Source organism: Phyllostomus discolor, chromosome 2 (genome assembly GCF_004126475.2).
Source record: "Phyllostomus discolor isolate MPI-MPIP mPhyDis1 chromosome 2, mPhyDis1.pri.v3, whole genome shotgun sequence".
Taxonomy (NCBI): Eukaryota; Metazoa; Chordata; class Mammalia; order Chiroptera; family Phyllostomidae; genus Phyllostomus; species Phyllostomus discolor.
In genome coordinates, this window is record NC_040904.2 from 169,149,522 (window position 1) to 169,293,700 (window position 144,179).

Below are 144,179 nucleotides of genomic sequence, written 5' to 3' on the forward strand. Positions count from 1 at the left end.
TGTATTTACCCAGAGCTGTTTGCTCACGCACTGCCATCTCTACCTCGCCGATGGGATTTTGGTCCTCCCTTTCTTTTCCATTTCTCCCTTCACACCTCTCCTCCTGGCTTCACTGGGATGCCTCTCGTGGAATAGCCTGGTGGTGGAGACTGCCAGATTTGAAGTCATGGTGTGCATCTGAATCCTGTCTGAGGTGATATATGCAAGTCCCCCAGTTTCTGACACATGGGGATAACAGTATCTACTTCATAGAGCTGTTATGCGGAGTATACGAGTTACTTTCTGTAAAGTGCTTTGAGAATAGCGTCCAGCACAGAGCGAGCGCCTGATCACTGTTTCCATTGTTACTACTGAAGGAGCTTCCTAGATGCTTTCTCTGCTTTCAGTCTCTCAGCCCCCACCTGAGAACAGTTATAGCTACCTCTGTGTCCTCTGAGTGCTCCCAATGTTCCAACTCTGGTCTAAGTTCTTCCCATGGTTTACTTTTATTCCTCATAACAATCTGTACACCAGAAATTACCCTCCATTTCACAGATGGGAAAACCGAGGCTTAGAAAAGTTCCAGTGCACCCTTTACAACTCCTTTTAAAAATTCCAAATCCTTTTTAGTCACATTATTTCTTAGCTCAAATGTCCACAAGGTATTCTGTTAACTGCCCCATCCATATTGTTTCAGCTTTCCAACTATGGGTATTGAGTTACCCAGTATGGCTACTCCTGTCTTTTCAGCTCGAGTCCTGAGGTTACTTTCTTCATTACCATTTTCACCATAAGACAAAGATTTAAATCTCCATCTTCTTCTAGAAGTACAGTGAAGTACAGTGAAGTACTTCTGGAAGTACATCACCCACATCTTGAACATCCCTGAATTTAACTATACTCACCTTTAAAAAAAAATTGATGCAGGAAGGCATGGATAAAATGATTGATACATGTTGGTAGAATTTTGAAATACAACACCTTATTTTAAGATTTTTCCAGCCCCAGACAAAGAAAGAGGCATGTGGCTGTGATGGTTTAGTGCAGCGAGTCTCAGACTTCAGCGTGCATAGCAGTCACACAGGGATCTGCTTAAAAAGCAGGCTCTGATTCTGTAGGTCTGAGGCAGGGCTTCAGATTCTGCATTTCTAACAAGCTCCCACGTGATGCTGTGATGCCGACGCTGCTTGTCTGTGAGCAGCAAGGGTTGAGTAGGTGTTTTCAAGGGAGAAATTAAAAATTAATGGAGGACCATAAATATATCAATTACTACTCAGAGACACAAAAATGATCTACAGAGGACACATTTATTGATTAACAGGAAGACCCAACATTTTAAGGAATTTCAGGAATAACTTTGACTGGATGTACCTTTCCTCTTTTGTATCAGCTTCAGACACTAACTCTGCACTCCCCTTCACCACATAAGGTAAATTGTGTGCATGTCCTCCCAGCACATTCTGGTCGCTCCTGTGTGCCATGCCCACCAGCATCTTAGAAGAACGTTTAGAGTTCTTTACAAATCAGCAACTTTTACAGATACCTGTGGAAAGTATTTAGGAAGCTGTAATGGGTTGAAAGGAGAGGAAAAGAGCAATATCAGGGGTCAGGATTAGAGAGTTTGAAGGAGGAGCCTGGTGATTCAAAGCAACATCTCTAAACAAAATGTGGGACACATGGTATGACAATGCAATAGCCGAAGTGCACACAGATCAATACTGGAAATTTTTAAGTGCAGAACATATTGTCAATACACATATAGGGAGGGATAAAGGGAAGCAGAAACATGTACGCCGGGGAAGAGATAACAAGGCAGATTGGGGTGGGGGGATGGAGGTGGCTATAGGGAGAACACAGGAGCAGCTTCTCCCAAGTGTCAAAGCGTCTGCCACAGTGCAGAGGGAAGAGGAGAGTGGGTGGCGAAGGACAGAGCGAGGGTGAACAGAATAATCTGAAAACAAAATAAACAGCCCCCAACAGCTAGAAGACCACTTATTAGGCACTTAATGGAGGAAGTTCCAGCTTTCCAGCTTGGAATGCTGTTTCTCCGATGCTTCCAAGATCTATCTGGTCGTTCCTTTAGCTGACACTTTCATCGACAGTGGCACACACACTCAAGGCATGTCTAGTCTTTTCAAGGACCTTGTCAATGCCCTCATTTAAACTTCTTCTCCTTCCTCTTTTCTTTTCTTTTTTAAAAAATTTTGTTTTAATTGTTGTTGCAGTACAATTTTCTATCTTTTACTCCCATCCCAACCCACGCACCCAACCCTCCTCTCCTCCCTCCCATTTTCACCCGTCCCTAGTTTTTATCCATGTGTCCTTTATACTTGTTCCTGTAAGCCCTTCCCCTTTTCCCCTGAAATTCCCCTGAAATTCCCTCTCTTCTCCCCTCTGAACTCTGTCAGTCTGTTCTTTATTTCAGTGTCCTTCCTCTTTTTAATGTGGCTCTTTTCTTTTCTCCAACTAAAAGTGTGTAAGTTTCTTGTTGGAAAAAGTCAGAGCCCTGGCTGGATAGCTTAGTTGGTTAGAGCATCAACTGTATACTGCAAGATTACAGGTTCAATCCCTAGTCAGGGCACATACAAGAATCAACCAATGAACGCATAAGTGGAACAACAAATCAATGTCTGTCTGTCTCTCTCTCATCAATAAAAGACTATTTAAAAAAAAAGAAAGTAAAAGAGAGTGACTAGATACCTGGTGACAACACTCCCTAAACTAAAAATAGGGACCCCTGATTTGACACATAATCTGGGAAGGGATTAGAACAGCTGATGTGGGTTGTGTCCAGCACACCTTGCACATACACCTCCCCACCACCACAGGAGCACCAGCCTGCTGTGGGCTCTCACCATGCCCCCAACAGATTTTAAGAAGGAGGTGGAAGGGATGCAAGCAGCAAAGCAGGCATTGCCCTTACACCCTGTAAAAAAAGACCCTCAGGGAGTTTTTGTGTCTGGAGTTCAAGGCAAAAACCTTAATTAGAGTTCATACTTCAGGAGGACTCATTGCTAAAAATCACTTAAATCAGGGACCAGATGCAAGAGAGACCCTGGGGGCAGAGTTGGGTGGGAATAGCAGAAGGAAGAAAAGCAAGCTGATAAGGGAGGTGAGGAGGGCACCAATGTTACCCTTTGTCCTGGGCAGGCTGTGCCACAGGCTGCTCATTCTTCCTGTCTTATCTTGCCCTTAGATTTTGTTACAGAAGTCAGCTCCCTTTCCCAGGGAAATTCAGCAAGGGCAGTATGCATTGCTGGTCTCCTTAGATAAGAGTCTATGTCACCTTGAACTCTTTGGAGGCTGGTGTGTGTGTGTGTGTGTGTGTGTGTACATACCAGTGTGTTCACATATATCTGAGGGCTCGTGTGTTTTGCTATGTCAGCTGATCCAGAGGAGTGTGTCTTTTCTTTAAGATTTTATTTATCTATTTTTAGAGAGAGGAGAAGGGAAGGAGAGTGGGAGAGAAACATCAATTGGTTGCCTCTCACACACACCCAGACAGGGGACTGAACCTACAACCCTGGCATGTGCCCTGTCTGGGAATTGAACCAGTGAACTTTTGCTTTGTGGGATGATGCTCCAACCAACTGAGCCACACCTGTCAGGGTGAGGAGCACGTGCCTTTAACAATCCAAGTGGTGATAATGATGATGGTGGTGATAGCTAATAGGCTCATGGCTCTTCCTATATGGTAGTGTTCTAGAGGCTTTATGTACACGAACTCAATTAATGTTCACAACACTATCAGTAGGAACTGTTATTATCTTTACTTTGCAGAGGGCAATTGAGGGACAATGTGTTTAAGTAACTTGCCCAAAGTCACACAGCCTGGGTTTGAACTCAGATTGTCTGGTTCCAGAGACCCTTTTCTTAACAAACAGACTAGACTGCCTCCCATATTGCATATAAAACGGAGTTAAATAAGTCTTCAAGTGAAGAACACAAATTCTTAACAAGAACTCATAAATGGTAAGAACTAAGTGCCCGGCTCTGTGAAGCTGGTATCTCATGTGGTTCACACAACAGTCCAATGAGATAGGTACTATTATCATCTCTGTTTTGCAACTGAATATACTCAAGATTAAGGAGGCTAAGTCACTTGCCCACACATGCATCTTGCATGTGAAGAAAACTAGAATTGGGTGTATTTATTAGCAAAGCCCATACTTGTTATAATCAGGACTCGCTATTAAAAGAAAAAATGAAGAGCATCTAACTTACCATTTTCAGTTCTTCATTAAAGTCAACAAATAATTCTGGAATGCCCCTCTTGCCTCATCTTTTTACTCCCCTTATATTACATTCTTATATTTTGCCTGCATTAGGAAAATGGGTTGCCAGTTCTCACCAGCACATCCTCCTTTCATCTCCAAAAATCCACCTTAGGGTGTACCCTATGTTTTTAATGCCTTTCAGATGCCAGCTGAACACACATTTAGATAGATAACTTGGTCAAGCTACCCAAGGAGTTAACTGGATAATTATTTCAGTTACTTTGACATTTGTATAGGAACAAAATGGCAAAACCAACACTCTAATAATTAATGGGATTGATAAACTCAGTCAGTCTTCATGAATAATGCTCATTTCTTTTTAATCAGCACAAATAGGAAAGTGCCTGGTAAGTACTCAATAAATGTTCATTACATCACTGAATGATAAAAGTGAGTTATGCTGCCTTGGCAGGGTGTCTCAGTGGGCTGGAGTGTCATCCCACGCATGTTGTGGGTTTGGTTCCCACTCAGGGCACATACCTGGGTTGTCGTTTGATCCCCATTTGGGGCATGTGTGGGAGGCAACCGATTGATGTATCAATGCTTCTCTCTCACAACAACATTTCTCTCTCTCTCCCTCTTCTTTCCTCTTCCTCTCAAATCAGTAAACATATCGTCAAGTGAGATTTTTTAATTAGTTATGCTAAAATGGAGAGGAAATTTCTAATTGTTTTTGTGTCATTCTGTCCCTCATACATACAGCATGTAAGAGAAACAGAGAGCAGACAGATCTGAGCTTGAATTCCCGTTTAGCTACTGCCTGTGAATTCTTGATTAAGTTACATCTCCTCTCTGCCCTTCAAATCCTCCCTCTGAAAATTTAGAATAATAGTATCTGTCTCAAAGGTTGCTGTGATGGTGAAACAGGCGACATGCAAACACATGACCCAGAGACGGGCACAAACAGGCATGGAGTCATTTTCCTCCCATCCTCTCCCTGCAGCCTTCCTCAGCAATCACACCTCTGTGTGTTCCTCATTCTCCCCTCTACCTCTACCTGCTTTGTCCTCTTACTCCCCAACCTCACTTCATAACAGTGAGAAAATTATCTATTTTTCTTTTAAAAATTGTTTATTGCTTTTAGAGAGAGTGGCAAGTGGGGTGGGGGATAGAAAGAGAGGTAAACATCAATTTGTTGTTCCAGCTATTTGTGCATTCATTGGTTGATTCTCATATGTGCCCTAACAGGGGATTGAACTCGCAACCTTGGTGCATTATGACAATGCTCCAACCAGCTAAGCTATCTGGCCAGGACTAGCTATTTTTCCTTATATGGACAGGTTACTATTAACAAACAACTGCTCTCTGTTCAAGAATGTATGGTGTACATTGGTCCCTTGCTATTTCCCCTGGCTTTTAAACAAATTTTTGTCACTTCACTAAAGAAAACAAGGGTAAGCAAAGAACATGAAATTCAAATTCTTCCATCAAGTTTTTTCATGTCTAAGAGTCAGAGAGTTCAGAGTAACGAGAACCCTAGGCTACTTTCCGTTATATTTATTTTTAAAAATTATTTATTTATTTTCAGAGAGGAGAAGGGAGAGGGGAAGAGATGGAGACAAACATCAATGTGTGGTTGCCTCTCATGCACCCCCTAATGGGGACCTGGCCTGTAACCCAGGCATGTGCCCTGACTGGGAATTGAACCAGTAACCTCTTGGTTCACAGGCCAGTGCTCAGTCCTCTGAGCCACACAAGCTCGGGCTTTTATATTTCTTATCTGTTTGTGACATGAACTACAATAGGTTGTGTGTAAAAATAATTCTCTCAAGAACTTCCTACTTTAACGTTGGCATTGATTGAGTATACATTGACACATGATGTGGAAATGATAAGGACTACTTAAAGTTTATACAAAGTAGGACACTGTCCATGTCCCCCTTTAGGACTGCTGCTAGAACTTCTGCTGGCAGATGCCCTTGTTTCTCTGCCCTCTTATGAAAGTATCTTAGCTACAGGAAGTTGATTCACTCAAGGTCATACTCTCTTCCCATAGCAGCTGTCTAACGACTAATCAATATGCGGGTAAAATATCTGGTCCCTTGCCCTAACTCAAGGCAGTGCTAAAGGGTTTCACAGACTCAGAGTGCCCTGTGGAGTTAGCTGAGGCCTTCTCTGAGGCTATGGCATAGCCCAACTTGTCTCTGTTCACTAATCTTGTGTCCTTTCCTAACCTTCCTCAAGTGTGGATCCCAAGAGCATCCCCTTGATAAGTGTTCTGCGCACTAATCTCAGTCTCAGACTGGTTTACCAGGGGACCCAATCTGTGACAGATACCTAATTGGTTGATTTTTTTCAATGATTTTGGCAACATAGACCCAGATTCTCTTTTACTCCATGTAGCAAACATTAGTTGTGTCTTTTATTTTTACCTATAGAATGAGAATATCAGCTCTGGCTGGCGTAGCTCAGTGGATTGAGCTCGGGCTGCGAACCAGTGTCACAGGTTCGATTCCCAGTCAGGGTACATGCCTGGGTTGCAGGCCATGACCCCCAGCAACCGCACATTGATGTTTCTCTCTCTCTCTCTTTCTCCCTCCCTTCCCTCTCTAAAAATAAAAAATAAATAAAATCTTTAAAAAAAAGGAATAAGAATGTCAACAAATTTTTGTGAATGGTTAAAACTTAAGTACATGAGAAGTTCTTATTTTTTGCTTTCTTAATATAGAAATGCCATTTACCTAAAAATGACTGCCTTAGCTGCGAATGGTTGGCATAATATTTTTTTATTTTTTATAAAGAATTTTATGTGCAAAGTTAATTTTCTATAAGTTAATTTAGGAAAAATTGCTCTCTTCAGACTGAATGGTATATTTATCTATGTATCAGATCTTCACTCACATGTAGGCAAAATTTTATACTTTAAAAATTATGGAAGGAGAGTTTACAAATTTTTTGTCAAGGGAATTCTTAGATATTTGGTGTTTTGTTATATTTTATGCATGTGTGTGGTTTTTAAAAATATTTTATTTATTTGTTTGTTTGTTTGTTTTTAGAGAGGAGAAGGGAGGGAGGGAGAGAAACATCACTGTGTGGTTGCCTCTGGAGCGCTACCTGCTGGGGACCTGGCTGGGAACTCAGACGTGTGCCTTGACTGGGCATCAAACCAGCAACCCTTTGGTCATCAGATGGATATCATTACCCAATCTGGCAACAAGCTAGGGAGATACATGCATAGTTGAGCTGAATGATGATGGATAAATGTCAGGTAAATTAGGCATTAAACTTCCAGGACTCATCGCTGGCCCTGGTTTCTTAGTTTGGCTGGGGTATTAAGACTGTATTGCCATCCAATTATGGCACCTAACGAGGCCTACTCCCCACTCCCCTAAGAAGGAAAATATAAATGACCTTACAAAGCTAACCCAGGACCAAATCATAGACAAGACATTTTTTAAGAAGCCTACTCTGGGATTTTAATTTAAATTCAGTTTTGAGTCAGTGGGGATTGATGATCTCCTACCAAAACCAATTCTGAATCTGGTGAGGTGGAGTCTGCATCAGGAGGCAGGAAGAGGTGACAGTAGGTCCTGTCACAGTGCTACAGAGCAGCTGGGGTTAGGACACACAGTGCCATGTATCTGCAGAAGGATGACCAAATACTTTTTGTTGTGGCTGCTTAATGAACTACTAGTGTCAAAATATTGTCATCTGTGGATGAGATCCAAGGAACATTGAAGGTGGTCAAAAAAATTTAAGCAGGCAAGGAACAGTGATTACATCAATCAAAGGAAAACCCAATAATTTTAAAGACCATCTGTTGTTTCAGGGTAGATCCTATAAACAGGAATAGAGGGCTGATTTCAGAATACACAACTTGCTTTCTAACAAGATAAGATCCGTTCATACATTGTTCTACTGCTTCTGTGTACAAGTTTTTTCTACTTATTCAGAACACAGCTTCAATCCTATTATTGAAACTCATACAGAAGAAGTCTGCTAGAATAAGACTAGATTATTTGGAAGACCTACAGAGGAAAGCTCATTTTTTCCATAAGTGCACAGCCAGTGGTATTGCTTCCAGTTATTCTACTGGGCAACTCAGATGGGGACCAGTGCAACCCAGGTGAGTACAAGGTGAAGCTGCGTTGACAGCAGATGTGGCTTAAGTTCAGGCTGAATCCTCTTTGGGGTGTGATTGGCCTTTCTTCAGAAATACCCCTCCTTCCCTCCAATTTTCCGCACAGCAACAGTTCTTCATTTCAGCCTCCACATTGGCGTTTGACTTCCAGGTACATGTTGTCCACTAAAATCCAGAATGGGGGTAGGGAGTGAGGGGCGGTGAAGGTCTTTGCAAGTTCTAGGCCCAGGAGTGTCTAATTGTAAATGGTTATAGCATCATGGTTAGGACTAAGCATGGACATTTTGAACTGAGATCTGAACTGGAATCACTTCCCTCACTTCCCTTTTTACTACTTAGTCTTTAAGTGAATATGGCCAATATAACCACTTTGAACATGTTTTCTTATTTATACAAAGAGGATAATAGCTAGTTAAGTGGTTGAAAGCATTAAATGAAATAATATTTATATCTAAAGTTCTTAGTACAGTAGCTGGCAAAGAGTAGAAGTTCAATTCATCACTACTGAGTCCAATTTAAAAAAAAAAAAACGCTAGGTAACTGCAGTCTTTTGGTGTGTTGACACTAGCAAGTTAAAACTGTGATCAAACGATGAGCTCTCCAAACAAACATCGGTGAATGTATATTCTGCTCAATAAGGTAAACATTTCAACAGGCGTATGAGGCTGTGCTCACAGTTTACATACTTTGCCTGTTCAGACTTCTTACCTTTTTTCATAGGAATTACGGTGCTAGCCAGACGAGAGGCACAGGCTCAAAGTTAGTATTTTTATACTAAATGAGCTGTCTCTAGGAAGGAGGACGCCAGGGAAGAACCAAGTTTTTGATAACCTGTATAATATTCCTATGATGTGGGAACAATTGTGAGAAATTGAAAATAAGGTAACTCTCAACCCCTGAGGTGTAGTGGAAACTTCCCAGAAGATACAGACGTTCAAAACCGCAAAGGGAACCAATAAGAATTAAACAAATTCGCGCCAGATTGCAACCCCCGAGTATTCAGCCAATGGAGAAATGGGGAGGGACCAATTGGGTTGGGGATACTACTACGTGCTTTGCGCCTGCGGTGTGTGCCTGCTAACTGTCGCACACCGGTTCCCGCAAGGTTGTAAATAAACGACTCGCTTTCGCTGAGCTCCAAGCCTGTCAGTCCTTTGTTTGCAGACGGGGTAAGCGCATTTCTCACGGCATCAACCCGCTTTTTAACAAAGTGGGGAAACAGAACTAGGACAAAAGTGGGTGAAGGAAGCAATAACTGTCGGAAGCAGAATTTGATCGCAGGTCTGAGGCCGCCCATCATTTTACCCACTTCTATTGGCCCTGACCAGTTTCTCAGGTTTATTCAAGAGCATTCTTCCTAAATAGGGTTCTCAGGAAGCCATTGTTGAACTACAGAAGAGCATTTACTGCCGTTCGACGGGAATAAGGATTTTAGTCAGGAGAATTGTGAAATTTGGTTGTCCTCTCGTTTTTCCAGTGGTTGTTAAAAAAAAAAAGCCATTGCCACTCCATTACAGTGACTACTCAGTCTGCCCGCTTGAAACACTCCAGGTAGATTAATTTGAGTTATGATTCATCTTCCCTTTCCTGTTTTGATGGAACATGAAGACTGAACCATTCCTGTCAATGAAAAGCTCGAGTTCCCACCCTGCAAATTCGCGCGGTAATGACAGTCTAATTGGCTGACGCGCAGGTGGGATTTCCTGTCGCCATTTTAAAGAAGCAAATCCCCTGCAAGAAGTGCCCAGTCAATTAAAAAGGGCTGAAACAAAGAAAACGCAAAAGAGAGAAACAGTCGTCCGGCCCTTAGCATCCGGCTCCCGTGTCCGCAACCGCCCGCGGGTTCGGAGCGCCCGGGCTCCGCCGACCCCGGAGCGCCCAGCCTGCGGGAAGGAGTCACGTGGGGCGTCCAGGCCACCGACCCGCGGGCCTCTTCGCGCCCAGCCTGGTGCGCGCTCCAGGCTCAGCAAGTTCTTCGCGCCCATTTACACCCAGGCCCCAAAACAAAGATCCACAGCACAGGTCTCGGGGGAGGGTGGAGGAGCACTGCGGCTGCAGGTTCCGGAAGACGGGAGGCCCCTCCCACTGCGGACTAGAAACAAAGGCTGTTCCGAAGGTGTCGTGGAGCCCGGATGCCCGCGTCACTTCGGTCCCCTTCCCGCCAATCTTGGCGGCCTCGGTGCTGTCGCCGGGGACGACACACCGCTGCGTCGCTGACCGCAGGTCCAGGCCCTGTGAGCGCCTTCAGGAGCTGCGCCAGGGCCCGCCACTCCCGCGGCCATCCTCGCTCGGCTCCCTTCCCACAATGCAACACCCCCGCGGCCTGGCCGGACACCGGCGTGCCCCAAAATGCGCCTCCCGGTGAGGGAACAGCCCCCCTTTCTTCCGCCTGCTCCCCCCTAGTCGCACCACTTCCATCCCCAAGGCTCCAGCCGCCGCAGCAGCCGGGTTCTGGGCTCGCTGCCGGACCCCAGAAGGGCGTGGGGCAGGTGTCCAGGCTCCGCGCAGCCTCCGCTCCCGCCGCCACAGTCCGTGTGCCGAGCACACGCACACCCCGCAACCCCTCCCTCACCCCTTCCCCGATGTTCAGTCTCCGCCAGCCGCGGTTGCTGCATCCTCCGCTTGCGGCGAGAGGGAGGCAGCAGGTGCGGCCGCCAGCAGAAACCGTGTGACGGCGCTGCTCCGTGACACGCAGCTCTGGCTGAAGAGCGGACGCGCGGTGGAGGAGGTGACTGCGCTCGGGACGTGGAGGCATGGCTTGACTTTTCCCGTTAAACTATCACGAGCCATGGATGCGCACGGGCGACGCGCCCCCCCAGTAGGAGAAAGACCAGGATTCGAGAGCCTCAACGCTCTAGCGTGTCGCAGTAAGTGCGAAGTTGGCGGGGCAGAGTGTGGGTGGGGGGAGAGGAGGGTGACTCTGATGCAATCCGCCCCGAAAGGAGGAGGAGAGACAGTGGAGCGCGGGCTGGGGCGGCCACGCCACTCTGCCTGAAGGTCGCCCGTAACCTACGCCCTTCGCCTTACTGGGAAATCTGCCACGCCAAACCAAGCTCCCCTCCACCCCCACCCCCACCCCCACCCCCAGCCCCAGCAGACTGAAGACACGTTTTACCGACTGAGGCAGCCAGACCCTGGCACAAAGGACATCTCACGGCCAGTGGGAAAATCTGGAAGGGCGGACACCTTGACGGCTCTCTCCTTTTGACACTTTTTCCTTTATAGCCCGAGGTAGGGTGCTTTTCCTGACTCGGGGGAGCTGAGGGAGCGGCGGCGGGAGGAAGGGATGCTGGAGATGTGCGTGGAGGCGGCGGGAACGCAGAAGTCATCGGGGCAGGCCTGAAAGGAAGGAGTGCCCGGCTGTGCCCCACGCGTTCGGATTCTCCTTTCGGAAAAGGAAAAGTCCGGGTCCCCTGTTGTTCCGAATGCACGCGGTAGCGTCCGGAGGCGCAGAGGCCCCTCGTTTCACCTTCGCGTCGGCTGTGGCTTACTTTTTGGTTCTGTTTTCATAGTGGGAGCGTGTGGCACCCGCTCCGGTTAAATATACAAGGGTCGGGGACCGCGTGGGTCTGCAGGCAGAGCTCTGCCAGCGTGAGGTCGGGACTGCGTACCCGAGGAGAGTTTGCATCCTGGGCTTTTGGGGTAGTTTCCTGTGTCCGTAGGGCCCAGAGGAGAGCGTGTGATGCCCCCGGGGCGTGAGTGCGGTCGGCTGGGTCTCAATGACTGGCCGCGTAGCTCGAGTAAACCCGGGCACGTTTGCTACCCTGGTCTCCGTAAGCGAGAGGAGTAAGCGGATGCCGGATGCGGGGGGAGATTTCTAAAGGATGCTAGCTGTGACTCACTGTCCTTTCCCGCTCTAAAGAGGTTGTTTCCAAAATCAAGAAAGGGAGACTGAGGGAAGTGCTGTTCTGGGAGCTGGGATCACCGGAGCTGGGGAACAAAAGCCACCTTTTGCGCGGGGGTCCGGGCTGGAACTGCCCTGGCCTCCACTCCACCTCTTCCCCACATCCTGGCACCTCGCTCGCGTCCCCCCAAAATGTTGCCACAAAAGGCCTTTAAACTGGCCGCGGTGGGAGGTCGGGAACACTCCAGCGCCCTAGTGTGCGTCTCCCAGAGCTCCCCACCCCATTCCCTTCCCCGAGTGTCGGGCCCCTCAGCACCCACTGGGACCCCCACACGACACAGCGCTGCCTAGACGCTGTTTCCTTGCGGAATCTTTCGCCCCTGTTTAGGCAGAACTGTGGTCAGAGAAGGTGGAAGTGCATATGGCGGCAAAAAATTTCGCGGTAACAGCGTCACGGCGTTTCGGGTGCCTTTCACAGGCTGTCTAGGGTTGGGGAGGGTGGTGCTAAAATTGAAAGTCCTTTGTGTCTCGCTCTGCGGCGCAGACCCCGTTTGTATCTCATTATTACCCCGGTGAAAACCTAACTGCTGCTGGGATCACGTACTTTGTCAGACGAATCCATGGTGATGTATGTAGTAAAAAAGACTCCAGAACTGGGAAATGGTACTTATGGATTTGACATCTCTGAGGTGGGTTTAAAATGTTTTAGTATAAAGGGGAGGAGAAGACTAAATCTACGGTTTGCAGACTGCAGGGCTCCGCAAGGCTGTAATTTGTCACTCTGATGGAAGAAACTGTGCAGCAACTCGTGCTTTTCCTGACGTCAGAAAGACAACGGAAAGAAAACCTGATCTAGGTGGCTGGCTGCCCTCATTGTTAAACATCTCCCGCAAGCTTGGGACCCCTGAAACCCGTGGGAAATAGTGAAGTCGGGGCACTGATCTCTTGTGGGTCCCCCAGATTTGGGGTCAGCCCCAACTTGGAATGGCTTTACTCTTCAGTCCAGTTCTCAGGGTGTCACCTTAAGCATCTGGATTCCTGCCTGGTTTGGTTGGAGGTCTTAACCTTCATGAGGTCTATTCAGTTTTTACATTTGTTTAACATATTCAGTAAATATTTCCTACTTGGGGACTTATTTTGTTGCAGGCAGCAACTAACCAGATGCATTTCCTGCTTCTGTGCTCATGGGAGACAGGCAATAAAGGCATGTATAATAAAAGATTTTCAGATATTAAGTAGTGCAATGAAGAAATAAAACAGGGTCGTGTGGTGGGGGAGGGTGCTTGAGGCACTCTAGGAGTGTCTGTGTGAGAGGGTGACATTTGTCCTGAGATTAGGAGGCCAGGCATCAGGCTATTGCAAGTCTTGTCTTTTCCTCACTTTGGATGGTACATACCTGAAAGCAAAACCTATCTTACTCTTTATTGTCCCCCTAATGTCCAGCAGATTAGCTGCTTAATGAAATGCCCATTCGACTGAGAACTTGGCTAAGCTCACTCACTTCTTTATGTTGCTGACCATCTTTTCTCCATCTCATTATTTGTTCCTTCTCCTAAGTTGAAACATAACTAGTTTTCTACTCTGCTTTTTCGTCTCCCTTACTCATTCCACACTTCTGAGCAGTTACCAGGCCCTTGAAAATGCCCCTCAAAGCTGTCTTTTCGTCCCCAGTCCCACTGTCCAAATGCAGGTCCCTGTCACCTGACCTAGATATGGCAATTCAAGTAGGTGTGGAATGCAAGAATCATTAAAACAGACACGGAGGCACACTGAAGGAACCAGCACTCAGGAAACCAGCGCTCAGGAGAGGACGGTGCAAGTGCAACTCATTGTTAAGAGTGAAGCAGCTAATTAATGAGGTGTAACAGCTTTCTAGCTAGTCTCCTCCATACCAAGCTCCCTTCAATCTTGACCCGTCCTTGAGATCTATATTTCTGAAAATCAGTTTGCATTTTTTAATGAACTTGATTCTAAAAACCTTCAGTGGGTTCCCCAGCATGAATTCCTTAACCAGGCCTTGGCTGGTGTGGCTCAGTTGGAGTGTTTTCTGTGACCTAAGGGTTGTGGGTTCAATTCCCCATCAGGGTACAATACCTAGGTTGCTGGTTTGGTCCCAGGTCCGGTCGCATGAGAGACAATTGTTTGATGGATTGATGCTTCTCTTCCTCGTGGATGATTCTCTGTCTCTAAAAGCACTGGAAAAATGCCCTCTGGTGAGGATAAAAAAAAGTCCTTAACCAGGCACTCAGAACCCTCCACAGTGTGACTCCTCACCTTTCTCCATCTTTGTCCCAGTTCACCCTTTTCCCTCCCTATCACTTTTCTGACTTAGTATGTGTTGATTCCAGACTGGAATACCTACTGAAATTCTACATATTTGTGAAGGACTAGCCCAAATGCCAATTTTTTACCTCTTTGAAAAGTGTTTATCTCTTAGCATTTTCATAAAATTGTTTACCTTTTACTGATTGCACTATTGTCACACCAGGTGATGGAAGGTGGCTTTCAGTCAAATGTAACTACAGTCAGCCCTTAGAATCTGAGGGTTCTGCATCCCTGGATTCAACCAACCACAGATTAGAAAATATATTTTTAAGAATGTTATGTTGTGGCTGACCTGTACTATGTAGTTAGGCCTACCATGGTTGCATCTGTGCTGAACATGGACAGGCTTTTTTCCTTGTCATTATTTTCTAAACAATACAGTATATAACACCTATTTACATACCACTTACATTGTTTTAGGTATTATAAGTAATCTAAGGATGATTTAAAGTATATGGGAAGATATGCTTAGGTGTATACAAATACTAAACCATTATATTGGATCGGCCGAAAAGTTCATTACGTTTTTTCCATAAAATAAAAGACATTCTTCATTTTCACCAATAATTTTTATTGATTTGATTATTTTGAGTATGTTAGCTATCTCCCATTATTGGCTTCTAGTGAGTAGATGCCGGGGTGCTGCTAAACATCTTCCGATGCATAAGACAGCCCTACAGCAAAGAATTATTTGGCTACAATGTCAATAGTACCAAGAAACTTCACAAACCACTTCTGACACATTCAATCAGTCACAGCACCTTCTCCATGCACTGCACAAATTTTTTTTTACGTTTCAGTTGCATTTTTACCTTTCTTGAAATAGTAGCATAATACGCCAAAAAATGTGTATTTTTTCCCATCTTCAATACTAAAATAGCTGCACAAAGGTTCACCAATTTTTATGTTTTTTAAAAAATGCATGCTGATATGACAGCTGTCACAATACAATCTAACAAATTTATTTTGAATGAAGTTAAAGAAAACTAAACACATCGTAGGGAAAAAACGCAAAGGACTCTTTGGCCAACTCAATATATAAGGGGCGTGAGCTTCCATGGATTTTAGTATCCATATGGGCCCTGGAACCATTCTTCCTAGGATACCAAGGGATGACTGTAATAGCTCTTGACTTATCAGCCTAGGGAGGTTGAGTAAGTTGTGTAGCATTTCTAAACCTCAGGGGTTTTCGTTTGTTCTTCATTTGTTTAATGGGAATAATGATGATGGTGGTGGCGGCAGTAGTGGTACCCATCTTATTGAGTTGTCCTGAAGATTTAATTAAAATAATGGATGTGGAGTGCTTGGCATGGTGTTAGTATTCTATATATATTGCAATAAACGGAACTTCAGATTTCTCATGTACCATAGGGAGTGGGGGAAGTTGATCACTAAAGTTCCCCTTATCTCTGATATTCTATGACTATGTAATCATTTAAAAATACTTTTCTGAAAATAATATCTTGATGGAAACTACCTGAATCTTTTCAGTCTCTGGGAGAATATGCATCTGTGAAAGGTGGTGTGGTGTGGGGGTGGGGGAAGTATGTGTGTGGAAGTAAGCACACTCAACATGGTAGACTTCAAAAAACACACCTTTTAACAGGGACCCTAAACTGAGTCATTGTTATACTTGTTTCTGAAATTTGATCACATTGTATTAATTGGTTTTCTAGTTACCACCTGTGTGTTAAGTTGCTCACTGACAGAGGAACTTAGTGATTAGGAAAGAGCTATGGTCTGGAGAAACTTCACAGGCCTGGGGTTGCAATCAAGGAACTCTGCCTCCAGTGGAAAAATCACAATGTGTCTTTGCCAATAACTAGCTGGGTACACTCGGGCAACCCACTTAACATTTTTATGCCTCATTTTCTCATCCGTCTAATGCAGCCATTTTCAACCTTTTTCATCTCATGGCACACATAAACTAATTACTAAAATTCTATGGCACACCAGAATATATATTTTATATTTTGCCAACCTGACCTAAAAAGGTAGGTATTATTTTGATGCATTCACATTGAACAGCTGTTGTGTTGGCTGTTATCATTTATTAATTTGACAGTCTAAGGAAAAAGAGGTCAGTGCCCCTCACTAAATACTCAGGTATTACATGTTTTAAAAATTCTTGGTCACATGGGTTGAAAGCCGCTGGTCTAATGCTAAAAATAGTGTCTGAGCTGCCTAACTTACAGAGTTGTAAAGATATAATGAGAACAGAACTCAGAAAATCCTTGAACAAGCGGAAGAAACTATGAACGATGATAATCATGTGAGGATAAACACACTGCTAACCTTTAGAAGATGGGTTTAGGTTATAGACTCTCAACTCTGGCTTCACATTGGTCTTACCTGGGGTCTTTTAGAAGCTGTGAATGCCTAGACTCCATTTCCAGAGATTCATATTTAGTTTGCCAGGGATGGAAATTAAAAACATAAATAAATAAAATAAACAAAACAAACCCCCATAACACCAGGGATAATTCTAATATGCAGTGGTTTAGAATTAAAAGCAGACAAAATCAAATTAAATGAAGACCTCCATATGTTATTGGATAAAGTCTTACAAATGTGAAATCATGATGACTTTTCCCTTGACTCAACTAAACTAACCAGTTGTTGACATCACGGAGCCACAGCCTCAGGTTACAATTTATAACCTGAATTTCCCCAGGCATAGCAACGGGTCCAGTGATCCAGCCAGGGCCACATGAAGATTTAATGTGGGGATCTCAGTTTCCATCTCTTAGGAATGATGAAGATTGGAAAAGAAAGAAACAATGGAAAGCCTAAGGAAAGGGATAGGCTTTGCCCATGGTACAGGGGAAGAGGCTCTGAGAGGCTCTGAGAGGGAGAGACACAGGACAGAGTACAGGGACAATCTTGAGTTTGCTGCATTGAACTGGTTTTGTTTAGGCTGCAAACTGGTAGCTGTAGAAACAAAGCCTGTGAGTGTATTTTGTGTGACCTGTGGTTTCTTTAAAAATTGTTTGGAATTAGTTGTCAACATTTAAATGTCAGGATTTCATTTAAAAATCTGTATTTCGGGCATTTCTTGAAAAAAAAATCAAAAGATCTGGCTTTTTTTCTATTGAAATAGACGGGACACATGTTCTCCAGGCCCTGATGCCCAGTCTGCTTTGCTCATGTATCTTTCCTATTTGGGCTCTGGCTGCATTTGTTTTTAACCCTCAGTCTAAATCTGTAGATCTTAATGCAGATTAGAATCCCCTGGAAATCATTTATAATATCCACGCTTGGATCCCAACCTAGGTCAATTAAATTAGAAACTGCTGTGTGTTGGGAAGGGAGGTTATTATTCTATTTTTAAAAAATCTTTTAATATTATTTTTATTTTTTATTGAATTTATTGGGGCAACATTGGTTAATAAAATAGGTTTCAGGTGTACAGTTCTATAATGCATCATCTGTGTATTTATTGTGTGTTACCACCCCAAGTCAAGTCTTCTTTCATCACCATTGATCCCCTTTTACCCTCTTCTACCTCCCTACCCCACCTTTTCCTACTGGTAATTAACATACTGTGGTCTGTGTCTATGAGTTTTGTTTTGTTTTTGCTTAAAAAAAACTTTTTTTTATACCCAGCCTCCCAAATCCCCTTCCTTCTAACAGCTGTTGATCTGTGCTCGATCTATGAGTCTGTTTCTATTTTCTTTGTTTATTTTATTATATTCCACATTTAAGTGAAATTATGTTATTTGGCTTTCTCTGACTGGCTAACTTCCCTTGGCATAGTACTGTCCAGGTTCACTCATACTGTTGTAAAAGGTAAGATTTCCTCCCTTTTTTTATGGCCAGGTAGTATTCCATTATGTAAAGGTATCAAAGCTTTTTTATCTACTCATCTACTGATGGGCACTTGGACTGCTTTCAAATCTTGGCTATTGAAAATGACTTTACAGTGAACATAAGGGTTCATATATTCTTGTGAAGTAGTGTTTTGGTTTTCTCTGGATACATATACTGAATTGGAATTACTGGGTCATTAGGCAGTTAGTTCCCATTTTAATTTTTTGAGGAAATCTCATACTGTTTTCCACAGTGGCTGAACCAACTGGCATTCCCACCAACAGTGCACAAGTGTTTTGTTCACTCCACATTCCAGCCAGCACTTGTTGTTTGTTGATTTATTGATGATAGCCATTCTGACAGGTATGAGATTATATCTCATTGTGGTTCTAATTTGCATTTCTCTGATGATTAGTGACCTTGAGCATCTTTCATATGACTATCAACCATCTGTATGTCCTCTTTGGAGAAGTGTCTACATAGGTGCTTTGACCATTTTCAATTTTTGTTTTTGGAGTTGAGTCATGTAAGTTCTTTATAAATTTTAGATATTAACCCCTTATCAGATGTATCATTAGTGAGTAGGTTCTGTCATTTAGCACATTGTCTTTTTCATTTTGTTGATGGTTTCCTTTACTATGCAAAACCTTTTTGGTTTGATGTAGTTCTATTTATTTTTTCTTTTGTTTCCCTTGTCCGAGAAGACATATCTGAAAATATGCTGCCATGAGAAATGGCTAGGATTGTACTGCCTGTGTTTCCTTCTAGGACTTTTTATGGTTTCAAGTCTTACATTTAAGTCTTTAATCTATTTTGAATTTATTCTTATGTATGGTGTAAAAGGTAGTCTAATTTCATTTTTTGTACTTATCTGTCCAATTTTCCCAATGCCATTTATTGAATAAACTATCTTTAGCCCATTGTATGTGCTTGCTTCCTCTGTCAAATATTAATTGACTATAAAGGTATAGGTTTATTTCTGGGCTCTCTATTATGTTCCATTGGTCTGTGTGTCTGTTTTTATGCCATTACCTTGCTGTTTTGATTACTAGGACCTTGTTGATATGAGGTAGTGTGATTCCTCCAAATTTGTTCTTCTTTCTCAAGATTGCTGTTGCTAGTCAGGATCATTTGTGGTTCCATATACATTTTTTGGAATATTTGTTCTAGTCCTGTGAAATATTTGTATCTTGATAGGAATTGCATTGAATCTATAGATTGCTTTGGGTAGTATGGACATTTTAATTATGTTAATTTATCCTATACATGAACATAGTATATGCTTCCATGTATTTGTATAGTCTTCAATTTCTTTTTTCAGTGTCTTATAATTTTCCAAGTACAGGTCTTTTACATCTTTGGTTAAATTTTTTCTTAGGTATTTTATTCTTTTTGAAGCAATTGTGAAGGGGTTTGGTAGTTCATTACTGGTGTATAAAAATGCAACTGATTTCTAGATATTTGTTTTGTATCCTGCTACTTTACTGAATTCATTTGTCAGTTTTAGTAGTTTTGGGTTGAATTTTTAGGATTCTCTCTATACGGTATCATGTCATCTGCAGATAATGAGAGTTTTACTTCTTCCTTTCCAATTTGGATGCCTCTTATTTATCTTATCTGATTGCAGTGGCTAGGAATTCCAGTAATACATTGAATAAGAGTGTTGAAAGTGGACATCCCTGTCTCATCCCTGATCTTAAGGGCAACACTTGTAGTTTTTGCCCATCAAGTATGATGTTGGCTATGGGTTTGTCATATATGGCCCTTTTTATGTTGAGGTATGTTCCCTTTATTCCCACTTTGCTGAAAGTTTTTATCATGAATGGGTGCTGAATTTTATCAAGTGCTTTTGCTGTATTTATTGATGATCATGTGATTTTTATCCTTCATTTTGTTTATGTGGAATATCACATATTTTATTTTTTAAATCATCACCTGAGGATATATTTATTGGTTTTAGAGCAGGGATGAGACGGGGGGAGGGAGAGAGCCAGACAGACATTGATATGAGGGAAAAACATCAGTTGGTTTCCTCCTATATGTGCCCTGGCTGGGGATCGAACACACAACCTTTTTGGTGCGTAGGATGACCTTCCAACCAACTGAGCCACCCGACCAGGACTGTATCATGGTTATTGATTTGTACCAATCTTGCATCCCCAGAATAAAGCCCACTTGATCACAGTGTATGATCTTTTTAATGTATTGTTGGATCCAGTTTGCTAATATTTTGTTGAGGATTTTAGCATCTATGTTCATCAGGGATATTCGCCTATAATTTTCCTTCTTCATAGTGTCCTTATCTGGTTTTGAAATTAGGATAATACTAGCCTTGTAAAATGACCTCAGGAGTCTTCCTGTTACAGAACAGACCTGGGGGTGTGAACGATACACTATTACCGAAAGGCCCCCCTTTTTTCTCTGGGAGTACCCCCCACCCCCCACTTACTAGGGTTGTCTTGCCTGCCGTCAGAGGAAAGACGTCTCTCAATGCCAGAGACTGGTGAAAAGGAAAAGAATTATTTATTTATAAGTTATACAGACTTAGAGTAATGACTTAATATCTTCATTAAAATACTAAAGTTCTTTAGAATACCCATAAACGCACATAGTCCTTCTTTTTTCCCTTTGCCCAGTCCAGGCTACTGTAACTCAGTAAAAGAAGTGGAAGTCCGTGATTCAGACTCCCAGCACCATCAGCTGTGTCACCGCCACAGTCTCCAGTTAATCCAAAGCCATGTTGCACCTTCTCATGGCCCACCAGCAAGAGTCCTTTTACCCCTTTTCTTCCAGGCCAAGTCTCTCCTTCTTAGGCCACGTGGCAAAAGGGAGCAACCCAAAGCCGCGTGATCACAACCTCTGCCCAAACCACATAGTAATTCCTGCCACAGCTGCGTGGTCCCAACTCCTCTGCTCAAGCAGCATGGTCCTGCGCACTGGTATGGTTGCCTTGCCTGGGTTTAAATCCCCCCACCATCTTCCTCTGCACCCCCATTTCTGACTCCTTCTACAATCAGTTACACCTGTCAGCATTCCCGTATTCGTCCAGCTTTTCTGGGCTGCCATAGTAAGTCTGGGCAGGCGTGGCCCCATGGTGTGGAGCCAGTCACCTCCAAGCTCTAACACAAGCATTGTAACCAGGGAGAGTTGCTTCCCAGTTATATCCTGGGTTGAAATCACTCCCATCCCCCTGGCTCAAGGCATGGCCAGAGCTATTTAACATATTTATGCAACCAGTTAAAGGCTATAGATATGTTAAATGACTATGCCAGAGGTTGGAGGCGTCCCTTGGCTGTACCCTGTTACATTCCTTCCTCTTAAATTTTTTGGACTGGTTTGAAAAGTAGGTATTAGTTCTTTTCTGAATGTTTGATAAAATTTATCTGTGAAGCCATTTAGTCCTAGACCTTTGTTGGGAGTTTTTTGATTACTGCTTCAATTTCATTAGTTATAATATGTCTGTTCAGATTCTCTAATTCTTCCTGACTCAGTTTTGGAAAAGTGTATGTTTCTAGGACTGTATGCATTTCGTACATATTGTCCAGTTTGTTGGCACATAGTTGTTCATAATATTTTCTTACAACCCCTTGTATTTCTGCAGTTAGTTGTTACTTTTTCTATTTTATTTCTGATTGTGTTTGTTTGGGTCCTCTCTCTCTCTCTCTCTCTCTCTCTTTTTTTTTTTTTTCCTATTGGGTCTGGTTAAAGGCTTGTCAGATTTCTTTATCTTTTCAAAGAACCAGCACTTGATTTCATTGATCTTTTATATTTTTTTTAGACTTTCATTTATTTGTGTTCTGATTTCCATTATTTCCTTTTCTCATTTTGGACTTTGTTGTTCTTCCTCTAGATCCTTTAAGTGTAAAGTTAGATTGTTTATTTGAGATTTTTCTTATTTCTTGAGGTGGGCCTATAATGCTATGAATTTCCCTCTTAGGACTGCTTTTGCTGTGTCTCATAAACTTGGAGTTCTTCTGTTCTCATTTTCATTTGTTTCAATGTATCTTTTGATTTCTTCCTTGATCTCATTGTTAACCCATTTATTGTTTAGTAACACGTTATTTATCCTCCATGTCTTTATGTGTTTTTTAGGTTTTTTTCTTGTGATTGATTTCTAGTTATATAGCATTGTGGTCAGAGAAGATGCTTGATATGATTTCAGTCTTTTTAAATGTATTGATACTTGTTTTGTGTCCTAATATGTTGTCTAACATAGAAAATGTCCCATGTATACTTGAAAAGAGTTATATTCTGCTGCTTTGGGGTTAAATGTTCTGAAGATACCAGTTAAATCCTTTTTGATGTAGTGTGTCATTTAAGGTTGTGGTCTCTGTTGATTTTCTATCAGGAAGAGTTATTTGTTGATGTCAGTGATGTATTAAAATCCCCTACTTTGACTGTATTACTACTGGTCTCCCATTACATTCATCAATATTTGCTTTGTGTATTTAGGTGCTCCTGTTTTGAGTGCATAAGTGTTTATAAGAATTATACCCTCCTGTTGGATTAATCCCTTCAGCACTAAGTAATGCCCTTCTCTGTCTCTTGTTATGGCCTTTGTTTTCAAGTCTATTTCATATGATACAAGTATTGCTCTCCCATTTTTAAAATTTCCATTAGCATGAAATATCTTTTCCCATCTTGTTACTTTTAGTTGTTGTGTATCCTTTGTTCTGAGGTGGTGGGTCTCTTGTAGACAGCATATATATGGGTTTTGTTTTCTTATCCATTCTGCTACCCTATATCTTTTGATTGAAGCATTTAAGCCACTTACATTTAAAGTGATATTGATAGGAACATATTTATTACCATTTTATTTTTTATAACTATATTCCTCTGTGTTTTCTTCCTTTTTCTTCTTCTTAAAGAAGACCCTTTAACATTTCTTGTGATTCTGGTTTGGTAGTAATGAACTCTTTTAGCTTTTTCTTATCTAGAAAGCTCTTTATTTCTCCTTTACTTTTAAATAATAGCCTTGGTGGGTAAAGTAGTCTTGGTTGTGGGTCCCTGCTTTTCATCACTTTGAATATTTTGTGCAGTCCCTTTTGGCCTGAAATGTTTTTGTTGAACAATCAGCTCTTTTGTAAGTGAATAACTGTCTTCCCTTGCTGCTTTAGGCATCTCTCTTTGTCCTTAACCTTGCCATTTTATGATGTGTCTTGGTGTGTGACTCTTTGGGTTTATCCTGTTTGGGACTCTCTGCACTTCCTGGACTTGTGTGTTTTTTCTTTCACCAGATTAGGGAAGTTTTTAGTTATTTGAATAGGCTTTCAGTCCCTTGCTCTCTCTCTCTTGTACACCTGTGATGCAGATGTTGTTAACACTTCATGTTGTCCCGAAGGTTCCTTACCTATCCTTACTAGCCTTCCAAATTGCTGACTTGATTCTCTGCTTTATCCAATCTAGTGTTTATACCTTTTAGTGTATTTTTCATTTCAGATATTGTATTCTTCATTTCTGGCTCATTCTTTTTTATGGTTTCTATGTCCTTTTTAATGCTTGCTATCTCTTTGTTGAAGTTCTCTAAATTCCTTGAGCATCCTTATAACCATTTTTTAAAAACTTTATATCTGGTAAATTGCTCGCCTCCATTTCAGTTAGCTAGTTTTCTGGAGATTTCTCCTGTTCTTTCATTTAGGGCATGTTTCTTTGTCTCCCCATTTTGCTTCTTTGTGTTTGTTTTTGTGTATTAGGTAGATCTGCTATGACTCCCAGTGGTGGTAGGGTGGGCTTGTATAGTACGTAAGTGTCTTTTGGGACTCAGTGGTGCAGCCTCCTTAATCACTGGATGTGGGTGCTCCAGGAATGTCTCCCTGTGTGGGTTATGTGAGTCCCCCTGTTGTAATTGAGCCTTCGTTGCTATTGGCCCTTTCATGTGTGAGGTCAACTCTCAGGCTGGCTGACTGTGAGAATCAACCTTGACCACAGCGTATGAGCTGCTCTGTAGGTGCTGACTACATGAAACAGAATTCACCTCAACAGGGTCCTGCGCCTGCCAAGATCTCTCTTTAGATATGCTGCTTTTGAACCTAATCGGATCATTCTATGATGTTGTCTGGGCCACCGGGTATGTTGGTTCTGGGGCCTCCTGGGAGGGACTCTGCTACAGATCAACGTCAGACGCTGCCTGTTATGAGCTCTGGTCAACCTGTTTGGAGCTACAAAGCAATCCATAATTTTTGGCTGCTTCTGCTGGGCCTGGGTGTGTGCAGGAGGATGAAGCTGTGCACCAAGGCCAGCTTTGACCAGCATCAGGCCCATGGGGCTGGTCAGCAAAATCCCAAGGCAGCCTACCTGCTGGCTGGCTGACTGATAGGTTCAGTCACTGAGAGAGCCTCTGGCAGTACCTAAGTTGCATGTGGTAGGTTCTCAGTGATTCACCAGGTCAGAGTAAGTGGTATTCACCAGAATGACACAGGTCCAAACTCAGTGCCAGTGCTGGGTCTGAATCTACTCAGCAAAAGTCCCAGGGTACATCAAGCTTAGCTGCCACCCACCAGGTGCCCACAGACCTTTGTGGTGGGGCGGGTTTTCAGGGAGTCATCAGGGTGAGGCCAGCAGAATTTATCAGGCCCAAACAGACCAAGATTTGGCCACGTGAAGGGAGCACTGTATACTGCTGGATGTGTGAGGGGAAAATGGCCCCATCCTAGAGCCGCACAACTCACAACTCAGTCTCCACTGTTATTTTTTAAAAGCTCCTGAGGTGGTTCCTATTTCTAGTCGGGACCGAGGACCACTCATGTAAGTCAGCTATTCAAAAGATTTGTCCACAAGCCCATAGTTTTATTTCTGATTATGATCCATTAAGAAATAGTCTGTAGAAGCATAAATTCAGAGGGTTTTAGAACTGGGGGAGATCTTTGAGAGCGTATCAGTTAATCTGCCCTTCCTGTAATATGGTGAGAAGTCAGAGGCCCAGAGAGAAGGAAGAAGCTTGTTCAAAGACTATAACTTCATCTACTCTTAGATTATAACCTGTTTTCTCTTTTTAAATAAAGGCATATTTTTAAATGTGTGTTTTTTTCTTTTTAAAGAAGTGATCCTCTTTATATGTACCACTTTGTGTGCTTTAAAATTCATCTTCTGTTTTTGTTTCATTTTGTGTTTTAGAATATTTTGTTGGGAGTTAGCTGTCATAGCCAGGACTCAAACACAAACCAACTGCCATTAATTGTATTTAGTTCAATAGCAATCCTTGATGAGAGACTATTTTCTAAGTTGTTTAAATTTCTAAGTTTTTAATAATTATTTAAATGTGTGGATTTTTAGTTGAGAAAGATTTTTTTAATTGAGTGGTATTTACACTGCTCAAGTATATTGAGTATTCTAATTAAATTCAGCTTCAATTTAAAAAATACACATTCCATCCTCCTATATCTAAAGTTACAGGTTGAATTCATTAACTTCTGAAGTTTATCCATATTATCTGTCTTAGAGAAATCACAATACTTTCAAAACACCTAAATATGGGTAGGTTAATTCCCAGACGTCATAGCCTGGGCATATTGATAACAGACATTCAAAAGATCACATGGGTGGGCCCTTGATGAAGAGGCACATGGAGCTGCGGGAGCAGGTGTCCGGATGCAGTTAACAAAAAAATGCAAAGGGACAGTGTCCCAGGAAGCGAGCAGCTCACCTCTCTGGCCCAAACAGAGATGGTTAGTACTTATCATCGGGTGAGCTTCCTGCAACACAGGGCTTCTCACCTTTGGCACTACTGGTATTTGGGGCTGGATAACTCTTTGTTGTGGACAGCTGTCTGTGCATTATATGTTTAGCAGCATCCCTGACCTCTTTCCACTAGAAGTTGGCGGCACCCCCTCATATATGAGGACCAAAAAATGCTTCCAGACATTAACAAATGTCATGCAAAGGATAGGAGGGCAAGATTGTCCTCGGTTGAGAACCACTGCTTTAATGTAATGTAATCAGAGGTATATACTCAGTCACAGGTTGGTCATTGGAGAAAGACATCACAGAGAAGTTTGGTTTGAAACTGGAAAATTACAAAAGCATACATTGAAAAATAAAAAAGCATGCAAACAGGAAAGCTGGGCTTTGAAAGAAATGTAGTCATGGGCTTGATGGAAAGTAGTGGGGGATTAGGTTCAGGACCAAGGGAAAGATGTGAACAAAGCAGAAAATTGCATAGGAGTAGATCCATTGCAGAATGGAAGGTTCAGAAAGAAAGTCATAGCAGAGAAAAATTAAAGAGATAATTATGAGTAACCTGGTCTTTGAATTTGAGGTTCCAGAGATTAGACTTTATCCTGTACACATTAGCAGCAATTATGATGAGCAGAGAGGTAAGAGGAATGGGCAAGACATATATAAGGAAGGATCTGTACCTGTACATGGGAGAGGGGAGGGGTCAGCAAGTAGCATGGAGGAAAGCAACGGGCAGAGTCAGGATGGTGACGCTGAGAGGAATGAGAGGAAGGGAAGGGACACCATGAAAGAATGTTGACAGGACTTTTGGCAGATTAGATATGAGGTAGCATTCCCGTGATATCCAGCTGGATTCCAAGTCTACGTGATGAGGAGAAAGAACATTATCTTTAACTGAAAATAGAAAAGCTGATGTGTGAGGTCAGGCTATGTGCCTGGTTATGCACGTGGAGTTTGAGGTAATTGCAGACATCCACGTGGAGAAGTCCAGAGGGCAGCTCTAGTCTAGAAAGAATGTTTGGAAATTTTTCTGAGCAGGAAGGAACCTGAGGGATCATCTCCCTCCAGCCCTCTCATTATACAGAAGAAGAAACATGTGGCATGTTAAGTGGTGGGATTATTATCAAGTATTGTTTAGGATGGAGATCCTATTTCATAACACAAAGGAATTCTAGTTTTATGAAATGAAAATACCTGGGGGGGGAATCTGAAAGATGCTCTGGGGGGTGAACATGACACTACATGCTTGAAACTAAAAAGGAAAGAATTTGGAGTGCTTAGAGTGAAGGGTGGAGGTCAGAAGAACCACCCCTGCACTAAGGCGGGGAGGAGGAAGGGAGCTGGCAAAGGAGGCCAAAAAGCAGTGCTTAGGAGGGTGCAGGGAGGAGCAAGTTGGTGGAGGGCAATGAACAGTCCTTTTGTCTTGACTAGGAAGTAGTAGCAATAGTAGCACTCATAGTCACCATAGTTTACAAGAACCAAGCCAGATATTGCTGTAAGTGCTGCACATTACAATGACTGTATGAGGTGGGTATCACTTTATCTCTTTTTACAGAAGAGGAAACCGAGGCGAAGAGGACTTAACCTACTTGCCCAGGGTCACACAGATTGTAAATGGTGGAGCCAGAATTAGCATGGTTTCCGGGGAGTGAGGAGGAGAAGAGCAAGATGCTCAGACTGTTGGCAGTTAAAGAGAGGAGCGGCAGGTGGTAGTTCATGGTTCTAGACAGGATTACTTTCCAGATACAGGGCTGAGAGTGGCCCTGACAGAAGTCAGGGATGCCATAGGGAGGAAGTGGCAATACAGGGCCCTAGCATGGCTGAGATCACTAGCACAGGTTAAGTTGTGAGGCTTCAGGAAAGACAGAGAAAACACCTTTTCTTTTGAGATTGCTGGCTGGCTCCCAGCCTGTTCTCTACCAAAGGCCACTTTTATTATTCTCCATCTCCCAAGGACTCCGGTTTTCAAAGATTTTGACTATCAATTTTAAGCTTTTATTTTAATTGAAGTATAACTTATATGCAGTGCAACATTCAGATCTCAACTATACTGTTCAATGAGTTTTGACTATAATTTTAATTTATGAATTCATTTTCCATTTTTATTACTCAAAGATATGTGAAATTGCCAGTCAGAATCTAGGGTTATCACATTGAATTAATGCAATCTAACCGAAAGCAAGGATACCTGACATTTTAGTTAGCTTGTTTGGTCTGTTTGAGGTTTTTTAAAATATGAAAAAGCAAGTCATAAAGTTGTATTGCCATCTAAGAGCCAGGGACTCAAAGACCCCAGGGGGTAAACAGGCTTATTCAGTTATTGGAAAAGATGGTAGGAAGAACAGGACCAGGACCATCATTAACCTTAGGCCTAATACTTTCTCAGAACCGCTGACCTGGCTACCATGATTGATCTCAGGAGCTGAGCTAGTAGAAGTATGATTTTATTAGTTCTTCAGAATTAAAAACAACAACAAAAAGTGATTCATAAAAATGTAAACATTAAGTGAATGTGACTAGATATTTAGTGATATTAAGGAATTCTTGTTATTTTTTAGGTTTGACAGTGATGTGGTGGCATTGTTTGAAAAAAAGACTTCTTCCCTTTTAGAGATATGCACTGAACTATTTACAAATGATAGGATACTGGGATGTGCTTTAACATAGTTCTGTGTATTGGTGGGGGTAAAACTTCAACAAGATTGGCTTGGCCCTGGCTGGTGTGGTTCAGTGGATTGAGTGCCAGCCTGTGCACCAAAGGGTCCTTGGTTCAATTCCCAGTCAGGGCACATGCCTGGGTTGTGGGCCAGGCCCCTAGTAGGGGTTATGCAAGAGGCAACCACACATTGATGTTTCTCTCCCTCTCTTCCTCCCTTCCCCTCTCTCTAAAAATAAATAAATAAAATCTTTATTAAAAAGATTGGCTTGGATTGTTGATTGTTGAATTTGGTACATGGAGGGTTCAGTATTCTGTTCACATTTATATATATTTAAAAGTTCTCATGATAAAAACTTTAAAGGGAGGAAAAAATAAAACTAGGAATATTAGGGTTTAGTAAAACAGAAATCTTTCTATGTATGTTAAACAAAAGGGATTACATACAAGGAATGAAGTGCCTATAAAGTTGTTAGAAGAGATGACACAGCAGGTCTAGGCTGGGCCTCTAGGAATAATTACCAGAATACTACCATTCAACTGGCCTGCTAAGGAACCTGCTACTTGTGCCTCCATCAGGAAGCTGGGAAACCAGAAAGCTGGTTTCTCATTGTCTCAACTACAGGTTCCAGGAATACATCACTTGAGCCAAAACTGATTATCAGGAACCCGTAGACACAATTGCTGGCTCCATTGCTGTCTGCTTCACTGCTATGATTGGACCAGCCTAATGGATGCCTTGCCCCCAGCACCTTGCTCTTTGATTGGTGGAATCTAAATCATATTTAGAACCCAAGATGTAAAGGAATCTGGGAAATGTATTTTTCAATTTTCCATCCTCTGTAGAACTGGACTACAAAGGAGTGGGAACAAATATGGAGCAAGCCAATCCACCACAAAGTGTGTTGGCAATTGAAATTGTATTTTTGCTTATTTATCCCAAAAAGTAATTTTGGACATTAAGTTACAATACATTTTTTGGTTTGGTTTTCCCTCTACAATCTTTAAGTCAGCTTTTACCAAACTTATAAAGCCCCACTACTCAAGAACTATACACCTTGCTCCCCTTATTCTTGCTCCCCTTACTCTAGCTAGGCTCATATAAGGCTGTTCTGTGCACATTTGGCCTTGTCGTCTTTGCCTATACTGTTCTGAGTACAAGCAATGCCTTCCATATCCCCCAGTCTAAATTCTACCATTTTTTAAGGTGTTGTGCAGGGCCTAACACTTGGTAAAACTTTACCTGAGTTCTCCAGGCCCCATTTATTTTCCTTCCTATCCAGCCTCCCTTCCTGCCTTCCCTCCTTCCTCCTTTCCTTCCTGTATGTACACATATATGTATGTCTGTCTCTGAAGCCTTTCTGTACTTATTCCTTGTTCTGCCACATAGTTTGATTCTATCATACAAATGGTTTATGGTGTATTGTCACTTAATATGGAATGTCTTGCTTGTTTAAATAGACTCTAAGCAGTGTAAGTCTAGACAGGTTCGTCTGCATATCCTTTCCTTTGCTACCTAACACCATGAAGAGCAGAGAATAAGTTTATGTATTTTACATTGGTGCTATTAATAAAATGTACCAGTAGGCATACTGACATGATAATGCAGTAAAGGATCAGAAATGTTCTGTGATGAGTAAACCATCATTTGTAACCTAAAATAAATATTCAGAGATAGTAATTATGGTTCTGTTAACATCAAGATCTTCACATGATGACCCTATCGGGCCTTTTAATTAATTGTATAGTCTGGTAATTGCTTTCAGTCTTCAGTGAAACTATAATTCTCTGTTTCTTAAACTCCACATGCACCTGCTGCTTCTGTGCTGTTGATTATGTTTTCTCCTCACTAAGAAGTCTCATGTTCACTGGACTTCTCTCTGCCTATCAATCTCATGTTCACCAAGCAGCGTGACTACTATTACCAGTAGTAATAGGTTGGGTGTCAATTTATGGCTCAAACAGTTCAGCAATCATTAGAAGTAATGGTATAGACCTGTGTGTACTGACATAACTCAGTATAGGAGACCATATCTTTTTAAGTGAAGAATGTTTGGTGTGAATATATCCTAAGAATCTTGAAACATCAATTCAAAAGAATAGGTGCACCCCTATGTTCATAGCAGTATTATGTACAATAGCCAAGACCTGGAAACAGCCCAAGTGCTCATCAGTAGATGAGTGGATTCCAACGTTTATACAATGGAATGCTAAGAACTCTTACCTTTTGCAACAGCATGGATGGACCTGGAGACTGTTACACCAAGTGAAATAAGCCAGTCAGTGAAAGACAAATACCATATGATCTCACATATAGATGGAATCTAATGAACAAAATAAACTAACAAGCAAAGTGGAATCAGAGGCATAGAAACACAGAACAAATTGACAGCTTTGGGGGGTGGGGGGACTGGATGAAGAAGGTGAAGGGATTAGCCACAGAACATATATGCCTGACCCATGGACACAGACAGTGGTGTGGGGATTGCCTGAGGGAGTGTGGCGGGGGCTGTGTGGAAGGGGATGAAGGAGGAAAAATTGGGACAACTGTAATAGCATAAACAATAAAATATAGTGAAAAATAAAAACGCTATAGTATGATTTTCACTTTTGGAAATGTATACATATTTTTAATTTGTACTCATTCTTTTCATTTAACAGATATTTATTGAGTGCCTACTGTGTACCAGCTCTGTATCTATGTGCATACAAAAACCCTGGAAGGTCATACTCCAGTATATATACATAGTGATCGTCTCTGCTTGCTGAGATAACAGGTGACTTTTCTTCTTTTTACTTGTTTCTTCCTTCATTTACTTGTAATTTATAACTTTTCTACAAAAACCTATAGTATTTATTAATAAGAAACTAATAATATTTTTTAAAAACACTTTTTCAAAATCCTTACAATGTAATGCTACATAAAAAAGTACGTTGAATTGGTCTAAGATCCTACTCATAAATAAAATAGAGAGAAAGAAGGAAGGAATCTAGAGAGGAGGAAAGGAAAAAAGAAAAGGAAGAAAAGAGGACATGAAACTCTAATAGTGGCCATTTTGGGGTGGTAGAATTTCTTCTACAATGTCTGTTCTAAAGATTCTACAGTGAGTTGGTTTTAGTTTTAGAATCAGAATTTTTTCTTTTTCAAGAGCCAGTCCAAACATGACTTCTCTGTGATGCTGCCTCAGATCCCTGAATTTGACTTTTTCAAACTTTTTACGTCCCTTTATCACATAGCACTCAGTAAATATATAAATCGAATGGATACTATTTTCTAAGCATGGCCTCCACCTTAGTGACAGGTATTACTAACTTTGTGAATTTTTTTCTATTTTCCAGCTTTCATTTTTAAGAACAAGTTAGGTTTCAGACAGATGATTTCATAACAATTAAAATTTATTCTAAAAAATAAAAAAGAGGCCCTAACCAGTGTGGCTCAGTTGGTTGGAGTGTTGTTCCATAGATCAAAAGGTCATGGGTTCAATTCCGAGTCAGATTTGATTCCTTAATAAAGTTCCCATAATAAAAAAAAAATTTAAAGGGAGGAAAAAATAAAACTAAGAATATTAGGGTTTAGTATAACAGAAATCTTTCTACGTATGTTAAACAAAAGAGATTAAATACCAGGAATGAAGTGCCTATAAAGTTGTTAGAAGAGATGACACAGCAAGTCTTCTCTGAATGGTGGTGTTCTGGTCATTACTCCTAGTGGTGGGGCTGCATGCCAGGAGGCAACCAAGTTGATGATTTTCTCTCACATCAATGTTTTTCTCCCTCTCTCTCCCTTTCTCTCTCTCTAAAAGTAATGAAAGAAAATGTCCCCGGGCAAGGATAATAAATAAATAAATAAATAAATAAATAAATAAAATAAAAGATTAGTACATAACACATGGACAGAGGAGAGACCATGTGAGGACGCAGTAAGGAGGCATCTCTCTGCAAGCCAAAGAGAGGGGCCTCAGGCCCCTGGACTTGAAGGAAGCTTGGACTTGATCATGGACTTCTAGCTTCCAGAACTGTGAAAAAGAATTTTTTCTCTAAGCTAAAGGGAAAAAAAACATTCTATGTGATTAACTTAGTATTGGTATTTGCCTAATACTGACATAATTTTAGTGGCCAGGACTTCATATATTCTTTCTATTCTTTTCCCTTTTCGTCCATTTTTTAAGTGTCTGGTTTTATGTATATATGTTTATATATGTGTGTATTATTTATATAAACACACACACATGCACTCACGCATACATTGATATGAAAGTTTAAATTCGAACAGTAGACTCCCAGTCTATTATTAGTCAACCTTTCCTCTCCTCAGAAGGCCTTGGTTTAGTGCGCTATTTCCTACCAGTTTGTGGAAGGAAAAGGACTTCTTAATCCAGATTGGAAATGCCATCACTGAATCAGCTTTCTCCCACCCTGTGGTATCACTTCCATAGCCTCTGAGGAAGCCATGTGGGAGAGAGCCAGGGTGTCAAGGCTCTTGGAAATTGCCCCACGTAGTCCATTTGTGCAGCTTTCATCAAGGGGGCCAAGGGATAAGGTGGTATTCAGCTGTTTTAATGCGTTTCAGCTTTTGCAAAGTAAAGACAGGGTGTAAACATTGCTACTGTGTGAAGGCACTAAAAGCAATTAGAGATGGCCAATCTCCAGAACTACCACCCTGGCCAGAAGAACCAGCCTCGAGCTGCCAGGCGGGCCTTAGACCAGGAGTTCATAGAGCTCACATCTCCCTGGCTTCCCAGGAGAGGCTCTGCCCTGCAGGAAGGGTGACGCTCCTGGAACCTGAGGTATTAGAAAGTACTAATGTTGTGGAACTTGTATAGGATCCTGGAACCTGGGAGGTTTCATTTTAGACAGGAGACTGTGTGAATGAAAAGGAATAATGTGTGGCCTGGCTGTGGGGAGGGAGAGAGGAAGAAAATTCTGAAACAAGTGTCATTGTAGAGTACTTTCTATGGGTTCTGAAAATATTATCGATTAGCAAAATGCTTCTCGACACGCTAGGATGTTCAAATGGGCATATCAGGTGGGCATTTTGACTCTTAACTAGATTATAATCATCTTAATGGAATGCAGGATGAGAAAAAATGTCAAACGTCATCCAATTACCATTGGAGGTGAAAAAAAATCTCATTGACGTTCTGCTTCAGTCCATGGCCCTCATCGCCTCACTGAGACTCTCCCTGTAAGGCTCCTGCACATATGGAGGCCTTACTTTTGAAATTGCATTCGCCACTCATGCCACCTGCTTTTTGCTGTGTGATGTTGTGTGTCTGAAACTTGTTCCCCTCCATGTGCACTACTGGGGACCCCCTCAGAGATTTAAATCACAGTCACCTACGTGGGGGGAAATGTGAACTGTGCAAGTCTTTGTCTCTGATGAGGAAATACAGTTTTAGGTAGATTAACCCAAATCGCCTGAGTATGAATTTTTAATTCCCTAATTCCCTGACATAGAGTGATTTCATTGTAGAGATTGACTTAATCTCTTGCAGTTGATGGATAAACTGTTTGCTAAATTTCAAAACACAGATTTGTCCTTTGCTATGTGGCCCCTGGGTTGGGTGTTGATCCTTCATGAAGCCATTTATGGCACATTTCCATTTTTATTCAACTGGAATGGCCAAATCAGAGGTGCTTTGGTGTCTCTGCAGTCTGTACCCAGCTATATGTGTGTCCTGTGAGCTAACACATTAAAGTGATCCGCTTGTTTTCATTTTAAACTCAGTGTTGTATAAAAGGGTGTCTATATTGCCTGCTGCTGACATGGTATTCCTGTAAAACATGAGCATAAAGATTATGGGACATGACTCATTTTTTTTTTATTTTATTTATTTTAAAGAAAGGGGAAGGGAGTGAGAAAAAGAGGGTGAGAAACATCAGTGTGGGAAAGAAACATTCATCGGTTGCCTCTCGCATGCATCCCAGCCAAGGACAGGACCCGAAACCCAGGCATGTGCCCTGACTGGAATCAAACCAGTGACCTTTTACTTTGTGGGAGGACACCCAGCCCACTGAGCCATACCAGTCAGGGTAGACATGACTCATTTTATAGCTAAAAATGGAGGGAGATTAATGAAAGGCATACAATTTGGAGCCTTTATAACTTGATGTACAAAGATGGCTCTTAATGTATCAAGTAGCAAGATGTAAAAGTTGTATTATCAGTAAATTAACTATTGGTTCACTTAAACTATTTTTGGTCAACAGTTATATTCGTATCTTAACTGGTTTTCATTGTGTTGTATTTTAGGGGTGTCGAGCTTATATTTTTGCTGCTATCCACTTCTAAATACACGCAGAACAGGAGAATTTAGAAGAATTTTTTGACTACAGGGGCTTTTTAAACATGATGCATTTCAAAAGTGGACTCGAATTAACTGAGTTGCAGAACATGACAGTCCCCGAAGATGATAACATCAGCAATGACTCCAATGACTTCACAGAAGTAGAAAATGGTCAGATAAATAGGTGAGTATTTTTCTACTAACACTTTCTATCTACTAAAAGAAATGTCTCTAAAATATTCTGATTTTCAGTTATTCTCTTGAATTATTCATTACTGAAGTTAGCTCCATTTGAAGATGTAATTTGAATTTCCTATGTGACATCTGTTGGGCATAGTCTGCGAGAGCAGATGAAACAAACAGGGAAGTAATGTATTCATTCTTTCAAATCTTTCAATTGAATCTAATAAAAATGTGTAAATACGTTGGACCCCAACCAGCCCTCACTTTTCAAAAGCGCTGTGCTTTTGAATTAGACAGACTGCCGGGTGCTGCATCCCATATCTGAATGTGCACTCTACCATCACCTGACCTCACCCACTTTTTAACTAACAAATGGTCAAAGTTGCATTTGCTAATATTCCCCTGTTGAAGCTACAAATACATCATTACGAGTATCATTTACAACATGGAGTTTAACTAATAATAACTATAGTTGAGACCAAATGGCTCTGTGAGAAACTATGGTAGAGAAATAGTACCTGAAACCAAAGGAAAAGAAAAGATACCGTGAGTGAGAGGAGCTAGAGAGGCAGGTGGGCTGGTCTGGAAGCTCTTGGCCTCAGCATGTCTTTCCACCTCTTTTGGGTTCTGTGTCTCTTACGTTATAAGAGTAGAGTCAAATGTCTTTACTTACTATTTGTATTGATGGTGGAGCATTCTCAGACCTACCGATTTTATAGGCAGCCTGTATGGATCCCTTAACAGGAAGGGAATTAGCAATGAGGCTTATTTGAAGCACAAAGCCCCCTTTCTAGGAGAAGAGAGTGGAATATACAGGACTACTTACTAGAAAAGCAGTGATGCTACACTTTTTTGGGAAATGGCTTGTCGAAAGAAAATTGGGGTAGAGGAAGATGAAAACATTTTATCACCTAACCAGGTATCTTCATAGAAAAACTTCCTGATAGTCTTTTCTATATTCTGATAAAGCGTATACATAAATAAATGAACGTCCAGCATAAGACTCAGCTGCCATCACTTACGTGTACTCAAAAATGTCAGCCCTGCCTTCCTTTTTTTTCTCTTCCTTAAATGGGTTTAGGTCTCCAACCATATACTTCCTCATTATAATTCAAGTACCATTTACTCTGTTGCGATATTTGTTATTGTTGGACTTCAGTTTACTTCTCTTATCTTTTCTGAGTAATTACTAATAATAACTAACATTTCTTAGCTGCCAGCTGTGTTTACATATATTGCCATTTATCTTTATAGCATCATGCAAAGTATTCTTTTGCAAATGAGGAAAATTAAAAATTTTAGTTTACGAATAAGGAAACTGAGCCTCAGAGGAATAAAATAACTTGCTGGAGGGCATACAAAGGTCCATCTGAAATCCTTGTCTTTCGACTCTGTCCTGCTGCCTCTGATTGTAATGCTCAGGCATTAGTGGAAAAGACAGTCTTTACTGGTCCTATTAATGCTACCAGTATGAATTTACACTCTGTACTCCTGGAGTGTTCTGTAGTCACTGCTGGCCTCCACTTAACTGTGCACAGGATTCCAACCATTTCACAAGTAGGATGCTTTGGTGTAATAATGGAGCTTCATTCCCAAAGCAATGCAAGCCTTAAAATCTAAGTCATTTATAATACTCAGTTTAGAATCTGAACTTGACCTTTAAAAGTTTTACTTACTAAAAGTATTAAGTTTTTGAAGTGGCTACCAGTTGCAGTAGGTGGGAGCAGCCCTTGTCACCCCTGACTCAGGGCCCTTGGGCACCTTTCCCAGTGAGCTCACTTCCCTCTAGACTGTGACTAAGGCAGTGAGCTGGTACAGTGGCTTTGCTCTTGGGTATTGACCATTTGTTTTGCAGAATTTGGCCCCATACTTGCAAATAAAGTGTGATGCATTTATTGCTTCTTTTATCTTACCTCCTCGTTTTCACTGACACAGTTAATGAACTTCACTTTATTTTTGGCTCTAGGACAAGTAAAATTAAAAGCAACATTTTATGGCCTGAAGCCAAAAAAGTAACTAAAAATCAGAAAAAAAAACCCATCATGATTGCTGCAAAAGCTACACCTAAATACCTCTCATTCTTCTTGCAGCTTTTTCACATTGATGGAAGGAAGGTAGGCCCAATTATGTGCATCTAAGAGAACATCCCCCCAAACAATAAACATTCATGTAACAGTTCCCTTTTTTAGGAAGCTAGAGAAAATATTGAAAACAAATGTTGATCCCTGATTACCTGGACATCTAGCTAATAGCTTTGCCTGGAAACTCCCCATTAGGATACAATAAGAATCATTTTTTAAAGTTCAGGCAAAAATAGAGTAGAGCCATTTGGGCATTAGGACATCTGCCCTTATTCCAGTTCAGTTTTATTTTATGTCCTAATTTCTGGGTTATAGTCATAGAAATCTAAGCCTGGAACAGCAAACCTTTCCAAATGTCCCCTAGACCAATACTGCTACCATTTTAATGTGCATATGAGACATTTAGAAAGCATGTTAAAGTGCAGATACTGACGCAGTACATCTGGGGTGGAGCCTAGGATTCGAATTTCTACCAAGCTTCCAGGTAATGCCCATACTGCTGGTCCATAAGTCACACTTTGAGTAGCAAGCTCTAGACTCTTCCTCTAGATGTGAGCTCCTGGACAGAAGGGATTATCTTAGTCAACTTTGTATCTCTTTTACCTTGAAATGGTAGATAATAGTGCCTGGTACGGAATGGGCATTACAAAAATATTTGTTAAATGAGAGAGAAAAATAGAGACAGAAAAAGAAGAGAGAGAAAGAGCAGTTAAGTGGTTTGAATTTAGACTTGTATTGATTGAATCCCGGTTTTACCAATAGAGCTTGTGTGACTTTGTGCTTTGACCTTCAGCTCCATGCCTGTGAGACAGGGGTAGTAGTAATACCTTTACTTCATGGGAGTGCTGGGGAGTATTAAATGTAATAGTGTTTGTAGGCTCTGCAATCAGCCAACTCAGGTTAAAATCCTGGTTCAGTGGTTTAGTTATTAGTAATGTTACTTTGGTCAAGTTACTCAATTTCTATAAAATGGAGCTAATAATATTACCAACCACATGCAACTGTAAAAATAGATGAGAAGATCGTGTAAAGTACTTGGCACAGTGCCTGGCAATAATAAGCCTTTTAGTATGAGATGAGTCTTTATCAATAAAAGTGCATCCTCTTTCTTTGGCTAGCACTTCTTTCTTGTCTACCCCAAGGAATAATAACATTGCTTTAGGTTTCGGATGATTGCTGACTATTGTTACTATAAAGCTATTAGAATGTTAGTACATTCTCCTAGCTGTATCTAGGCAAATACTCACATATCTTGATATTTATTTACTATTCTCATCTGTATGCATAGTTAGTGTTGTCATGACCCAGGGGGTATCTAACAAAGTTTGAGCGTCGCTCATTAACATTTTTCTGAAAAGAATTTGGGGCAGCTCTTATCACTACATCCTGCTTCAGCCCCGCCCCCCACCACTTTTTTTTTGATCCCTGTATATCCTTCAGAGCTTATGTACTAAATTTGTATCATTTGGGAGGATCCTTGAAAAGTTATCCCTTCTCTTCTTCTAATAATCTTTTTACACCTTAAAGAACAAGATTCAGTTACTTCTTCCTATATTCAGTTCTTGTGTCAGAAAATTCTTTCCTTGCTTTAATAGCTCCTGTTATAATTATAGTTTGGATTTCTCCTATTTTCAGTAGAGTTTATTCGCCAAGTAAGGGTTTGCCTACCTCTCAGCCTTCTCTTTAAATGCCTACTATTTTTTAATTTTTTCTTGTTCTCCAGTTTCTTTCCTCCTATTCTCTTATCCTTTTATATAGAATGTTAGAATTTCAGGGAACAAACTAGAAAAGGTCATCTAAGTTCAGTCATTTATGTTTTGTGTTATGAATCTTCAAATGAAACACTATAATCTAGTAAGAATCTGATTGGTAGAGATTAAAGTAGGAAGATTATCTTTCTATTGTATAATCCATCTTGTTCGATTATTGGTGATGTTGATTTATTTTTGGTTTTAAATAACTGCCCTGTATTGCTCAGCCTTTTGTCATACTACCTCAATATAACGTCTACTCCTTTTTAAGGCTTTGTCTATTGAAGGTTACCATAACAGCCACTGTACTATTTTGTTTGGTTTTGTTCTCAGAACAACTAGCAACCTAACAGTTGATTGAATCCTCCTTTCAGGATGCAAACTGACCCAGTGAAAACTTTTTAAATAATACCTTTATCATCCTGAGACCACATATCAAAGGTACCTTCTCCCACAGCCCATTTTTAATTGAATAAAGAGAAATTTTAACTCAACCTCTTTGCCAGAGGTCAGTGCTTTTTAACAGAAAATTGCATTTTTGGAATGGTAAGATAACAGAAATTTGTGATAAGCTGCTTGACCTAGTTATTTTGAATGGACTTTTCCATGACTGAAATGGTTGGTTTTATTTTGTTTAAAAAAAAAAGTTTACAGAAATCCAATGCAAAGATTTAAACACCAAAGAGAAGAGAAAATTGAAATATGAAGAGAGTAAAGAGGATTTCTTTAAGTTCTTCATTCATACTGAACTCGATTTCCCTGCAGCTTAAGCCACTCCCTAATTCCCAGATAGGAGATGCATATCTGTTTTATGAAGGGTTCCTCTGAGTTGCTAATGCATGGGTATATTTAAGAGGGAGCTGAGGGACTGAGAGCACTATACATCCCCTCTGGATGTCACATGAGTTCAGTAGCACAGAGTCAGAAAACTCAGTTCAAACCAGAGTACCAGAAGACTCAGGGAAGAAGAAGGTTGAATGGGCAGGAAGGCACTGGCTGAGAGGGGAGAGAGGGTCTCCTGGGTGGAGAGTGGATTCCCAGTGCTGCCGTGCACTCTCAGAATTGCCATAATCTTGTCTCAGTCCTCACCCCGTCTTGGGAAGATCATTTTGAGGAGCAGAGAGAGCTGAGCTTGAGACACTGAAGCAAAATCAAATTCAGTGGTATCTGGCATTGCAGGGTGAAGAATTTTATACTTGAAACTTTTTCAGTGGGGCAGCAAGTGAAGATTTTGGGGAAAACCTGTTAAGTCTTGTTGCAGAAAGTGCACCAGAAGAGGCAGAATCTGGGAGGAACTCCACTCGCAGTGTGTTTCAATGGTTACTCATTCCAGCAGCTCTGTCAGTCAGTTTCATCATCTTCATCCTGCAGAAGTTCTGCAGGAGAGAGCTGGCAGTCATGCAGGGGCCTTATTCTTCATCCTCTTTCATTGGGCAGGTTTGACTCTATTCACTCTATCTTGTGTTGCAATGCCTGGATCCCTTTCTTTTCTGCCCACCAGTCCTCTACCACCAATTCTGGAGACTGTGGCCAGGCCAGGGACCTTCCATCTGCCACAGGCAGTTTGTTGGTTCAGTTTGTTTGAAAATGTTCAGGCTTGTCCCTTTTTGTAAAAGTAATGGAAATTCTCTTTGGAAAAAAAGTCCCTCCACAAGAAAGGCAAATCGGGGACATTCTGGATAAAGATTTGATAGACATGAATTGATTATTAAAATGAGCCTGCTTAAATACAGTCTTTTCTTTAATGGCAGTTTTACTTTGGAAATCAATTTCATTTTGGTAAGTCCAGCACCCATGTTTCCTTGGGCTGCCTGTGTGAAAAGGAACACTGCTTTTCCATGCCCCTCTCTGGCCAGATCTGTAAACCTCAATTCTATGGAAAGATTTCATATGTTAAGGGCAAAAGAAGAGCCAAATGCTAAAGAAGTGCCAGGTTGGTCTCCAAAGATACTGCTTTCATCATGCCATTCTCTTGTAGCACTATTTCTTAGGCCTCTGGCTGTGAGTTTCCTCTGGCTAATCCCTCCCAATAATGGTTCTTCCTTCTCTGAATTCCTAATCTCATCTTAATTTCGCACAGCCTGACATTCCTATTCTGGGGTTAGCTGCGGCGGTCACTCCTGTTTCAGGAGACCAAGGTTTCCTTCACCTTCCCTTTGATCTTTCTCAGTGACTGAGCAGGTCCTAGGCAAAGGCAGATGCTGAAGGGAATAAACTGCAACTGGTGCTGCTTATACAGGCGAGGATCTCAGAGGAAGTATGTAGTATGTATATTGCCTGTATTTGGTTTATCTTGGCAAAATAATGCAAACTTGGAGAAGTAAGGCCAGGGAGAAGCCAGACCCCTGGGATTAAAGATGAAAAAGATAGGTAAATAAAGCCAAAATTAATGATGTCTATTTTTCTTTTTCTTTTTTTTAATATATCCAGAAGTTATCCTTTATTTTATTTTTTTAAGATTTTATTTATTTATTTTTAGAGAGGGAAGGGAGGGAGATAGAGAGAGAGAGAGAAACATCAATATGCGGTTGCTGGGGCTTATGGCCTGCAACCCAGGCATGTACCCTGGCTGGGAATCGAACCTGCGACACTTTGGTTCGCAGCCCGTGCTTAATCCACTGAGCTATGCCAGCCAGGAGAAATGATGTCTGTTTTTCATTGAAAATGGTTTATTCTGAAACATAGCATTATTCAAAAAAGCTTTAAAGATGTATGTTTCTTTAGCATAGTTCAGTTCAAGTGGTTTTATTTACATTTATTAGTGAAAAACTTACTGTTATTAGTTCTTACTAAGATCAGTTAATTAAATTTCCAGAAGAAGAGCTAAAAAGCTAACCTAATACATTTTACTAATACATGCAAAATTTGTCAACAAGTGGAGTTAATTTTTTAATGGTGAATATTTAAAAAATTAGAAATTGAAGCCATGCTTTTCTGATATTAATTCTGAATATGATTCTTAGAACATTCTGAATTCCTTCTATATATTTGCAGATAGTTCACTCCACTGAGCCTGTCTGAATCTCACGCATCCCAACTCTAGCCCCACGCCCTGGGAGGAATGATTAATGCCTGTTGCCCTTCTTCTGTATCTGGAGCTGTACTGAAAATTTAATTCTCCCAATAACACCATGAAATAATATAATAGTGTTACTCTAATCTCACAGAGGAAACTGAGGTAGCGTACCCAGGCCCTCACAGCTAGTAAGGATTCAAACTCACATTTAAAATCCCATGCTTTTCTTAAAGCCCTAGCTCTGCCCCTAACCATAGACTAATGCCTGGCCTTCTTGCACCCTAATTTCCCCCTCTGAACTCCTACAGCTTAGTGTCTGCATCTTCTCTTACATACCCACACATTCCCTTCATCACCTTGTCTAGTGGCGTGCATATAACCGGTGCTGAAGGAATATTTGGTGGGGAAAGAGTTGTTTCCTTTTTGCAGGGGAGACAGAATTCCTCTTTAATAACTTTATATTCCAGGAATGTGAGCTCAGAAGGAATCTTGCCTCCAGTATTCTTTTACCTGGCAGCTTTGTAGTATTTTTGGCATTATCTAATTTTTAGTTAGAGAAAAAGCTACATAAAAGTTAACATACATTGCATATAATGTTTTAATTTATTAGTATTAAAGTGTTTTGAAATTAAATTGGTAACTTTTCCTGTGTAATATGTTTTGGTAAGTAATAAACCCCTTAGATGTAATGTTAAGCTTCAGATCATTACCATGCAGTTAAATGTATTATACATGTCTTTACAGCAAATTTATTTCTGATCGTGAAAGTAGAAGAAGTCTCACAAACAGCCATTTGGAAAAAAAGAAATGTGATGAATATGTAAGTGTCATAATAATAAGTATGCTTATTTTTTTAACCACATAAATTGGGACGGATGTGTTTAATTCATGCAGCGTAGTACCAAAGGCAGCTATCTGTACTCACCAGGATACTCCTCAGGTCCTATGCATTGTCTCTGGAAACCCATTAACAAAATAACCAGACCACGAAGGAAGAATTTCTTTGAATTTAATTTACATTGGTTCCTAGTAGTGCTTTAAAGGCTTTGGTGTGATGAACAGACTTGGGGACTGTTTCGCTGAGTGTGATGTCTGTCTCTTTGTTCAGATTCCAGGAACAACCTCCTTAGGCATGTCCGTTTTCAACCTGAGCAACGCCATTATGGGCAGTGGGATTTTGGGACTCGCCTTTGCCCTGGCAAACACCGGAATCCTACTTTTTCTGTGAGTTTTGACATTGCAATATTTTTCCATTTTAAACTGTATTTTCTGTATGTATATTTCTGTTCAGACACAGAAGAAATTAGAAATATCTCCAAATAGTTTTTATTTCTTTTTATCACTAGCTTGGCTAAGTTACCAGTACATACTTTTATATTGTTTGTTTAAGTGATTTTCCAAGATGCACCTAATGTTTATAAAAAGTGAAAGGAGAAAATCTTAATAAAAAACATCGAACTGGCGTTTATAAAAAAGGATTAAAAGATTTAAAAATTGCATTTTTTTATAGGTTTGAATTCTTTACCTGTCACTTTAAACCTCAGCTAAATGGTCAAAATATTAAGAGGTATTTAATCCAACCAGTCGTCACACTGGTATTTGGATTGCTATGAGACATGTGCTATATCCAAAAGCTATTACAAATTTGTTTGTAATAAATATTCAAGAAGCATAGAAGTTGCCAGTGTTTTAAAGATGAGAAACTAGCATGTACTGTTCCTCTGAGATTCAGTGAAAAGAAAATGGGCAGTTTTCTTTTAAATTAAGTTCATCTCAAACTGTTGAGTGAAACTTCATGCCAATGTACAAAGGGCTTATTTTCGGTTGGAACAAGCTGAAGACAGATCCTAGGATTTCTACCAGGAAAATTCTCATCCAGCCTGATTCTCACCCTCTCAAACCTCAAAGGAATATATCAACGGTGCTTTGCCTGATAAGGCATAGAAGAAATTCTCCTCTCCCAGGAGTTGCCTTTTCTCCCCAGACTACACTCAGGCTCTTGATTGGTCTTGCTCAGTAGTCCTCGTTGTCAGATCATTTTGATGGGAGCATCATTTTTCATTGGTTGCAGTGACCGAAAAGGCTACTAATTTTAAAAATGGTGTATATTCCTGTATTCCTTTAGAAAGACTTAGAAAATTGTGATGGAAGTGCATTGCTTCCCATCCCATTACTTGGGGATCAGAAATGCCCATCCATGCTGCCTCTTACTGGTCCAGAGCACTAGGGATTAATCGTCTCACTTTTGTGTGTAAACCCACTAGAGGTGTCCTTCCTAGAATTAAAACAACTCTGTGTAGTGAATTCAATGCATTTTCTTCTTTATGGTTAACCTAACTCAGTAGTAAACCCAACTGTAGCTTCCTCTCTTTCTTGTAGAGTAGATCTTTCTATGTGGCCTTTCCTTTTATGTATGTATTGAGCCAAGTGCCAAGTTTTAGGGGAAAATCGCTGAGTTGGATGAAATATTTCTATTGTGATTTTGTTGTGTGTTTGAAACTCTGACCCATGAGGAGAGCTGCACTTCTGGTTTCCAGTGCACCGACATGAAACACCTTATTTCTAGTCCCAGCTCCTCTTCTGAATGCCTCTGTAGTCTTGAGCAACTTAGCCACTCTGAACTTCAATTTCCTGCTCTTTAAAACAAGGAAATTACACTAGAAAAATCTCAGAACCCTGCCAACCTCCAGAACCCTATGTTTCTATGACTATTTTTAGTCATTCCAAAGCTAGAAATATGTTCAGTTCGGAAATGTGTTTTACATTGATTTCTCTTTTTTTAGTTATTGAAATATGTCAAGTAGTTCTGTGTTAACACAGGGTAGAGTCAACTCTTATAGCTTACTTTGTGCCAGGTACTACTCTGTTTTATGCTGAATCCGTACAGGTCTACGAGATAGGTACTATTGTTTGTTCCCTGATTCACAGACAAGAGAACTGAGACAGAGAGGTTAACTATTATTTTGAAATCTCTATTTGTCACTCCCCTGGGAATTCAGTTCACCTCTCTTCTCTGCTAGACCCCTTGCTCCCTGTGTTCCAAACAGAGATAAAATTTTTGAGGGCTTCATGACTGAAAAATGTTTTTATTCTACCTTTCACCTTTGATTGGTAGTTTGGTTGGATATAGAAACTCTAGATTGGCACTAATTTTCCTTCAGAATTTTGAAAGTATTGCTTCATTGCTTTCTAGGTTTTTCTATTGTGAAGTCCTGTATGCTTCTGATTCCTGATCTTTCAAATACAGTCAGAGTTTTTGTTTTTGTGTTTTTTGTTTTTTTGTTTTTCTGGAAACTTGTCAAACCTCTTCGCTCCCACTGTTCTGCAGTTTCACTGCAGCGTGTCTCAATGGGAGCTTGTTTCATGGAGTCAGACACTTGGTGCATTCTTTTCTCTCAGAAATCCGTGCTCCTCAGTTTGGGGCGTTTCCTTACATTACTGAGTCGATGAATTCCTTCTTCTTTTTTACTCTTTCTGAAACTGTTACTGAGATTTTGGATGAGTTCTCTAATTTTTTATTCTTTTCTTTATTTTCATTTCTATCATATTTCACTGTATCTTCTGGGATATGTCCTCAATTTTCTCCATAAATATGTATTGAATGTTTTATTTCTGTCCTTGTTTATTTACAGTAGTTTTTTTTTAAAGATTTTATTTTATTTATTTATTTTTAGAGAGGGAAGGGACGGAGAAAGAGAGAGAGAGAGAAACATCAATGTGCGATTGCTGGGGGTCATGGCCTGCAACCCAGGCATGTACCCTGACTGGGAATCAAACCTGTGACACTTTGGTTTGCAGCCCGTGCCCAATCCACTGAGCTATGCTAGCCAGGGCATTATTTACAGTAGTTTTTTTTTTTTTAATTTTTAACATTATTTTGTTTCTGTTTTATGATTTCATTGCCTTCTAATGATAGTTTTCTTTGTTACGGAAAATTTCAAACATACAGTAGATATAACATTATGAAAGATTCCCATGTTTCCTTCATGGAACATGCTTGTTCAGTCACTCTCCTCACCCAGGCTGTCTTGAAGCAAATTCCAGCTATTACATACTTCCCTCCAAAAATATTTCAGTATATTTCTCTAAAATATAAGGACTGTTAAAACAACTGTATGTCATACCTAAAAAATTAACAAGTTTCTTAATATCATCAAATATCCAACCAATATTTAAATTGCTCTGATTATCTCATTTTAAAAAAAAAACAGTTGGATTGTTCAAATCAATACTCAAATAGGTCCACATAGTGCAATTGGTTGATATGTGTTTTAAGTCTCTTTTAATCTATAGGTTCCCCCATTTCTCTCCCCCACTTTTTTCCATGCAGTTTATTTGTTGAGGAAACTGAGCCATTTGTCAACAGTTTGGATGCTTCTGATTGTATTCCAGTGGTGCAAATTTGTATTTTTGTTTGTTTTGGACTCTTTCATTTTAGAATCTTTCCTCAGATTTCAGGTGGTCCTTCTTTGTCTGCTCTGTTCAAGAATGGGGAGGGTGGACAAAGTTAACTCGAGCCTGGTACGCCTTAGTGGGGCTTGTTGGCAATAGTTTCACCTGAGGTGCTGTTAATGGCTCTTTAATTGGGCAACCACCAATGTCCATTTGTCTTTGGCTCCTCGGATCACCCAGAGATCTTCTAGTCACCTGCCCCGAAGGTCTGGGCACTGCTGCCATCTCTCTGAGAAATAGGTGGAAGGAAAGGGTTGGGTGGCTCTCTCAGCATGCATGTGTTCATCCAATCCTGGTTTTCACTGAAACTCCCCCACAAGTTGTGCTGAATCCCTCACCCAGAGACTTTCATTTTATACTTTCCAGAGAATGCATCATGAGATACGAATCTTTTGCCAGGATGGGAGAGGTGCAGTCACTCAGCTTTGTGGAGTAGGTGCCTGGTCTGGTATTTCTAGCTGTTTCTTAAAAGAAGCTCAACAGATCCTCTTTGTTTTAGCCCTTCCATTGTTACCTACTTCCAGTAATGCCACCAGGGCCTTTTGGGAACTCTGTGGTATAAATTGGATTAGTCTTGGCTTTCTCCACTGCCAGTTTAAGACTCAGCTCTGCTACTTTCCAGCTTTTGAAATTTTGTTATTGTTGTCTCATGTTCTTACTATCTGAGCAGTTTTGTCCCATAAAAAAAAATCCCTCTACTGGGATATCAGGAGAGAGCAAAAGTAAATTTTTATATTCAATCTATGATTCCTGGAATTTGGTTAATTTTTAAGGAATAATTTCTTATCTCATGACTCCAAAGTTTCTGATTGAAAGCAAAGAATTGGATAAACTTGACATTTACAGTTGCAGGATGATTTCCCATGGATAAAACCATTATAGATTGTTTGGTTATTTGCAAGACACATGAATAGCAAGCACAATACACCAAATCTTCAGGTTAAAAGCTCATGAAGGTAGTTGTATATAAGGAGCCAAACTTCTCAGTTTTTCATAAAACGTAGAATGCTCCTCACTCAGAACAAGGACTCACTCTGTGTGTTGTAAAGCCAGCTGCTCCCACAGCTGCTCAAAGCCAAGAAGCAGTTGGCAGGATCAAGATACTTCATCTGGTACAGGGCCCCGTTCCAGACGCCTATTGGCCAACACGGAGGAGGACTCCAAGCTTGCCCAGGCGTCTTTAGAAAACCAGCTGGGAAGGCTCCTCTGTGTCTCCCTGAGGCTGGGTGCGGGCTCTTCATGGGGCTCATCTGGAAACTTGCTGGCGTGATTTCTTTCTCTCGGATGAGTTTGGGCCTCATTTTTTTTTGACCTAACCACAATGGCTGTCCTCCCTCTTTAACACACATCTGATTCAACTGGGGCAGATTCGGGGAGTTCTGCCCTATTGTAAGCATGCTGTGAGGTTTTGTGTTTTCCTGAATCCTGAGGCCTTATAATTCTATCTGAGGAATAGGAGGTATGGTCGGGAATCTCAGTTCATAGCGGTTCTGAAGGTCTGTGTTTGCTGTTGGAAACGCAAAGGGGCTGTGTCCTGAAGCAGCAGTTCGGGAGTGTGCTGAGAGAGGCACAAGTCCTCCGCGGTGAAGCGCACCTGTTGCATTGAGCGTCCCTAAGGGTTGCACCCAAGGAAAAGGCAATGGGTTCTGAAGAAACCTCCTTCCACTGTAACTTCGTTTTCTACTGTTAATCTTTTTACACAGTTTTTGTGTAATTCCATCAAAGCAAAAGTAGGGACTGGCATGAAAAGTGAATATTGGCATGGAAGAATGATGGGTTTGGTTATGTTTTATATTACTATCTCCCTCACCCCAGCCCAAAACAGAAAAGTTACATTTTCTAAAGATTTCTACAAAAGCCATATATTTTGTAGAAAATGAATCTCTTTAGAACATATCATCTCCTCATAGTGCTAGGCAAATCAGAGATTTATTGTACCATACAGAATTTGATAAAGCAACAAGTGCTTTATATTTTTCCATAACTTTTTAGCATGTATTATTATTTATTATTATTTTAATAATGTAGCCCTTAAGTTTAAAATTATGAAAAAGAAAAATGTAATTCATTACACTTTTGAGAGCTCAAAAAGATATAGTTTATTGTAAACACCGAGCTTGTGAACAATCTGCTTGGAGTGGTGATTGTAAAACAACATCTGTATAAAACAATAGTTTAAATTTTATTTTGATTGATTATAATCCCAGACTTTTGTAGGTCTCATTTTCCATTTTCTATCTCACTTGGGTTGTGTTTGTGAGAATAAAGAAGATAATGTATCTAAAAGCACATTTGGAAAAGTGGCATGTAAGACAACATTTATTAATTAATATTAACCCCATAGGGCTGCTATGTATGAGAAGTTAATGAGTGTGTGCATGTATGTGTGTGAGAAAGAGAGAGAGTGCGAGTATGAGCACACCAGTATATAGTAACACTACATAGTAAATATTGATTAAAGTATTAATGAGGTAGTCACTATAATGGTTAAAATTTATAGAACAGTAACTATACAGGGTGGGGCAAAAGCAGGTTTACAGTTGTGAGTACATGAAACACAGAGTTTATTCTTATATTATTGTTAGTTACTGTAATATTTTCCATATGAACAACTGTAAACCTACTTTTTTACCCCTCCCTGTGTATGTCATATTATCTCACTTAATCCCCACCAACAGCACTGTGAATATCAGTGCCATTTTACCGATGAAGTAACTAAGGCTTGACAACGACTTAGAAAGTAGAGGTGCCAGAGTTCATCCAGGTTTTCTTGACCCTGGAGCCTGTGTGATCTGAAGCACTGCTTCCTTTCAGTGATGGCTTATTCAGAAACCAAACTTGTGTTACTCATGTACATCATGAGAGAAATTAAGTTCTTATCAGTGGAAACTTGCAAGTTGATACTTTGCTTTTAAATCACCTTGTAAAATCAATCAGTATTCCTGAATTATATTTTACTACTGCTCCACCAAGAGCTCTCGCCTTTGTTGTCATGAAAGAAGTTCTGCAGCATCGAGTGCACCAAATCGTAGATGGGGTGCCCATGTTCCCGGCCGTGGCAGTAACGTACGTGCCTGAAGTACATTGCAAAACCAATAAACCTTCCGAACTGTTTCACATTTGTCACAGCTGCGCCTGACATTGTCTCATGTGCTATGTAAGGTTTCCTGCTGCCTTCTGTAGCCCTTGGATGTAATTCCTTCTAAGGGTTTAACTAAACTTTTTATGCTTAATAAAAACCAAGTTACACCAAAGTCAAATAATACCAGGTCCTGCTATTATTTGGTAATATGTGGGAATTGGTTCAATAGCCATAGTGGTTTCATAAAGTAAACTATTTAAAAGAATAAAATAGACTGATGTGTACTAGTACGGCAAAATTCCCCCGAAGTGTTATTATGTAAAACAAGCTGAATAGTGGGTGTGGTGAGCACGGAGTGAGATCGTGCGTGTGTGTGCGCACAGACTGTTGGGGAGGGTTCAGGGAAAACTGTTGACCGTGGTTCCTTGTGAAGAGTGACTCAGGCTCTGGGGATGGAGTGGGAGTGGAAAGTTTATAGTCTTTAAATTACCTTTTCTTTTACCATGGTCTTTTATGGAAAGAAACTACTAAAGACACCTGTTTTTTAGAGAACTTAAAACCAGTGCAATGAGACTTTTTCCTTTTCCTCTTACCTACAGCACACTTGAGGAGAAAAATATCTTCAGTGTAGATATTTGGACCATGAGAGCTAGAATGAGAAATTGGTGCTGTGCCACCTGTTCCAAACTATATTTTCAACCTTGTCTGCCTTCAGACTGCCTCTGCACCAGCTACACTTGACCTCCCTCTTTTCTGCAGAGGCCACCTGCACCGTGCCTCTCACCTCGGCCTTTCCCCCCACTCCTCTCCCATGCTGTGGGGATGGATGTGCCTTCCTATGGTACAGCCTGATGGTCCTGTAATGCCCAGGTCAGAAACTATCTCCTAAAATGTCTCTGATTCTTCAAGATGGAAAGCATTATTTAGGCATAAGTTTTCCTTTCCCTATCAAATTCTGAGCCCTACAAAGGTAGGATTAATCTCTAATTCTTCTTTGTTGAATTCATGCCTGTCCCCCAACAAGATCTAAAACAGTGCTTGCCTATGGTTGATTCTCAAGAATGTTTCACTCAAATAAATGAATGAGTGAATGAAGAAATAAGAATTAGATTTTGCAAGACCAAAAACAAGGCTTTGGGGCAAAACAATGGCTCTTGTAGTTGTTGCAAACTTATTAGAGGAAAATAAAATTAACTGAAAGGTTTAGCTCACCCTCAAATTTTAAGTAGGCTATGGAGATGTAATGATAATAATCATAAGGTTACTGCAGTTACTTTCCTTTGTCTGAAAATTCTAAATAGTTCAGAGTCCATTAAGAAAGACTATTGAAGGTTAGTGTTGCATGGCTGAAAGGGCATCCATTGTTAAGTGGATATTTGCACAAAGGATAATAGTTGTCATTGTCAGTTTGCAGCAATTACCTTCAATTATGTAGATTGTTTGCTTCAATTGTAGGTGAATTCTCTCTCTCTGAATATTTATTTATTTATTTTATAACATTTTTTTTCTAAGATTTTATTTATTTATTTTTAGAGAGGGGAGGGGAGGAGGAGAGAGAGACAGACAGACAGGGAGAGGGAGAGAGAAAGAGAAACATCAATGTGCAGTTGCTGGGGGTTATGGCCTGCAACCCAGGAATGTACCCTTGCTGGGAATCGAACCTGGGACACTTTGGTTCATAGTCCGCGCTCAATCCACTGAGCTACGCCAGCCAGGCTGAATATTTCCATTTCCATTATCTTTCCACCAAAAAGATGCAGCCTTGTGTTGTCCATAATTACAGTGTTTATAAAATAAACTAGTAAGTAGCCATGCTAGTAGTAAAGGTCTCATGTGAAAAATAAGGGTCTCTGTAAACTAAGATCAGATTGTCAGGTGCCTTCTTGCTTTAAAGTCTGTTTTACAGTTGAGCCTGCATTAGGGAGAGACAGAAATGGACCTGGAACATAGACTCATCAACACATTGCCCTGAGTACTGTTCATATTTTACAGGTATTTGATCATTGCTGTTGTGTTGCAGAAATAAATTTCTCATTGTCAGGTTTGTATTCTTAAATCAATGCATCTACACAGCTCTCTGAAGTCTCGACATCTTTTTAAGCAAATTCTACTAAATTGGAGTGAAATTGCAATGTACCTTTGGAAGTACATGTTCCTGAGCTGTCATGGCCTTATTACTTTACATATATTACAAAGAGTTAGGTCACACCCACCAAGACGGTGATGTTGCTCTTAGCAGTGACAAAGATGGTTTGTGCAATTTTCTCAAGTTATTCCTTTAAATGTTACATTGCCTTTTCTGTGCACTCCTAAGCCAGAAGTTCTCTGCCTCACAAGGAAAAACCAAACTGGATCTTGTGATATAAAAACAGGGCAAGAGAGGAAGTCAATAAGGAAACCCTGCTCTTCCGGATGATCCTAGGAGGTCCATGGATATAGTTATATTTGTCTTCTGTCTTGTCAGTCAGTTACTTGTTTTTAAAATTCTTTGAGTTATGGTCACTGCTCCTTAGAAATGATCTGAAGAGAAAATTGTCCTTCAGCTGGCAGCAAAAATCATGGGCATCAGAGTCTCTTGTTTGGGAATAATAATACTGGAAGGGGAGAAATGGCACATTCAGGCTTGCCAACATTTGAAATACATGAAAAAAGGACAGTGCAGTGCCACTGGATTCTATTGAAATGCATTGGATTAAGAAGCTTCTCAAAAATAGGGAAATAAGGAAGTGGTGAGGGTTGTGCCAAAAATGAGTGCCTATTTTGTAAACAGAAAGAGCTGGCATTCGTAGCAGATGAGTTCCACTCATAGTTTGTAAAAGTTGAGCGGTTATGCTTAGCTGGTGAGTCATCTAAGATTTGTCTGATAAGGGCTTCCAAGAAGTCAGTTCTCTCCGCCCCAGAGAGGTGTGTGTCTGCGCACGCATGTGCAAGAGAGGCACGCGGAGCTCAAGCCTGTCGATGTTCAGTTGCCTCCAGTCCATTCTGGAGCATTTCTTAGCCTGCAAGAAGCAACTAAACTATACTAAGGTTTTAATAGTAGTATTTACCTCACAATGCACAGAAAAACGCCTTTTCCGTTCACTGTCCTGGGTTAGAGTGGGCCAAGTGTGCATCAGCACAATAGGTCAGTAGAGTTCAGAGTTTGGATTTTCAAGGTTAACTTGAACTTTTGTTACGGAGTGGTAGTTGGTTCAGTAGACTGGAAAAACTGCCCCTGTGTGGGCCAGTCAGTTTGGCTTTGTTCTATGGCCACAGGCTTCACCTTACACGTTATCACCGATCTACATCTGTATCAGCAAACTGCAGCCTACAGATCAAAGCCACTTGCAGCCTCTTTTTATATGGCTTGCTAGTGGAGAATGGCTTTTACTTTTTTAAGATAAAAATAAAATAAGATAGTTATAAAGTATATATTGTATCATGGGATCTTTATAACAACTGTATTTATCATCCTTGTTTTATACATAAAGAAAGTAAGATTCACAGAAGCTAAGTAATAGCCTCTGGAGGACACCAACAATGCCTCTGGTGGGAAGCGGGGAGGGAGGACAGCAAGCCCCAGGAGTGTTCTGCCTCTCCCCTCTCCTTGGATGCACACCATTACCGCAGAAACAGCGGGGAAGTATGAATGAAGCCCCATATCCATCATTCCTAATGGAATCAAAGTCCCAAATACTCACCGAGTACAGCACATTCCTTTATTTAATGGTCATGTGGAATTTTTCTATCATTGAGGGGTTACACGTTTACAGTATGACAAAGAGGGCATCATTTTGAAAGGTAAGGTCTACGTTTGAAGAAAAGGGAAATCAGTCAATCCTTGTGGAATGGAAGAAGAGGAAGGGAGCTCATGTTAAGAGTTATAAATGGAGCACCCACAAAACCACAGTCCTCTACTAACGACTATAGGCAAAAACAGGAAGCGCTGGGGCATGTGACTGTGTTTCTTGCTGGTACACCTTCCTCATTTAGACTCAAGCCGCCTCCTAACTTGTTTAACCTCACAAAGTACCACTTAAACTGACAAATTCTATTTCTGTTTGCATACCTCTTTAAAATACTTCTTTCTTTTTAGGATTTTGTTAGAAACTATTTGATTTGGTCATCAGCAATACATATTTCCTTCTCTAGACAAAACAAAATACTTAACCAACAGTGAGGCTATTTTAAGAGCAGCTCTGCACTGAAGAGTTTGAATTTACCTACAAGGAAAACCATAGAAGGAACAGTACAGATAACTGACTACCACCTGTTCCCTGCCCAGCCTTTTAAAACCATCTCTTTTGTTCCCTAGTTCAATCTGTAACTATTGCAAATAATCACATGCTGTCAGATCCTAGTGTGCTAGTCCTCTGACCCTCAGGTTGTTGAAATTTAGTCAGGATTCAGTGACTAAGAAGTCCACTTTGGGACTGAATGATTATATTGTTTCTGCTCCTTTTCATAAATATTTTGTGAACTCTTTAAATGAAATAGGGGCTGTATTAATGAGCTTGGGACTTACCCCCCCCCACACACACACTAAAGGTTTAGAATAATACTATCATTTGAAAGGCTATTTATATTTTTTGTTTCAATACTTTTATTATAAAAGTAAGATAATCATTGAAGACTTTTTTGAAAATGCATAAAATACATACAATAAAGTATAAAGAAATCATTCAAAGTCTCACTGTGAAAACACAAGCTCTGTTAACATTTCTATATATTTTATTCTTTTTTTTTTTTGTCTTCTGCTTCAGTCTAGCCTTTTATACTGTCATTCCCTCATGTCCTCTGCACACAGGCCTGTGGCAGACAGCATAGCGTAGTGGTGAGGACTTCGGAGTCTAACACCAGGCCTTGAGGGCTCTGATGGTATGTGGCCTTAGAAAAAATATTCACCCTCTCTGAACTTCAGTTTCCTTATCTGTAAAATAGATGGCAATCGTACTGCTCAGAAGTGAAATGTTTTTTAAAGTGCTTGGGAGGGGCCTGACATAGTGACTCTCCCTAAATTTAACTTTAGTAATGATCAAGAAAGTGTTTAATGGATTGTATTGAATTCCCATTAAAGTACATAAAGCTCTAGGAAGTACATTTGTATATAAAACATAATTTTGAATTTTTTTAACTATTTAAAATTTTCGCATGACTTAGGAACCCGGGACATACCTCATTTCCCTCCACCCCTCCCACTTGAGCTCTCATTAAACCAACAACCCTCTCTCCATGTCGCCTTTCCTCTCCACGTAAGCCTCCCACCAGCACAGCTGCCCTGGGTCAGGAGCCACGTGGCACCACGCCGCCTCTGCAGTTACCCTGCTTCTGACCACAACCTTTCTACTCCCGAGATCCTGCCTTGGAAACTCCCACTGCACCTGCCCTTGAATGTCGTGGAGAACCCCTGGTCTGTGTTTCCTTCCCTGTTCAGCTTGGATGTCACGTCCCTCACTTAAACCCCTCTCTTGCCCACATCCTACATTTCCTTTCTCCACTGGCTCTCTGTCACACTAGCCTGGGAGACCCCTGAGTCTGATCATTCTCAGTTGGCTTCTCCAAGACGCCCAGAACGTCCCTCATCCCCAGCTACTGCTGTGCTCTCTTCAGCAGTGTCTTTAAAGCTTTACTCACTCTGTACAGCTGTTTCCCTTGGGAAAAGTTGGAGGTGGGATGGAAGAGCAGGGAGAGTCAGTGGTGGTAAGAGATGAATGAGGAAGTGCAGACGTGGGGAGACAGCTTGGAAATGTAGAAGGAAGGTAAGAGGTAGGAGAGAGCTGGGGAGAGACCAGTAACAGTGGGAAGGACTGGAGAAAGATGGTTGGCCAGTAAACATGTGCTTACTACAGTTTATCCAATTCCCTTGCACTGAAGTTTTCTATCTTCTTGTAAATGTGTTGCCTCATCCAGCATAGATGTCCATGAGTTTTGGAGTGAGGGCCTAAGGATCAGTGGGAGATGCTGATAGATAAAAGCAGGACTAGCAATAAAGACCACTTTCCTCCAGTGTGGGGAGTTTTTATGTGGACTTTCTGCTTATCTAATTGAGGGAGGTAAAAGTTTTATACTTTTAACTAGGTTTAGATAAGGAAGAAATTATATAGTGTGATGAGCCTCATATCCCTTTAGGAAGGATAGAGACATAGCCGGGAGAGGAGGGATGTGGAGTTGAAAATAATTCAAAAATACGTATGTTGGTGCAGTAAGTAATGCCCTGGTGCCCTGAGGAAGCCAACCAAAGAAGTAGATGAGACCCTGCTTCCACACTGAGGGCCAGTCAGTGTCTCACAGGAATGACAAAAGTTCAGCTGTAAATGTGCAGCTCTGGGGTCCGTGTCACAGGTAATCACACAGTAAAGCTGGCACGGCACCCCACCTACAGACAGTGTGGCAGGTGATTCGGTGCTAATTTAGCGGTTGCGAGAATCAGAAACTCTGAGGTGTACATACCACAGGGCCAGAGCTCACAGCTTTAAATCCTTGCGGCCCCAAGTGTGGCCGTGGACCAGCAGCTTTGGCTTTACTGGGGAGCTTGTTAGCCATGCAGAAGCTCAGGTCCCACCTTAGACCTACTGCAGTAGGATCTGCATTTTTACAAGATCCCAACATAACTTACATATGCACATTAAAGTCTGAGAAGAGCTGCTAATCTCTGGCAGAGTCATGCTGGGGAAGATTGGTGAGGGTTCTGTATTTTGAGACCAACGGGGCCTGGAAGTGGTGAATGCACTCACCTGCGTGGCAGCCCCGCACACACCCGCCTGTGCTATTTCTGGACCCGCCGCAGTGATGCCGCTCCACCCCCACCTCTTCCAAGGGCTCTGATGCTGGGAGGGGCATATGTCATGTGATCTGTCATTCTATAGCGAGGCTTTTAATTTCAGTAGTCTCATCTCCCAGGTTTTGGTTTTCTTTTAAAATTTATTTTGGAGATACAATTTATAAACAATAAAATGTCCCAGTTGAAAGGATAAGATCTGATACATTTACCCAAACTACAGTTGTGAAATCACCAGTACAATCACTGTGTACAACATTTCAATCTCCTGAAATGTTTTGATTCCACTTATTGTCACAACTTTCCATTTTATTAGCATTTGGTACTTTAAAAAATGAAATTTATTATAATATTATCTATATAATCTTTGGGTTAAATTGGGGAAAAACAAACAATTGCAGTCTTATCAATATGATTCAAAACAAGGATGAAGAAATATGTTTAAAATAGATATTTAGGTGTGCATTGTGTAAGGTATGAGTCAAAATTTTCTTGGAGCAAATAGAGTAAATGTATCTAAGACCAGGGTCAGGGCTATTTAAGCAATCATGGCAGGTAGGACTATTACCAGAGGACTGGAAATGGGCAAATGTCATCCCAGCTTTCAAAAGAGCCCAAGCAATTGTAAAATAAATTATTAAATAGCTTTTTATGTGCAATTACTGCAGAAAATAATGTTCCATGAAGGCCAATAGGGTTTTCCTAAATAGTCATGCTAAACCAACTTCATCTTCCAAGATAAGTGAATGAGTAGGTCATAAGACTCTCTTAGGCAGAATGTATCTTGATTTAAGCAAGATATTTGGCACGGTCCCACATGACTTACAAAGTCATTCTGATGTTTGCAAGTTCACTTATTCTTAGCCAGGAATCTGCTGTGCGCTGTGTTTGATGTTGTGTGTAAATAAGACAGGCTGTGGCTGTGAATTAAATCATTACGGCCTGTCCAACTGTCCAGTCATAGAGAACATAATAAAGCAATATAATGAAGTGATTACTCTTGCTGCTGGGTGGAGGATGGATCAGAGGGGGCAAGAAAAGGGAGACGGGTAGAGATTATCACGGTTGCCCAGAAATTAAAGGTTGCTGGTATTAGGATAGTGGCAATGGAGATGGAAGGCAGGGAGGAAGCATATAGATTTGGGATATATTTTGGAGGCAGAAATGACAGGACACTTGCCAGTGACTTAGATATGAAGGATGAGAGTAGTTGGGACATCAAAGACGACTTCCAGGTTTCTGGCTTGAGCAGTTGGCTGGATGAGGAGCCATTTTCCAGATGGTCTTGTTCTATTCATAGTCCCAGCGACTTGGATGAAATCCGATTCAAGATATAAAGCCCGATGAGGTCGTTGATACATTAGTAAAAAGGATCAACAATTTTTAAAAATCACAAGACTGGAAATATAAAATGGAATGGAAATAAGTACAGGGGGTAAAGAGTAGGCAGGATAGGACTTGGAAGATTAGCCTAACAGCAGCTCACACCAGAAGCTCAGTAAGAATGAGAAGTATGACACGGAAGCCATGGGAATGAATACTGAAACAGATTGCCTTAAGAGAAGCATGATGTCCGACTCAAATTAATTATTTTACCATGTTTTGCACTGTTGAGACCAAAACCAATGTGGTGGCATTGTACTTCTCCAGGCCCACAGTCATTAAAAAAGGATGCTTGAGAACCTAGACCATGACTGAGACATAAACAGCCTGAACTCTCCATCACAGGATGAGCAGCCTGAAGAATTAGAGATGTTGAAGTCAAAAAGCACAGTCCTGAAATGAGTGCCGTCAGATGGACTGTTAGGTGGAAGCGGATTTAGATTTCAAGTAGATTCGAGTGGGTCCAGAGAGTAAAATGAAGACCCCGGGGTAGAAAAAGCTACAGTAGTTTTAGCTCGGCCTCAGTCCCAATGTCTAGCCCTTTCCAGAAACCGGACGGGTTGTGTGTGTGTGTGCCCTGTCAGAAGACATTTAGCAAACCCTGATGCCTGTGTGTGGGCATGGAGCATGAAAGTTTCCTGTCCTGGGTGAAAAGCTGGGCAGGGTTGTCTCCCAGGTGTCTCCCTATTCCAGGAGTCTAGAAGTGTGTTTCTTAACCAGCCTCTTTCTTCTCAGGAGACACGAAGTCTCCTAGGATGTCCTTGCACCACCTCTTCCAAAGTGATGCTGACACAAGGCTCTCAAAAGTTCCCTGGACACATTCTGCAGAAGACTAACTCTCCTGCCACTGCTTCCCCAGGGCCCGGGTCCAGTTACATGTTCCAGGTCCCTGTCTCTTCAAGGCCGAATGTTAGCTGTGAAATATCAACACCCTGACAACTCAGATTCCATGTTGTTGAGGTTTAGTTCCCATTGAAATGTTTTTTTCAGCAAGCAGCTTTTGCCCCATCCATATGAAAACTTTAAATCAATGATTAGAAGTGTGAAAGCTTACATGATATTCAGATGAAATGAAAAAAATAAATCATTAGTATTCCTCTTAGCACAGGAATACCAGTCCATGTTTCTCTTCCTGGAAACCATAATTATATGTACAAATCTCTGAGTGGACAAATAGGGACACCATCTTGCCAGAATAGAAGCAGTGTTCCAATAAGTCATTGTATTCTCTCGAGTCATTCCTCTTTTTTTTTAAATTACTATTACTATTATTGAATTCTCTTGGAAACAAAAATCTCCTACCCCAAGAGGGAAAAAGTTACCAGAGGATACTAAAAAGTATTTAAGTTAAAAAAAAATAAATTTGATTACTCTAAAATTCTTAGACAATCATATTGACTTGCTACTGTTTTTAATTAAATTTATTGGGGTGACATTGGTTAATAACATTATAAAAGTTTCAAGTGTACAATTCTGTAATTGCCTTGTGTGCCCCCCACCCGAAGTCCCTCTGTCACTGTGTAGTTGACCCCTTTACTCTCTTTATCTTCCCTCACTCCCCCTCCCCTCTGGTAACCACCCTCCTGTTGTCCCTGTCTCCGAGTTTGTCTCCTGTGTCGCTGCCACCTCTGACTGCACCCTCTTAAGCTCTTCTAGGATCTGTTATAGCCGATGAGACAACTTACTGCTTCTTTCTAAGAATCTAAACAAGAAGGTATACTTTTCTAAAATTTAATCCCATGAATGCTAAAATCTGTTACAGCCTAAAGCAGTCTTAGAATTTTATATACAGAATTTGCCTTTTAGTGACCAGATAGAAAAAGGGTTTTGTTTTTATTACTTTTTAGTCTTTGGAGGGCAAATTTGTATTTTGAGAGACGAAGAGGAGAGTCCTCAGAGACTGGGTGGCCCAGGACACAGGCTACCACACCCTCCCTGTACAGGCCCTTTTGTCTGGGGCGCATGGTACCTCTCTCAAACACGGGGACCAGGGGGTTGTTTTCATCACTGCGGGAGGACCTCATGCTGCTTCTACGTGTGGGGAAGAGGATAGGTGAACTCTCTACCTAAATCCTCCCTGGCCAGCATTTCTCTTGCCCTGGCAGCTGTGGCTCAGCGGACTGGACTGAGCAGCAGCCTGTGAACAGAAGCGTCGCTGGTTCCGTTCCTGGTCAGGGCACATGCCTGGGTCGTGGGCCAGGTTTCAGGGTGCTCAGGAGGCAACCAATCCATGTATGTCTGTCCCTCTCTGATGTTGCTGTCCCTCTCTCCCTTTTTTTCTCCCTCCCTTCCCTTCTCTCTAAAAGTAGATAAGTAATATCTTTAAAAATTGCTTTTCTTACTTGAAAAAGAAAAATAAGTGATAGGAGTTTATGAAAAAATCCATTACCTTTTGCCAAGGCCCACTGGCCAGCTAAGCATCATCTACGAAGAGTCAGCCTAAAAGACTGCATCAAGAGTTAACCCAGTGCATGAGCCACATGGTAGTCCCAGGGTCTATTTTGCTAGGGAACAGAAGATTCCTTAGAATGTTTCTTTTCTAATAAGTAACCATTTCTCCTAGACATAGGGCCTTTGGTTAATCATTACACAGATGTCAGTAATTACCACTTCTGCTAGGCGCACAACTCCTGCAAGGTCATACTCTTTACTCATTACCCTGGGGCCCAGTGGTAAAACCCCTTTCTTCCCCAGAACTGACTCAACAGGCTGCACAGTCACTCTAGAACAGCACAAGGCCGACCCTCAAACCGCATCCATCCTACCCCTAACTGGGAAGCTCGTGCTGTTCTGCGCCACACACAGATCCTCCATGGCCCATCACGTGCACATGCACCTCAGTGTTCAGTGCCTCTAAAGTCACGTGTGAACTCTGAGTAAAATTCAAAGCCTACTTCAACATAAAAATTGTTTATAAGATGAGAGAAAAATCAGACCGCAATTGTACCCTGTATCTTACTCTCTGGCAGAGCATATCAAATTAGGTTCCCTTCATATCTCAAAACTACTGGACGGGTTAATAAATGCTAGCTCTCGGTTTCTTTTGTCCCTCAACCAGAGTAGATAATGAGGGACTTCCCCTGTTAATCACCCTCCTGCTAAGCTTAGCTAAGGGACCTTAGCTAAGTCATTACACAGCTGAATGCACTTCCTTACCTACGTTTCCCTTTATTAGCTGCTAGTCCTTTTTATTTATTAACCTTCATCCAAACTGCTAGGTTTCCTATTCTTTCTCCTAGTGTTTGTTTTACTTCTGCTAAGCTCTGTCCCTCTTGTGTTTTCTGGCCTTCTCTGGCAGCCCATCTGCTCTGCAGTTGACCATTTTTACTCCCCATTTATCTCCTCATGGCTGCACTGCCCATAGGGGGAACAAAGTGCCGTAGTACCTGAGAGAGCAGTCTTTCTATCCAGGGCAAGGGAGGGCCCCTGAGGAGGTGACATGTGACAAGGCCATGGTTCCACAGGTGTGAGAGGTGCGGAAAGGGTTTGAAGGAGACGGCCCACACAGAGAGGCCTGCATGCTGTGCCAAGTGCCTCTCAATAGCAGTTGCTAGAAAAATAATTGCCTCAATTACTCTAACAGCGAGTCAATCACAGTAATGTATTGTTCTAGGGATATATTTCCTTACAGCAGGAAGTGAGTGGTTTCATCTGGGGCACTGGACATTTTTTCTTTTTTATTAAATAGATTTAGTTTTCATTATTATGTCTGTTTTAGCCAAATGATTCAGAAATAATCTGTGTAATCTGCCACATCATTTTCACTGCTTTTTCTTGAGGAAGATTTCATGATGAGCCACATGTACTAAAACAAAAACATGAGTTCATCATTCAGAAAACTATTTTCATTGTGCTTGATTGTCAAAGTTTTCCCATCCATTAAAAGAGGCACTTATTCTTTCAAGAGGAATCAGGTGCAAAAAAAAAAAGGGGAATTATCTCAGTGATCCAAATGTATAGACTCATAAATAGCCATAAGATCATGAGGTGAAAAGAACTTTGGACATTAATTGGCTTGTGTCTTTATATTATAGGTGAGGAATGTAGGGATGGGAGAAACTGAGCCAATTGCCCAAAGTCACATGGTCGCTGACCTAAGGGGCCTCCCCAGCCTCCCCACACCCCACACCCCTTTCTCGTACCTTCTCACTCAGATGGAACAGGGCACCACTGACTGCAGAAGCTTTCTTTCATAATGTTGTTTTAGAATCATCCCAACTGAAGTGATCCCAGATTGCTGTTTAGGCTTTGAACTGTCAGTCACTCAGATTCTAATGGGCAGTTCTTTATCTGGTAGAACAATTTTATGGAGGACTTGAAAGAAGGTGTGACTCATAGGTTCCCAAATGTGGATACTGTCAACAACTGGTGTTAACCATATAAATAAGCCTTTGTCCTTCCAAAATGGAAGGGGAGAGTATGTTCTTTTATAGTTATTGCACGGCCTTTTTTCTTTGCTTTAGGATCCTTTTGTCTTCAGTGACACTGCTGTCTATATACTCAATAAACCTTCTGCTGATCTGCTCAAAGGAAACAGGTAAGCTGATGATATGTCTAATCTCGTCAAGGCCAGGATGGGTGATTTTGATGGTAATGTTGTGAGCAAATGATGCTCTTCCTGTTCAGAAACTTGATTATTAAAGAAAAAGAGTACTTTGGCCTGCAGTCACTGGAAGACCTGTATTAGTGTTTACCTAGAGAAACAGACAGAGCAGCTATAAATTAACTGGTCACGAACAATGAACAATGGTGTCATTTAAAGTAAACCCACAATTATCCCCTTTTTTTCTAGTTTAAGATGACTTCATTTTAAAGGCTTCGGTTTTTCCTTGCATCTTTATAAATTCCGAACAAGGATCCCATGTTTTTCATATTATAGCCTCCAAGTTTTAAAAGTAAACAGAGCATTCATTCTCTTCTGTACAAATTCCACGGAGAAAATGTTAATACCGAGGCAATGTGGGAGTGAGTGTGCTCTGAAAGGATTTCAAGTTCTCTGGGCAGTGTAACACCTGAAGTGTTTATTTTCTATTCCTGGGACACTAGCCTATGTTTGTAATACTTTGACTTTTACATTAGCTAAAACCACACTGGCCAACTATTGTGTATAGACGGCTCTACTTAAGTGGAACATTTTGTAATAAATTGAGGATCTAACCATTGTCTGAGTTAAACAGCAATCTTATGAGAGATTAAACAAAAGTTTAATTTAGCCCGACCCGTATTACTTTCTGTGAACCTTTTGAAAATGTGAGCTGAACTGTCATAAAGAAATATAAACATTTTTTAAATGAATCATTTACAATCTTAGTATTTATTGAGATAAGCTAGTTGAACACTTTGGAATTTTGCTATAGCCAAATTATTCTTAGGTAAACTTCTCTACTGCTCTTTTGTGAGTTGCTTATCTCTGACCTAAATTTTACAACCAGTCAGAGTTCTGATGTCATGACTGTTACATGCTTCTAAACTCGTTATACTTAGGACACAGGCATTGATGGAATATGATTACGATAATTCTTTGTTAGCTAATCACTCGGGTTATTAACTTTTCATCGTAACCATCAGGATTTTTAGTTTCAGACCCAACCTTTATTTAATGATCCTCACCAGACCTGAGAATAAGATCAGAGTGGGAATTTCCCCCTAGTAAAGTAAAAAGTCTATTTGAGGTGCCGGTAGTCAAAAATAAGCCTTATGACCTATTAGTTTAACTGTTTGCAGCCAGTGTGAAAAAGAGAGAAACTGTGGTCATGCCTGACATTTTAAAATGTTAGGAGGTTGTTTTATAATGAGAATGCCTTAACCCTTGCCAAGCCAAGAAGGCTGTTTGTGTGATTCTGAGAAAGACACAAAATAACTTGGAGAATAGTCAACATCATGGTCAAATCTTGGCTGTTTTTAACTTTTAGAGCCCTGTCATTTCTTGTATTCTCAAATATGATTTCTAAACAGGCTGCATGGTTTATGAAAAGCTGGGAGAACAGGTCTTCGGCACCACGGGGAAGCTCGTCATCTTCGGGGCCACCTCTCTACAGAACACCGGAGGTAAAAACGAAACAAACGTGCTTCTCTGTACATAGCTGTGAAGTGGGTGAGCGCTGTTATGTTTTCTGCCTCTGGTGGTTGGGTGGCCACATGGATTTTAACACAGTTCAGAAGGTATCATTTTCATTGCTAAGATGGCACGTGGGGAGTGAAGCAGAGCAGCAGTCACTTTTGTAAAAGCAAGGATACTGGGAGGGTATCTAAAGCTGTCTTTGTGTCTTATTGAAGGTTAGTCTAAGAACAGGCTGGTAACCTTTTATATAGCTTGCAACATGAGCCTTAGTATCTTCTTTCTAAAATGTTCTCATTTTCCTCTAGCAATGCTGAGCTACCTCTTCATAGTAAAAAATGAACTGCCCTCTGCCCTGAAGTTTCTGATGGGAAAGGAAGAAGCATTTTCGTAAGTTATAGACCCCTTTTTTATTTTGTAAGATAACGAAAATGTTTTTAATTTAAATATGAGCTCACCAAAGTTTTCCCCAGGCTGTTTTTCTCTTCGTTGTTCTAATAACAAATTTCTCTGGAGTCATATAAATAAAAGCAGCAGAGAGAACCTTGAATGAATATGAGCATTTAAAAGGTAGATTTATCCCGGACTAGCCCCCAAAAAGGAAGGGAAAAAAAGGTAGATTCATCTGTCATGCTGCAAATGGTAGGTTTTCCCAAGAGCTTGAAATCTATATCTGGTTTCTGTGAAATAGAGTAGATAGGGAGTATTTTTAACACAGAGGTAGAACATGTGAAAATGATGATGATGATGATGATGATGATGATGATGATAATGCCCTTTCTTAAAGAAGGGACTTAGCATTTTAGAAGCAAAATTTACACGAGCCACCATCATTAAATGTGCAGTTAACCCTGGAAAATGTTGCAGCTACATTTGGCACATCCGTTACATTTTGACTCTCCTTTGTTTAACAGTTCTTGTCAGTCTTAGTTTCTCTGTTTTCCTTCAAGGGAGAATCATAGAAGCCATAGTTCCTAGTCTTCTATAATCAGGATTCAAGGTCAAATACAAGAGCTATGGGAGAGAACAATGCCTACCTGTGGTGACTTGTTTTTTTGATGATATTAGCCAAGCAAAACAAAAAGAAACTTTCTCTTTAAATAATTGATAATACAAGTTGTAATCTGACAAAATGCACTGTGTACATTCAGCTTTGAAACCATATAAATAATTCAAAGGAATTATTGGCCACATTTAGCCAATGGGGGAGAAAAAGAAAACAATGTCCCTTCTTCCATCACGTGGGAGAAAGACGGTAGTAAATGAGTGGCAGTCGGGTTGAAGTGTTTGGGTAAAAAAACAATAATAGTAAAAAAAAGCCGGTGAGAAAATATGATGAAGTTTTACACTTAAGAAAAAATGTTCCTTTCAAGGAAATACAACCTAACCGCTTAAATGTCTTTCAGAGCCTGGTATGTGGATGGCCGTGTTCTCGTGGTGATAGTTACTTTTGGCATAATTCTCCCTCTGTGTCTCTTGAAGAATTTAGGTAAGGAAAGATCTTGCTTTTGTCATACTCTCTACAGTGCTCGGGTGAATCAGCGACCTAACAAAATGAACCACTTTGCCTTCTACGTTTACGGGCACAGTGAAGATGAAGGAAGTGATAAAGCACGAGTATTAGTCAGTGTCAGCTTTATGATGGCATCAAACACTGGTCCTGGGCAGTCCCTCCAGCAGGCTGTGGAGGGGAGCAGACAGTGCTCATGGGCTATTCTGAGAAAAGCCCAAAAAAATGGAATTCCGCTCATACAAGGTCTTAAATGCCCTGATTATTTAGACAATTAGATTTTTAAATCTAATATCAGGACAGAAAGTTGCATGTTTTTATACCCCAAAGTAAAATGAATTACTCTTAAATATCGAAGCCTAAGCAGTCTCAATCATTTGCCTCACTGAAGGAAGAGAGAAGTGAAAAGTCAGAAGTGGTCAGCAGTCACTAAGTCATGCCCACTTGGACTTTCTGGGTGTGTATTTATATTGGAGGCAAGCGTGCCCGATGCTAAGGGAATTTCATAAACTGGATGATGTGCCCACACAGCCAGCTAGTCCAAAGCCTCTAAACCGTATTTCCTTTAGTTCTGGCCTAATTCCAGGCAGACATTTAAAGTTCTTCCCAAAATGATGGCTAACCATCGTTCCTTGTTTTGTATGGGAAATGTCAAGCCTCTCTCTGTAGCTGTCCTGTAAGGTCTATAAGTAAACTTAAAAAACAAACCTACCTAATTTTCTGGTTTCCAGGTCTGTGTTTAGGCTTTTCTATGTGTATATGTGTGGCTGTTCTCAGTTTAAGTAGAGAAGAGCTCCTCTCCCCCAGGGATGAGAATAGTGCAGCTCCCCAGGGCACCTTAACTCTGCCTTTCTGGAGGCTGCGGTGGTTGGAGAGCTGCCAGGCATTCTGAGGGGAGCAAGGGGAAGATGCGCAGATGCTCACTTTACCCCCAGGAATCACTTCATCTCCTTTGTGCACGCCTCTCATTTGGGAAGAGAACATCGTGGCTGGTAGTCATTATGCACACAATAAGTGCACAGTGAAGAGTAATGGGTCTGGCCCCAGGTATCTACCAAAATACAGCAACAGGAACCTATGACTACATTTCCCTGGATTCTGGGAATCTGTGTTCTCTAGTGTGTTGGGGGAAATAGGATCAAAGCACATACTATAACATTTGTACTTAAAGTCATGTTTTTGCCAAATAAAGTAGCACTATCAAATAAAAAACTTTGTATTCACATTAGCATGTGAATGTATGTGTACTATTAGAATCCCAAACTATGCATAAAAAATGCATTGAAAGAAATCAGGTGATGGATGAAATAATAATAATTTATTATTATTTTCTTTAACTTTTTTAGGGTATCTTGGGTATACTAGTGGATTTTCCTTGAGCTGTATGGTGTTTTTTCTAATAGTGGTAAGTACTGGTTGGGGCAGTTGATTTGGTTTTGCCATAGTACCATGCCATGTAACAATTATTCCTTATTTAACTTTATTTGATAAAGTCTATATTGTTTCTCCTATATCAGGTTATCTACAAGAAATTTCAAATTCCCTGCATTGTTTCAGAGCTAAATTCAACAAGTGCTAATGCAACAAATGCTGACATGTGTACGCCAAAATATGTTACCTTCAATTCAAAGGTAAGTTTCTTTGTCCTTAAGTACAGAAAGAACATTTTTATTAAGGGCATTATATTTCCTATTCTTGTAGTAATTAAACTGTTTTGAATGTATTCAATCTCAAAACAACACAGCACCCCTACTTCTGAATTCCACAATTCTTTTAGAGACTTTTGAAAAATATACAAATATTTCATGCTCCCTCTTAACCCAGTTTACATGTAGGACAACCTTAAGCATTCTCTGAGAAAATCTCTTTCTCGATAATTGTCTCAGTTCTTCCTTATAGATCTTTAAAAATAGATTAATGACATCCTTAGCCCACAGCTTCCTATCTGGTTATGACAAAAAGGAATACCTCAAATTTCCCCCGCTTGCACAGTTGAATGCCGCCATGATGGCCCTTAAGAAACTTTCATACTGTCGAGATATCTATCGTCAATAGTATCGGGAACAGTGGGCTGTGGAACCACTTAGGCTTAGATCTGAATCCTCAAGCAAGTTACCCAATCCCACGTGTGAAAACAAGTCTTCTGTATCTTACAGGTTTTTTCTTTTCTTCAGTTAGAATCTTTTTATCTTTTGTTATCCTCACCTGAGCACATGCTTATAGATTTTAGAAAGAGGGGATGAGAGGGGAAGACAAACATCAATGTGAGACAGAAATATCAATTGGTTGCCTCTTGTACACTTCCCAAGTAGGGGACCGAACCCACAGCCTAAGCATGGGCCTTGACCGGGAATCAAACAGGCACCCTTTTGGTTTTATAGGAAAATGCTCCTACCAACTGAGCCACACTGGCCAGGGCTTACCAGGGTTTGTGCGGTTTTTTAAGAATGTGCCTGGTATAGTGCTTGGGCAGAATTAGAGCATGAAAAGTGCTACTTTTCCTTCCTTCCCTACCAGCTTCTTTTTGCATAAGAAGTTGAATTTGAAAGTTTTAAAAAGTCATATCTAAGAAAACTACCTCTCTGTCTCTCTCTCTCTTAACTCTAAGGCTGCAACCAAAGCAGTGAATGTGGAACTAATTTTCTTTTTAGATGCTCTCTTTTAAGTCTGATTAGATGCACCTTATATACAGCAAAGAGCAGTAAAATGGATGTGGAAGTTCTAGGCATGTCCCCCATCTGTTGGGAAGGAGTCAGGAGAACAGCAATGGTGTGTCCACTGCTCAGGGTTGGAAGGGACCCAGTCAGACAATGTAGGAAGTGGTGTGTAACTGGTTAGCACCATATAAATATGGTTGTGCTATGTCTGGAGTCTGTCAAGTATGCTGTCGGTGAGCTGAATCCAAACCCCTCCTGTGCCAAGTGCCTAATGTCTCAAGCTAGATAAGCTCTCTTAGAAAAGCTGCTCCTACTCTAGATATCAAAGCCCTCCTAAAAACCAAATAATCTGGGGACTCTGAAGCACTGTCAGACAAAAGACAGCTCAGAACTACTGGGGCTATATAATTTTATGGTAGAAATACCTTTTTTAATGTTTTTTTTTCTTTTAAATAGACTGTGTATGCTCTACCAACCATTGCGTTTGCATTTGTCTGCCATCCATCAGTTCTGCCAATTTACAGTGAGCTTAAAGAGTAAGTTTTTCATCTTAATCACTTTGTAACTCCTCGTTACTAGGCAAATACTGGGTAAAAATAAACAGACTCATGTAACGAACTCCCATGGCCTTATCACCCAGCTTCAGCATTTACTTTGTGCCGTTCTTGAGCAAGTACTGTATTTTAAGGGGGGGGGGGGGGGGGAAGAGCAAGAAAAACCAGAAACCTGCAGTATATTTTGGGTGTAAATATATAAAGTGGCCAACTATGTGGGCTTTTTTTTGTTAATCTGGTTTTTCAAATATGTATTACTTAGGGGAGTTCAAGTATTTGTGTGGCTGTGTGTAATGTCTACCTATTTGGCAGTAGAACATAATGACCTTCGGGTTCGTCTGTAAACTGCTAAATACATCATCTCTGACTCCCTGCTGGTTTAGGTGGAAAAGGCTGTGAATCAGGCAGAGAGAAATGGATGTTAAGACCACAAACTAGACAAGAGAATATTGTTGTTCGTTTTAAATTATTAAGATATTTCTGTGCATTTGTTTTTGATTGTCATTCTAGAGGAAACTAAAGGCCTACTTATAAGTTTCCTCATCGGTTCTCTTTTTAGCTTATTGTTATCATACTTTCTGTATAAAAAGTCATTTTGGCATAGTCTTAAGCTCAGAAAAGATATACAATATAGCTATTACCATTTTGAAACAAAAATGAAGTTGAAATCATTTGGCATTGAATTCACTTATGATTCTTCCTCTTTCATATTTAATATAGGTAAATTGAAATATTTATATCTACTTATCTATGGGTATATCAATGCCAACTTTATGATCCTGTATTTAATTACATTTTTGGCATCTTTTAAATTTTATTGTCCAGCTTTTAGTTTGTCATTTTCTCATGCGTGCACGTCTCAGTTTTTCTGCTCTTCCTTACTCCCTGTTGTGGCAAGCCCACATGTGACTGCTGGCAGTCTGTTACTGAGCACGAGTCTCGTGGGTTCATTATTAAAGTTAAAGAAACATAAAGGTTCATCCAAGAGTAAACCTGACCTAAGAGACAGAGTCCCTCAATATCACCCTTCTGTGATCATTTGGGAACTTCCTGCTGTGGAGAAATAGACTTCTAGGTGTGTCTCTCAGGCTACTCAGTGGGAAAACTGGAACCTAAATAACAGCTTTAGCAACAGAACCCCCAAGGTCAAGTTCCAGCTCTGCCCTTAGTCTCTGGGGCTAGGAGAACACTATTTGAATTTATTCTGCCTTTTCTCCTGTGAAGGCTGGATGTGTAGATAATATCAAACAATATTTTAAAAATACTCTCTGCCCTTCAGATAAGAACTTGATATTCTTTCAAAAGAATGGGTAAGAATATGCACAGAAGTGTTAGTTCCATGGATTTCTCTCCCACAATACCTTTTTGGTAGAAAAGAAGTTATTCTAACCTGGCAAAGTTGCCGGGGAAACTTCAGCTGGCCGGGTCTGCCCTACCCTGATAGACAGTTAAGTTACAATTAATTAACACTCCCGTGTGAAAACAGGTGTTTAAATTCTGTAACATGGCTTTTAATTTTTCAAAACTTTTATCTTTGTTTTTAGTCGATCACAGAAAAAGATGCAGATGGTTTCAAATATCTCCTTTTTTGCCATGTTTGTTATGTACTTCCTGACTGCCATTTTTGGCTACTTGACATTCTATGGTAAGTAACTTCTGTCAATACATGGATGTAGGTAACAGTAAATAAATTAGTGAAAATAAATATCAAAATAACCTTTAACATGACAGTTAAAAAAGCAATACATGTATCCATTGATTTTGTTGGTCTTTTCCTCTACTTAAAGCAACTGCACTGTAGAATAGTTACCAAAAACAACAGACTGTAATTTTTTCTCCTAATACTGTTCTTAAAAGAAATAGCCTTTTATAAGCATACCACCTGTTACTGAGGAAAGTGAAAACTATATCAGAGAATTTCCTAATTGCTGTTGCAAATTGGGTCAGATTCCATTAATAGAAAAGAGAGACAGAGACAGATGTTGAAGGCGAGAAAGAGCAAAGTGCCACCCTCGTGACACTTCCCGTTAATTAAAAATAAAATGCCTACTTTTTCACCAGAAGTTGGAGGCTTGCAAAGATTTGAAGGAATGACATAGAAAGTTACAGGGGAAGAAATCCAAGATGCAGTGAGAAGCCCTTGGAAGGAGGCGGGGTGGGGCGGTGGCGTTGCTCTCTCGTCAAAGGAGTGAGCGTTTTCCGCTCTCAGTGACTGCCAGTCTAGCTCTGGGCATCTTTGAAATAAGCTTTCTGAGGTTCAGAGTGGAAAAAAGTTCAAAGTGGTACATAAGCAAAATAATTTTTTTGTTTGTAAAAGAAACATAAAAAAAGAAATATACATGAAAGAGAAGAATAATTTCTTGATGGTGGTTAAGTTCCATTGGCGCCTCTGCTGCTTGGCACCGAAGGCTGAGTTGTAAGAGGAGAGTCTGAAAGAGGCCCCGCGTGGCCTGCCACCCGCCCATCCACTCACAAGACTGCGGCTATTTGGCATTGCTTGATGAGTGGCGCCACGTGGGGGGAAATCCAGATTAAGAATAGCTTTGTGCTGCAACCTATATTATTTTTAGTCCCCATTTACTCCTAGGATTAATTTAGCAGAAACAAAGCGTACCCACTCTGGGTAGCTGCTTCTGGTGATTACTCTAAATTCCTCTGAGTTACAGTTACAATGGACAGGTAGAGCACGTCTCACCCAGGGGACTTTTCCACACTATAAGTTGTTTTGACATCCCAGATCATTGCGTCTCTTATCCTGCAGTTTACAGATTCTGTGTCATCTGGGAAAACTGTCGTTCTCGGGGTGCTTTGTTTCTTGTTAACACCTCCTTTCCCCCTCATTTTAGAAAATGTGCAGTCAGACCTCCTTCACAAGTACCAGAGCAAAGACGACGTGCTCATCCTGACGGTGCGGCTGGCTGTCATTGTCGCAGTCATCCTCACAGTACCGGTGTTGTTTTTCACGGTGAGGACAGCCTCCATGCAACCCGAGAACCGCTGAGGTCTCGCCTTTCCTTCTGTCATCAGGAGCGGGGTCCAGAGGAGGCCAGATGCAGGTTGCTTTTCTGTGTCCCCGACACAGCCTCAGGGAAGGATCCTAGACTCGGCTGAGACTCCTGAGGAAGAAAGTGGGATCAGCGAGATGGGGCAGAGTCTGATGGAGTGAATCTTAATGGAGTGAATCTTAATTCTGACTGACCTGTCGCTCTCTTTTGTAGAGAAATGCAGGTAGAATGTTCGAATTTTGATCATACACAATGAGAGAATGGAGAGGCACCAGAAGGGAATAGTTTAGCCATAGATAAAACAAAAACAAATTATCCCCCCTACAAGGAAATAATCTACTCATAAATAAAAATGCTTTTCCATCTTAAACCAAGCCCGCCTGCTCCCCACACTGTTAAGTTATCACAGATTACGCAAGGGTTCCCAGAGCCCTGCGCGCCAGGACGTCAGCGCCTGCTGAGAACGGGGAAGGCCGGCTGCTGCGGGCCCTGACCGACCTCTGTTTTCCTTCCCCGCAGGTTCGCTCATCTTTGTTCGAGCTGACTAAGAAAACAAAGTTCAATCTGTGTCGTCATATCGTTGTCACCCTCATCCTCTTGGTTATTATCAACCTGCTGGTGATCTTCATTCCCACCATGAAGGACATCTTCGGGGTCGTCGGTATGGCTTTGTGACTTCATGCTCATCCTACAACAGCTATTCGGGAAGCGAAAATGTCGCAATAACGTCACACTTTTTTCTTATTTTACAGGTGTTACATCTGCTAATATGCTTATTTTCATTCTTCCTTCATCTCTTTATCTAAAAATCACAAACCAGGATGGAGATAAAGGAACTCAAAGAATTTGGGTATGTCTTATGCCAGCCACCCTAATTTTTCTGATTAGTTTTTCACTTAAATTTCCAAAGAAGTAGTCCGCCTCTGCCATCTAATACTACTTTTAGCGGCCATGAAGAAAGGCAGCAGTCCTGTAGTTTTTCCCTTGGGGGATCTAAACTATTTCATCAGAATCCCATTTCCTCAAAAATATCTTTTCAGGTACTATTCTTACTGTACCTTTGGTTTTGCTCTGAGCTAGGGCAGGGCCTGCTGGGAGGACGAATGTTTATCCTCCTGTGTCTCTATAGGCGATGGCTTATCTTTAGCAACACAATGTGGTGGAGAGGGACTCAAAGCCCTCATGCAGTCCTCTGTCTCTGTGCAGTTCCCAGGCGTGCAGCTCCTCCTGCAGCTCAAGAAACGTGTGATGCCTTACCTTAAATGGCCGAGTGAGCTTAAAGAGTCTTTTTATGATTTGACAGAAATGCTTTGGAGCAACAGACCTGGATTCAGAAACTACCTTTCTGTATTGGGATTCTTGTTTCCAGGTCTGGTGAAGTTCAAGGGCATCTTCAAGGTGGTGCACTTGGAGACAGTGAGGGAAGCAGGGGTGAAGTGGCTGCTACATGAGTACCTTCTGGAGCACCATTTTGTTGGGCCTCGGAGAAGGCTTCTCAGCTGCCCTCCCAGATAGTGTAAGCACTGCACTCTCACGTACTACCTGAGTCAACAGACCCAGACTAAAGCCGCAGGCAGGAGGGATCGTCCTTGTGCATTTGGGAGAAGTAGCCTTGATGCTGGTAGGGCATCTGCTTCTCCAACAGGATCATCCTTGAAGCCATAAATCCTAAATTCTTTTAAGCTTTACCAGTCGTTATTTTACAAGGACAGAGAGGAAGGAGCAGTCTCTGTGGCTCAGCAGTAAAACATACGAACATCTGAAAGTGGTAGAGGCCCATCGCCCGTGAATCCTCTGGGCTTCCGCAGCCCCGCTTCCATAATAAAACCTGTGGTGGGAACTACTGAACAGCGGTAGATGAGGACTCCTGTCTGTTTTAGGACCGACTGGGAGTTAGACCAGACCCATGATGGCTGGCCCCTACGCATCCCCCTCAGTCCCACCGTGCACCTTCCCTCCTCCCCTTAGCTCTGTCCTCCGGGCTCCCGTCCAGCCCCTTGGCCCTCATGATGCTCCGCCCCTGTCCCTGCAGAGCTCTCAGCGGGGAGTCTCAAGGCCAAACAGTTTATAAGCTTGTGTCCTCCAGACTGTGGGTTTAACAACCTGTCCACCCATGGCCTTCATCAACCCTTTGAGTAACTTAGTTGTTTTCTTTTTTTACATTTAATAGTATTTTGTATTTGTGTCAGGCACACAGCATAGTGGTTAGACAATCATTTACACAGTGGCCCGCTGCGATTCCAAGCACCCACTTGGTACTGTATAGAATTATTACTGAGGTAACTTAGTTTTTACCTCCGTTTCCTATCTCACTTGATTAAATTTACTTTGCTTTTATATCACTTTCCACTTTTCAAACAGAAATGTTTGCTGCCAGCGATAACCTAGGTTGGTTGGTAAAGAGTAATGAAATGGCCTGTATGTTTTCCAGGGCCGTTGTTTTTTTTTTTTAAGTTGTAGTCTTAGTTTGAGAGAAGCTTTAAGGATACCCAGCCAGCTGTGGAACAGAGTTCACTCTGAGTGACCACAAAGGTGAAAACAGAATGGAGAGGGCGGCTCTGTATGGCTTGTCCTCATTTCCCCACCTTTGGAGAATCAGATCCAGAAAGGTTCTCACGGTCCGGCAATGGGTGTGACAAACTCCAAACACAGGGGGCACAGAAAGGGGGGCAGACATTCGTGTTCATCTCCCAGGTGCTCGTGGGGCACGTCTGCGTCCTTGGAAGTAACCCGTGCCTTTCTGTTGCCCCAGGCTGCCCTTTTCCTGGCCCTGGGGGTGCTGTTCTCCCTGATCAGCATCCCCTTGGTCATCTACGACTGGGCCTGCTCATCGAGTGGTGGCGAGGGCCACTGAGACCGGCCGAGGAAAGGAAACAGTCCCATCTGCTGCTCAGCGCAGTCACCATGCATCTGCCACCCTCATCACTTCTTTCGCAAGTTTACAGAAGCAAACAGAAATCTATGGGATACTTAAAGTGGAATAACACTTTGGTAGCAAAACAGAACTGTTTCTATTATGGTTTGTGTCCCTCCAAGATTTGGGATAAATTTAAGGATCGTGGATTTTTTTTTCCAAATTTCATGCAATCATATTTCCTAGTACTTTCCACAATCAGTTATTTTTCAGTTTCCTAACTCAATCTTTTGTGATGCTGTGATCTGTTAGAACTTTAAAACCATGATCACCAATCATGTTTATTTATTAGAGATCCAGGTCTGAAATAATTTTCTCACTGATGTTCAGGTCATACTATCTGTACCTTTTTAGAAAAGAAAATAACTTTGAATTGTATATATTTATTTTGCTTTACAGAAAAAAATGGTTTCATAAATAATTTGCCTATTAACATAGCACACAGGGAAAATCATGTAAGAGTCACAGGGCGTGTGCTGTGGCTGGGGCAGAACCCACCGGGCATTTGAAGTGGCCGTGATCACCCGGCCGCTGACCCCGGCAGTCCGGTGGCCTCACAGGTCCAACGTCGTGCCCCACACAGAGACTCAGAGATCTTCTCTGGTGAAGTGTTCTCAGCAGGGGGTGGGGCTGGGGGCGGAAGTGACTCTTTCCTTGGTCAATGTATCGAACTACACATCTGGGTAATCTAGCAAATGATGTTTTTTCCCCCTTGGTGACTTGTGTCAAAATTACTCTGATCTGAGTTGGTTTCTACTGGAGGAGCCCCAGGTAATAAGTGGGGGAGCAGAGGCACCACGAGAAGGTTGTCGGAAAGGCCTGAGCAGAGACTCCTCTGCTGCGGCTCGCCTCCAGCCCTGCACCCTACATGCACTGTTGGGGAGGGAACACATTTTCTTGAATTACAGGTTCAGCAGCTTTTGTTCATGTCCACCAGCTCTTTGCACAGAGAATAACGTGTATCTAGCCAAGGGAGATCCTAGGATAAGTAATTCCTGTTTTATATTGGGTACTTTAGGGGGGGGGTCTTTAAAAGACTTATTTTATATCTATAAATTTAGGTTATTTCAAATATAAGATTTTTATATCTTAACTAAGCCTCATTCCTACTTCTCCATTAACAGTCCATCCAGAGTCGTGAAGAAAGAGACCCCTCAGAGACAGTCTCTGAGGGGAACTTGTGACTGAATCACTGAGGACCTTCCTTCCCCCAGATGAGGGCCTTGCTGTCTGTGTGTCTGTGCTGCTTGTTTTTGCTCCCATCCGCGCAGTGCCCCACACCCCCCACACAGGAGGACAGAGCTGCCTCTCACTCTTACCCCAGCCCTTGTCCTTAAGGTGGAGGAAGGAAGCTGCACAGGGACAGGGGAAGGAGAGCGTGCGGGACAAGGTGGCTCTGAGAGCAGTGGGGAACAGAAGCCCAAAACCGCATCGCCCCTGAGCTGGGCTGTAGCCTGTGATTGGATTGTCCAGATCACACGGTAAGAAATGTCTGTGCTCCGTGAGCTGGTCTCTCGAAACAGGCCTCGAGTTTCAGTCTATATATTCTGGTTGAATTTCTCAGACACCGACGTTCACCGAGCACAGATTTCTTACCCTGAGATAAGTAGAATCTCACTGCAGACTCTGGGCAGGGTTTCCAGGCCCCAGGCTCTGGCTTCTGTTCCCCCCTCACTCAAATCCCCAGAAACCCCCACACGCACGGGGAGAGCATGGAACTGTCCCCTCCCCTTTACAGACCCGTGCTCCCGGGAAAAGGCAGGCGCCTCCCCATGATCCCCCTGGGGGAGGAGAAAGGTTGGTCCCTGCATTTCTGGGTAGGGCCATCATGGCTTTTAAAGTACTTTCCCAGAATGACATCCACATTAGGTCAGAGTTCAGATATTTAGACATGAATAACTACCTGTGAACGAATACCTAACCCAGTAAAACGCTCTGTCCTTTTCAGCAGTGTCTTCCACATTGCGGGGGGGCGGCGTGGAGAAACTGAGCAAAACAAGTCAGGCCAGCTGGCCCTTGGAGCTTGTCCAGAGCACCGAGTGGTGTAGTAGCCAGAGAGTGGGATGAACCTCCATTAAAAATACATAATTTAGTTTCCAAGCTATATTATTCTACCTTTTCTTTTCCTCACTAATTTATAACAATGTATTTTACACTCCCAAAGTCAATTTAGAGATTTATCATTAACTCTTGGGGGAAGAAGGCTGTGTGGTGATATTTTTGGATCTCTGGATTCTATGTGTTAGTACAGGGAATAATTATTTAAAATATATTTATTTAGAGGAGATACATTGTTGATGCCTGTGATGCCACAGGTTTTTAAAAACATTCTTTATATGTTTATCTAAGTTTGTTATTGACTGAATATAATAGTCCCTGCTGTAACCTGTCAAACATCACTGATTGACGACATTACTTGTGTCAGATTAGCTGTAAGTCTACTGCTCTTACTCTTCTTGTTCAGAGTAGCAAACTGGTAGCCAAAAATACATGTATCACAGAAGTTAGGTAGAACTTAAACAATATAGTCAAGTACTATAGAGGTTTTTCTGCTAAATTAGTAGACTACAGAACATTTTACCTGAGCCACTGGGAGCCGCACATTTTCCTTTGGTAGACAGGTCTCAACGCCAGAGAACGGTGCCAGCTCCAGGCTTGGGGTTTAGAGCTGTTCTCTCGTCATTGCAGCACGGAGTGCTAGGAAGCTCTCATTTCCTCAACGTTACCTGGTAGAAGTGGGGGCAGTCGAGTGCACACAGAGAAGAAACCCAGGCTTGTTCAGCAGAGGCAGTCCCCAGCTGACAAACTGATTGTATTGCAAAACACTGTCAGTTGATTATTTGCAACCTGGACTGTAACTGGTGTACATGGTGGTTAGGCCCCCAGAACAGCTAGAAAAGATTATTCAGCCCATAGTTTAGCCGAAATTGGATAATGTAACAAGATTGTTGAAGAACCTAACCACTAAATATTCTTTCTAGGGGTAGTTGTTCAGAGTGCCAAGGATGCATCATTCCTGTTGTTAGCAGCATCTGGAGTGCCCACCGCAGCCACCCACGCCTGCTGGATGGGGGGCGCAGGGTCACCACCAGTCAGAGGTGACCAGAGTGGCCTGAAGCAGGGTCTCCGGCAAAGGAGGGGAAGGATGAGTCGGTGCGGCCCGAGAACCTAGCGGTAGGAGGAGGTGAAGGAGGATGAGGGGCCTCTGTGAGCTGTAAACCTCCAGGGGCCTTCCTCAGCTGATACCTTCTTTTCTCTGGGGTCTCAGGCTTGGCCTGCCTGCTTCTATTTTTAGGGCCTTTTGCTGCCATAGTTCATTTTCCCCGTGCACTGGACACACAAAAAGGATGTTGCTGCAGAGCCTCTGCCATCTGCCAGTCATTGGACCCAGCATACAGCACCTCTAGTGGTTCAGGGCTAACAACTCGTCGTTTCACTGCCCGGTAATCAGACGGGGTGAAACAGCTCCCTACCCACTTTCTTCTTTTTACATTTGCACACCCAGTAGAGAAAGGCACATGTGGGTGATGGCTGCGGGGTTTGGGGTGGACAGAGGATGGTGGTAGGATTCCATGGTGTTTCAGAGGACCCCACAGTTACCCCAGAGCTGACTTTTCTCTGGACTCAAGCCTCTAAGCCAATGGTTCTCAAAGTGTGGCCCCCAGACCAGCAGTAGTAGCAGCAACAGGTGGGAATGCAAATTCTCAGGCCCTACCCCCGACCTAGTGAAATCAGGCTGGGGGGCTGGAGGAGTGACCGGACTGGTGTTTTAACACGCCCCTCTGGTGGTCCTGATGCATATTAAGTTCGAGGGCCACCCTGAGCCAGTTAGTCTTATTGTTCTCCCCAGAGGTTGGTTCACAGGACTCGTGGGATGAGGAATGGGGGCCTGGACTTGGGGAGGGAGGGAGCGCCTCAGTAGCGGAGCCTCCACCCCCTTCCCACTGGAAAGGCTGATGCAGGTTCTGAATGGTAAGCAGAGGTTGTCTGCACTCTGGTATAACTTTGGGTTGAGGCACAGTACGTTCACATTTTTTAGACCTAGGAAGAAGGTGAGGTGTTAACTGTTTTCTGATTTGGGTTTTTTTTTAAAAGGGGCATTAAAAGAATATACCCTATGTCAGTGAAGCCTTAGAGGAAATGCTGGATTCATGTCAGGAGTAAGTTCTGCAGAATGTTTGAGTTTGTGGTGCAGTGAGTGATGCTGTCTTCTTTTTAAAGTAAATTCCCTAAGAAAAGGTCTGCTCTGAATGAGGAGCTACAAACTGCTTGGAAAGCAATGCAGAGCTCAGTCCCATTTTGGTGCATCCGAATGCTGGGCAGCACAGTGGGGTGGGGAGGGGGTCGGCGATATGACCAGATATTTGCTGTTATGTCTTAGAGCAAAAGCCATCAGTTTCCCTCAGTTTATCCATGTAAATGGCTTGAGGCTTAGACAGGGCATTAGTCTCAAGGATGTAACGCCTCCGTTCCAGTGCACAGTAAACTTCCAGCCACGTTCAAAACAAGGAGGGTGCGGACTACAGCATGTAGCAGTGCTAATTAATGAATTACTTCCTTAGGGATGGCAGACAGAGAATCCTTTAGCAGCAGAGCATACTTCCTCCAAAATGCCGTGAATTATTGGTGATATAAGGCTATGAGGTACAAAATGGGGGTGGGGTGGCTAACAACTGAAAAAAATCACCAAATCTAAAAAAAGTTCTTGGAAAATGTATAAAATTCATAAGGGTTAGGCATTTCCCTTTTGGGTTTTCTCAGAGGAAGGTCTGTGAAGCCGGGCTCATCGGTATACAGGCTTGAATTTTTGTTTTTAAAAGGAAGTATCTATGCAGCTGAGGCTTATTGTAGGAAATACTTCATTTGTATGTAAATACACTGTAAATAAATAGGAGGCTGTATATTTTTGCAGTTGTTGATCCACATTGAAATAGAAGTCTCTTCTGCATATGAAGAGTAAAAGTTTTCATAGATATTAGTGGTTTCATTTGGGAATTAGAAAATTTTACATTCTCTCCCAGGTAACATAGTTCTCTCAATGTAAACTTGGAACCTAAAAGTCTTACTTAATTGTTTAGAAAGAGAAATGTCTGAGAAATAGTTGTACTGATTTCTTATACTGATAGTAAGATCAATTATTTAAAAGGTAGTCCTCTGAGCTACAACTAAGGAATATTTAGACCCAAATTATTATCATATAGAAATAGATGACCTAAAACAACAACTGGTTTCTTCATCATGCTCTTCTACTGTTGACACCAACACTACTACACAGTATTTATAAAAACAGAAGTTGGGGAGGAGAATGTTATTTTTTCAAAATTGAATTGCTGCATTTCCCAAACTTTGGCATTTTTGAAAGGGAGTAGAATCTGAACATTCACTAGGAGCACAAATTTGAAAGAGGAGAAAAACACATTATTTTATTGAGCTTTTGAAAGCTGTGCATGTTTGCCTTTTACCTTCAGTGTTGACGCCAACATAGACTGTCCTAAGTAATTTTTTCCCAAAGCCCTTGAGTCTTCGTCGCCGGTGTGCGGTCCGTTCCCTGGCGTCCGCTGTGTGTGTGTGTCAGACGTCACCGAAGTCCCGTGCGTGTAGGCACGCCGCTGTCTTATTCATGTAAGAACCTCGTGAATGAATTTTAGAGGAATAACTTAAGTGAGTCACAAGTCACAAAACCTTGTTAATCAAATAGAAGTTTTGGTTTTTCCCCCCAGGATGTGGTGTAAATAAAGAAATGTAAGACATTCTGTTCTATAACTGCTCTATTAACATAGTTTTTAAACATTAAAATCATGAACTCAAACTACGAGTTTTGTGCTCATTCTTTTGGGACGCCGCACTAACACGGGGGTGTTGGAGGACTTGCCCTGCAGTCTGTTCAGGACGGTTGAGGACAGACTTGCACACGTTTGTCTGTGTTCTAGAACCCCAACATTCACGCGTGTCATCTGTCCGAAACGTGGTACATCTTCCTCCCCTCTTCATAATCAGAGGAGGTTGAACATAACATTTTGAACTCAGGTTCATCTTTACAAATACCATTTTCTATTGTATATTGGAGGAAGGACTCTAGTCTTCCTCTGCCTGCATTACAGCCACCCGTACAACAGGACATTCTAGCCACATTTCTACTTGTCCAGGAGTGATTGAGGGGAAAGCTCTTGCAGCCTGGCCTGTTCTCGTCCGTCACCAGCGCTGTTGCATGGATTGGGAAAGCTTTATCAGACCAGCAAGATGGCCAGAGTCTAATATCCAGATCCCTCCTGTGGGCAGAGTCAGTGTGGGAACAGGTGGGCCTCCAGGCGTGCCTGGGTGTGTCCACCCATTCTTCCGGGCCACGACGGTGCAGACGTGGATCTCGAGGTGGAAATCGCGGGCACAAGAGTCCGAGTTGTGTACCTCACTCTTGTTTCATTAACAATAAAGGTGACATTTTTATCCTTATGTGCATTCTGCTTATATTTCATAACTGAGCAAAACTCCAAGGGCAAAGGTTACGTGAGTAATGATCACTTTCAAACCCAAGCAGTTCAAGTGCCCACACCCAAAAGGCTGCTCTGCGGGTTTTCCTCTAGATCGACAGGTCCCCAGTCCTGCCGCGCCTCTGATGGCTCTGACTTCTTCCACTGTGGCTCCAGGAGTGTCTGCTACTACCGTTCTCCTCTGCCCTGTTTCACACTTCATCGTCGGTAAGGGTTAGTCTCCTTTCCTGTGGGATAAACTGCAGACTCACTGGTAACTTGGCAACTCAAAGGGCCTGCTCGCTTACCTGCTACATTTCTAGTTGTGTCCTTCCTGGTTAGCAGAGTCTGGGAGGGATTAATGAGGCCCAAATAACGAGGACAATTTTTTCGTATACCAATGTTTTACCTTTCATTAGTTTAAATTTTAGACTAACCTGAATTTACAGGATAATCTATTCTTCAGCAGGGTCAGTGCAACATCAAAATAACCTGGCATCAAAATGTATTATAAAGCTATAATACTTGAAACAGATTTATACAGATTGTGGAAATAGATAGAACATAATAGAGAACACATATATAAATGGCCCAAATAACACCAGAGAAGTGGCCTTTCAAATCAATGGGGAAAATAAGGGTTACTCAGTGAACAGTAAAAAAAAATGACTAGCTTTTTTTTAAACAAAGCCAGAAAAGTTTAATTGCATTTCCTAACATTACAGAGCTACTGTTAAAAGGTAATGGTAAGCTTTTTGAAGAAAAAAGAGTTAGACTCCTATATCATCCCTTATATCTGGAGAAAGCTCAACTATATTAGACTTTAAACATGATGCATAGGTAAATGTGTCCTTTTTTTAACAAATGTAAATCTATTAAAGAAGTATCAGAAATTTTATTTAGCTCATTATTAATGAAGGAACAAGTAAGATGTTTAAAAATAATTCAAAGGAGAATTCAAGGAACACCACATAAACGTGAGCAATCAAGGGTGCTGGAATGAATGCTTGTGGATGCAAAAGTGGCCTTCACAGGGGTAATTAATGGCATCTCACCAGACAGAATCCATTTGCTTCTCTGGGCAATAATAATTTATCGTTTTCTTAAAATTTACAGAATCATAAAATAGCTCAAAACCCCCCAAAAAGTGAGTGGGGTGCCAAAATTTGGGTAGAATCAGAAAACCTAGAAGGGACATCTAGTATTGCGTAGAAAATTCGCCCAGTAGTCCTTTTGCCTCTCAAATGTTTTCCATTTTCTTTGTAAATATAGAATTTCAAAGATTATTCTTGGTCTTAAAAGAAAAAGGCTGGTGTTATTAGGTCTAGCCTAATTATTTGCATAGGTCCAACAAATGTTAATTAACCTACAGGCTTCCTTGGGTTTGCTTTGTAATCTGGAGGGCTGGACAGTTCGTAGCCACAGAGTTGCACTTTTACAAGTCTATTATTTGCTGGCTCAAGGCCAGGAAAGCAAGCCCACGAAACTCCCCTGCATGTCACCAGCAGTGTCTATAAATTCAGGGGCATTCCTCTGTCCTCGAGTTCACCAAAATTTGCTAAGATTCCTGGCCTGAGAAGAAGTGCCCTTTCTGACCACCTATCCTAGGAAGCAGGCCAGCTGCCCTGGCATGGTTTTGTACTCGTTGGCTCCACAATGAAAATAACGTTTGTTCCTCAGAGTTGTTTGACATAACCCATTAAATGGGCACCATTCTCAAATATGACATTCCAAAAAACAAAAAGACCATGGTTACATAATCAATTTCTTTAAAAAATATGTATACTTGTAGAAATAAAAAGTTCTCATTGTACCTATGCAAATAATATTGTAAAAAAGTAAGCAAATAGCTTTTTAATTTGGAGGGGCAATGAAGGGAAATTCAGTGAGAAGCAGAAAAAAAGTTTTATTTCACTTTACAAAAGCAGAGTCCACTGAATTGTTATAGATGAAAGGTAGCTTAAGAAGAAAGAGAAATGGCCTCCAACATATCCAGAAAATAGGACATTAAAACAGCCTCAACACAATCACAGCAAATTTCCTTCATTCATTCACAGTGAATCAGCTCGTTCCATCCTGTGTAATTCTGTTCTGCTGGATCTTGGGCTGGCATTCTGCTTTGATAAAGTTGTCTGCTTCTGAACTGAAGAGAGTCCCGGAAATCCACACTCACTCCATATACAGCCTGAAAGTTGTCTACGTGATGTCAGCTCAGAAGCTTGTACCCAAGAGTCTATGCCATGAAATGTCCGTAGTTTCACGTGCTTGGCACAGGCCTTTTCCATGAGACTCTGGGGCTCTGTCCTTGCTCAAGAACCAGAATCGGGCCTGTAGCTTACAGCACAGCCTCAGGCAAGCTTCAGGAAGCAGAAACCTGTTTAATAAAATGACTGACAGGCCTGATTATTGTAGTAACCAATGGTTATCCATGCTATCGTAGGCATGCATTCTATCATAGGTATCTTTCCAGATTATCTTGAAGGTCTGTGTAGTATTCCACTGAAAGGTCACCCAGTGACCTGTGCACATTTCAGTCTTTCACAATTTTCCTGTCATTCTCTCTATATCTATACCTCTTCTATATATTAACTGGGAGAGGGGAAGGCCTTTCTTGGTGTAAAACAAGGCATCACAGAGGATGATCAATTAATTGATCAATAAATATTTTAAAACTCTATGACTTACAATAGTACCAATGTGAGAAAGAAAGAAAGAAAGAAAGAAAGAAAGAAAGAAAGAAAGAAAAAGAAAGAAAGAAAGAAAGCCCCCAAAAACAAAACTAACATTTGCAGCACATATGTTGCGACTGATATGATCTGACTCTCAAGTTTTAGGTCAGAATTATTCAAATTATCCCCATGTCAAATTACCAAGATGCCCAACATCTCTTTCTTGATACTCCCGCCTCCAAATTGTCCATGAACTCGAGAGGTGCCTGCTTCAGAACCCCAGGCAAGGAGAGCGGACTGGTGAAACTAACCAGTGCACAGCAGGCTTCTTTCCGGGAGCAGGGAAGCTTCTGTCTCTGCCTGCCACACAGTATCACCGTTGAACCCTGCTCTGCACAATCTGTTACATCTGTGTCTCTGCTGCAATCCTGCCCTCACAGGCCCACCACTCTATGGCTGACGTGATGGAGGAAAAATGACCCCAATCCACACAGTGCTATGGTGGCTGTTACCTTAGCACCCCAGCAAGGAAGAGCACCTCAGTTTGTTCCCAATGCATGCCCTCCAGGCTGTCTGGCTCAGAAGGGGCTCCACTTGTAGCTGCCCCCTGTGTCAGAGCCAACCCTCTCCCTTTCCCCAACCTGCTCCCCATCCCAGGTCTGGACTTCAGACGTCCCTCACGGTGAGTTCCTTTTGCGGATTTTAGGATTGTTTCCTGCCCCCTTCTGAGGTCATAGGATTGTTTCCTGCCCCCTTCTGAGGTCATCTCAATCTGTGAGAGAGGGTCTAAAACTAGTCAAACTCCGAAGGGAAGGAACTAGTGACAGACTGAACACTACCTTCCCTGGTGCCTCTGCACACTCGCCTGACCCTTCCGCAGCCATTGCTCCAGTGTACCGAGGGCTGTTTGGCTTCTGACTGCCATGAGACCACAAAAATGTTCCAGTCACATTCTTCCCTGGGGGTGGTGCCTGCCTGTTCGGCTCCTATTTAGAACTTAAGATGGCCCACTTGATTAACTTTTCCTTGTTTAAAAGTGACTAAATTGTCTTTTCAAAGAAGTGCTTAGAGGCTTCTTAAAGTTCTGCCAACACAGTGCTTGGCTAATAACATAGAGCTAATCTCCTTAACCAATTAAGAGCTTTTAAAAATCACTATAAAAAAATTAAAAGCCTGATAGAAAAATGGGTTACAAAATATAAAGGGACCTACCAGAAAAGGAAACAAACATGTTGAAAGATATTCAATCTAATGATAATCTAACTCATAAGTAAAAAATGCAAATGAGAACATCTAAGTATAACTTGAAAGTTTTTTCCTTTTACAATGGCAAAGGTTATAGTTTTGGGAGGGATGTAAGAAACAGCCATCTTCACGTGCATTTGATGACAGTAAATTGTTGCAACATTTTTGGAGAGAAACTTGGCAGTATCTACTAATTTTATAAGTGCTTTTAACTTTTTGCCCCATCAGTTCTATGCCTGTGAATTTTTCTCACTCACAAGAAGGTACAAAATATATGAACAATGCACTGTCAGATTCTCTTCTTATCTATTCATCTCAACTCACATTCTAGTCTCTGTTCTTTTTCTATTGTCCCTTGTGCAACTTCCTCCCCTCTTCTCTTTACTTCATAAGCTCTTGTGCAATTTTCATTTTAACAGTCCTCCCCACCAAACCCAACCCCAGGCCCCGTTTCCACCCCCAGGCTCCCAGTCAGCCCAGCCCCATGTCACAGGGGAAACTAGAGACATTTCTTTCTTTTTCTTTAAATTTAATTTTATTTTTTAAAAGATTTTATTTAGTTATTTTTAGAGAGGGAAAGGAGGGACAAAGAGAGAGAGAAACATCAATGCGTGGTTGTTGGGGGCCATGGTCTGCAACTCAGGCATGTGCCCTGACTGGGAATCGAACCTGTGATGCTTTGGTTCGCAGCCAGGCTCAATCCACTGAGCTATGCCAGCCAGGGCTAGAGACATTTCTTGATCTTATGCATCAGAAAATTTTAATTGGCTGATCCCACAACTTGATTCTTCATAGCTAGTTCCAAAATGGTAAGTGGGTTTTATGTATTTTATGAATTGATGACTGCTTCAAAAAATAATTATGCCAGATTCCTTTTTCAAGCCAATGAAATCATAATCTAGCATGACCATCTATCAATCTGACATTTCCTGCATAGCCAGAGATGTTTCAAAAACTATCCAAAACTTAGAACTAAGAAAGGACATGATATTGGATGGGGACATTATTTATCAGGGCCAACTATGGATTATTTAATCATCTAGAGGACTGTATTTTTGTTTGATATGCTATTTACTAAAGACCCTGATTTGGTAATAAATCTATAAGTTGTAATATGTAAACATTACATATTATAATATTTAAATGTAATATGTAATTATATATTTGCACATGTAATTTATAATGTGTAATTGCATAATTACAATGTAATATATAGTATATAAATATTACTTACTATAAGATGCAAACATTACATGTTAAATGTTAACTTAAGATTTTTGTCTGGTTGAGAGGCAAATGATTTCTGTCCAGTAAAAATAAGACTTCGAAAGCTTTGTATCTAATTTAGCAGTCTTATTGTATCATTCCTCTTTAAATATCACTAAATAACCACTTTCTCAAAATACCATTTACTCTGGTTTTACCATTTTACTTCAGGTTGGTTGTGTGTTGCCTTTGACTTATTATTTTTATTAGTAATAATAAAATGTTCCCTTTAGACATTAAATTCTCATCTCCGTTATGATATATTATGTTGTCATACTCATTGCCCTCCTAGCATATGATATTATTTTTTTACATTTGATTCTCAGCCTTTTATTTATAACATGAACACTGTGGACACAGAATAATTTTTGATACTTTTTTTGTGAACAAAATACATCTTTTTTGGAGAAAATATTGTAAATCTGATTTTCAAACATATCCTGCAGGCCAAACAGAACAGTCTGAGAGCGGGATGGTGCCCGGCCACTCGCGGGTCTCTTTCTCCTCAGCCAGGCAGAGGGGAGCAAACTAGGTCTCTCACGGCAGCCCAGTGCTTAAAATCTGGCATCAGAGGACGGATTGTGTGCTGTCTCCACCTTTTGAGAAGATGTCTCTTCTGAGTCGTTTCGAAGCCGACCTTTTTGCCTGAGGAAGCAGCTTGCTTTCACTTCTCAAACATCAAAGTGTGTGTTTGAGGTAAAGGATTCTCTTCTGATGGAACAGCTTGATGATTTGAAAGAGTATGAGGGAAAGTGGGAGATCTACTTTCCATTATAGTTTTCAAAGACTCCCTCTGGCAGTCAAATGATGTCTTTATTCCCAGCTCTTTTCTCTTAGAGATGTTCAATGGAGCCCACTCTGTGAACTGCGTGCCTGAGGATTCGGCACCCCCAGCCCGCTTGCCGCAGCACTGGCCAAGGGCTGATGGACGTGATGCACAAACAGCTCAGTGACCTCATCCTGAGGCCTGGTGTGGAGGGGTGCCCGCTCTCTGCAGAACCCGCCTGTGGGGTGGAGAGCTTCCCCCCCACCGGACTTAACACTGCACGATCCCTTGCTTGGCGGCTTCCCTTCCGAGCCTCACTCCCTGGCCCCTTGTGATTCTTCTTAGAAACATCTCCTAATAAATCACTTTTACACAAATTCCATCTCAAGATGTGCTTCTGGGGAGCCTGGCCTGAAACACTAAGTTTGTTGCAGCCCACAATGTGTACACAATATGTTAAATGATTTAAACTTTTTGAGCTTTGTTGACAAATCAGAATGCTGGGGGATTTGTTTTTTGTTTCGGGAGCATAGGGGATCTGGCCTTAGCTAAGTCCTACAAATCTTCTCCCCTCACTCAGAATCAAACAAACAATATTCCTGCAGGAATAAAGGAATGTCCTCATCGATTTTCCAAAGTTCTTTCGCAGAGTGGGGTAGCCACAGAACAAGCCGCAGGGAACAGTGTGTTCTGTCAGCAGGGCCCGTTTCATGGGAGGGGATCTCCGAACATTCTCAGCATCCCGCTCAGCCCCCTCAGACCTCGCTGACGGCTCTCCCAGGACATGCTGGAGTGATGCTCTCGGGGGAAACTGCAGTGCGTGTGTGTCTTCCGTGCAGTGAGTGGCAAACGCTGCGCTACCTTCGAATTTGCAATGGCCCGCTAAACAGTCCTCAGTCCTAGCTTAAGTCATGTCATGTCACTGTCTACTCAAAATCTGCCAGTGGCTTCCCATATCGCTCACACCCCTGAAGCCTTTCTCTGCGTGGTCTTCCCAGGATCTCTTCCTCCCGACCACACCCGCTCCAAACTGGTCTTCTTGTTCCTTGAGCATACCAAGCCTGCCCTGGCCTCAGGGCCTTTGGACTTGCTGTTTCCCCTGCCGCCACACTCCTCCCACAGTCATCCACACGGCGGTCAGCCTCACTGCCTCCAGGTCTCTTCTCAAATGCCACCTCATCCCTCAGACCTTCTCTGACCCTTCTGTGAAAATAGCAATCCGCCTACCCGTAGCTCCCACCGCTCACTCCCTACCTCCCCCAGCTTGCTGAATCCTATGGCTAGAAACCTTATCTCTCTCTGAAAGGCTTTGCTTTGCTTGTTTGTGTATGGCCGGTCTATCCTTATCTACAATGTAATTCCATGAAGACAGGGTCTGTGTCTATTTTGTTCATTGCTATATCCCCAGTGCTTGGAATAGGGTAGGCATTCGATAAATATTTGTTAAATGAGTGAATGAATAAATTAAAGAGTTGGCATTAACTCACTTTCCCTTCTGAAGTGTAATAATCAGACACAGCATTCAATATCACACTCCCAGATTTTCTCCCTCTTTACAATTTTTTAATTTTTACTTTAAAACATTTTTCTTTGTAGATTTCTTAAGATTATAAGCCCCCCCCAAGTCAAATATTACAGGCATGCACCAAGAAATGGTTGATAATCTGCTCTTATAACCCAACACCCCAGAGTAGACGCAATGAACAGTTTTTTCTCACGCGTGCACGCGCCCACAGAGATGCTGGGCTGACTTCGCGTTTAGATTCCCAGACCGACATCGAACCTCAGAAGCGTGTTCAGCACGGTGGTCACACACGAGATGCTCAAGTCAGACTGTCTGGATTCAAATTAGACTCTACAAGCTCAGACATGTTACTTAATACCTTGATGCCTGGTTTTGCCTTGGTAAAATGGAAGTAATAACAAGACCTTTTCACAGACTTGCTCTGAGGATTAAGTGACTTAATTAAAACAACAACAAAAGGTGGAATAGTATACGTTGTACTGTGGGCACAAAGTAAATTATCTAATTTTTTTCCCACTTAACAACTGATCTTGGCTATCCCTCCAAAATAGTACCTATGGATTTAACTCATTCTAGGAATAGTTGTATGGCATTCCCCAATGTGGGTAAGCCGAGGTTGTAATTTTTTAAAATCTTTCTCCCCCTGATAGACATACAGATTTTTACAGTTTTTCCCAGTACATCTAGTGCTACAGTAAACACCATGACTGCAGGTCCTTATAAATTGGTGTATTTTTTTTAGGATAAAAATTCTAAAAGTGAGATTGCTGGACCAAAATGTCTGTGCTTATTTAATTTTAATGTTATAAAATTACTTTACAAACTATTAGTTATAATCCACATGCCCACAAATAATAATATGACTGCCCCTTTTTTCTGCATCTTCACCAGAACTCAGTGCTGTGACATGTTTAAAGTTTTGCCAAAAGTTTACCAAAAAATGGGATCTTGTTTTTATTTTAAATATCTATTAATGAAATTAAGCATTTTTACATATATTTATTTGTAGTTTTCTTTCCCTTTCCTGTGAAATGCTTGTTCATATTCTTTATCCACTGTTCAATAGGGTTGTTTGTCTTTTTCTTATCAATACATATAGAAGGGACAAAAGCACATCTTGTTTATTACATGTGTTATATTTTTTTCTTCCTCTCTTGGCACTTCCAGCCAAGATGGAAGTATAGGTCAATACACTTTGCCTCATTACACAACCAAAAGAAGGACAACAACCAATTAAAAAACCAAAAACAACCAGAACTGCCAGAAAATTGAATGGTATGGATGTCCTACAACCAAGGAGTTAAAGAAGAAACATTCATGGAGACTGGTAGGTGGGGTGGAGATGGGCAGCCAGGGCGGAGAGGATGCACGGCAGGGCGGCAGACCAGGCAGTCCCACATTTGCGTGCTGATAAACTGGGAGGAAAAATTCAGGAGTGAGACAGACCATGCAACCCAGGTTTCCAACGCTGGCTACAGCCTCAGAACCTCTGGCTGTAAAAACCTGTGGGAGGTGCAGTGATGGGAGGAACTCTCAGTCTCACAGAAGAGTTCATTGGAGAGACCCACAGGGTCCTGGAACATACACAAACCCACCCACCTGGGAATCAGCACCAGAAGGGTCCAATTTGCTTGTGGATAGCAGGGGAAGTGACTGAAAGCCAGCCAAGAGCTGAGCAAGCACCATTGTTCCCTCTCTGACCCCTCGCCCACACACAGCACCATCACACAGCAGCCTGGGTTGCTCTGCCCTGGCAATATGTAAGGCTCCATCCCTTATAATGTAACAGGTGCGCCGAAACAAAGAAATATGGCCCAAATGAAAGAACAGATCTCCAGAAAAAGAACTAAGCAATGAAGAGAAAGCCAACCTCTCAGATGCAGACTTCAAAACACTAGTAATCAGGATGCTCACAGAAATGATTGAGTACAGGCACAAAATAGAGGAAGAAGTGAAGGTTATGCAAAGTAAAATTAAAAAAATGTGCAGGGAATCAACAGTGAAGGGAAGGAAACTGGGACTCAAATCAACAATTTGGAACAGAAGGAAGAAATGAACATTCAACCATAACAGAATGAAGAAATAAGAATGCAAAAAAATGAGGAGAGGCTTAGGAACCTCTGGGACAAATTTAAACATTCCAACATCTGAATCATAGGAGTGCCAGAAAGATAAGAGGGAGAGCAAAAAATTGAAAACTTATTTGAACAAATAATGAAGGAAAACTTTCCCAATCTGGCAAAGAAATAGACTTCTAGGAAGTTGAGGAAGCTCAGAGAGTACCAAAGAAATTGGACCCAAGGAGGAAGACACCAAGATACATCAAAATTACATTACCTAAGATTAAGGATAAGGAAATAATCTTAAGAGTAGCAAGAGAAAAAGAGACAGTTACCTACAAAGGAATGCTCATAAGGCTATCAGCTGATTTCTCAAAAGAAACCTTATAGGCAATAAGGGGCTAGAAAGAAGTATTCAAAGTCATGAAAGGCAAGGACCTACAACCTAGATTACTCTGTCCAGCAAAGCTATCATTTAGAATGGAAGGGCAGATAGAGTGTTTCCCAGATAAGGTAAAGTTAAAGGAGTTCATCATCACTAAGTCTTTATTATATGAAATGTTAAAGGGACTTACCTAAGAAAAAGAAGAAGATCAAAACTATGAACAGTAAAATGCCAGCAAATTCACAACTATCAACAACTGAACCTAAAAAAACAAAAACGAACTAAGCAAACAACTAGAATAGGAACAGAATTACAGAAATGGAGATCACAGGGAGGGTTATCAGTGGGGAGGGGCCAGGAAGAATGGTGGACAATGTACAGGGATAAGAAGCATAAATGGTAGGTACAGAATGGGGGATGCTAAGAATAGTATAGGAATGGAGAAGCCAAGGAGCTTATATGCATGACCCATGGATAGGATGTAAGAGGGGGTGCTGGTGGGTGGAAGGGTGGAGTACAGAGGGGAGTAAAGGGGAGAAAAAATGGGTCAACTATAATAGCATAATCAATAAAATATACTTTAAAAATTAAGATATTTTTCATCTATAATATTTGTTTTGAGACTTTATGATAGCTTGCATCCTTTCATTTTCTGCTTTTATGTAGTCAAATGTAGCCAGCTTTATTTACTATATGGTTTTAGTTTTTTCATATTTCTAGTCTTTATAAAGAAATTCTAGCCCTGGCTGGCGTAGCTGAGTGGATTGAGCATGGGCTGCGAACCAAAGCATCGCAGGTTCGATTCCCAGTCAGGGCACATGCCTGGGTTGCAGGCCATGGCCCCCAGCAACCGCACATTGATGTTTTTCTCTCTCTCTCTTTCTCCCTACTTTCCCTCTCTAAAAATAAATAAAATAAAATCTCTTTAAAAATCTTTAAAAAAAGGAAATTGTCTCTTTGTACCTGGTAATAAGAGTGTCTTCTTAAAATTCATCTAAAGTGTTTATTATTGTAGCCCTAGCCGGTGTGGCTCAGTGGTTGGAGCACCATCCCATAACAGAGGGTGTGAGGGTTCAGTCCCCAGTCAGGGCGCATGCCTCGGCTATGGTGTGGTCCCCATCCGGGAGCATGTGGTCACCGGTCTGGATGTGCACAGGAAGCAGCCTACCAATGCTTCTCTCTCACACTGATGTTCCTCTCTCTCCCTCCCTCTCTCTGAAAAGCAATGACAGGAAATGTCCTCAGATGAGAATAAAGGAAAAGTGTTTATTATTTTATTTATAATATTTAAATCTTCAGTGCATCTGAAGAACTGAAGTATAGTTGTGCATGTATGTGAGGTGAGAGTGCAACTTTTCTGATAGATGAATGCAGTTAAGCCCACCCCATGTATTACATAAACCACGCTTTGTTCATTTTTATTAAGTTCTTAAGTAAATCTTGATCTTTCCCAGGGCTTCTTATTCTATCCTTCCTATTAATGTTTCTGTCCCTGTGCTAAAAGTATCTAAATTACAATCATTTAATTTTTCATTTTTATTTTTTTGGTTTCCAAACATTTTCAATTTACTTAACTCATTGTATTTTGTCTTTTTTCTTTTTTTAGCTTTTTTGAGGTATGACTGACAAATAGAATTGTGAGATATGTAAAACATACACCACGATGATTCGATATACGTATACACTGTGAAAGGATCCCTCCCATCTCGTTAACTAACACGTGTGTCACCTGCCATGTTCGCCCCTTGCTGTGCGTGTGTGAGAACATGCACATCCTGCTCCCAGCGAATCTCAGTCATACCAGGCAGCGCTGCCAACCATGTCCACCGCTGTTTTATGTTTAATAATTGCTAAGGCAAGGCTCTCGAAATCCTTCTTTAAACAATTACTGGTCACTTTTAGATATTTAATCTTCTATCTTGATTCTAAAATAATTTTCCCTGGATTTTTACAAAAGACTTTTAGGATTCATGTTGGAATAGCAGCCCATTACATTAATCTCTCATATTTGAGAGGAATAGACATTTTTTATACTGCTTTTTCTCCCTATCCAAAACAAAAATGTCTTTCAATTTATGAAGGTCTTATTTCATATCTTTCAGAAAGATTTTACAGTCTACTTCATAAAGGTCCTATTCCTTCCCTTAAAAATTTATTTATAAGAATTTTACAGTTTTGTAACTATTATAAACTGAATATTTTTCCCTACCTCCATTTGTAACTAATTATTAACAGACCCCAGATTCCTTATTTTACTATGTCAGTAGAAGAAGTACCTCCTTCATACCATTATTAAAGTACCATTGGCATTCTTTTTTTCTTTTAAAGTTTGTCATTACTCTAGCTCTAAAAAATTACGGTATGTTTGCAAAGCTATTTCTGCTTTATATCATGTGCTTTATATTTGACATGATTTTTCTTTGCCAGTAAATTTAACATAATGCTTGTGTTTAGCTATGAACCAAAAAAGTATTTTGCAAATATTTATGAGAAGAGACTCTAGGCATGCAGGATCTGGAGTTGCACAGAAGACTATTTGGAAAGGACCACTGTGTGACTAGTATCACTTTTACTGTGCCTGTTTGTAGACCCTCCCTTCGGTCGTATTTTCATAACTCAGTCCTCTGGCTCCAGGTGAAATGACCCCCTGGTGTCAGGAACAGACAGGGAGGGAGAACGATTCTTTATGAGGACAGGCTCTTGGGGGAAGCCCCAGCTGCCAAGGCTGACTGCGAAGATGTGGAGAGGTGAGGGAGGCCCAGAGGCAGTGATCCGAAGTCTGAAAAGCTGAATTCAAGAGGAAAGTGGCCTGGTTCCTCCTAGTGGCAAAACTGCAACAGGATCTGAGAAGTGATTCCCAGTTCCGGACGAGCAGACACAACGACCAGGAAACATCTCCAGCCTCTTCCATATTTACACCTTGATCATCTCAAGCGGTCTTAAATAAAATCCTTATGTTGATGATTCCCATATTTATCTCTCTCTTGAACTCTCAACTCATGTACTCAAATGCCTACCCAACACCTCTACTTAGGTTTCTGGCATTTCTAAAACAAACCTCTTGAATTCTTCCTATTCCCTAAACACCCTCCATCCACAGTCCTCCCTCCCTCAGCCAATGCCAACTCCAATCTCCTTGTAGCTCACACAAAACTTTAGTTATTGTTGACTTTCCCCACCATTACCTCTTATTTTATCTTCTTTTACCATCCTCTTATTCCATCTGTTCCATCTACACTGGCTTCCTGACTCTTCTACGAACATACAAGTCACACCCCTACCTGGGGTCTTTGCTCTCATTTACCCCCTGGCTAGAGCGTTCCCACAAATAGCTTGTGGCTAAGTCCCTCCCATTCTAAATCCTTGCACAATTCTCACTCCCTTAACAAGGCTTATCCTGACCACTCTCTGTAACTCCACAGCTCACATACACATCCCCTGCTCTACTTTTACATTTTCTCATAGCATTTATTGCTTAATAGTATTTATTGTCTGTTGTCTGTCTCCCTTGTCAAAATATAAACTCTGTAAATCAGGGATCTTTGTGTTGTGTTCACAGATGTATCCAAAGCGCTTAGAAGCACGCCCGGCACATAGTAGGCACTCAAATATTGAGCATGCACTCAAATATTGTTGACTGGATAGAAGGTGATTTAAATTTTAAATCCTGTTGGTTTGGGGTCAGAATCTAAATCTGTTCACATCCTGCTTAACTCAGAAAAAACAGGGTCAGGAACTGGGCCAGGTCAGAGGTTATAGAGGGAGCCCGCCTCAAAGAATCTGGATAGGAGAGTCCAGCCAAGGCAGAGGCAGGTGTAGGGGAAGGGAGAAGATGGCCGGCAGTTCCCCCCACCCTTGCAGCAGAGCAAGGCTCGGCCGAGAGTTCCCTTGTCAGTCATGATTGGAGTTTAGACAGTTCTACACAGTCCAGATGTGAAGAAAGAAAGGCCAAGGGTCCGCTCATAGACCAGACTAAACAAAGCCTTTGCTAATGGCAAAATAAGCATCTCAGAAAATATCTGTAGGAGCTATTAGTGAGTCTAGAAATTGTAGATATGTACATGTGTGTGTAGAGTGGTGTTGTTGCTCCCCACCTTTACCTGAATGTAATTTATACAATCCAGAGCCAGGTGGGGAAATGATATGTAAGCCCCACACCAAGTGTGGGTTCCAAAGATTCCCTGCTCAGGTTTCTCTGACCAAATTTTATGAAATTTCACTCCCTGAAGAAATTTTATTCTAGCATCTACAGGCATTTCTTCTTGTATGGCTTGGTTGTCTCTCAAAGTATGGTCTGTAGGATGTCTCTTAAAACTGTAAATTCTTTCCCAGCCAGGGTACATGCCTGGGTTGCAGGCTATAACCCCCAGCAACTGCACATTGATGTTTCTCTCTCTTTCTCTCTCTCTCCTTCCCTTCCCTCTCTAAAAATAAAAATAAATAAAATATTTTAAAAAAATGTAAATTCCTGAGTCCTTTCCAGACCTGCTGAATGCCTCAGGCAGGGCCAGGGACCTGCACCCTCAGCCAGGCCTCTGGCGGACTCCAATGCGCGCCAGAGTCTGAGCGCCACCGCTGCTGGGGAAGGAGCTCGCCGTGCTCTAGTGTAAGTCGCCTATGCTGCTTTATCTTTCATTCTGTGTGTCAACTCTTAACTTCATTTTTCAAGAACATTTAAGAAGACTATTCTGAAAACAATCCATGTCTGGAACTGATTGGGAAGTTAGGGATGAAATTTGCCTGATCCAGCGATTCCTGGGAGCATTTTATTTTATTTTCCTTACTTTTAGGTAGGGGATTAGGGGCATCAACCCATATCCTAACCAGGCACAGAGATCGCTGTGTTCTTCTAGTCTGGCTTTTGCTGAACGTTTAACCTGCCTTATCTTCAACTCCAGACCAGTAATTCCTTTGAATTTAAGGGCTGTCTCTGGAGAAAGTGAACAGTTTCACATCAAATACAGGGACACAGCAGAACTTGAGGCTAAAATATGCCTCAAAATACCAGTTAGCTCAAGACAAAATGAGCCGGGCAGACCACCGTCTATAATATCGTCCATTTCCTAGAACAACACATCACGAACCGCAGACCCTGGCTGTGCTTCCTTGCAGACCAGCCCATGGACTGAGCAGCAAACAGGTCCAAGGTCATATCTAACGCAGTATCACTCAGTGTGATTTTAGCAAATAGTTAAATATTCTTAAGATCTTCCAGAATGTTTCTTAAAGATAAATTCAGTAGAGGTAGTTTAAGTAATATAATTCCTATCATTTCAGCCTCTCTTTAAAATCAAATGATTCAGCTTTCATCAAAGGGGCCTTCAAAGGAAGATATTTTTGCCCAATTCATCTCTTTTATCATTGAAGTTAAAAAGAATTCAGCAGCGTTGGGGATAATTCCAAGCAGGACCTTTTTGGGTGTTGGGTTATCTCATTTTCTAAATGATGTCCCAATTACCTCTGACTACCAAGCAGAATCCAAAAAGCCTCTTAGTGAACAGAAAACTTTCAACACATCTCGCCTCTTCAGAGCTCAGTTGCTTTTAGAAAGGAGAGTTCTCTTCATCATTTTAGAATGGCATGCTGACATGTCTACCATTTTGGAATTCCTATTTATTCTGTATTATTTGTTAGCTTCAAGTTCTCAAAATAGTACTATAAAAATGGCTGTTTTTCCAATTTTCCCAACCTTGGGGGAGAGGGGTGAATACTTTGTAGATGGGGTGGGGCAATAGGTTTCCAGTTTTTTGTGTGGAAAGTAATACAATAATTAATAATACAAATGCAAGAATAAACTCTACGTTTCACGCACTCACAACTGTACACCTACTTTTATGGCACCCTATGTTTACTAAATCTAACCTAGAGCCTTGTAACACTGTTTACTACAGAGAGGAGTTTGGTAAGGAGGGTTTATCTTACAGGGCAAGTGAGTGAAGGGAAGCATCACCTGACAAAGGAGGCTACTCTCACTAGGTCCTCCCCTCTTACACCGGTGCCATCGCACAGACCGCAAGCAGAGCCTTAGATCAAACCTCCACATAACATGAGAATAAGCTGAAAAACATGTCTTTTGTCCTGCCCAAAGAGGCAGCCAGCATGCCTTGCCTTTTAGGAAACTGGCTTGGCCTTCCTTTAAGAGAGAGATCCTTAAGTGGTGGGTTAGAGGCAAAGTTCCATTTGGGGGTGCTGAACTGGCCTGAACAAAAATATTCATTAATGCTGCCCCCTTCCAGGTGAGGCTGCAAGAAAGGGCTTTCCTTTGGAGAGACGTGGTGTCCTCAGCACAGTAGACACACCCCTCAGTCAGCTCCACAAGCACCAAAACCATGTTTGATTGGGAGCAAAGATAGACTCTCGTGTGTGCTTGTGTGTGTGTGTGTGTGTGTGTGTGTTGCCTGATCTCTTCCAGGATTCTTCATGTGGCCCAATGACAAATGGCTTGTCTAGAAGAATGGCTCGTCTGGGAGATTGGCTTGTAAGGAGGTAAGAACATGGCTTTGGGCTCAGACTGATTCTGAAGTCCTGACTCTGCCACATACAGGGTAAGTGATTTGGGGCAGGTTTTCTTTCCTTTTCTTTTTTTAAAAGAGTTTCTTTACTTTCTTCTAGAGAGAGGGGAAGGGCGGGAGAAAGAGTGGGAGAGAAATATCAACATGTGAGAGAAACATCAATTGGTTGCCTCTTGCATGCCCCCAGTGGGGGACCTGGCCTGCCACCCAGGTATGTTCCCAGGCCTGGGAATCGAACTGGCAACCTCTCAGTTTGCAGACCGGCACTCAGTTCACTGAGCCACACCAGCCAGGCCTGGGACAGGTTTTGTCCATTTTTCTCGGTCTCAGTTTGCTCAACCATAAAATGGGAACTTATGTCCCTCCCACAGAGTGGTTGTGAGGGATAAATGGGACAACACAATTTAAATTGCTCAGCACGGCACCTGTCACATACCTGCCCACAATAAAGGTTCCCTATTATCAATATGATTATCTTACTTGTGGGCCCACAGTGCATGTTTCTTTTTTTAAACATGTAAGAATAAAGACACACTTTTTAAAAACTGCTGTTCAATTACAGTTGTCCCCCTTTTCCCCCTATTACTCCCCCCTGCCCTACCTACCCCCTACCTCCCACACTCAATCCTCTCTCCCCTAGTCTTTGTCCATGGGTCCTTTACACATGCTCCTTGACTTGACCCTTCCCCTGATTTCCCCCGTTATTCCCCTCCTCTCTATCCTCTGGTTACTGTCAGTTTGTTCTTTATTTCCATGTCTCTGGTTCTGTTTTGCTCACTTGTTTTGTTGATTAGGTTCCACTTACAGGTGAGATCAAATGGTATTTGTGTTTCACTGCTTGGCTTATTTCACTTAGCATAATGCTTTCCAGTTCTGTCCATGCTGTTGCAAAGGGTAGGAGCTCCTCCTTTCTTTCTGCTGCATAGAATTCCATCATGTAAATGTACCATAGTTTTTTGATCCACTCATTTACTGATGGGCACTTAGGTTGCTTCCAGCACTTGGCTATTGTAAATTGTGCCACAATGAACATTGGGGTGCATATGTCTTTTGGATTGGTGTTTCAGGGTTCTTAGGGTATAATGCCAGCAGTGGAATTGTTGGGTCAAAAGGGAGTTCTATTTTTAGTTTTCTGAGGAAATTCCATACTGTTTTCCACAGTGGCTGCACCAGTCTGCATTTCCACCAGCAGTGCACTAGGGTTCCCTTTTCTCTACAACCTCATGTTTCTTTTGAATTGATGACAGAAACGGGTGAGGAACCACCAGTCAGCAAGTACACAAATCACTGTTTATGCCAAGTTGTAGGCCAGTTTAAGTGCCAAAAGAATGCTGTAGTGAAAAGAGAGTCCAAATGCAACACTAGCTCTTTTTTCTTTGTTTTTGTTTTTTTAAATTTTATTTTATTGTTTATGCTATTACAGTTGTTGACCCTAGCTCTTCTGAATTTCCAAAGAGTCTACTCAAGGTAGAGCTGTCACAGAGAGTTTGTGACTAGACCGTTGTATAAAAACCAAACACACTGCAGGCTTTAAAAAGGTTTTTATTTCACAAGAGTAATTGCAGAGACCAATGCCATCAAGAGTCAAAGCAGGGCAGATTGTCATCAGAAAAGCGTGCCCACAGCAGAGACTCCTGGCAGAGGGCAGAGCATTAGCTTGTGACATCAGATTTGTGGGCTGCCACATAAAGCCAGCAGGGTAAAAGCTCACTGCTAAAAATGAATACCAGTTAAAGTTTAAGAACACCAGCTCCCAAGAAGCATGAAAAATTGCATGAGCTGAGGGACAGCTGGTTCCTTCAGGGTCTGAGATCATTGCCAGATTCAATTCTTTTCTGTAATAATATATCACCTCTACTAATTTGCAGATTCTAAGGTGAGATAATATTAACATAAAATGTACTGGATGCTGAGAAATGACCCCATAAGTAGAAATTACTTGTATGGAAAGTAGCTTGCTTAACTAAAACTGGAAGCCTCAACATGTCAATCATGTACTTCATGGTATTAAGACGCTTGAGCAGTTTTATTTTATTTTATTTTATTTTATTTTATTTTATTTTTTTAACTGTCTTTGGCAGCTGCCCAATAGTACTTGGAGAGAAGTAGTCCCTTGCCCACCCCCAGAACACTGCCCTGCTCTGGGCTAGCCTGTTCAACAAGCTTTTTGAGCAAGAAGGGCGGGAACAGTAAAATCTTCCTTACCTTTAGTCAACTTTTCCTTAATTGGGCAATCAATTTGCATATTTCCAGTCCTGACAAAAGAAAAATGCAGTTTAAGCCTTCCTGGAACTAGTATTAACACTGTGATTCATTCCTATGAGTTCTGGCTTCTGAGTTTCCCATGCAGACACCAAAGAAATGGGCCCACAGACACACACAGCACACGCTCTTCATGCTTTCTTGCTTCTTCAGCAAGCAGAGGTTTAAAGTCATAAGTTCAAATATGAAAGTACTCTTGATGTTTAAACATTACCTTTTTCCTCACCTCAGGACCATTGACATTTGTGATTGAAACAATAGCCAAAACTGGCTATTTGAGTGATTTTAATTGCACAAATACATCTTTTATTAAAAGCAACAGTGAACTCAAATAAGACCTTATTGGTAAAGGATTCTGAACAAATAGTTACACAGGCTTTCTTACAATGGAGAACTGTTGTTCACTTTCTTATTCTCATGTAGTAGGTGCTCTCTAAATTTTTGAAGTGGATTTGCAGATTGAAAATGACAGATGACTTCTGGTCAAGATGGAGATGTAGGTAAACACGCCTCACCTCCTCTCACAACTACAGCAAAAATTACAACCACACTACAAAACAAATATCAGCCAGAATTGTTAGAAAATTGAGTTGTATGGGAGTCTGACGATTAAGCAATTAAAGAATCCACATTCATCCAGATAGGTAGGAGGGGCAGAGATGAGGAGAGGAATGGAGAGGCGTGGAGTTGTGGAACAGGTGATCCCACATCCATGTGTGATGGATAAGTATTGGGAGGGATACCTTGGGAATGAGGGATCCCAGCCCCAGACCAGACCATTTAGCCCAGGGTTCCTGCACAAGGAAGATAAGTCCCCATAACTTCTGGCTGTAAAAGCCAGTGGGGGTTGGGGCAGCAGAAGAAACTGCAGGATTTTCAGGATTCTCTGTGGGACTACAACAGACTTAGGACTTATGCAAACTCACTCCCTCTGGGATTCAGCACCAGGACAATAGCTGGAAGGGCACCAATGGCATATGGGCAGAAGTTGAAGTGTGAGTGCTGAGAGACAGCTTTCTCTTGGGCTAAACTCTAGAGGCCAGGTAGTGGCATTGTCCCCTCTCCAAGTCCTCCCACACATGGAGCCACAGAGGCATGACACAAGTTGCCCTACCCTAGCAATTACCTAAGGCTCCACCCCATACAACTTATAGGTGCACTTTTCTACAATAGGCCATGCTACTAAGGGAGTCAAAGCAGCTCTACCTAATACACAGAAACAAACACAGGGAGGCTGCCAAAATGAGGAGACAAAGAAATATGGACCAAGTGAAATAATAGAACAAAACTCCAGAAAAAGAACTAAACAAAATGGAGATAACCAACCTGTCAGATGCAGAATTCAAAATATGGGTGATTAGGATGCTCAAGGAACTCATTGGGCACTTCAACAGCATAAAAAAAGACCGAGGCAGAAATGAAGGTTACATTAAATGAAATAAAGGAAAATCTACAGGGAACCAACAGTGGAGAGGATGAAGCTGAGAATCAAATTGATTTGGAACATCAGGGGAAAAAACATTCAATCAGAACAGCAAAAAGGAAAAAGAAAAAAAACCCCACAAGGATAGGCTAAGGAGCCTCTGGGATATCTTCAAAAGTGCCAACATCTGAATCATAGGAATGCCAGGAGGAGAAGAAGAAAAGCAAGAAATTGAAAACTTATTTGAAAAAAAATAATTAGCCCTGGCTGGTGTAGCTCAGTGGATTGAGCACAGGCTGCGAACCAAAGCATCGCAGGTTCAATTCCCAGTCAGGGCACATGCCTGGGTTGCAGGCCACAGCCCCCAGCAACCGCACATTGATGTTTCTCTCTCTCTCTCTTTCTCCCTCCTTTCCCTCTCTAAAAATAAATAAATAAAATCTTTAAAAAATAATTAAAGAAAACTTCCTTAATTTGGTGAAGGAAATAGACATACAAGTCCAGGAATTACAGAGAGTTCCAAACAAGAAAAACCCAAAGAGGACCACAGCAAGACACATCATAATTAAAATGCCAAGTTTAAAGATAAAGAGAGAATCTTAAAAGCAGCAAGAGAAAAGCAGAGAGTTACCTACAAAGAAGTTCTGATAACACTCTCAGCTGATTTCACAAAAGAAACTTTGCAGGCTAGAAGAGATTGGCAAGATATATTCCAAGTGATGAAAAGCAAAGACCTACAATCCCGATTACTCTATCCAGTAAAGCTATCGTTTAAAATGAAAGAGCAGATAAAGTGCTTCCCAGACAAGGTAAAATGAAAGGAGTTCATTGTTATTATATGAAATGTTAAAGGGACTTATTTAAGAAAAAGAAGATCAAAACTATGAACATTAAAGTAGCAATAAATTCACAACTATCAACAACTGAATCCAAAAAACAAACAGGACAGGAACAGAATCATAAATGTGGAGATCATTTGGAGGGTTATCAATTGGGAGCAGAAAGGGGGCGAATGTAGGAAAAGGTACAGGGATTAAGAAGTACAACTTGGTATGCACAAAATTAGAGAGGGGGAGGTTAAGAATAGTATAGGAAATGGAGAAGCCAAAGAAATTATATGCATGACCCATGGACATGAACTAAGAGGGAACTGCTGGAGGGAATGGGGGTACCAGGTGGAGGTGGGCAAAGGGAGAAAAATCAGGACAACTGTAATAGCATCATCAATAAAATATATTAAAAACAAAAGTGACAGACTCCTCCACGGACTAAAGACAGTGGTTCTCAAATATCTGGGTGTGGATCCTAGTGCTGACCCAAAATCTGGTTTTCACTGGTGAGGAAAAAAATGAGAAAATTAAGGACATTATAGTGAGTTTCTTTTTCATGTATTTGACATTATTTCATTTAAAGAGCTGATCTTTATTCTAAGATTTCTTGGGGTCTTCTATGTATCTCCATACATCTTTCATTTTTTATTGTGCTTGTCTGTGAAAGCTACTGTCTGGGAACCACTACTGGAAAGTCCAAAGATACGAGTGCCTGTCTGCTGAGAGCTGGCCGAGCTCACTGCATTCATGTTGTGTAGGCCACGGAAGCGCTGCCTGCTTCAGGTCAGTACAATCAGGCTGAGGTAGTTAACAATAGCCCCAGATGATGTCCAGTCTCTTTCCCTTGTCCAGGTCTATTAAATCCACTTTCTCCCCCAATCCTGACCATCCCAGAGTTCCATTTTAAAATATGATAAATCTTGGGCCAAATTCATCCTTTAATTGAACCCAAAAGAGTGAGTGAGTGCTGGGTAAACCATAATGAATCCTGTACGATAGAATGATTCTGAAGAATGAAAATGGAGGGGAACAAATATTCCTGCCTCTCTAGAAAACCATAATCACCCGTGTAAGAAACCCATAGGCAGGCAGCACCATTTTCATTCAGCTAGACGGTTTCGCACTAGTGAGAAAACTTTTTGGCAAAGAGTTATTTTAACCAAGAAGTAAAACACAGAAATCCACTCTTAGGTAGGGCCATCTGTTATAACCCATGTGAAAGTGTATTGGAAAGGAATCTACCCATTGCCTTGTGTCAATACTCACTGGATCTTTTCAAAGTAAACCCCAAAGTGAGTACCTGTAACTGGAGCCCTTTGGGCTGAGCTGGCTGGGAAAGGTATTCCCTAAAGAAAGGAAAAGCATGAGGATCCTCCGAGGAGAGGCACCCTGGTGGGAATTCTGGCTGGGACCCTAGCCCACACGGATTTCAGATCCTTTGAAATGTTTACGGTTCTATCCATATTCTCATCATTGAGGGGGAAAAGTCAAAGTCCTCTCTTTATAGAAGATATTTTCAGATTTTGATTTTAGATAACTCCAAGGGTTTTTTTTTTTAAACACAGAGGACAAGATACATATAACACTGCTACTTTGATGAAGTTTCAAAAAAATAATTAATATGATTTTATAATCCTATTTACTGTCAATAGACATCCCTTATTATCCCCGCTCCCCAGTAACCAATTATGTGCTGTAGTTAAACAGGAGCCTTCACAGTGATTCTTTTGGCTAGGGTTTATACCATAAGGAAACCAGAGTTTCTGTATTTGTCATACGGAAAATCTTGTGCTATGAATGAATTCTGCGGAATTGAGAGCTGTGATTGTAACACAGAAGTCTGGGCCAAGAGTTTGCTTGCGGCAGTCGCCTCTTCCCCTTCTTGCATTCTCCTACTTCCTGCCCCTCCGCCCCCTCCCCGCCCACACACAGATGGTCAGAGGATGCATTATTTTGTCTGATGAATAACAGCTTTTCAGTTGCTCTTTGACACTCACAAAAGATGTTCACTCTCCTGCCATGTTTCATCACCGCATAGCACACGTAGCAGATACTCTTATTATCTTCAATTCATTGATGAAGAAATGAAGGCTGAGACTGATCACAACACCTAGGAAACGTGGCAGAACCAGAACGCAAATATCAGCTTTCCTAACCTCATGCCCCATGTTTTAAGTAGTATTTAAGGCTAAAGAAGTTAACAGTATATAGTTTGAGGCAGGAACCTCAACTTTTTGGTGAAACATTCTCCCCCCCCCCAAGATTTGTAATTCCCTGAGCCCCTAAAATATGTTTAAAAACAATACAGTTCAAGAATAACAGAGACCTCGCCATCGTATTCTCCCCTTCACTCGGGAAATTACACCTAGCAACAGGAAGCGGGCAGTGGGCCAGCCAAGTAAGACTGAAGGATACAGGGAGAGAGAGAAAAGCAGGGTACTACTGGCTCACGAGCTAAACCAGTGAAGCTGTGCCCTGGGCCTGTGGACGCAGACTAAGAAGCCAAGGGTGCCCTCTAAGGGCTGGGAAAGGTACCAGCACCAGCCTGAACCCCAAGTGCATCTCACCTTGCTCACAGAGACAGTGTTTAAACAGAACAGACAAACTAACTGATTCTCAAAAGCTGAACAAACAACTTAGACTGAGGGAAACTAACACCTTAAAACAAAGGGCAAAGCTCAACAAATAAAATATGTCAAAGAATCAGAGTTAAAAGAGCACACAAGGTTTTAGAATAAGTATAAAATATATCTGGAAAGATGTAGGATACTATAAAATATAACTGAATATTATAGAAATTAAAACTTTGATAATCGAAATTAAAATATCAATTTGGAAGCTAAATAGTAAAATGGACATATATAAATAGCATTTTGAAATACCAAGCTGAGAAATTCTCTCAAAACAGAATGGGAAAATACAAAGAAAATATGAAAAAAGAGTTCAGAAACATGAAAAACTGACTCAGAAATTCCCATAACCATTTAATAAGGATTCTGGAAAGACAGAACAGAGAGAATATAAGATAGGAAATAATTAGGAATTAGTAAAATAAAATTCTCAGAGAGAGAAAATATTTATATTGGTATCTACCAGGTTTCAGGCAGGATAAATAAAAAAAGAATTTGCATCTAGATCCATTCTTGTGAAATTTCAGAAACAAGAGAAAAAGAGGGTATTTTGAAGGCTTCTAGAGTGCAAAAAATGGATGACCAATAGAGGAACAAAAATCATATTCACATCCGACCTCATCAATAATACTGAAACCAGAGATTTCATACATCTGATATATGTGTGTATGTATATATGAGTGTGTGTGTATAAAGAGAGAATGATAAAGAATGTGGCAAAGTATTAACAATTAGTGAATGTAGGTGAAAAATGTATTGAAGTCTTTGTACTGCTCTTACAAATAGTCCACAAGTATGAAACTATTTTTAAAAAGTAAAAATACAATAATATGGCAGAAATAAGCATAATAATCAATACCATGATAATATGAATGGATTAAATTCCTTTATCAAAAAGTTGAGATTCTCAGACTGGCTTAAACCAAACAAAATAAAATAAAGAAACAAACCTCAACTATATGTAATTTGTAAGAGACACATCTGAAACAGAAAGGAGAAAAAAGGGCATTTTCCAGGCAAATGCTAAGAAAGCAAGTAGCACTATTGGTATCAAGCAAAATGGAATTCAAGACCAAATCTATCAAGAAGAATAAAGACAAACATTTCATACTGACAGAAAGAACAATTCACTAAAAGGGTAGAGCAGTCATAGCCCTTATGCCCCTAACATCACAGCATTACTAAATGAGGGAAGGACTGGTGGGCATGCAAACACATGTCGAGAAACTCACAACCTTAATGGAAATCTCTTACACACTCCTCTCAGACATGGATAAATCAGGTAGGTTGAAATAAATTGCACAGGAGTTGAAACACGGTTAAAAAGCAGGTCTAATATATATAAAGAAGTTTGTGCTCAGGAAGCAAAGATTATATAATTTTTCATAAACTTGCCTGGGATATTGAGAACAATGGGCCTTAGAAGTTTTATTTCAGAATACAGCATCCTAAATGGAAGGTCCTCAGTCTTATCATTTTGGTTCCAGTAAAGCATAATATTGAACCCAGGCCTGTCCAGAGCATCTGCCTTGAAACTAGGCACTTAAAAAGCCAAATTACTGTGTTGGCTTCTCATAGGACCCCACATTTCCTTCTCATAAAACCCCACAACATGTGACATGTGTGAAAGCTCCAAGATCATGCTGCATACTGCAATGCCAAAGAATGCCATGCCACTTTAGAGTTTACATGCATATGTGTGCATACATGTGTGTGCACATGTAACATGCATGTATAAGCATTACACATATACATGTATGTTTTTAAAACAACTTTATTAACATAAATTTATATGCTATAAAGTTCACCCACTTAGAGGATTCAAATTTATTCATCATATAGAATGTATCAGTACTTCGTTCCTTCTATGGCCAAATAATACTCCATTGTATGGACATTTGGAGTAGATTTTGACTATTATAAATAATGTTGCTATGCCCATTCATGAACAAGTTTTTGTGTGGACTTGTGTTTTCATTTCTCTTGTATAGATAGCTAGGAGTGGGATGTCTGGGTCTTGTATTTAATTATTTAAGGAACTGGCACACTTTTCTCAAAGTGGCTGCACCATTTTACATTCCCACCAGCGATGTATGAAGGTCCAGTTTCTCCGCATCCTCGCCAGTACCTGTTATCTGTCTTTTTTATTACAGATATTCTGGTGGATTTAAATTGGTAGCTCATTGTGATTTTCATTTGTGTTTTCCTGGAAAAACATGTTTTCATGTGCTTATTACCAATCATGAATCTTCTTTGGAGAAATGTTTATTCAAGTCTTTTGCCCATGTTTAAATTGGGCCATTTTTTTATTATTAAGGATTCTTTATTCTAAATACAAGTGTCTTATCACATATATGACTTGTAAATATTTCTCCCATTTTCTGGGTTGTCATTTTATTTTGATAGTGCCCTCTGAACCACAAACATTTTTAATTTTGATGAATTCCAATTTATCAATCTTCTCTTTTATCACTTGTGATTTTGGTGTTGTCACTAAGAAATCATCTCCCGACTTCCGGCCAAGAGGGAGGCGTAGGTAGACACACTGTGCCTCCTCGCACAACCAAAACTAAGGACAACAAAAATTTAGAAACAAACAAACAAAAAAAACAACCAGAACAGAGAGAAATGAACTGAACGAAAGTCTGACATCCATCCAGACCGGTAAGGAGGGGTGCAGTCGGAGGCCTACGGAGAGGGGTCGAGGGGTCCTGGCAGGAAAAAGCGGTGGCTGGCAGACACGGGTATGCAGGGTGCAGATGGCAGTTGGTGGACCCCAGGTGTGCAGGGGCGGCTGACGGACCTGGTGGCAGACCCTGGATGTGGGAAGCATCAAGCAGACCGAGTGAAGGGCACAAGGCAGCTGGCTGTCCACAGTCACACATTCCTGCGCAGATAAACTAGGTAAAAATGGGTGCTAAAAGCACCGATTGAAAACACCTGTGGGGGTTGAGACCCGAAGAATCTCTCAGCCTCACAGGAGAGCTCCTTGGGGAGACCCACAGAGTCCTAGAAGGTACACAAGCCCACCCACCTGGGAGCCAGCACCAGAAGGGCCCAATCTGCTTGTGGGAAGTGGCAGAGGGGACTGAAGTCCTAGAGAGAGCGGAGCAGGTGCCATTGTTCCCTCTCAGACCCCGCCCCCACATACAACGTCACAACCCAGTGGCTGAGGTGCCCCGTCCTGGTGAACACCTAAGGCTCTGCCCCTCAACGCAACATGCACAACCAGACCAAAGAGTGGGGTGGGGGGGGGATGGCTCAAACAGAATTAAAAGCCCCTCGGCCAGTACTTTTAAGCAAACGAGAGATTGCCAACCTATCAGATGCACAGTTCAAAGCACTAGTGAAAAGGATGCTCACAGAATTGGTTGATTTTGGTCGCAAATTAGATGAACAAATGAAGGCTACAATAAGTGAAATGAAGAAAAATGCACAGGGAACCAGTAGTGATGGAAAGAAAACTGAGTTTCAAATCAATGGAATGGACCAGAAGGAAGACAGGAACAACCAAACAGAAAAGAATGAAGAAACAAGAATTCAAAAACATGAGGAGAGGCTTAGGAACCTCCAGGACATCTTTAAATGTTCCAGTATCTGAATTATAGGGGTACCAGAAGGGGAAGAGGAAAAACAAGTGGAAAAGTTATTTGAACAAATAATAAAGGAGAACTTCCCCAGTCTGGCAAAGGAAATAGACTTCCAGGGAGTCCAGGAAGCTCAGAGAGTCCCAGAGAGGTTGGACCCAAGGAGGAACATGCCAAGGCACATCATAATTACATTACCCAAGGTAAAAATGAAGGAGAGAATTCTAGAAGCAGCAAGAGATAAGGGTACAGTCACCTACAAAGGGGTTCCAATCAGAATGTCTGCTGATTTCTCAAAAGAGACCTTGCAGAAAAGACGGGCCTGGAAAGAAGAATTCAAAGTCATGAAAGGCAAGGACCTACCCCCAAGATTGCTCTATGCAGTAAAGCTATCATTTATAATAGAAGGGCAGATAAAGTGCTTCCCAGATAAGGTCAAGTTAAAGGAGTTCATCATCACCAAGCCCTTATTATATGAAATGTTAAAAGGATTTATCTAAGAGAAAGAAGATAAAAAAATATGAACAGTAAAAAAAGGCATCAAACTCACAATTAGTAACAACCACACCTAAAACAAAAGCAAACTAAGCAAACAAATAGAACAGAAACAGAACCACAGAAATGGAGATCACACGGAGGGTTAGCAACAGAGGAATGGGAGGAGGAGAGAGGGGGAAAAGGTATAGAGAATAAGTAGCATGGACAATAAGTAGAAAATAGACAGGGGGAGGGCAAGAATAGTATGGGAAATGGAGAAGCTAAAGAACTTATGACACATGGACATGAACTAAAGGGGGCGAATGTGGGTGGGAGGGAGTGGGCAGGGTGGAGGGGAGTGAAGGGGGAAAATGGGACAACTGTAATAGTATAATCAGTAAAATATATTAAAAAAGAAAAAATAGATGGGGGAAGTTAAGAATAGTATAGGAAATGTAGAAGCCAGAGAACTTATATGTACAACCCATGGACATGAACTAAGCAGGGAGGAATGCTGGGGGGAGGGGGATGCAGAGTGGAGGGGAATAAAAGGGAGGAATAAATGGGACAACTGTAATAGCATAATTAATGAAATATATTTAAAAAAAGAAAAAAAGAAATCATCTCCCAACCCAAAGTCATAAAATATATTCCTGTTTTCCTGTAAGGGTTTTGTAGTTTTAGTTTTTACATTTAGATTTACGATCCACTAGAGTTTATATTCTAAGCATTGCCACACAAACAGCTTGGGATTTGGGGAAAGGGCCGGTTAGGTTTTGCGGAGTAATATGACACTGGTCAGCGGCAGCCTGTTTGCTTTCTTCCTGCTGTGGCTGGAAAGATGAGGAAGCTGTGAAAGAAAGTTCTGGAGTAACACGCGAACTAAACCTTATTGTTATGAGTTTTAATACAGTGACTCAGGACAAAAGTCAGAGTATCTTAGGATTTGGAAAACAAGCTCAGTTACAGTAACCCCATAACCCAAGTTTTACTGATTCTTTGCTGAAGACCAGTCCATTTTCTAACTGATAAAAATTTCTTCTGTAATGTATTCCTCACAGAAGAAAGTTAGTGTCCCTACTGTCTACACATCTCATTCTATGAATAAGTCATGCTGCATTCTGAAGCAGAACTTTACCTGGATTCTGAAGGGTGATAGTGATATCTATCCTCCTCTTTCTCTACAGAACTCTGTTGCTAACCAGGGGCTCTGGTTTGGCTGGAGATTCTATTTTTTTCTCCACATGTGCTCTCTGTAGTAACTCACCCCAGTCAATTGGCCTTATGCGCCTGTGGACGACCTGTCTGACACCACTGCTGGGGAGCATTTCCCATGGTCAGAGTTCTAACTGATTTTTGATGTGTCTCAGATGAGGAATTGTTTCCTCTGAACTTTTGACATCTGCTTTTTCAAGCCTCCTGTGCATGTTACCCATGCCCAGCCAGCCCTTGCTTGGTTACTGCAACGCTGAGGTGACATGACAGCTTTCTCACAGGTTTCTGCTATAACCCGTTCAAAAATGGGTTCATTCTTGCTGGTCAGAATTCAGGCTGGGGTGGCATTTGGGGGCTCCAAATAAATTGATTATTAAAGGGAGTAAAAAGTAAATCCTATTCTCTTCATTTCTGTAATATCATGCTTCAGTTTTGCTTTTGTCATTTATAGTAGGAAAACACCATCCATTTCTTCCATCTGGCTGGTAATTCCTTGGTCTTCTGCTACAATTTTCTACTCCTGGTTTGTTTGGGTTTTTTTTAGTTGATGAGCACCAAATGTTTTTCATTGTGTTCTACCCTAAAATTCAATGTTATTCAACAAATATTTACTGAGAATCTACTGTGTGCAAAGTAACTACTCTGTGAAAAAAATCTACATATAGATATATTACTTCTCAAAATAGTTTTAACTTCTCACCACTTCAACTAGGTCCTTTCCTTTCGAACAAGTTATGTGGCACAGTCTGCTCAGAGAAGAGAATTGATAGAATTTTTATTTCTCTTGCTAACCAGTTTTGTCTGTTAGGAAGCTCAGAAACTCGAACCAACAAGGGACAGAATATATACTACTAATATGGGCACAATTCATGAGCAACTGCTTTAAAAAATGGGTAAAAATTATATTAAAACTCTAAGGATTGTCTATCAAGACTTTATATGAATATATGTGTATATATTATAGCATCATTTCTGTGATAATTCTACCAAAAATGTATTACCTGAATCTAATTACAAGGAAACATCAGACAAACCCAAACTGAGAAGTGTCTTACAAAACAACTGGCCTATAGACTTTACAAGTGTCAAGGTCAGGAGAATTGAGGGAAGACAAAGGAATACTGTTCCAGATTGAAGGACACACCAAAATGCCACACATGATCTTGAATTCGATCCCATAGCTGTAAAGAACATTATTGGGACACTGACACTGGGTGAATTTGAAGTTTCTAAGAATAAGGTGGTGGTAATGTATCAGTGCTAATTTCCTGATTTTCATGGATGTATTGTTGTTATGTAGGAGAATGTTTGTAGAAATTGCACTCTGAAATATGTGTGAGAAATGGGGCACTATGTTAGCAACTTAAGCCCAAAGGGTGGTGAGTTGTTTGTATTGTTCTTGCCCACACGGGCTTCTGCCTGGGGAACAATTTCCACTCCAGAGACGATCCCATGCCTAAATTCACAGGACTGCTGCAGACCTTTCACAGAAAACACTTGGCTTTTATCTAATTTAAGTAAATATGTGGTGATATTTTTTTCATGTAAGCATCCACAGGTACTCAGGGGGCCATATACAGAGATTCAGGCATTATTTCACATAGGAAATTTTATAGAAAAAAAAAAGTTTTCATCTATTGGGAAGTGATTTTTGAAAATAAAAATGTTAAGTACTTACTTTTCTCCCTTTATGACTTTCACACCAAGGAGGCCAAACTGAAAAGGGAACAAACAATGACAAACGTTGTCTAAAGTAAAAGCAATAAAAAATAAAATAAAGCAAAAGCAGTGCTATTGGCAGTTATATATTGTGTGGCTTTAAGAGTCTGCTTCCTTGTTTGAATTTGAATAGCATTGCCATTTTAATCACCTCAGAAATAGTTTTGTCTTGATTTTTGCACTGGTTTTTTGACAGGTTTTTATATCTTCATAAATGCAGCTCTGTGTTTAGCAAAGATAAGGACATTCTCTGGACATCTGGTTTTTCAAATACTATAAAGGATGGTAATGCATGTTTTTACATTACTACCTACCATAAATAAATATACACGTACACACCACTATCTTTCTGCTAAGTACATTGCTGATTAATCACTATTGGTTAAGATAATCCCAAACTGAAAAAACAGGTAGTTTTTAAATGCTAATAGAAACCATATCCACATTGTATAGTTGTTTTAACAGCTTAATTTGCAAATAAAAGAGCAATTATAATAATCTACCTCCTAAAAATCAAAACAGATCTATAGAATGTTTTCCTTCACGAAAAGAGCACCGCCATCTGGAAGTCTACAGTTTGTGCAACGAAAGAATAGAATCACAAGGTTTCATTTTGTGTTGTGTTTGCAGGTAGAGAAGTCGTTTGTCTCTTCCTCAGAGGTTTTTACAGGTAAAAATAATGCAGAAACAGCATTTTCAAAGTCAAGTTAAAAATAGTGTATTCCTCCCTTCTCCTACCACTGGGGATTCATGTAGTTTGTGTCCTCAAGAAATCAGCTAATTTTAATGGCATCAGGCTGTCACATGATTTCTCTTATAGCTAATGTTATTATGAAATTAACATTTTTAACACAGATCAATTTTATATGCCCTTCTGACTATGCATTTTCTCCACAACAGGAAAATACTTTTTCCTTTAACCTGATATTAAATAAGTTTGATGTTTCAATTTCCTACCTTCCTTTTTTTTTTGAGAGTAGACATTAATCAGGGCAAATGATGAAAAAAAAATAAGGAACCAGTCCTCCTCAAAAATTGAGAAATTTATTAAAAAATTTTAAGCACTATATAAGTATACAGAATTATTCTTGTCATTATCATATGAATTCAAGGAACCATAATAGTATGGCATATATAAGTATACATTATATATACACTATACTTGATCCATATATGTGGATCAAATATAGCTCTGTATAATAGTTTTACTCAGCTGTGTATAAAATTATGCAAACTTAAAGGTCTTTAAAAATGGAAAACACTAAACAATGTTTGTTAAAATCTCTGCTACTCTCATGAATAGAACAAAGCAATTTATTCAAGTCAAAAACCATGTCTAACACTCTAAACACTCTTTTCTTGTATTATTGTATTACGATGTTTAAATGAATGACTTTATTGCCATTGTCTTTTCATAAATCAGCTGTAAAACCCAACACTCCAGTGTTCCATTCGGCTGCCAGAATCGGCCTCATCCTGCACTGAGCCATGTGCTTCCTCTGGAGTGGAGCCAAGGACAATTGTGTTTCCTGAGGAAACAAAGGCAAGGACTCTGCAGCTCTGTCAGATGAACACTATGGACAAACGTGGTTTTTATATCTGTCCCTAGTGGCCGTTTGTGTTTCAATTCTCTAGTCTGTGAATCTGTTACCAATCAGCTCATTGGATAATCTTTTCTCCTTTACCACGATCATTCCATGGAGACTTAACTTAGTGGCTAACAGTTACTAGACACTTGCCTTGTGCCAACCCTGCTCTGAATGTTTCATATGTACTCATTTATCTATATGAAGTAGGCACTATTACTTCCCCCATTTGTAAAGCTGAGGAAGCTGAGGTCCGTTGAAGTTAAAGAAGTTTGCCCAAGGTCACACAACCAAGAAGAGACACACCATGGATTTCAACACAGGAAGTCTAGGTTCCAGCACCCTAATTTTAACCACACAATGCCTCCTCTCGACTAGTGTGCGACAGCAGGGGCATCAGTGGTCTTTGACTTTGGCTTTCACTTTCCATTTTATTGATTCAATACAAGCTGATCTTACTTTGGAGTAAATATCAAGTCAATTTGTAAGCCTTTTTCCTTATTTACTAGCATTTGTTTTTGTCTACATAGGTTTAACATGCTTGCTTCAAAAGTCATTCAGTATTCAATAACTATTGACTTTCAACTATGTAGTTTATAAAATATTTTCTAACTTTTAAAAATCTATGATTCTGCTATGCTAACAAAGTAGTAGCATTTAAGGAAGAAGGTAAAGGGAAATTTTCAATCTGTACCCTGTTTACTCCTGGGTTGTTTCTTTTTACATTGTAAGGCCTTGTATCACTTTTGTGCTTAGGAGAAAAAAACAGTATTTTTAGTGTTGTAGGTATTAAATGTGGCTGCCTCTTCCCATTCAAAATTGCATGGGCAGTAAAACATGAAAACCCACTCAAAATAATACCCTTACATAATAATGTGGATGATGATATCTTAGTAATTAGCAATTTTACAAAACATGTTCACATCCATTATCTTATTTAATTCATGGCATAGCTTTGTGAAGTAGGTGGTATTTTACCCATCTAAGAACTGAGAAATTAAATGCATAATAAATGCACACCATAGTTGGTTTTGAAAAGAAACTATGGTTCAATTTGGCATTGTCTATCAAAATTTATGATGCACATACATTTTGAACTAGCAATTCCAGTGCTATAATTTTATCTTTTATATATATTCTCCCACATGTTCTTAAAGACTAATGTGCAAGGATCTTCTTTTCATCATAGTAAAGGCAGAAGGTTGGAAACAATCTAAATGTCCACTCAATCAGAGGGAGCTGGTTAAATACTGTGGAAGTGGATACGGAAACACCTGCAGCTGAAACTGCACAGGGCAGGGAAGCAGGCTCGCAAAGGGCAGGAGAAAAGGGAAGAGCCGCAGCAGAGCAAGCGGAACGCAGGCAGAGGGCAGCGCTGTTCCCGAGGAAGGACAAGCCGCTGAGGAGACCGCAGAAAAGGAAGAAGATGAGTGCGTTCCAATGGAGACAGAGGAGACACGCCTTGAAGAAACAACGGAAAGTCCACAGAACAGTGACGGAGGCACGTCTACTCCTGAGGACACGGAGAGTGGGCAGCAGGGGTGCACGGCGTGGCAGAGGGGGACCGGGGCAGAACACTGGCTCGGAGAGCAACAGTGCAGGAATGAGGAGGCCACCAGCGGATCCCGCTCCGGAAGAGGAGAACGAAGAATAAATGTTGCGTGTATTTATGTATTCCAAATACTTTTTTTTAAGTGACAAAAATGTTTTTAAATTTAAAAAATAGAAAAAATCGAAGAGATACTTAGAATATTCCTATTTGTGTGAAGCAAACAGCATACACACATATATGTTATACATAATACATTTAAAAAATTTTAGTGACTGCTTTTGGAAGGAGATTGTAGGAGCGACGTATGTCAGTGTCTACTCTGGTGCTGCAGAAATGCCCATTATATTTACATGGTATTTTTCAATTAAAGCACAAACTAATGATAGACAAAAGAAAAATCTATGCTTCTATGAGCAAAGTACTGCATTTGGAGCAAATATACTTAATCCCCTGTCCCTGCAACCAAGGAAACGGGCATTCGTTTGGAAGAGGAGCCGTGCGCAGGAATGGAAGCGTGGCCAGTGCGCACGTTCCAAGTGAGAGGAGAAAAAGCACGCCTCCCTGGCGCAGAGAAGTTGTAGGGGTGGACAGAACGCAGCGTTGGAAGTCCATCTTGAGGTGTTCTGCTGAGGCCGGTAGGGCTTAGGCGAGTGGATTCAACACCTGAGTTCCCTGGATTCCAGCCTCGCTCCAGGATAATGCGCCGCGTGACCTTTGGCAAGTTACCTCACTTCTCTGTCCTAGGTTTCTTTATTAACAAATGGGGGTTAATATTATTAGTGCCTCTTTCATCATGCAGTGGCCAGGTTTAATGAGTTCATATACGTAACACACGTGGAACAGTGCCTGGCATGCAAATCGGTATTTAAATATTCGCTATTACAGTTTGATTGAACAGAGGAAGAATAAATTATTTTTAAAATGAAGTATATAACCAATTAAAATGGTGTTGGGGGAGAAATTAAGCTAGAATTCTATTTCATACTTTACCCAAAATAATTGGAAGGTGGATAAAAATGTAAACACGGAAAAACAAAATAATGTGCTATAATAGAAAACATAGGTGTATTAATTTATTAGCTGAGTCATGAAAGAAAACTTTCTAAATATGATCCTAAAAGGCAATACCTTAAAAAATGATAGCTGGAACACATAAAAAAATTAAAACTTCTTTAACATACCCCACATAAAGATACAAACCTCTGTTATCAAAGCTCAAAGAGAAACAGTGAGAAATATTTGATCTCAATAGTGACTGAGAAAATGCAAATTAAGGAGAATGACAATCCTCAATGCTGCAGATAAATGTGGCAAAAAAGACATTTGTCTGCAGTGTTGGCCAGAGTAGAAATTGGAAAATGATTTCTGGAGAAAAATTTGGCATTATGTTTCCAAAATTTTAAAATGCATGTGCCCTTTGGCCTAACAATTCCACAATAAAGATTTTATCTTAGGGAAATAATGAGACAAATCCAAGATAACAATCCCAAGACGTGTTTTTATACCAGTGAAAAATTAGAAGCAACTTAAAATGTCCATCGGTAGGAAATTTTTTCAATAACATGATACATCCAGATATGAAATACCACTAAAAGTAGTAACACAAATCTATATTTATTAATATGGGGAATTATTGGATTTATTTTAGGTGGAAAAATCAGGTTGTAAAACAGCAGGATTAATGTGATCCTTTTTTGTAAAAATTTTGTGAGTATGGGCATAGAAAAAAGCCTGGAAAACATATATTGTTAAAATGCTGTGTTAATTATTAGATAGTAAGATTCCAGGTGATTTTCACTGTCTTCTTTATAAATTTCTGCATTGTATGTATTTAAAAAATATTAGGTATTACTTTTATAGTATTTTTTTAAAAAATGATGTTTTTCATTGAGGAAGTCAAAACAGAAGTAAACCTTGCCAGGTATGATATACCCCTTTCCTATCGCCATGTAGGTCTGTCAGCAACGTTTGTATGTGTTTGATGGGCAGAAGAGGGTATGCAAACTAGGGAGAAAATTCATTTTCATTACAAATATAAATACTTGATATAAGGGCTTAACCTCTCAAAGCTAATTTAAATGTAACTATCCTAGGGAATTTTTTTCCATTAAGGTTCAGCAGAAGAGCGTTTATAATTTCCTTAATCATCAGGTTTTTTAAAAGGTTGCTGACTGGAACAATGATATTTTTGAACAGCACCATAAATAGGCTCATGAACTACACCAGGCAAGGTAAGTCTCTCCTTCAAAGACTTAGCCTCTCCACTCAAGAAACTTTATTAAGCCCTACTGAGTCAGAGGTTGCTAAGTGGTGAACCACAGTCCCTACCCTAAGAAGGTTTACTTTGTAACCAAGGGCAGACAGAGAAGTAAACCTAAACCACAGTTAACTGATAGTTGCTAAGCAGCAGTAACAAACTGGGGTACAAAGAAAGTCCACATAGGCAGCAATTGAAAAAAGCTTCATGATGGGGAAACTCTTGAGCCCCATATGAAAATATTTTTCTTCTTCCGTGAGAAAGGGGAAATGATGACAGAAATCAGCATTCTAAGGCATAGTGAAAGATGAAAACTACAGCCCCACTGGAGTGGTCAAAGACGAGGGTTTTATCAACCTTACAAGGTAGGTAGTATGACATTGTAACAAATTAAACAATGGAAAGCACCTAATTAAAAAGTCAAAAGCATTCATTACCTTCCCAGATACTCATTCCTCTATTCTTACTTCCTAAGTTAATAGAGTTAACAGTGATTCTGTCCACACTTTCTCCATCAAATACATAAACACACCTACAATGGTTCTATTTGCTTGCTTTTGGTTGCTTTACTTTGGCAAATATGGAATCATGCTTCCCACATTTTTCTTCAGTTTTCTTTTGAAAATGAATTTAACAATCTATCGGAGGATCTCTTTTGGTCAATGAGTATAGATCTGTTAAGTTTTTAAAATAACTGCCTCACTTTGCAGACTGTGCAATATTCAATAATTTCCTGATTGTTAGACATGCAGTTCTTTTCATTTCGTTTTTTTTCCTTCCTTCCAAATACAAATGATGCTTTAATGGCCACCCTTTGGTGTGTATCCTAAATTTCTTGTGTATTTATTTGTACGGGATGGGCCTCTGAATATGGATTTGCTGAGTGAAAGACGATGTGGACTTCAAATCTCAACAGAGCCATGAACTTTCTTTCCAAAAGCTTCTAGTAACTTACATGTCAGCAGTGCACGAGGCTCAAGTTTCAGTCAGCTTTCTTTGTTAGAGCTGCCTCTCTCCTGAGATGATAAACTCCTTGAGAGATTCTCTGCCATTAAATGCTATTACATTTTTGAAAAAGAATGCAAATATTCTTTATTAATGTATCATGTTTGCTCTTGGAAATCCTTAAACAATGAAAAGTATACAGCAAAGTTCAGTATATCACTGTCATAAGACGTTTAAGAGTTCAAAATGGGAGAATTGAAGTTATTCAATGGAGTAAAGAAAATATATTATACTATAATTAGTTCTTAGATGTGCATCTGTCAGTTTAGTTTACAAAATGTCTGCTTATCTCTCTCTCTCTCTCCAAGTTGACTCTATATTTAGTATAGGCAGAAATGTTGTCTCATTCACTTTTGTATAACTAACACCCAGTGCAATGCCTGACCCATAAAAAATTAGATAATTATTTTTTTCCTAGAATATTTGCTTAAGTTTATGTATTTATTTTTTTAATTTTTAGGTTTTGCCAGTGTGGTGAATGGGAAATGATGCAATTTATTTAAATATCTCTGGTTATTTGGGAAATTGAACAACTTTTTATATGTTTATTGGACATAAAGAGCTCCTATTCTGTGCATTTTCTGTTCATGTTCCTTACTTATTTTCCTACTAGTTCTTTTTTTATGTGTCTAAACATTCTGTAGAAGTCTTTTGGATCTTCCATACAATGCAAACATTTTCTCCACTCTATAATCTTTCTTTGGATTTTAGTTCATTTCATGTAGTTAAATATGTCTGTTTTATCTCTTTAGGACACTTGAGTTTCTCTTGAATTTTTAAATTTTTAATGCTTTTTGATTTGAGGCTTTCAATTCATCTAGAATTTTTATATGATGAGGAACAGATCTGAATCTGATGTATTCTAAAGGCCAAACACCTTATGCTGGCGCCATTTATTAACCACCCCCTCTCACTAAATTGGAATGTCACCTGTGCCATGAATCTATTCCAGGACTCCCTGTTCTGTTCCAGCGGTCTGTTTGTCTATTCTTATGTCAACATTATAATTTTTACTGCTATAGCTTTAACGACCATCTTCACAATCTTAAACAGGATGCAATTGTGCGTAAGCATATGGGTTTTTGAAACCAAATGTATGGATTTCGATCAGAGTCCACCAACTTTGTCATCTTCAGCAAATTGCCTCAATACCTTCACCTATGAAAGAGAGTTAATAATAATACCTGACTTGTGGGGCCGTTGTGAGGATTGAACAACATGCAGTATTCACAACTATGCCTGGCGCAGGGCAAACGGGCAGGAAGTATCAGCTACGATGATAACAACTGGTGAGGCACGGCACTGATGGGGTTCAGGACACGCTACCCCAGAATATGGCACCATGGCATGTTGAATATTTTAGGCTGTAGGAGTCTGAGAAAACAGCAGAGGCAAGAAGGTCACTTTGACCTTCCCTCAGTCCTTCTCCCCTGAAATGTCATAAAACCCTCCTGTGAGAGGTGCCCTCCCTATATCACAGAAGAAAGGAGAGTCCTTATCTTGAAGACAGAGGGACACAGAAAAATCCTGGCAAACAGGTTTTATTACATCTCCCCCAGTTCCCTACACTTACTTCCTACTCTCTGACCTATCCTATTCCTCCATGACCGACCCCTCTTCATTGAGCCAGCATAAAAACACTCAGGTCTAACTGTTTCCTGCAGTTTTCATTTCTCTTATGAAGACCCTGTTGTCATGATGAAATTTATATTAAATACCCGTATGCTTTTTTCCCCTGTAAATCTGACTTCGTCAGTTTAATTTTCAGACCCCGTCTCGGGCCCTACAAGGGTTGAAGAAAACATTTCCCTTTCCTCCAACTTCTTTCACTATTATTATTTGTCTTATCTCTTATCTGGTTTTTATTTTTCTAAATGAACTTAAAATAATTCTGTCTAGTTCCTCTACAAAATTCTTAGGAGATATGTATATATATAAGTATATATACATATATATGTGTGTGTGTGTGTATGTGTGTGTATATAGAGAGAGAGAGATGTGTCTGGAAGAGATTACAACAGACCTCTAACCATAGTTTCCTCTTTGGAAGGGACTAAATTGGGAATTCACACAACTGAATTTTTAACATGCACATATATTACTTAAAAAATGAAAAGTTCTTCTGAGTTTGTCTTTTTTTATATAGCTTTTGCATTCTAACTTGAATTGCACTCATATACATTCTAGACTGGTTTTGCATTCATAAGTAAGAACCTGGGTGCTGTTGAGCACTTGATAGGTGGTTAGTGTGGCTGAGCAATAGAGAGTTTCATCAGAAAGGAACGTGTGGTCTAGACCTTCAAAGATGAACGAGTGTCTTACTGACTGAGAAGAGTGGAGAGGACATGCCAGAGTTTCGGAATGGCCTTGCAAAACGACCCACAGGTGTGAACAAGCAAAGGAGCAGTAGAGCCCCAGTAGTAGAGCCACATCTGGGAATGTGGGTAGAAGAAAAAAGTATGGACCGTGAGCAGAAGCCAGGGCAAGCCTTTACATGTAAGACAGAATGTGATGAGATGCAAAATGGGCTTCTTTTCCTCCCCCAGGGAATTCCAGAATGGGGCAGAGGGAAAGGCAGAACCCAGATAGCCAAGACAAGGCTAAACTATAGTCTCCGTGAAGACCAGAACCACATCTGCCTGTCCAGCATTCTCCCCCATTTCCTAGGCCAGTGCACACAGGAGCTCTAAGAAATATTTGCTGACTGAATGGATGAAAAGCACATCCAAAACAACAGTAAATATTCTGAGTAAGCAATGAAAGCAAACGATGTTGAGTGTGTGAAAAAGTAATTAACGATAGCATGACAAATAGAAAAAACATCGAGGAGCAATCTGTTGCAATACTAATTAATGATAAATATGTGATGAATACCTACTGAATTAGTGAATATATTTACTGTGTTTCTGAGAGCAGTAGGAAAAGTATTTATTTGAAGGAGGCCTTCCCCCTACCAAGTTCCTACTTGAAAACTAACGCTTGAAAATGAGTTGTTAAAATGATGTAGCCACAATAACTCAGATGGGAGGGAAAAGCAAAACTGAGGGAACTGGTCAAAGATGCAAAGTGGCCAGAGAGAGACCCGTGGAGCAGCTGCCTTGTGGTGCACCGTCACCACTGCCCGGATGGAAATGACGGGAAGTCAGCGACATGCGGAGGCTGCTCTGTTGGACGGAAGCCGTTCCGCTGTGGAGCGGGTGTCCTGGGCCCCAGGCCCAGCTCCCACGCTCACTCAGCAGCCCCTGTTATAGTGCCTCAGTCTGTAAATGGTCTCTAAGTTCCCAGCCAGCTCTGGTACTCTGTGATTTTCAACCATGAAGAACAAAAAGCGAAGTTCCACGGGCTGGCAATTTATGGCTAGATCACACATTGCCCATTACAGTCATTTTGGGAAAGAAGCATCCATTTAGTCAAATATTTATCTGTCTCACAAGGCAGCATGCTCTGTCCAATGATAGAAAGTTAATGCAGTGTGACTCCCACTCTGGAGGGGCTTACAATTAAGTAGAAGAATATAAACATGTAGGAATGAGTAAAATCCAAGGCACAGTGTGTGAAGCACCATGAAAAGAGATGTAAACAAAAGGTCACTGAGCATCTGAGGGCTGCAGGTGAGGCTCCCTGCTGACTTGGGCAGAGTGTGGAGGTGAGCGCGCTGGAGAAAGGGCCGAGGAGCTGGCCCTGTCGCCCTTCCTGCGGCCAGACCCACTCAGTGTGCACCCAGCACCGACCTGCGCAGCTGAGCTCATTCCCAGGGCTACAACTGCCTTCAACAGGAACAGTTCCCATCAACACACAAGTGACCTCCAGAAAGTCATTCCTTAGTTAGGTGTTGGGTGCTCAGCACTGACACAAGATTCCCGATTGGTGATGAGGTCCTCAGACCAGCCGATACAAGCCAATTCAAGCCATAATATAACTCGTACACAGCAGTAGTAAGACTTTTTTTGACATTGTTTATCCCCATTCAACATTGTACAAAATGCAGTTCTGAACTTCAAAAGCAAGAACACATCATTTCAGAGCACAAAAGGCTTCATAAAAAACTGCCTCTGAAGGGGATTGTTTCACTTACCTACTCTGTAGCTAGGTAACAAGCTATCCCAAAATGCAGTGGCTCAAAACAATGGTCATTTTGTTCTATCATGATTTTATGGGTATGAGGAGATTTGGAGAAAAAACATTCATTTATACAGTTCCTACTGGAAAACTTTTCATTAAAAATGAGGTTTTTATAAATATGAGCCACAATAACTGAAACAGCATGGAGAAACAGTATTTTTGAGGGACTTGGGGTGATTTGTCCATTTCCCATGGTGCTGCTGGAGCCCCTCGGTGGCCAGCTGGCAGGTGGTGGGTCTGGAGAATCTAAGATGGCACATCACAGGTCAGGGGCAGGGACGTCAGGAAGGCTGGACTCGGTGGGGCTGTCCACCGGAGCACCCGCAAGTCACCTCGCCAGCGTGGTGGTCACAGGAAGCGAGACTTTTCATGTGGCTTCCAGGGGGCAGTCACACAGCACCATTTACACGCATTTACACTCTACTCTGTTGGTTGGGGAGTCACAAATCTTCCCAGACTCAGGGAAGGGGACACAGGTGCCACCTCAAAGTGGGGCACGAATATGAGGCCTTGTTTTAAAACTGCCTGCGGGATGGAACCATTGGAGGATAGAGGCACACACGCCCAAGCACAGAGTTTGCTCATTGCACGTGGTTTAGCTCCTAAACAAAGGGGCCTTCTCAGATGTCCGGTTGGAGGGAAACTGGACAGAGGACTTTGGAACTCTCCTAGGACCTGTTTATTTTTATGCTCCAATTGTTGGGAAAATGTGTTAAAGGGAAACTTGGCCTCAAGTCTCCTTTTTATTTTAAAAGAAATTTATATATTTAAATATACAGTAGCATGTTTAATTTATGTACCCCTGAAAATTTGAAAACAATTGTACCTAATTTTCAATGAGGAGTGATTAGGCAATAACACAACAATTAATAGTTCACAATTTGTGTTTTCTTTATGTTTGACAAAACACAAGCTGGTGTGTGTGTGTGTATCTATGCTTTCTTTCCCCTCGGTGCCCCTTTATTACCCTGAAAATGAAGGTATATGTTATATAGTTGTGGAGAAAACGTTTTTAAATTTGGAACCTTAGCCCTTTCGGTGTTGCTCCCACTGGTTTGTTAAACGATCTATTTCTGACGTTTATCACTGGAGGGAATTCCAGCACTCTTCCTGGGTGGGGGGATCGTTTCGTGATCAACAGTGTCAGATGGTGGACAAGTCAAGCAGCACTCAAGAGACAAGTGCCTCCCCGACACACCACCGAGGAACTCTGTGCTTGCCCAGGAGGCCGGCTGAGGATGGCCCTCTGCAAGAACGTCGCTGGTGTCAGCCTCCTTGCTTTCTACAGGCAGCCATGATGAGCCTGTCAGAACAAGGCGTGCTGGGCTTTCTCTGTTTAGGGTTCCAGTACGAGAGATAATTGAAACAACAGAGCAACTAGTCTAGGCAGATTTGGAATGGGACTGGGAGAAGAAAGTAATAAAAACAAGGATTTGACTCAGGATTAAGAGTTCTTCCCAGTTTGAGAATATAGGATTCATTAGTATTCAAACCAAATCTTCACTGTGCTAAGCCCCCACTAGTTAGTTCATAAAGGAGCTTTCTTGGGAGGTCCTATAAAAGCCTATGGGAGTTTCCAAGGAGGGGCTTGTGCCCACTTAAGAATCAGTCTGAGCCCTGGCTGGTGTAGCTCAATGGATTGAGCACCAGCCTGCGAACCAAAGGGTCCCTGGTTGAATTCCCAACCGGGGCATATGGCTGGCTTGCAGGCCAGGTCCCCGGTAGGGGGCACGTGAGAGGCAACCACACACTGATGTTTCTTTCCCTCTTTTTCTCCCACCCTTCCTTTCTATCTTAAAAAAAATAATCAGTCTGGGCCACTATTTGCACTGGTCTCTGAGATCATTTCACGCAGTATGCTTGAGGGATTTCAGCCAATGTTCAAAGGTGCAAAACTGGATACACTGCTGCTTCTGCTGGCTTCCAGCAATCCAAGCCATTCAGGAGCACTGGCCTTGTTTACGGCCATACCACCCTGAACGCGCCCGATCTCGTCTGATCTCAGAAGCTAAGCAGGGTCAGGCCTGGTTAGTACTTGGACGGGAGGAACACAGGCCTCAGTCACTCCGAGCCCTGCAGGGCCCTCCTGAGGTGCAGATTGCTACTGCTCACTGCCTTTGCTACTGACACTAGACATCTTCATCGTGCTCTGGCTTCTCTAGAATCTCATGCAAAGTGAAGAGTATGTACTTTCTTCTCTATTGTTGATTATTTAGAGGGTCCGACTGCAGGGGGTAGCTTGAATTTCAAAGTAAGAAGAATTTTAATTCACACACAGAGATCTAAGGACACTGGGAAAGATTAAATGAGTTCAGAGCCCACTGCCATGCCATATAGGAAACAACTTCTTGCCATCCATCAGTTAGCCCTTTGTTAAATTTGGCTCATCATAGCAGAGTCCCTGTTCTTGCAACATGGCTTCTATCATGTCCCCTGACACACTTCGAATGCAATACACACACACACACCCCAAATACCTTATTATGTCTACATTCAATTTTAAACACACTCCCAAGTTTTTCTCCACTCTTTTGTGAGGATAGATTCTTAAGGAAAGAAGTGTTCTTTTGTTTCATACTTTAAATATAGTCAAGACTCAATATCAACCTAACTAGGATTTCTACTCTGCCCCTACTATTACCCTTGCAATTCAGTACTGTAAGTACTTCTTTACTTGTCTGTCTCCACATCTCGGCTGTGAGCCGCAAGCAGGGAGGAGACTAAGGCAGGCCTCTCAGTGCCCCAGGGCCAGCGTGCATTCCCAGTCCCTGGCACATTCCTTGGAACATAGCGGATGTCTATAAAATGTATACTGAATAACTGAGAAAAGGAGAATTCAAAATGATGCCATGGGTCTGTGAAATAGCAAGAGTTTCAGGCATTTAAACAACTGTCAACAATCTTTCTTTAATAACAATTACCATTTAAAAACTTCTTCACAAAACAACAGTGTTTCTTATTTAATAAGCATAAAATAACAGATAACAAATCAACTCAAACTCCAAATGTGACCTCACCAAAATGCGAGGCTTCAATACTCTTATTCGTCTTTGACATCTGTGAAATGTCAATACTTTATTCATGTAATCAAAACCCTTCCCACAAATGATTGTTTCTTTGGAGTGAAGACAGAGAGTCCACGGAGGATTAAGTTTAAAAGAAATGGTTTCCAAGATGTCCAGAGGGCAAGGAACATTGGGATGTGAAGAGGAATCTATGCAGACTTCAGGCAAGATGGAGACATAGATGGACATGCTACGCTTCCTCATGCAACCACAAGATGAAATACAACTAACCTCAAAACAAATAACACCCAGAACTGCCAGGAAATCGAAATGTGTGGAAGTCTGACAACCAAGGATTTAAAGAAGCCATATTCATCCTGACAGGAAGGAGGAGCAGACAGGCAGAGTCGGGTAAGGAGATGTGGTGTAGCAGAGAAGCAGTAGTGGGGGTGGAAGAGGTGGTCCCACATTTGCATGTGGTGGATAAAAATCAGGAGGGATTCCTTGGGAGTAAGTGATCCCAGCCCTAGGCCAGGCCACACAGCCCAAGGTTCCAGCAACAGGAAAATAAACCCCCATTACTTCTCACTGTAAAAACCGGTGGGGATTGAGGCTCTGGAAGAAACTGATGGTTTCTCAAGGGAGTCCATTTAAAGGGCCTGCACAGACTTAAAACATAAGCAAACCCACCCACTAGAACACCAGTCACATACAGGAAGTTGGTGAAGTGATGGAAACCAGACGAGTGCCATGGAAACCCCCAGAAGCCAGGGAGCAGCACTGTCCCATCTCTGAGCCCTCCCCACACACAGGGTCACAAAGCAGTGAAGCGAGTTGCCCCACTCCATCCCATACAACTTAACAGGTGCACTAAGACAGGGAGTCAAAGCAGCTCTACCTAATACACAGAAACAAACAGAGGGAGGCCGCCAAATTGAGGAGAAAAAGAAATATGGCCCAAACAAAAGAACAGAACAAAACTCCAGAAAAAGAACTAAACTAAACAGAGATAGCAAACCTATCAGATGCAGAGTTCAAAACACTGGTGATCAGGATGCTCAGAGAGCTCATTGAGTACAGCAACAACATAAAGGAAGAAATGAAGGTTATACTAAGTGAAATAAAGAAAAATCCAGAAGGAACCAACAGTGAAGGGAAGAAACCTGGGATTCAAATCAATGATTTAGAACATAAGGAAAAAATAAACATTCAACTAGAACAGAAAGAAGAAATAAAAATTAAAAAACAAAAAACAAGGAGAGTATAAGAAGAGTCTGGGATATCTCCAAAAGTGCCAGCCCCAAATCATAGGGGTGCCAGAAGGAGAAGAGGAAAAGCAAGAAATTGAAAACTTATTTGAACAAAAAAATAATGAGAGAAAACTTCTCTAATTTGATGAAGGAAATAGACATACATGTCCAGGAAGTACAGAGAGTCCCAAACCAGTTGGACCCAAAGAAGACCCCACCAAGACAAATCATAATTAAAATACCAAAGGTTAAAGATAAAGAGAGAATCTTAAAAGCAGCAAGAAAAGCAGAGAGTTACCTACAAAGGAGTTCTCATAAGGCTGTCAGCTGATTTCTCAAAAAAAAAAAAACAACCCCAAAAAACTTTGCAGGCAAAAAGGGACTGGCAAGAAGTATTCAAAGTGATGAAAAGCAAGGGCCTACATCCAAGATTATTCTATCCAGCAAAGTTATCATTTAGGATGGAAGGGCAGATAAAGTGCTTCCCAGACAAGATAAAGCCAGAGGAACTCATCATCACCAAGACATTACTACATGAAATCTTAAAGGAACTTATTTAAGAAAAAGAAGATCAAAACTATGAACATTAGGGTGGGTAGGATAGGGAAGAGTTATGGGGGAGAAATGGGGACAACTATATTTGAACAACAGTAAAAAATAAACTATGAACATTAAAATGGCAACAAACTCATAACTATCAACAACTGAATCTAAAGCAAACTAAGCAAATAACCAAAACAGGGACAGAATCATAGATATGGATATCATTTGAAGGATTATTAGCTGGGAAGGGGAAGGGAAAGAATGAGGGGAAAGGTGCAGGGATTAAGAATTTTAATTGGTAGGTATAAAATATACAAGGGTATGTTAAGAACAGTATAGGAAATGGAGAAGCCAAAGAACTTATATGCGTGACCCATGGACATGAACTAAGGAAGGGGACTGATGGAGCTAAGGGGGATACCGGGTGGAGGGGGCACAAAGGGGGGAAAATGGGGACAAGTGTAATAACATAATAAAATATACTTTTAAAAAAGAGGTATCTATGATTTTTAACTATAAATAAACATGCAAATTTAATGCAAGTTATATGCAAACCAGAGTCTGTATTTCCAATAAACATCCTATAAAAGTGCTTTCTATGATAGAACTGTTATAGCAAAATAACAACAGTCGTGATAATCTCTGCCAAAATTGTAATCAACACAATGAATTTTTTCAATGGGACTTGAGGAATGAGACACTTCCTAAAACAAAGTCACACAAATAAAAGGCAAAATGCATCGATTCTCCTAAGTGCTGTGTGGGCTTGAGTTTGTGAACAGGGCGAGCAGTTCACTCCAGAGCCGAGGGGCCCTGGTACTGTTCATCTGGGGGCCGCATGCCCAGGACAACGGGCCTCCTTACAATGTGTGCCAGTGTTTCCTCCCCCGGGCACAGAGATGGAGCCCAGCGGTTGCCCTGTCCCTGGCCCTCTGCTGGGCCTGCCAACAATGGTGCCACTTGGTACCAGCACGAAGCCCTGTGGTACAGAGCAGGGACCACCTCATTTCCTGCGGATGCCTGTGTGGGTGTCCTGGTCAAATCACATCAGCCTAGGCTGGGTTCTGACAACACGCAGAGGTCTCCAAAGTCAGCCTTTCAGAGACCACGCTGCTTAGAAAACAGCCATCCTCCAGAGAGCATGTCTGTTAAAGAAATCCAATATAAAGATTTTTCCATTTGCTAGTTTACCTGATTTGACCTTAAGGAAAAGCCAGAAGAAACACAAAAGCCTGAGGTTATTTTGGCCCCCTGCCAAAGAAAATACAATGCTCAGTACAGGGGATAACACTTCATATTTATGATTTAAACAAAAAATTTGGATTGTGTATTCTTTTAAACATTTCCATGTGAAAGTAGAAATGTAGACAAAACCTGATTATGTGGGGATGTGGCAGAGAAAGAGAGGCTGTCTGTCGCCGCAGGGCTGCGCGGTGGCAGCCCTGACAGAGCTGATGTCAGCTCTCTCCAGCAGCGAGCCAATTCAGCTGGACGCCACGTCGTCCCGATGAATGCTTGCTCTCATGATCTCTTCTTCAATGAGTTAACGGGTCGCCTGATGGAAATGCTCCAGGGGGGTTGATATTTTAACAATGGTAGATATAAATGGAAAGCCTTTGACAACTTTTAAAAATGAGAGAGAGAAATCACAACTGCCTCATCTATAATTCAGGTGCCTCTGCAGGTAAAATACACCACCACAGCCCCCACCATTTCCCATAAAAATGTGGGGTTGATTCTAATTTTTAGCTACCACAAAGAAAACTGCCATGAACATTCATGCACAGGTGTTTGAGGGAACATGTTGCCATTTCCCTTCCCACCATCAGTGTGCGTGTGAGATGTGTTCCTGTTAGCTGTCCTTTCAGTCCTTGTTTAGCCAACATGTGCTAACAGAAGGCGGACGGCTCTCTAGTGACCAGGTCTAACTCCAAAATCAGGAGGAGGAGCAAAAGGAAACTCTTCCTGACAGCAATAGCTGACATCAGTTGAGTGCCTACTCTATGCCAGGCATCGTGCTGCAAGGCTTTCTATGTACAAATCCATGAATTACTCATGAAAGCTCTATGGGTAGGTTCTATTATCACCGCCAACCTGGAAGCTGAGGCTTAGAAATAATGTGTCTTGTTCAAGGTTACACGCTAGTTCAGAGGAAGAGCGGGGATTCGAACCTAGCTCTAACCACCACATTACACTGCCCCCTGTATGATAATGAAAGAAACATTTCTGTGTTTCCAGGTGCAGCTGTGCAGTTTACATTGTAATTAGGATACTGTTTTTCTTTTTAAATACAAATGCTGATTGTATCATCTCTGGGCATTAAAGTATAGCACTGTTGTGTGTGTGTGCTTCAATAGGAACGCACTAATTTTCCCTCAGAGCTGCACTCAGGTCCAGCCGATGTCTATTACCATCCCCTCGCCCACTGCACACACCTCTGGCAACAGCAAATTCATAAATGTAGCATCTTGGTCCTCATCTGCAACTTTGAGGGAACAACATAGACTATGTAGCATGGGAAGGAAATCAAGAAGAATGTACTCATAATATGTCAAAGTAAGTAGAAAGTCTTGGCAAATGCTTTCTTGTTAAGCATAAGCAAGGGGGAAATAAATGATATGGTGCAAATATACTACAAGGAAGGAAGGAACTAAGGAAGGAAGGAAGGGCAGACAAGAACAAGCATAAAAAAGGCAGATGAAGGACCCAGTCTGAAAGAATATGACTCAAAAATTAGAAATAATTTCCTGCCAGTGTTTTACATTATAGAAAAACTTAATAGAATCTCAAAGACAAAATAATAAAACAACAGGCAAAAAGGGAAATGGCTGCGTGAAGACTACAGCTTGGGAGGAAAACAGCACCTGAGAGGACCAGTGACGGAGAAAGACCAAAGATCACACAGGCTGCAGGTAGAACTGGAATGCCGACAGAACCACAGAGCGGGGCGGGCGAGGCTGCCGCTGCACAAGTGCAGAACAAAGAAGCAAGGCCTTGACAAGTAGAGAGGGAGTGTCCAATGGCATGTACAGAAGAGAGAGGGGTGATCCAATACTAGGATAACTGGTGTCTCGGAAGTGGAGAACCAGAAAAACAAAAAAAGAGTATTTTAAAAGGAAATTTTCCCTAAAATTAACAAAGAAGTAATTTTACATGTAAAATAGGCAGTTTGTGTTCCAAGAAAAACCAATATAGAATAATTAAAACCAATACATAGGCCTGGCTGGGTTAATTACCTCTGGAGACTAAAAGGAAGAGTTGGAGGAATCGAGGTTAAAAGAAAATTAAAAAAGCAAGTTACCCGCATGGGAGAACAAAGTTAGACTGGTAGACTGGCTTGGGGTGCTCCCTGACAGTCAATACCAAAAGATGATGGAGCTGCGTCTAGGAAGTTCCAAGGGAAGGAAAGTGTGTCTTACAAACATCCAGACAGTTTCGTTGCTTGAGAACAGAGGCAATAGGCGTGCATGCTCAAACACAGAAGACCTTAGCAGGTAACAGCCCTTCTTGGGAAAAGCTACCAGGGACAAAATCAAGCTGCGTAAGCACTGAGTGGACACGCTGAGGGAAGCACCGGTATTATATGCAGTATTAAAAGGATGCAGTATATGTGGTGGGTAGTTTAGGATTTAGACGACTTCAGTTTCGATCTTGGTTCTGCCACTTCTCATTTTTGGCAGGTTAACTTACTTAACCTGCCTTGGTGCCCTTACCAGTAAGACGTGGATGAGTGTTGTGGGCAGGGAAATAAAAAAATCCACGTGAAGTTCTTAGCACAGGGCCCAGCATTAGATACTACTATTCTTTAAAAAAATATATTAACACATATAGTTATAAAAACTCAGTAGCTCCAAGTTTGTAAGGCTTTATGTATTCCTTTATAATATTTTTGCCCTTATTCTAAGACACTAACGCCTCCGTGGTAAAGAAGTCTTCAAAGCACGGAACGCCCTGGAAAGGCGGGCAGGAATCTGATCACACGGACAGCTCTGGGCAGGGACACCGGGTGGGTGGGAGGCAGAGAGAGCCGAGAATCATCACGGGCTTTTCACCAGCACGTAGTTTTAAAAATTTGTGCAATGTGAATATATTACCTATTTTTTAAAAAATCAAGTAAAATTAAACAAACAGTAACCCAAGGATCTAGAATTCTTTTATTTTTTTTATCACAGTTTCTTTTTCTTCTTTTAAAATTCAAGTAGAATTCAATTTAACACTTTAACGTAAAATGAGCATGCGCAGTTTCGCACAAGTATTCCTAGCGGGCTGGCCTCCACGCGCGCACCCGCAAAGAAAGAGGTGTGGAGTGACACCTAATTTTAACAATGACTATTTCTTAGGTGACGACATTCGGGGTTATTTTTTCTTATTCGTATTTCTCAGAATTGCTTGAATTTTTTTTTATTTCAATCATTGTTCAAATACAGTTTTCTCCCCCCTACTCCCGTTCCAGCCCCTCCACCCAACCCTCCCCCCTTTCCCCCATTACCCCCCACCCCTTGTTTTTGTCCATGTGTCCTCCAAATTTGTTCCTGTAATCCCTACCCATTCCCCCCTGAAATTCCCTCTTCTCTCCCCTCTGGCCACTGTCAGACTATCCCCTATTTCAGTGTCTTTGGTTATATTTTGCTAGTTTTTTGTTTTGTTTTGTTTTGTTGTTTAGATTCCTGTTAAAGGTGATATCATGTGGTATTTGTCTTTCACTGCCTGGCTTGTTTCACTTAGCATAATGCTTTCCAGCTCCATCCATGCTGTTGCAAAGGGTATGAGCTCCTTCTTTCTTTCTGCTGCATAGAATTCCATTGTGTAAATGTACCATAGTTTTTTGATCCATTCATTTACTGATGGGCATCTAGGTTGCTTCCAGCACCTAGCTATTGTAAATTGTGCTGCTATGAACATCGGGGTGCAAAGGTTCTTTTGTATTGGTGTTTTAGTGTTCTTAGGATAGAGTCCCAGCAATGGAATTGCTGGGTCAAAAGGCAGATCCATTTTTAGTTTTCTGAGGAAGTTCCAAACTGCTTTCCATAATGGTTGTACCAGTCTGCAGTCCCACCAACAGTGCACCAGGGACCCCGTTTCTCCACATCCTCTCCAACACTTGTTGTTTGTTGCTTTGTTTATGATGGCCATTCTGACTGGTGTGAAGTGGTATCTCATTGTGGTTTTAATCTGCATCTCTCTGATGGCTAGCGATATTGAACATCGCTTCATGTGTCTTTGGATTTTCTGTATGTCCTCCTTGGAGAATTGTCTGTTCAAGTCCTTTGCCCATTTTTTAATTGGGTTACTTGTCTTCTTAGAGTGGAGTCGTGTAAGTTCTTTATATATTTTGGAGATTAAACCCTTGTCTGAGGTATCATTAGCAAATATGTTTTCCCATACAGTTGGTTCTCTTTTTATTTTGATACTGTTTTCCTTAGCTGTGCAAAAGCTTTTAATTTTGATGAGGTCCCATTTATTTATTCTTTCCTTTATGTCCCTTGCTCTAGGAGACAAGTCAGTAAAAAAGTTTCTGCGTGAAATATCTGAGATTTTCCTACCTACGTTCTCTTCTAGGACTTTAATGGTGTCACGCTTTATATTTAAGTCTTTTATCCACCTTGAATCTATTTTTGTATAAGGTGTAAGTTAGTGCTCGAGTTTCATTTTTTTGCACGTAGCTGTCCAGTTCTCCCAACACCAGTTGTTGAAGAGGCTATTTTTATTCCATTTTATGTTGCTGCTTCCTTTGTCAAATATTAATTGACCGTAGAGGCTTGGGTTTATTTCTGGGCTCTCTGTTCTGTTCCATTGGTCCATGTGCCTGTTTTTATGCCAGTACCAGGCTGTTTTGATTACAGTGGCCTTGTAGTATAGTTTAGTGTCAGGTATTGTGATTCCTCCTACTTTACTCTTCTTTCTCAAAATTGCAGCAGCTATTCGGGGTCATTTATGGTTCCATATAAATTGTTGAAGTGTTTGTTCTATGTCTGTGAAATATGCCATTGGTACTTTAATAGGTATTGCATTGAATGTGTAGATTGCTTTTGGTAGTATGGACATTTTAATGATATTAATTCTTCCAATCCATGAACACGGTATATGTTTCCATTTGTTTGTGTCTTCCTTGATTTCTCTCCTCAGTGTTATGTAGTTTTCTGAATACAGGTCTTTTATCTCTTTGGTTAGGTTTATTCCTAGGTATTTTATTTTCCTTTTTGCTATTTCAAATGGGATTTTTTTCTTGATTTCTGCTTCTGCTGTTTCATTGTTGGTGTACAGAAATGCCTTTGATTTCTGGATATTGACTTTGTATCCCGCTGTTTTACCAAATTCATTTATTAGGTCAAGCAGTTTTTTGGTGGAGTCTATAGGATTTTCTATGTACACTATCATGTCATCTGCAAACAGTGACAGTTTTGTTTCCTCCTTTCTGATTTGGATTCCTTTTATTTCTTTTTCTTGTCTGATTGCTGTGGCTAGAACCTCCAGTACTATATTGAATAGAAGTGGTGAAAGTGGACATCCTTGTCTTGTTCCTGTTCTTAGTGGAAAAGATTTTAATTTTTGCCCATTGAGTATAATGTTGGCTGTAGGTTTCTCATATATGGCCTTTATTATGTTGAGGAATGCTCCCTCTATTCCCACTTTACTGAGTGTTTTTATCATAAATGGGTGCTGTACCTTATCAAATGCTTTTTCTGCATCTATTGATATGATCATGTGGTTTTTGTCTTTGCTTTTGTTTATGTGATGTATTACATTTACTGATTTGCGTATATGGTACCATCCTTGCATACCTGGAATGAATCCAACTTGGTCATGGTGTATGATCTTCTTAATGTACTGTTGGATGCGGTTTGCCAGTATCTTGTTGAGGATTTTAGCGTCAATGTTCATCAGCGATATTGGCCTGTAGTTTTCTTTCTTTGTTGTGTCTTTATCTGGTTTTGGGATTAAGATGATGTTGGCCTCATAAAAAGAGTTTGGTAGTCTTCCATCTTTTTGGATTTTTTGAAATAGTCTGTGAAGGATAGGTGTTAGTTCTTCCTTAAATGCTTTGTAGAATTCTCCTGTGAAACCATCTGGTCCAGGGCTTTTGTGTGTTGGGAGTTTTTGGATTACTGCTTCGATTTCTTTTGCTGTTATTGGTTTGTTGAGGCTTTCTGCTTCCATTTTATTGAGTTTTGGAAGGTTATATTTTTCTAGAAATTTGTCCATTTCATCTAGGTTTTCAAATTTCTTGGCATACAGCTCTTTGTAGTAATTTGTTACAATCCTTTGTATTTCTGTGGTATCTGTTGTAATCTCTCCTCTTTCATTTTTGATTGTGTTTATTTGGGTTTTCTCTCTTTTTTTCTTGATGAGTCTGCTTAAAGGCTTGTCGATTTTGTTTATCTTTTCAAAGAACCAACTCTTGGATTCATTGATCTTTAGAATTGTGCTTTTAGTCTCTATGTCATTTAATTCTGCTCTGATCTTGGTTATTTCCTTCCTTCTGCTTGCTCTGGGCTGTCTTTGTTGTTGTTCCTCGAGTTCTTGTAGACGTAGGGTTAGGTTGTTTGTTTGAAATGTTTCTAACTTTTTTAGGTGGGCCTGTATCGCTATGATCTTCCCTCTCAGGACTGCCTTGGCTGTGTCCCATAAGTTTTGGGTTGTTGTGAGTTCGTTTTCATTTGTTTCCAAAAACCGTTTGATTTCTTCCCTAATATCATTCTTGACCCATTCATTGTTTAATAGCATGCTGTTTAATCTCCATGAATTTGAGTGTTTTGGGTTTTTTTCCTTGTGGTTGGTTTCTAGTTTCAGTCCCTTGTGATCCGAGAAATTGCTTGGTATGATTTCAATTTTTTTGAAATTGTTGAGGCTTGTTTTGTGTCCTATCATGTGGTCAATCTTTGAAAATGTTCCATGTACATTTGAAAAAAATGTGTATTTAGCTTCTTTGGGATGGAGGGTTCTGTAAATATCAGTAAAGCCCAGTTCGTCTAGGGTATTGTTCAATGCCACAATATCTTTGCTGATGTTTTGTTTGGAAGATCTGTCCATTTTTGATAGAGGGGTGTTAAAATCCCCCACAATAATTGTGTTGCTGTCCATATCTTTCTTGAAGTCCTCTAAGATTTTCTTTATGTATTTAGGTGCTCCTATGTTGGGTGCATATATATTTACTATGTTTATGTCTTCTTGGTGAATTCTTCCCTTGAGTATTATGAAATGACCTTCTGGGTCTCTCTTTATGGATCTTCTTTGGAAGTCTATTTTGTCAGATATGAGTATTGCTACCCCGGCTTTTTTCTCCTGTCCATTTGCTTGGAAAGTTTGTTTCCAGCCCTTCACTTTCAACCTGTGCAGATCTTTTATCCTGAGGTGGGTCTCTTGTAGACAGCATATGTGTGGGTCATGTTTTCTTATCCAATCAGCTATTCTATGTCTTTTGATTGGAGCGTTTAGTCCATTTACGTTTAAGGTTATTATTGATAAGTACTTATTCATTGCCTTTTATGTACGTGTGATCCTCTCTCACTCTCTCTTTTCCTTTCTTTCCTTAAAGCAGTCCCTTCAGCATCTCTTGCAGAGCTGGTTTAGTGGAGGTGTATTCTTTTAGACTTCTTTTGTCTGAGAAGCTTCTTATTTGGCCTTCTATCTTAATTGAGAGCCTTGCTGGGTAAAGTAGTCGTGGTTGCAGGCCTCTGGTTCTCATTACTTGGATTATTTCTTGCCATTCTCTTCTGGCTTGGAGTGTTTCCATTGAGAAGTCAGCTGTTAGCCTTATTGGGGCCCCCTTGTATGTTACTTCCTTCTTCTCCCTTGCTGCCTTTAAGATTCTCTCTTTGTCTTGAAATTTTGCCATTTTAATTATGATGTGTCTTGAGGTGGGCCTCCTTGGGTTCCTCTTGATTGGGACTCTCTGTGTTTCCTGTATTTGTGTGACTTTTTGTCTCATCAAATTAGGGAAGTTTTCCATCATCACTTGTTCAACTAGGTTTTCTATCCCTTGTTCTTCTTCTTCTCCTTCTGGTATCCCTATTATACGGATATTATTACGTTTCATATTGTCTTGCATTTCTCTTAATCCCTCTTCATTCTTTCTGAGCCTCTTTTCCCTTTCTTGCTCTTTCTGGGTGTTTTCTTCTATTTTGTCCTCTAGCTCGCTGATCCGATCTTCTGCTTCATCGATCCTGCTTTTCATTCCTTCTACTGTGTTCTTCATTTCAGAGATTGTATTCTTCATTTCCTCTTGGCTCTTGTTGAGAGTTTCTATTTCCTTTTTTATGCTGATGTAGTTTTCATTGAGTTCATTGTAGCTTCCCTGTAGTTTCTCGTAGCTCATTGTGAGCTCATTGAGCTTCCTGACAATCACTGCTTTGAATTCAATATCTGATAGTTGAATTGCCTCTGTTTCATTTAGCATTCTTTTTGAGGCTTCCTCCTTTCCTTTCATTTGGGGAGTATTTCTTTGTCTTCCCATTGTTTGTGAGACTCTTCTTGTTCACCTCAGCTTCTTATATTGATCTGTTCTGGCTCCCTCGGTTTATGATGTGAACTTCTTTAGTAGAGTAGCAGTGAGTTTCAGTGGTACTGTTTCCTAGACCCCCCAAGCTCGCTGGTCTTGGGCTGTTGTTTAAGTTGGCTTTGTGTTTGCCTTTGGGTTCTGATTGTTGTTGAGTCTTTCTTTGGTGGTTCCTTCCTGCCAGCTGGTTAAATGTGGGTCACTCTGTCCACCGCCTTCTATATTTTGTTGTGCTGGTGAGGGCAGGTTGTGTTGAGGCTGGTTCTTCTGTGTGTACAAGGTTTAAAGAAATCTTGTTCAGTTGTTTGTATTGGGTACTGTCTCTACTGTTTAGTTGTATTTCCAGATAAGCCCTGGATTGAGGTTTGTGTGGTTACTACTCCCTCCTTCACCTTCTTCTGCTGTTATCTGTTAGTGGTTCCTTAGTTGTTGGGTTTCCTCTTCCAGTGGGTATCCTGGTGTTCACCTCCTCCACCTATTCTTTTTTGTCATCAGATGGAGGGGAGGGCAAAATGGTTTAAGACAGCAACCGAGAGTTCTATGCTATTTACAGTAGTAGGAAGTAGGGAAGATATAGGAGATCCTTTCACTATGTATAGTGTTAACCGTGGTCTTTCACCCAGCTAGCTGATTTTTAGAAAGGATGGAAAGAAGATAAGACTCTTGTTGGGGGGGGAAGGATTGTGAGTTGGATCTATAAAGCAGAGAGGTTGTGGGCAGTCAGATTCTGGGGTAAGGTGAGAGTAAAGGATAGTAAATAGGTGTAGTGTGTGAGAGAATAGAGTTAACCACTACAGTAATAGAGTTCAGGAAACTTTGAAATGGGCTACGATCTGGGGGGGGGGGTGTTGTGAAGTAATTACAATTGCATGGAACAGCAGTTATTTACAATAATATTATGGCAACATTCATATGGCAGAGTCTATGAAATCTAGGTAATAAGGATATGGAGTACAGAACATTGAGTAGTATGCTGATAGGACACAGGTGAGTTAATGGACAGTAGATTAGTAATACGGTATAGAAAGAGATATCAGGGGAAAGCTGTCAGGTCATACAATAAAACCAGCCTAGCAAAGCAGGCTATACAAAAATAAGAGGGATATAAAAATATTGTTAAAAAAAAAAGATATAGGAACACTGGAAAAATAATAATAATACAAATATGCAATAACTTGCAGGTTCTCTGTAATAGCAGAGTGACATTTATCTCACTGTCCCAGCTGTTGTGATGCCCCTTCTTTGGGTTCAACTTTGGTCTTTTCACCGATCTAGGATTTTGTCTCACTTGTAGGTATTTAGGAAAAAATTTAAAAAAGAAAAGAAATAGAAAAGGCAGACGAAGGCAGGAAGAAGAGATAAAATTGGAGGACAGGAAGGAGGAAGGAATAAAACAAGAAATCAGGTAAGAGAGGAAAAAGAAATCAAAAGAGAATAAAAACAATAAAACTTAAAAAATTAAAAATTGTTAAAAAAATAGAATCAAATTAAAAAGTCTCTTGATTTCAAAGTGGCCAAACCGGTTTTTCTGCTCTTGCTGGCTAAGTTTGTTTTTCTGCACCATGGTTTGTAGTATCAATATTTCAGAGTTCTAAAGGCGCCCCTGGGAAGCTGTTAGTTTAACAGACGAGGGAAACCACCTCTGGAGGAAAAAAGGGGGAGAATGTCAGGATAGGGTGGGAAAGCCTTCAGACCACAGTGTAGTTCTCACACTGAAGGAAAGAAGACGAGTGAAAAAGCCTCAGGTTGCAGTGCAGCTCCAAGAAAGCCGTCGGGCCTGTGGGAGTGTCCTTAAGCCAAAGTCGCCCGGGAGAGGAATTCCGTGCAGCGCAGGGAACGGGCCAGCACTGCCCCTGCCAGGCTGTCTGTGGCTGGGGGTGGTGTTCCAGTGGGGTGGAGCGCTTGGCCTCGGCACAGAGACTGGCGGAACCGAAGCAGGCACAGTGGAGGCTGTCAGTCACCTAGGCTTCCCGCCGCTGGTTGTCCCTGAAACCAGTAACGGGCTTCACCGGGTCCAGCAGCGCCCCATGCTGTCACTCGAGGCTTCCTGGCTGTGGGGCAGAAAGCACCTCAGCGGACCTCCTTCAAGGATATCTGGCTGAAGGTATTATCAAAGGCTTGCATTCTCCCTGGTTCTCCTTTAGAGGGCATCTGGCTGGCTGGAGGGAAAGACAGGCCCCAACCAACCAAGCTGGCCTCTCCTCCAGGGGACTCTGGACCCCGGAGTGTGAGGCGGCCTTGAGGTCAGCAGTTCCCACCCAGCCCCCACTCAGAGCCAGCCCACAGCCTCATTAGGACATTGCAGAAACCGCAGAGGTTCTGGGCTGGAAGAAATGAATTGCTTGAATTTTAAAGTGTATGCTATTTTTAAAAAGTCAGAGTTCTAAATAAATCAAGAAAAATTGTTCCCAATTGTTAGCTTGGTTGACAAGGGAGAACGAGAGATGTGTCCTCACCTCACGAGGGCCTGGGCTCTGGATGCCAAGGCCACCCTGGCGGGCCCTGGTAAAGCTCTGGTAGTACGAGTCCACGCATGAACGGGTGAGCTGGCAGACGCACGCCACAGGGTGGCCGTGTCCCACAGTGAGCCTTGCTAACTCTGTGAGTGGGAGGCTGATGCCGTAGCTACCCTCCTGCCAAACTGGACTACCTGTTATTTATTTCCCAGGACGCCTTTGTTTCTGGTGGTCCGAGTGCCTAGAACACCTTCCACCTCCTGACCCCTCAGTCACACCTTTCCTACAAAGCCATGGCAGAAACCAATTCTTCCATGTGCTTTTCCTAATCTGTCTACCTGGTTCCCCACTTTGAAGCCCCATAGCACATTTTAACAACCATTTATGGCAATTCATTCATTTCATAAATGTTTATTAAACAAACACCAGGTGCCAGTGTATTTGTTTGTACCCGTGTTTTGTCCTCTGCCTTAGAACAATGACCTGCAAGCAGGAAGCAAGTTGATGTCATTTGGTATTTCTACAGCATCTAGCAAAATACCTTCCAAAGGACAAAGGTCAACAAGTGTTTGCTGGATCATTAAATAACGTATCATTCAGTGAGTACTTGTTGAACTGATTACTTTGTCCTTACACGTTTTTTTGAAGCTTCAAAGTCTTTTCGCTTTAAAAACCAAGTAGGATTATTTTGAATTTTTCTAAAGAGCAAATATGCCCCCTTTCTCTAAAAATCCTTACATAGATATAAGATCCAAGTAGGTAATAACAGATTAGTGATTTTTATTTCTATCTGTTTCACCCTGAGGAGGTACAAAAACAATCCTGAAAACTGACACAGTCAAGGTAATTCTTGCCCAGGTCCCCAGTCACTGGTGGCCAACACTGGCTCAGAGAACACTTCCCAGAACCAGTTCACATTACTCAGGGTTTTCACCTCTTAATGGGCCCTTCATCACAAAAAAGCTTTCCCAAAACTCAAATAAAGCTAATTTTGTATATATAATTGTGTGTTAGTAATGAGATAATGAGAATATAATTTAAAATAAAGGCACTACAAATACAAAATAATGTACAGAATTAAAGGAATACCTTTATGAAATAATCAGAATTATCTATGGAAACCATTTGCCTTTGTTCTAATCAGGGTTGTCTTTCCAAAATAGAGTTCATTGAAATCCTATTTCCCTCCTCTCGCCTTCAACAGTGAGCAACAAAGTGATGTGCTGCCACCTACTGACAACTTGATAAAAGTGCAGGTTAGAACACAAAGGTTTGTATTTAATTTTTTTAAACTGTTAAATGAAAACTTCAGAATAGATGTTTATATTTTCTTACCTTAAACACTGTAATTGACATCTAAAAGATTCTTAACTTTGTGGGCTATAATCATCATCCAACCTGGTATAGCCGAAAAAGAAGACCAATGCATGTGTGTGGATTTAAAGATTAGAAAGCTAAAGCGCCTACTTCAGTGGAGGACAGAAGTAGAAGCTGAATCCTTCCATTAACACGTGAACGACAAAAACAGACAAAGCAACGTGGACGTCTCTACGCCAAGATACTCTGGTGGTGTGGCCCATCCGACACTGCGTCACTGAGGAGGTCTGTGCAGGAAGAAAACGGTCACGTGCTATTCCTCACAGGGAGAGGGATGTGTTCTCGGACAGCCCCATTTCCCCTCAGTGGCCCTAGACGTACCTATTAAATGAATCTAAACCCTGCTGGAAAGCAGGTTTCCACGTGGCCCATTCTTTGGGTGAGCAGCTTCCCGATCGACACACTGTGAACAATGCAAACAGGATGGAGGACCTGAGCTTTTGTACGTACCAGCGCACTTCTGGCCGTGTGTGCAGTCCCCGCCATGGGGCAGGGCGCTTTGTCGGTATCAGCTGAATGTAGAACAGGTAGGTAGAGCCTCCTGCTAGTTCTTTTCAATCATCTGCATTTGAGCTCCAAGGAGTGCACCAGAGTCTGCACGGTGCTGTTTCTATTTTGCCTTTATTATTTGGATATTTCTGGCGAAAAATTTGCTTGGGCCTGAATCCCTGAGATAACTCCTCAATTTTCCACTTCAGTCAACATTATTTATCAATTAAGTTTTCAGGAAATTGTAAATTGAAGTGTAAAACTTGGCTCAGTGCTCAGAGTTAACTTGCAAGGAGTCATCCAGGGGGCAAATCCAGGAATAAAGTTGAGCCTGGAGTGGGGATTAGAAAGGAGTTCGAAAACAGTTATTGTAGCCTTCCTGGTGAAAAGAAAATCATTTAGTTTGGGAAGGCGCTTCTTCTTTTTTCAGTCCGTGAAAACTATACTCGTATAGCCAGAGCCAGGAGGGGCCGAGCAATTTCACACTAAACTCATCCCGCACTAATCACCGTTCACATAACCCAGCAGATTTTGGGGTGGCTGTCCACTCCGCTCGCGGCCCTCAGCTCTTGAGATCTGCACAGACCCGCACGCCAAGTCTAACACCTGGAGCTATCACAATGTTCCCGGGACCGTGGTACCAATCCGTCCAACCCAACGCACTTCACAACGTATGAATAAGGAAGAGTCCCTGCTTTAGGAGGGAGGGCAGTACAACCAGGGGCAAAGATAAGCTGAACAAGTGATTATAATATTTGAAACCTCACATGATTCATAGGTGGGCAAGAGCACATCTGGTTGGAGGGGCTGTGAGCAATGTCTGGAAGGAGACGGAATTTGAATAGGGCTTTAAGAGAGAGTAGAATTGTGGAGTTTGGGATTTGGGTGGGGAGAAAGAGTTCACAAACATTTAGGAGGTACGGATCATGTTTATGAAAAGGATGTGTTCACGTCGGCTACTGTGAGCCTAACCTTTACCGCCAAGAAGTGGCAACTAAGTTGGGATGGCCACATACAGTACAGACTCCGAAATCAGGCGCCTGGGTCAGATCCAGGCCCCTCACTTGTTTGCCCTGTGACCTCGAGCAAGCTATTTTGCACGTCTGGTGCGCAGTTGCCTTTCCTGTAAAATGAGGGCAATCACAGGGCTTAACCTGTGCAGTTGTTTTCAGGACTAAGTAAAAGATCTCATGTCTTACAGTCAGTGCCTGGAATATAGTAAATGCTCAATAAATATTACCTATTATTCTGCAAGTTTGTGCTTGATTTGCTAAACAACAAGGAGCTATCAAAGGTTTCTGAGCAGAGCTGGGTATATGAAACTGAAACTTCACAGTGATGAATTTATCCTGGAGACTTAGGAAATTAAAGGCAGATAAAGACGCTATGATTAAGGATACCAGATAGGGAGATTTTATAACTGTCTAGGAGAGAAGTAATGAGAATAAAAATTATATGTAAGGTGGCAGAAGACAGGAGGAGGAGCAGAAAAGAAGGGACAATTTTGAAATACTTCAGGAGAAATAATCGACTGAGTGTGATGTGGGGGGCGGGGGGAGAGGAGTCAAACACGACTCCCAGCTGTGGGAGCTGGGTCCTGGAAAAGCATCCGTGGGGACAAACAGAGAAGTGAGAAAGAGACTCAGGGAAAGTTAGCCAGAAAGTTAAAGGTCGCAATAAACAGTCACCACTGCACATATGGACCTGGGAGGAGAAGTAAACCTTAGATTAATTATCTTCAATCTAGAGGTAAAAGATTTTTTGCCTTGGGTGGAAATAAAATCAGTGAGGATACAGAGGTTACCAAGGTCAAACCACTGGACTCAAAATTCCTTGTTCTGTCTCCCTGTGGATATCGCATGAGCTCATATCCACCGGTGAAAAGAGAAATGGGCTTGCATATTTTTAAAGTGAGGTTCAACTCCTGAGTTTTCCATCCACTAGCCACATGTCACTTTATGAATCAGCTGTCTCATCTGGAAAGTGAAAACAATGCTGATACTCTCCAAACAGTTATTCTGAATATCAAATGAGGTCCCGGTCTCTTTCTAACTGGTTCAGCGTGATCATCCATAGGTGTGAGATGACATTTCTCTCCCTGAAGGTCCCTGGGGCCCCGGGGCTTCTTCCTCCCTGCTCCCATGCCCACGGCACACAGTCAGACTCAGCTCTCCTGAACCGCCAGCCCCAGCCGGAGTCCGCAGGCTGCTATGCCAGCCCCTCCTGACTGAGCCCATACCCTCTGTCGGCGGGCCTCTGCCTCCCCACCTCACCAACTGCAAAAGATTGGTCTTAACTTCCTCTCTCATTCTCTCCTTTTTCAAATTGGTTTTTCAATTCATTGTTAAATTCTTCATCCCAGTCATATCTAATCTTAGGTTAGCAACCCCATAATTATTTAGTTACCTGTTAACCCTAACACCCATTCAAAGTTAGCATTTCCCGTGTAGACCATTATATGTACCACACACACACTCACACATATACACGTAACAAAGTTATTTTGTCCATTAAAAAGAAGAAGAACAGCTGTGACCTACTCCTTGGCTGTGGGAGGAGGAGATGCCTAAGACCCCAGTGAGTCAGTTGGTCCATTGGTCCATCACCCCCTCCCCCCTCTTAGACACCAAATTCTGTACAAGTAGATTTTGAATCTGCTTAATTTCACCTTGAGTGTGTCCCAGGGCCTCCATAAATGATATTATTTCTACTTATAAGACAGCTCAATAAGGTGCCTTCATATTTACTATAAATTGCAATAGATTCAAAGTGTCTTTCAGTTTCCAGGAAAGCCAGAATGCTTCTTTCTGTACTCTCTCAGTACGGTGACCTGTAATTTCAGAATCTTCTGCAGCCTGTATTTTGGATCCCCTGCCCATTCATTAGTCTGACGAAGGTCTGTTATCACCTGAAACATTTACATTCCAAGCCTAAAACCAGTCTTCTACTCGGCATCTCTTTGCTCTCTGGAAAACATCTGGGTCCTACCAATGGATTTTCAAGATTCAGCACAAGTTACAGTACATCTAGTCTAGTAGAGGCCTGGTTCCCACCTCAGACTGCAATGCCAGCATCAGATATAGCCTTGACGGGTATCTTGGTTCATGTCCCAACCAATAGCACGTGTGATTAGGCACCTGCTATGGGTTCTGCACTACGTTAGGTGATATGGGAAATTAAGAAGTAGAAATAAGGAAGGACATCTTGTTTAAACACGACCTTATACCCAGCCTCTGGTATAGGGTCTGGCACATAAGAAACAATAAAAAATATTAATTGGATGAGTGAATAGGAGCTCTGAGAAAACTAACACAGGAGAAGCTATAAAGAATGACACAAGTTAAGTCACAGGTAAGGGCTCCCATAGGTGGTGCAGCTATGAGAGAGGGAGACACGGGAATTCAGAGAAGAGTGGGATTACTATAGACTGAGGTCGTTTCAGCGAGCGTGCACGCAGACTCGCAAGCGAAGTGCTATTGGCAGAGAAGCCCTGGAGAGAGGGCGCCTGCGCGTCAGGTGGAAGAGGAAGATCGTTAGTGAAGGCCAAATGGCAAAAATAAAGTATTGAGTCAGCGAAGCAACTGGTTAACTAGACCAGAGGGACTCAGAGTAAAGTAAAAAAAATGAGGTTAGATCATAAGTAGGACCAGGCAATAAAGAATATTAA

At 41.2% G+C, this 144,179-nt stretch overlaps 1 protein-coding gene and 1 long non-coding RNA gene across 5 annotated transcripts; one reads left to right on the top strand and one right to left on the bottom strand.

Annotated features, from left to right (window-relative positions):
• The first annotated feature begins 10,491 nt into the window (after positions 1 to 10,491).
• On the top strand, positions 10,492 to 80,147 carry SLC38A1 (solute carrier family 38 member 1). 4 transcript variants are annotated; one of them, XM_028532088.2, is made up of 17 exons: positions 10,492 to 11,204; positions 31,308 to 31,423; positions 34,900 to 35,117; positions 42,709 to 42,784; positions 43,073 to 43,188; positions 62,102 to 62,175; positions 63,594 to 63,686; positions 64,005 to 64,086; positions 65,103 to 65,185; positions 66,553 to 66,611; positions 66,724 to 66,837; positions 68,320 to 68,399; positions 69,962 to 70,062; positions 71,264 to 71,382; positions 71,942 to 72,083; positions 72,175 to 72,272; positions 74,175 to 80,146. In XM_028532088.2, exons 3-17 carry the CDS (start codon positions 34,996 to 34,998, stop codon positions 74,274 to 74,276), a joined length of 1,461 nt encoding a protein of 486 aa, XP_028387889.1. In that variant the 5' UTR covers positions 10,492 to 11,204; positions 31,308 to 31,423; positions 34,900 to 34,995; the 3' UTR covers positions 74,277 to 80,146. The 4 variants fall into 4 exon arrangements, with proteins under 4 accessions (XP_028387889.1, XP_028387890.1, XP_035875034.1 ...); XM_028532089.2 differs by lacking the exon at positions 10,492 to 11,204 and adding an exon at positions 11,275 to 11,568 and having other exon boundaries at positions 74,175 to 80,147; XM_036019141.1 differs by lacking the exons at positions 10,492 to 11,204; positions 74,175 to 80,146 and adding exons at positions 11,283 to 11,568; positions 72,792 to 74,032.
• Positions 80,148 to 99,976: 19,829 nt separating this feature from the next.
• Positions 99,977 to 125,270, bottom strand: LOC118498741. Its single transcript, XR_004901206.1, has 3 exons — positions 125,249 to 125,270; positions 124,891 to 124,895; positions 99,977 to 100,095 (listed from the first exon to the last, which is right to left on the bottom strand). It is a non-coding gene; the product is annotated as an uncharacterized LOC118498741 (long non-coding RNA).
• Positions 125,271 to 144,179: the final 18,909 nt, after the last annotated feature.

Coding starts and splice junctions, on each gene's coding strand:
- SLC38A1 (XM_028532088.2), top strand. CDS start 34,996: ATGATGCATTTCAAAAGTGGACTCGAATTAACTGAGTTGCAGAACATG. Junction 63,687..64,004: donor CTCTCTACAGAACACCGGAG/GTAAAAACGAAA, acceptor ATTTTCCTCTAG/CAATGCTGAGCTACCTCTTC. Junction 65,186..66,552: donor GTGTCTCTTGAAGAATTTAG/GTAAGGAAAGAT, acceptor TAACTTTTTTAG/GGTATCTTGGGTATACTAGT.